General features: G+C 41.6%; 1 long non-coding RNA gene across 3 annotated transcripts; it reads right to left on the reverse strand.

The window, feature by feature from the left end:
* Positions 1-22,871: 22,871 nt before the first annotated feature.
* Positions 22,872-108,004, reverse strand: LOC125903510 (uncharacterized). 3 transcript variants are annotated; one of them, XR_007451309.1, is made up of 3 exons: positions 107,895-108,004; positions 97,098-97,218; positions 22,872-23,283 (listed from the first exon to the last, which is right to left on the reverse strand). It is a non-coding gene; the product is annotated as an uncharacterized LOC125903510 (long non-coding RNA). The 3 variants fall into 3 exon arrangements; XR_007451308.1 differs by having other exon boundaries at positions 97,048-97,218; XR_007451310.1 differs by lacking the exon at positions 22,872-23,283 and adding an exon at positions 76,733-76,793.
* Between the last annotated feature and the right edge of the window lie 7,367 nt (positions 108,005-115,371).

The following is a 115,371-nucleotide window of genomic DNA, read 5'->3' on the forward strand; positions in this document are numbered from 1 at the left end:
GGGAGCTAGGGGCGAGAGAGGTATACAGAGAGTTAGAGACCGAAAGAGAGAGAGAGGGAGAGATGGTCTCTTCATTCACCCATTGGCGGGCGGCCAAGAACATTCTGTACTCGTTTGTTTGTGGGGGGAAATAGAGAATACGTTTCTATTCCTCATGAACCTGACCTTCCTGTCTGCTGCCTCTCTGTTCATTTACTGTCTGTAGGATTCCCTGTGTGTCTGCTTTCACATGTCTCTGTGTGACTGGCTGAGCCCCTGTGTCAGATCATCTGCCTATGGGTCTGTATACAAGGTTAAAAGTCTTAAAAGCTCATGCTGTAGAAGAAGCCAGTCAAGTAATGACCTAATACAGTAAATATGTGTAAATATCTGTGCGTCTGCATGTGTAGCTGTGGAACCTGCTGGAAACAATACTCTGTTCAGTTTCTCCAAAAGTCAAAATTTAGCCCTGGTACCCAAATGGCAACAGAGACCTAAATTCCAGACTCATGCCAGATTTGTGAGGAATGATGCATCAGAGTCAGATCACTGGTCTTATTCTGGGTGTTGACACTGTGCGTAGACTGGCCCAAGGGCTTATAACTGTAAATTGATTCTCAGCCCAAAGTCCAAACTTAGCAAAATCTGGTAACTAAATATGGGCCACAGCTAGCTCACTTGTAGCCCTTCAGCGCTAAGAAACACCTGTAGCTTAAAAGCAGACCATATTGCAAAATCCAAAAAATTACCATCACCTTGAACTAATCCTTGAGACGCTATATATTTGCAAGGGCTGAGTTCACTGATCAAAGATCCAATATCATTGATGCAAAGTGAAAACATCGATCCATATCATCATCTTTAGGATATGCCTTTATTTTGAAATGCTTTGTCACTGTCAAAGATCCAAGAAACGTTATTTACTCAGGATAACTGAGCAATGTGAAAACATTTTGGATTTCAGAAAAAGCAGGGTCAACAGACAAAGCACACACCATATTTAAATAATGCTGTTATGAGATAAAATTCTCAGGAAACACAACAGACCTGGTCGGGAATTTCAGTCCGCTAACGTGTTGCTCTCGCTGAGGAAGTTTCAACAATTTTAGGCTGAAATTACGTGCAAGCAGGCTGAAATTCAACTGTGCTGATCTGTTGGGAGACACAGTAACTTGACCAGAAAAGTTTTAATAATAAACGTAATTTGCTAAGCCATGAGTAGAGGAACAGTCCGCTAGCTCCTAGGCTAATTTATGCAATGTAGAAGTGCTTAAGCTAATAATGGACGACTAGCAATATCAATTGTTTTGTCTATTGACAGTTATTATTGAGCTGAATTGTTGTTAAATGATCTTGTTGTTAAACCATATATGATGGCTGTTTGGAGAAGTTTGCCTTCAGGGCTTCAAGCTAGTTAACAGTTAGCCCTGCAGTTTCAGTAACAATTATGTATGTGTTGTTTTTATCTTTTATGGACGAAAGCAAAAATGAAAGAGGTTGCAGCTTCTTATGTAACAGATGGTGTTAAATGGGCATATAATATTGTCTCATCAATCCCAGGCCCCGGTATTTAATTGAATCAAAACTGTACTGTAGCAGACTTTGTGATATTGTCACATATCATATTGTTGTCCAGAGAACCAACATAATAAATATTGTACTGCAATGAAACAAGTTCTAGTAAAGTGAACTTCCAACAATTTCTGGTTACTCAGTGAAAATCAGTTAGGTGTTGTTCCTACTTACTGTGATTAGGGGGCTCCGACTTGAGGCAGTGTCGCAAGTAGCTTTAAACTCTACACTAAATTGTATGACATGTTAATGGATATATTTGAAATGTATTTACATGTCTGTCTGGCTGTCTGTCTGTCTGCCTGTCTGTCTGTCTGTCTGTGTGTCTCTTTGTCTGCCGTTCTGGCTGCACAGACCACATTACACCACATGACAGTCTAAACACAACCAGCTGTGCCCTGCACTGCTGGGAGCCCCCCATCACAAAACTCTGCTTTCCACACACACACACACGCACGCACACACACACACACACACACACACACACACACACACACACACACACACACACACACACACAGAGTCACACAAGCAAAAGTATATACAGTATGAACATACTGATGTATAAAAAACATGCTTAGAGGCAAACAGGGGTGCATACTGGAGGTATACACATGCACACACTGAAAAAACAATGCACGAATCCATCAGTAAAGAGAATCTATAATTAAACAGGGCAAAATATACACTTTATTCACCTACATATGTCATTATACAGACTTTGTCTTTCTAAATCGTATTGCTTTTCTGCTTCCTCTTTTTTACTTCTTAATCAAGAGCACGTGCTAGCATATGTACATTTTTATTCGACCACGTCCTTTGTGTGTGTGTGTATCTATGCAAGTACATGGGGCACAAATGTCCACTCAGTCCAACAATCAATAAAAGCCTCTTTGTTAGAAATATATTAGAAGCAGTAGACCTCTCTATGGGCCTTGCTGTGCCATAAACACCACTTATTAAACTGTACGACTTGGCATTATCCAGCACAGATCTGACAGTTAAAAAAAATGTATTTTCAGCACTGCCTTGGCTGGCGTATATCAATAACAGCTTCTATAAGTTATTAGTGAGGGTGTGTGGAAAAGCTATGATGACAGAGGAATATGTGGCATGCAGCACAGAGCTATAAACAGAGTATGAGCTCAATGTGAATTGAAGCACGGGCAATTAGAGAAGGCAGTGAAGTTCATTTGTTTGCTGCGACTGGAGACAAGTCTGCCAACGTTGACTGACAGCTCATAAGTGTCTGTACTGAAACTGTGATGGAGGTGATGATACTGAACATTGAGGCAAAGAGTTCATGAGGGCCCAAAGAAAACAAAGTATACAGTTGTGACACATTTTTAAGCAATGTAACATCTACCTCTGAGGCAGGCTTGTTCACATCGACTTCTGAATCATCATGGCTAGTAGTGTAAAGTGAAACTACAATACATATCGGTATAATGCAGCTAATGTAAATGACCATAAACGCCCGATTTTTACTTCAGGAAAACCCAAAACCAGGACTGAATTTTTAAGAACCTTGTAGGCTTTGAGTTTTGCAACTATGTCCAACATTACTGTTAGGTATGCCATAAATATTTGTGGGATCAACCCATTCTCATTCCCAGATCGTCAAATACTGACACTTTAAAATGGCCTTTCAGCATCTGATAATGAGTCATAGGGCACCCTTCAGAGTGTGTATGTGACACACAACTGAAACACATGGTAATGTGGTTAATGATGGGAAATGGGCGCAGTTAGGGTTAGGCAACAAACTACTCGCTTAGGTATCATGTTTTCTTTCTTACACATGGTGTGGAAATGACCTCAGTAATGTCTCCACAATGTGTCCACATAAGTGGACATCAAATCCCTATAGACCAAATTGTTTTTTGGTTAATGATGATTCTATATTTAACTTGTTTGAAAAGCAGAGGAAAATTTGGCTTTCTGGTTTAACCGCAGCAAAGAAAATTATAGCTCAACGCTGGCTCCTTCCGCACTCGCTCAGCATTTCTCAGTGGTTAGCCTGTTTTTGTGATACAATGATGTTCGAAACTATCCAAAGCAAGGATCTGCAAAGCAAGGTCCTCAATTCTCAGCCTTTGGAGAGATGAAGCATTACATATTTCTAACCTAATAATCTCAGTGCCTCAGGAATGAGTGCTCCGATAGTAAAGTGTGATTGTTTCATTTGAATAGAGACTGTAGAGATGGAGGGGTTAAGGGGTGTTCAGAAGGGCATTCTGTGGGTGGTGCTGGTGAGGAGTATGTGTTTAGGGGGCCGAGAAGGGACTGTTCAGACCATCTGATATCTTCTCTGTACCAGCAATATACCTGTATTGAATAAATTGTGCTGATAAAAATTTGATCACAAAAAGTACTTTTGTCGATGCGTGATGACCGTACATAAATAATGTAATGTTACATCAATAAATTGGTAACTTATGGTTTCCCTTGAGATGTAGGTACATAAGTTACATAATATTATGCTAAAACAACAGTGATTTTTGGTCTCACGTGGGACACAAACTACTGTCTCCTGGGTGAAAGTCGGATTTTGTCCCTGTATAGTAGTCCATCAGGTGCTTTCAGTGTTAAGTTTTGCCACGGATGGGTTTACATCAGAGTCAGTTGAGGGCCTAGTGCGTCTCACAAAAATGCTTAAGGGTGGTGTCGATATCACATGCCAAGGGGCATGACAAAGCATTGGTATTTGATGACCTGGAAATAAAAACAGACTGGTGGGACAGACAAAGAGAAGAAGTGATACTGATATTAATTCTTTCTTTTATATAAACACGTGATACATGTTTATATACTAATGAAGAACTCAGGGCAAAAAAGGTAAAATGTTGTGAGCCTTACAACCAAAGCTACAACAGGGAACTGAAAAAAAAAAAATAGGACTACAAGCGTCACCAAATAAAATGTTCAGCAGTAAAAAACACAGGTGCAACCTAGATTTTTCCTTCTAGCTGGCTCTTCGTCTTCAAACCTGAGTTGGTCAGCCTCAGGCTATCTGCTGTTTCACAGGTAGACAACTCATCAAAATGAGTGACAACTGCTAGGGTGGAAACTTGACCAACTGTGGGGGAGGAGAGCACTGCTGACAATACACTTACTGCCTCTAGGCAAGAAGTTGTATTTTGGGGCTTCAAGTTGTGTCTTGCAACATGTGAGGCCATGAGCAATTCAGGTAACTTCCAACAGGTTTTCCTCCTTGAATCCAGAATTCACAGCAGCTTATGAATATCGAACCCATTACATAAAATGAAACTCAAAAACTCCCGTCTGGTGGAGAAACCAACAATTAAAAGTTTATCACCAATCCGTGCTGAGGCATGTTTCTACCTACCTTTGTTTTTCATAGCAGAAATTCTCATATCTAGCACTAAGTCCAAGCCAAACAATGCTATATCACTATGCTTTGACTTTCACAGCACCACAGCCTTTAACACACACGCACACACAAGAGGTTGAGTGTGTAAAGGGTCCACGTTTCTGTCTTTGAAAGCAGCCCGAGTGTTCAGCAGCTGTAATACTCTCCTGTTGACTTCATGTTGACTTAGCCATTAAAAGCTGTAGCAGGTCTGAAATCAAAACCTGCACAACTGTTTGGCTTGGACCAAGCGTGCCTTATAAGTGTACACTTGAGCTGGGTTAAACACTTGTACTTCTGACACACTCCTCACACAGGTCGCAAGTGCATCTCTTACAGAAGAACGTCACTCCGATTCATCTTCTCATCCACCCGCACAAAAATAGTGAAAAAATCTGCAACTCAGAATGTCAGACGCCAGAGACTGAAACTTCGAGTTTAGTCAAGTTGATAGAAGACTGTTTCTTTCAAAAATGAAAAAGTGTGTGTGTGTGTGTGTGTGTGTGTGTGTGTGTGTGTGTGTGTATGTGTGTGTGTGTTTGTGCATGTGTGTGCAGATGGGTGATTAATTGCACTGGCTTGGATAAAACAATAAACAGTGGAAGAGCGGGATTGTTCCCGTTAACCTGACTGTCATGTAAGGCTCAAACATCTTGATTTCAACATTCCTCCAGTCTCCACATTTCATTCCTGACTCATGTGTTTGTTCTTCTTGAGTCTGCTTTTTTTGTAAAGACATTTCAAGAACAGGTCCAAAATCTTTGGAATCTTTTTTGCTTTGCTTCTCTTACCCCTTAAAGGAGCAGTGCGTAGGATTTTCTGGCAGCTAGCGGTGATGATTGTAGACTGCAACCAGCTGAAACTTCTCCAATGTGCCAAGCGTGAGCTCCCAGTTAGAATTCCTTCAGTGTTCACTATTTAGGAGTCTAATAATTTATTAAGTTCTCTTCCTCTTCAAAACAAATGCACTCGCTGATTTATAAGTAAAAACACTGAATAAAGCAATTACATGTTAAAAAATCAATTTTCTTCCTATGCTGTTCTGCTCATCGCAGCTGCTAACTATGGTGGCCAATGCGAAAATGCAAGATCGCAAAAACGTGAATGGCCCGATATAGAGCCAGTGTTTGGCTTGTCCATTCTGGGCTACTGTACAAACATGGCAGTGCAACAGTGATCTCCGTGAACGAGGACCCACTCCCTATGTAGATATAAATGGCTCATTCTAAGGTTAAAAAAAAAAAACACAACTTATTTTATTTTCAGGTGATTAAACACTGAAGAAAACATATTTCATTGTATTCCATCTCTGCCAATATATCACTTAAATCCTACATGCTGAACCTTTTAAGTTGCTTGTTTTTTGTTTCTTTTAAGTCAAAATAACATAACCTTGCCTTTTAAGATGTATTCACTTTATAATGTGGTGCATCTAAATGTGCATGCACACAATGTCTGTCAACACACCAAGAACATTCCAAAAAGCTCTCAGACTGATTGCTACACCCTATTAGATCTCATGCAGGTTGCATGAACCCGCTCGTTTTTCATTTAATGTTTTTTCTTTTTTTTCTTCTTCTTCGCTTTGACGTTCTAAAGATATTTTGGCAGATTGTTGGAACGACGTTTAAAGTTCTTCCAGATGGAGCCTAAAAAGAAGTCCTTGTTTTATGGAATCAAAGTGGAGTCAGGCCTAATTAGAGCTGGGAGTGACATTGTAGAAGGAAAGGAAAGTGGCTCAAGAGGAAAACTGATGTCTCAGGTGTTTCAAGTGTCCCACTTCAGAACCACAACCTGTCCTCACTCTTTGTTCCCAGTCCGTCTGCTTTTACTGAACAAACTTCCAATCATTACCTCCTTTTTTCCACTGGCAGAATCATATCCTGTGATGTTTTTGTACACCGTATAACAACCTCAAACTCCAATCAGATGTGCTTCCCCAAAAAACAGTTGCGCACTTACAGTATGATCAAGTAATGTACTAAATACAGATGTCTGACGCCGTTTGGACACTGGGAGTGGTGGGAGACAAGGAACGAGACAAAAAGTGTTTCCTGAGAACCGCATCGTCCGTCTGATTAGTCATCGTAACTCTCCTCCAACAAAAACACACAAAAATACAAAAACATAGCTTCCTTCCTCACTCCCATGTTCTGCACCGAGACAGGGATGATGTATTTCATGCTGTATGGTCACACATTATTAAAAAAGGCCAACATGCAATGTAAATATTGTTGCTTTCTTCTCCTACTGATAGAGCATTTGCTGGCCCCATTATTCACTGATCAGTTAAATAGTCCAGCCGGGGTTCTGGGACCTGGAAATACTGAGGAGATGACAAATACACAACACACACACACACATACACACAACCATGTGCAGACAAATATGTTTTATCTGTCAGTTCAGCCAGATACGAAGTTCCGTAGTGGGTTTCTCCCAAGACACACACACACACACACACACACACACACACATGCACACGCACACATACGCATAATAATACAAACACGTGCATTTATGTTTGCACCAAAAAAAAGCCATAGATGATGACACACATCCCTTCAGTTATGCTGGTTAGATCATTTTAGAGTGTATTAAAGCAGGATTGAAACATCAGCTGGCCTGGACAGGCAGACTGTAGCTCCATATATTAGATAAGCTATGCTAAGCAACAATTAGCCTTAAAGCAATAAAGGGTATATCCTGTTTTGTCTTATCTCTCAGCTATTAACTACCTTTAAAAAGTTTTTTAAAACTTTAATTTACCTAGATGTGCCTGGGCCCAATGGATCACTTCCATGCTTAATGATTCTTTGGGCACACCAGACTGGCATCAACCCTCTGGTCTACACAAGTGCATCTGTGGCTGTCCTAATGTCGAAAACACACCAAGCAGCGGCAAAGTGCATCGTGCAGCAAACTGCCATGCAACGGCTATGGAAAACTATGACTGCTGCTCCGAGCTGCAGCAGCTTGATTCTATGGCAAAATGCAGCCAAACTGAAAGTTGAGGATAGTAACTTCAAGTGGTGAATTGTAGCCTTAACCCGTAGGTGATTGTTGATTTTTAACAGGGAGAACATCTATGTTTTTTAGAACATGCCAAATGAAGTTACTTTTCTCTGACTTACTTGTCTCTTGTCTTGTCTCTCTCATGTTTGTATCTCACTTACTCAAGCCTCAGTGCTTACTGGAATGCACAGATTTGATTGGCTGAGTACCATTGGTGAAATGATTTAATGCATGCACTGGTCTGTGAGCTTTCTGGTCACTAAACCAGTAGTGCTACTGGTTCAAATAGAAATGCTTTGTCAAAAAGAAATAATTTTGGGTCTGGGTAGGACTCTGGACCTGGGGATGGAAAGGGATGGCACATTAACAAGGGGGATGCATTTTGGTGGAAGGCGTTCCCCCTCAAATCACCTACTGCCTCTTACCTAGCTATGATGTTCCATCACAGCAATATTGCGTGTGATAAAAATCCCCAACTCCATTAAAATACCCACATTGCACCTGTGTTGATTTAGATTTTGGCTATGTGAGGACCATCTGAGCAGAGCAACATTAGCAATCATGTGGAATAGTGTTTCTGGTTATCCAGTGGATTTAAGCCCAACCTTCACTTTCCATGTAACTGTTTTAGTTTCCACCGATTCCTGTGAAAAATATTTGGCTGTTTTGTTTCTAAATAATCCACCATATTTACCAGCTAAATGGCTGGCTAGATGATTTTATCTGTCTGTCTTCTGGTGCTGCAGGTTGTGCACAGTGGGTGTTTTCAAAGGTTTTCCACTACAAAAAGTAGCCCGCTGCTGCTGGAAATAAGGCTGATAAGAGTGGTGAGACTAAATCAAATGAGTCAAGTTTTGACCATGAAAGCAAAACAAATGAGCTGTAAGATGATAAGATGCTTTATGGAGCTGAGAGGAACTACAGAGCAAGCTATTCTTTGTGGGTTTATCACCACAAACAAACCTTATCACATTTCACATAGTCAGTTGGTCCATTGTTGATAAAGAAATATTGATTTGTGAAGCTTTAATAAGTTAAATTTCCATACCCATATTTATTTCTGAGTCTCAATCTGGAGTTGTACAGACATGAATGTACTATACATTATAGTGGCAGCCTATTTGTATATGACTGAAGTAATTTAGTTTTTAAATAACCTTAACCTGACACTGCCTGTATTTATTTCCATGCATTTTCGCGTTACTTTGTTATAGAAATTTCTGTGGCAGGCTAACCTTAATGTAACCCACGATAACTATAACACAGTCTGACAGTAATATCACAATAGTTTGTCTTTCTGCTGATCCATAGAATAATAAAAATACTATTTCAACCAGCCTCTATTATCATTCCACATGCAAGGCAGTTTGGTTCCAGGAGAAACAACCCGGCTGCCATACGTCCAGTTATCTAAGAAATAAAGAGTTTCTCTGTGAATTAGAAATGCGGAATATGTAGTACGGCTGAGGGCTTTAACATAACAAGGCAACAAATCATTGGCAGGCAGACATGTCGACACACAAACAGGCGGGCAAGAACTCACAGGCCGAGACACACAATACTGTACACACACATGTACTGTAAGCACAGCCACAATGCGTCAGCTGGGTAGTTATTGTGTAGAGCAGTGTAAACAGGAAACATGTCGCAGGACCACGCGATTCGTCATCAGACCTCCCAAAGCTTTGGTACACAGCAGAACAATACGAGCAAGATGCTAAAAATACACACAGACATACACACACACAAATACACACACATTTGTCAGCATATCTACACATAGTCGCCATGTGTGTGAGCATGTTGGTGTGCATGTTTGTGTGCAAGTTTATCTACTGTATGTGTGTGTGTGTGTGTGTGTGTGTGTGTGTATGTGTGTGTGTGTGTGTTTGTGCGCGAGTTTATCTACTGTATCTGTGTGTGTGTTTTTGTGTGTGTGGTTTGCTGTGCTGGTAAGGACGTAGAGATACAAACAAACTTGTGGTCTGCTCTGGAGAATGGGGCAATTTCCTGGTACACACAGCACACAGCAGGATAAAACCCTGGACAAGTCAAGACAGACAGAGAGAGAGAGGAAGAAGTGTGGACCATGATTTTCTTTTTCATCTTCTCACTGCTTTCACATGAAATGGTGTGGGCTTTGTAGATCAGTAGTTATTTAAAAAGTACCTGTATAGAATATAGAACATAGTGACAGAAGGCATTAAATGACAGCACACATAAACATTACTGTGAACGTGTTGGTTGGGTAACTCTAATGTAGTACTTTTTAGTTTTTAGAAAACAATACTGAAGGGCGAATTCACAAAGAATGGATTGCACTGCCGAAAGCAACATGAATTGCATCACGTGCAACCCCTATCTGCCCCATCTCAAGGTCTATTTCGCAAAGGATATTGTGCTTATGATATTGCATGCCCATAAAGTTTTGCAGCTGAGTGCAATTTGCCATTTTCTGTGTCTGACTGCAATTATCTATGTGGCAAAGTATAAATGTTGTCTTTGCGCCAAGAACACAGAACAATGGCAGAGAGAAAAAGAAAACAGAATCAGACCACAAGCTCCAGGACCTGACTGACAAGCCAGTGTAGTAAGTAGGCCACAATCACATAAGTCGTATCATTTACGTCATTTACTATCTCATAACCTTAATACTGTTACAGAAGCTCATCAATAAGAGTCCACAGTGGAGGGAGCTATTGTAGCTTGTAAGCTGTTGCAGACAGTTGTGAGACAGGAGTCAGTGGTACACATTGTTTCAAAAAGCTGTGTGAACCTATTGTTCCAGTAGTGACAGAGCTAAGCTGACAAGCTAACATGTTTGCTAAATGAAAATAAGCAAGCTTTAGCTTGGAGAGCTTTGTTTTTCCTCTTTTATTGAACAAAATCATGTAGCCTACAAAATGGCAGGGTGAAGTGAACAGAACAGTAGAGAAAACTAGAAATAACACTTAGAAAAGAGTGAGGAGCTTGGACATCAGGAGGGAGCTCAGAGTGGAGCCGCTGCTCCTTCGCATCAAAAGGGGTCAGTGGAGGTGGTTCGAGCATCTGATCAGGATGCCTCCTGCGCACCTTCTGTTGGTGAGGTGTTCTGAGGTGTTCTGGATAGTCCAACTGGCAGGAGGCCCTGAGATAGACCCAGAACACACTGGAGGGATTACATATCTCGTCTGGCCTGGGAACACCTTGGGGTCCCCCGGGAGGAGCTGGAAAGCGTTGCTGGGGAGAGGGACATCTGGGGTGCTTTGCTTGGCCTGCTGCCCCTGGCTGCAGATAAGCAGTTGAAAATGGATGGATGGATGGATGGATGGATCTGCCTCTGTGCACTGGTCAAGTTGTATTATAGTTTACATCCATGTCTGTAAAAACATGGATGCCTCACACACATCCTCTACTCTGCAGCACAGAAGATCTATACAATCAGCACAGTATCAAGGTGAGCACCCAAGACTAGCTTCACCAGATCAGTATCTGACCAAATGTCTCCCCTTCTGTTCCTGAGATATGGTGTTTAATAATGACTAGAAAAGTGTTTTTGTAAAACATTATGATGTCACGGTGAAGCTGACCTTTGACCCTTTCAAATATAAAATGACATCACTTCAAAATCTTATCCTACTGGACATTTGTGTGAAATTTTGTCATTATTACATATAAATTCTTGAGTTATGGCTGAAAACATTTTGTGAGGTCACAGTAACCTTGACCCTTGACCTTAAATCACCAAATTCTCATCAGTTCATTGTTGAGGCTAAGTGGAGGTTTGTGCCAAATTTGAGGAAACTCCCCCAAGGCCTTCTCGTGATATTGCATTCTCAAGAATGAGAAGGACTCAAGGTCACAGTGACCTTGACCTTTGGCCTTTATAATTTAATCAGTTTCACGATGAGTCCAAGTGGAGGTTTGTGCCCAATTTGTCCCTCAAGTTGTTCTTGAGATATCCTGTTCCCAGGAATGAGACAGATGAGGTGACAGTGACCTTTGACCACAGAGTGTTATCAGTTCATTGTTGACTCCAAGTGCCAGATTTGAAAAAAATCCCTCAGGGTGTTTGTGAGATATCGCTTTCATATCGCAGGAGGGGATGGATGGACATCCCAAAAACATAATTCCTCTGGCTACAGCTGTTGCCGGCGTGAAGGCATAAAAATTGGGAAGCTCAGTTAGTTAGCCAGCTACAGCAGTTCACCAACTAGCCCTGTGAGTAGCCTAGTCACTTCATCACCATGCATCCGGCCCAATACAATTGGCCTAAATGAACAGTCACTTTCTGACTTAGTGATTTTGTCACTCAGCTTAACCCTACAGAAATTGTCCCACTACCAGGAAGTCACAGGCTTGATCCCAGAAAGTCAACTGTTCTCCCTCAGTGTTAATTCTTCCAGATAGAATCAGGCAGCAGTGTTTTTAAAGTAAAATTAAATTAGGTAATTGCACAACAAGTGTGTTGAAGCGAAATTTGGCAGATTGCTCTGAATAACGTGACACAGTCAAAAGTCGGACCTGTCTGCAAATGCACACACAGCAATACTGATGTAATTGGATGGCAAAGAACAATGTTATCATTCTGCCGTCTGAAAGGACTCATTCCACATACACACACAAACTGGGAGGATGAAAGCGGCACATTTTATACATTGCTCCGGCTGTACTTAACCTGCTATAAATTAACGGTGCGTTTCCTATATTTAGTTTGGAGCTGAGCCAAATGTTCTCACAGCCTGTATGTCTGACTAACTTTCTTCATACCGTGTCACTGGTTAAGAGTCGGGCTGCGGATCAGCCATGCATGTTCACACACACGCACACATGCACAAGTCATTAATGTGCAACCCCCACAAAAACACTTAAACCCTTACAGATTACTCAGGGGTAAGCCCTCTGATGATTTTCATTTGAAGTGCGGAGAGCTTGTTTCAGTACAGCACATTTAAAATATTTTTAAAGCTTAATTGACCACGAACGTGACTTAAGATTTTTCTCTATCTGTGCTCAACTGTTTTTTTCCGTACTGAAACAAAGAAGGCGTTGTGTGTCTGTAAAGTCTGGGGATTATGATTAACGCTTTGATTACTGAGGCTATATTAGGAAGAGATGGAGGGGTGAGAATGAGGGAGGGAGGAGGAGAGACATGAGAAAGAGAGGAGGTGAGGGTGTGGTGGTGGGTGGGAGGGTAAAAACAAGAGGTGATGACAAACATCTTAACTGTCCGTGCTTGTGTGTATGTGTGTGTGTAGGGCATCATGCCAAGGTCTCACACCTTGGAAGCAACCTGACACTCATTTCTATTGTTATCTTTGTTTTCCATCAAGCTTCTAGAACACTGTGCGTGTGCGTGTGTGTGTAAGATCTTCTGCATGCTGGTGTAAGATAATGTCTGGGGCATGCTAGAGTATTTTTAAGTCTAAACTGATTTTAAAAATGTGGGGGAACATAGACACAACAACATGTTTCAACAAATTTTAATATTTTCATCTTAAGAATGCACACAACAGACAATTCAGTCAAGATACAGGATCACACACTTGGCGTGCATACTAAACAATGTCTGAGGTCTTGGGATCTCAATGAGACTTGTAAGTGTTCGACCAGCCTTGAATTGGGAACACCCCCGCAATTGTTGGTAGGGGAGAATCGGACCGAAAATCTGCCCAATTATCCTCCAGTGTGAGACCAGCGTTACCCTACCCTTACTTTGAAACCTGATTCGTACAGCACCTGCACAGTACATATAAACAGTGGTTGTAAACTAATATAGTACAGACAACATTCATATGGAAATACCCTACAGTCTTGCTCATTTTATCCTGTGAGCAGAATCTACTGTAACTTACCTGCTGATCTGTCAGAACACTGGAATTTATCAAAAAAAAAAAAGTTTTACTGTACTCATGTAGCATTGTCTGCCATCACTGTGTGTTTAGCTCAGCAGGTAAAGAGGAGGTTTTCCACTGAAGCAGCAGTGAAATGGCCATCTGGATCAGTGGCAAATCTTTGGACGAGTCAGTCATGAGCCCAGCAACACCAATATAAAAACAGTGCAATCGTCCAGTGTGAGTACTGATGAATGACAGGGTAGTAAATCCATCACATCTCATGAGTACATCTTCCTTCACTTACAATTTTCACATCATGCTGCCTTCAGGTGCTTGTCATAAATTTCAGAAATCCAAGCTGAACGCATACTGACAATGTGGATAATGGAAACAACTGATGTGAAAGAAAATAAGTGGGGTTGCAAATCTGGGTCGTATTTCCAGAGTGGTTTTATCCCAGTCCACTTCTGCATGCTAGAGATCTGGGTTTATTCAAAGCATATCAGTTTAGCACCAAATTGTTCACAGGTTTTCTCGCTTATTTTTGGTTCACTGATGTGGTGTTACTTTATTTCCCCTCTATCCTCTATACCCGTGTATCCTGTTCAGGGTCTGTTCAGTGACTGGAGCCTACTCCAGCTTGTTTTAGGTGAGAGGTATTTTATTTTGTCTTACTTTTAAATGTGAAGTGCTGATTGTGGTTTTCTTTCCATTTCACTTCAGAGAGGCCATTTGTCACTCCGCAGTACTCCCTTTGTACCAGACAAAACAGTAAATGCAAAAGAGAGAGAGAGTAGAATCTCTATCATAGCTGAGCTGTTTGTATATGGCTGCAACATGGATATTTCCTTGTGTAAAAATGTTATTGTTCATATAACCTGTATTTCTGCCTTCATCTACCATTCATCTCCTCTCCCCTCAATTACAAAACAAGCCTCACTATAGAAGCTATATGAACTGTGATGCTTGGAGCTAAATGCTGTCATCATGGTAATATGCTCTGAGTGACAATGCGGACATGCTCATGTTTCAGCTGTAATGCTTACCATGTTCACCATCTTAGTTTTGTATGTTAGCATGCTAACATTTGCTAATTAGCACTAAACACAAAGTATAGCTGAGGTTGATGTGAATGTCATTAGTATTGTGAGTGAGGTATGTATCCATAACTTCATGTACTGGACAAGTAAAAATTTGATCTTATGAAATTTTCAGTTCATCTTGAGGGGACCATGAATATCAAAATCTTATGCCAATCCATCCAATAGTTATTGAGACCAAAGTGGTATACCCCGCCCCCTGGAAGTGCATCTGTTTTTGTGGTGGCTAGACAGTAGAATTACAACTTTCAGGTATGTCACACAATGCCATGGGGTCAAAAATGACTTTATCCCATAGGCTTACATTGTGAAAAAAAAAACTGTAAATCAGTGAATAGGTGTTTCTGAGCTTCACAACCCTGAAATGACTGGTTTCACTTTTGGGATTTGATCCATTTGGTCCCATAACATCTCGAAAGTCCAGAAAACCTGCAAGATTAAATCATTTTATCTCCATTCAAGTTAGCAGAGAGCTAAACTTGGAGTAGCCGGCTCGGTCAGAGGAAGTTCCTGGTGTGTTTGCTTTATGGTGTGTATTGCTTTATATTTCTAATGATGCAGACTATCCTTGTAATTTTACAACTGAGAAGTCAAACATTTTTGGCTTTATGCACCACTGAGCAACTTTTATAGGACTGACCAGGCCCCACCATCAACACTATATCCAGTTCTCCTTATGTATCCACTGGTGTACCCACCAACATTGCCCTAACAAGAACCTTGCTGTTATTACCCAGCTTTTAAAACATCCAATTCTGAGGTTCTGCCTCCTTCAAGATACAGCAAAGATTTTTGTTTTGTTCAATAGCAGGAAGTTCCAACGAAAACTGTTTTATATCCAAAGCAACAGGGACATTGTTTCTGAAAAGGCACAGTTCTGTTGCAAGTTATTAAACATAATTTTTCAATTCATCCCATTTACCACCAGTTTATTGGGGTGGAGGCAGAAACTGATATCTTGACAATTCAACAAATTGAATCAGAACTATCTGTCTGGCAAGCTACCCATAAAGGAAAGTGGAAAAATATGTTTTTTCTTAATATGGCTGAACCTTTTAACCCTGAGTGCTTCATGTCAACCACCACACAAAGAAACAGGTCTGTTCAGCTTCTCAGGCTTTTACTGCAAAGTGAGCCGAGCTCTCCCAATCCCAATGCTGACTTATGCTTTATGAGCTCATATTATGGCTGCAGCACGTGTGTATTAGAGAACTCGGAGCAGGAGTGATGTATGCTGTGAAATGGATTCCACTCTCATAAATGTACAGATTTGATCTGATTCTTTTCTAGGCTCTGCCTTTGAACTGTGGCTCGTGTAATAAACTCTGAATTCCAGCACAATTTCCTGTCTCACTGGAAGATGCTTTGTGATTGGGAGATGAGATCAGAGTTAAAAGTATACATACTCACACAGACACCCGGTTTATCTCATACATATGCGTATGGATGAACACCCGCATCCACCCAGACACACTTGTTATACAAACTGATTACATGCACTACAGGGCTCAGAGGAATCCAGATAAGGTTTGAATGTGGAGGCATGTATAAAACCTGACCTGACACACAGGCTTACAAGACAAAAGCCTGCATAAAGACAGGATGTAAAATGCAGACAGTAAGTAAATACCTCCACAAAGGAATCCTCATAACAGCACTCGTGCCAGGTCCCTTTTCTCTGATATTAAAGCAGGCTGGAGTTTTAAGTCTGCCCTGCAGTCAGAGCTTAAAAGACAATTCCAGCAATTTACTGTAAGTTTTACAATATCACATTCAAGTCCACTTTAGTCAAAGAAAACCTAATTTTGCAGTATGATATTTAGCACTATGGCTCTTTTCTGGTATCTCCCTGCCCTTTCATGTGCTTACATGGAAAGCCTAAGGCAGAGAGAGCAGCAACAAAGACCCCAAGGCTGCAGAACAGAACAGTCAACAAAGGCAATAAAAATGACATGATTAGTGAGTCACATCATGAAAAGTGGAGCTGGGTGGAGGCAGGTAGCAAAGCAGCATGTAGAGGAAGCAGCAACGGCAGGCAGGCCAAAGCAGCTTATAAGGGTGCCCTCTTTGAGATTTGCAAATTGGATGCATAAAAGGCAATCAGGTGATCCAGCAGCTGACTCCCCTCTATCAACCAGCTGATCTATCAGCTGATGGGGCTGCATGAGATCAGCTGATGTAGCTGGGATATGAGCTGAGCTTAACTCCGTGGCCTGCCTGAACTAACACTGTACTCAATTTAATTAGTCTTGAGAGAAGTCTAACATTTTAGATCGTGGATACAAATGCACCATCAATTTCGCTTTGGTATCCTAGTTAAAGAAATACTTCACCCACCAAATGACTAATTGTATGTCAGTGACTCACTGCGTGTTATATTAAATCTATGAAGAAGACCATGTTTTTCTCTTACGCCTCAGGTGAACAAAGAATACAGGCTCAAGAGTTTCTTAAGCAGAAAAGAAAATTGTGGCAATACAAATGGGTTGGAGAAATATTCTCCAAACATTGAATGAGAGTGAGTAAATGAAATGCTATAAGATTTGATCATGCTGGCATAATAATGTTTACCTCATTAGGGATATAACACCAAGATATTTGGAAAACTGGAAAAATGCAATAGTGCAACAGCGATAACTTGGATCTATCACAACCTTCCATCATCAGAGTGATCACACAAACAATGACAACACCTTCACAGTCTCATACTGTGATGCAGTTCAGCTCAATTCCACTGGGTGTCCACACTTTGCAGGCTCACAGAAGGGTGTGTCTGTGACAACCAATCACATCTGTTAAAAGAATGTGGCATACCTACCAACAGGGTCGACCACACCTCCTCACTAAGGTAAAAGTTTCTGTCCTTTTCTTGCACAGAGTTGCTCTGAGAACTTTCCTAATTCATTCCTAAGCTAGGGCTCTGTACAAAAAATGTTTAGGCTAAATTAGGAGCTCTCTGAGAGTACTCTCAGAATATTTGTGAACACGGCCCCTGTTGTCTCCGCTGGTTGTCTAGCAAACTCACACAGATAGCATATTTTTTACCTTTGGACAGAGCCAGGCCGACTGCTTCCCTTTGTTTTAAGTCTTTAGCTTACTACTCTTACATATAGCGCACAGACATGTCATGGCCTGCAACTGCAGTGGAGCTACTGAGGATCACGTGCCTTGCTCAAAGGCAAAGGTTGTTGAGGGAGGGGTAAATTGAAGTCCAGTGAATTATCTTCATCCAGATGTCTGTTATCTGTACTAGAGACTGGGGTGGAGGGATACAGACGATATGACAATGACATCAGAGAATGATATCTTTGGATCAGCCAACCTCACTCTCCAATGAGAATCCTGCAGGCCACACATCCAGAATCATCCGAAGTCCCAAAAGCATTCCTTGACAGCAGACTGCAGTGATATTCCTCTCTTTGTCTTAGACACAAATCTTAAGTGCCATGCAGTTTCTAAGATTTAAATCAGAGTCGGACACTATCAGCTGTGCCTGTTCTTCTCTCTCACGTCACTCCTTTGGAGCCCTGACTCACCAAGTTGACCTTAAAGAAGTCTTTACTGCAGCTTTTAAAAGTTGAGCTAGAACACAAGAGCTGCTGGCCAAGGTGAACTAATGTTCCACATTTAATATCCAAAACATTGCAGAAAGAATTTTGACAACAGTTATCAAAATAATGTCACTTAATTTACATGGTCTTACATGCTTGGAACATGCAGTGGTGGAAAGTAACTACAGTACAGTACATTTAATCCTGAAGAGTTTTAAGGTATTTAGCCTATCCTTTACTTGAGTATGTTCCATGTTGTGCCACTGTATACTTATATTTTGCTATATATTGTACAACAGCATCTTTTATAAAAAAAAAAAATTAATCTGATTGTATTTAATGAATATTTCGTTTTTTAAACCAGTTGTCTAAAATCAGCATTTCAGCATCAGTCCTTTCCTGTCTTATTCTTTTTGTTTCAAGATACAGACACTCACTTGTAGAACTATTTTTAACAAGTTGATTTTTAGGGCTCAATCTTTGACAGAAATTTCTATATAATTTATCTGTCAACCAAAACAAAAATGCTGCTCAAACATTAATGCATCAGTAATAATAATCCTTTGACATACATAGCACTATGAAAGGGGCATTGAGCAATGAGCTAGCCAGTGGGCTACATACATGCACTAACAAACACACATGGCAGGACTGTCTTACCACAACAAAGAAGCTCCAATTACAACACATACACAGAGGAACCGTGACTTCACTCACTGCTCAGGATGCCATTACTCCACTATATCTTTACATAGCCAATAGTGGTTTGCTGCTTTAATAATGCTCTGACTGTCACATAGAGAAGTGTTTTTATTTTGTCGTACTTTTACAGTGAATACACTGATTCACTACTCCTCCCACTCCAATCTAACATGCTGAATCAACTTTAGTGCCAACAATGACGGACACAGCAGGTTCAGGTTTAAATTTATTATCCAAAAAGAATCTCTAGAAACATCATGCAATGGCTGACTGTCGGCTCATTGTGTCAGAGCCCTTAGACTCCCAACATTTCTCTTTATCCTTCAATTTTGTCTTCCCTCAATACTCTCAGCCCCTTTCCCTCCACCCCTCCCCTCTCTCATTCTTTGTCTCTCTCCCTCTGTAGCCCCAGGATTTTGATAAACACAGTTGATCCTGGGCCTATGCGCTGAGTATGGAGTGTTTGAAGGGCAGCCTTTCTACTCGGGACCTTGTTTATTCTGCCCACTCCCCGTCAACCGTGTTTAATGTCACCAAGGTTTTTCTCTCCCTTAAACACACACACACACACACACACACACACAGTCTTTACATAAGTTGTAACAAAAGGGAGAGAGAGAGAGTGAAATGAGGGAAAAAACAGATAGCAGCTCCATGTGTGTATGTGTTATGGGAAAAGGGGGAGGTAATGCATGAAAGTCAGAGTTGCTGATTACATCTCTTTAGAGTGTGTATGTGTGTGTATGCGTGTGCATGAGTGAGTATGGGGTGAGTTTGCTGAGTAAAACCAGGCATACCAGCGTCTTGGCACATGCATATGGTTTTGGCATTTCGGTTTTGTTCAAAAAACAGCAAAAAAAAAAAAAAAGCCTAGTGTGTGAGAGAGAGTACATTAAGCCTGTTTGAACAGTGAGTTTGTATGCTGTCAGTGTAGCAGTCAGGTTAAGGTGTATAATCTGTATGGTGTGCATGCTTGTGTGTGTGTGTGTGTGTGTAGTTCATGTTTAAAGTGAACCAGCAGTGTAATCTGAGTGCTGACAGCCTAAATCCCCAGTGGGAAAGTGGCTTTTGTGCAGTAAAAAAAGACATGTGACCCAGATAGCTTGCAGCAGTGTACATATCATTAGATTATACAACATATAATCAAATATCAGTCATTAAAGTGGGGAACTCTGGGTTTGGAAAAATATATATATAAGTCATGTAGGATCAAGGGATATCCTTGGAAAAACAAACAGCAACACTGAGTTCAGGATTTTTGTGTCATGTTTCCTTGTCAAAGACGTTTGCTGGTAATTCATTGGATTAAATTTGGGTTTTATTTTAAAGCTAGTTATTGCAAAGTATAGCTTTCCCACTTTTCAAGACTGCTGATGTATTTAAGCGTTTAGTCACATTTGATTGACAGCGACCAAACAACCAACCAGCTGTCACAAGATTGCGATTTAAATATTGCTCAACTCTGATTGGCTCACGATGCACATGGTATGCTTTCAACTGAGCCCTGTGTACTTCATACCAGTGAGAAGCAAGATAAAAATACAATACACAAAAGTTAATGTAAAATGACCCAAACTTTTTCAACTTTTGCAACTGTGTGTTTATGTTGAGCCCCAAGGATTGGGGAAATTGGATTTAAGTGCATTTATATTGGTCTTTCATGGAGTGTTCTTTCCTTTCTCAGACTGCAAAACTTTTTGTTTGTTTTTCTTTTTCGTCTTATTATTTTTTCCACAAAAACCTCCATGAGGCCCTGTTTACACCTGGGTGATTGGATCTCAATTGCACAGCTCTAAGTACAGGAGTAAATGCATCCAAGACGTCATCAATGCATCCTGCATTCTTTCAGTAGTGTGTACGCTACAATGAGAGGCCGCCTGCTCAGCTTGCATTCTCTGCATATATGAAAGTATGTGCTCATTTGTGCACCAACTTAGCACTGCAAACAGCAGCATTGACGCACCTCATAATGCTTTTGGTGCATGTTTGGCCATTTACCACAGTAGTTGTAATTCAAAATGTGAGCATCAGACGCTTTCAGGGTATTTCAGCCTGTAGAGTTGTCCATTTGGGATCAGATGACCCAAGACGGATGTTAAGATGTACACTAGCCAGCATTTTTCTTAAACCACAGAGGGCGCTAAAACACCGTAAAGCGACAACCATTCGGTCGAATTCCTGAACTCTAGGCTTTATCTGTAAAGCAATAATGTGCAACCTTTGCTGTACAGCAGCCACTGTGGCTACAGGTGGAAATTACTGGCACACTAAATTTTCCATTTTCATTAGGTGTTTGGAAATGAGCTGAAAATGACCACAAGCAGAAAATAAAAAGTCGTGCTTAAAACTTCTGGTTTTGCATTTGTGATAAAACCACTGAAATATTTTGCTAACGTGGTGATGAGCTAAAATAGAGTTAGCGTAAACAGAGTCATACAGTAAGCAGGCTGACACCAGTAATGTTAGTTTCACAGCAATATAAAGCTGATGCTAGCTAAAATGAGCCACCATAAATTACTGGTCATACCAAACCATGTAAGAGTGTAGTGAAAGAAACCCCGAGTGTTTTATATTGAGCAACAGCGTGTTTTACTGCTGATTCAATGTTATACAGTATTTGCGAGACAAAGAATATGTTATCTCGTCTTTAAAAAGTTACACAGACTGGCTTTAATTCACTACTAGCTCCACTAGCACCTGAATACATCCTGGCTTGTATCAGTAGGTAGCAGACTGGGGGTTTGTACTCCCTGCAGGTCGACTTGATAGATTTCTATAAATCAATTGGAGCAGCAGCTAAAGACATTTGTACACTGGGACTGATGTTTTACTGGAACCAAACACACACTCACATGCACACACATAGATGCACGTGTGCTAATAAAACCCTGAACGGTTCATCAACGAGATCATGGATGCGAGCACACTACACAAACACACGTGCACACTTTTACAAACACACGCACACGAGTACATCCAAACTTACACACGCAAACAGCCCCCTAAGGTCCAGCCTGCTCTACACCCCCCCTTTGAAAGCTCCCAAACCCCCCCCGTCTGCTGAGTTCACAAAGAAATTTATTAGTCGAGCCACATCTGCAAGCCATTTCAGCTGTTGTTGTTGAGTCGGGCCGGGTCGAGGAGGGGGACTGGACACTGCATCCAGCTCCCCCCCTTTACCTCCCCCCACACCCCTCTCCCCTCCCTGGGTCAGGACATCTTAAGGAGGTCCAGGGAGGAAGGAGAGTGTGTTAGGAGGAGACCAGCAGGAAACCCATCCTACCATTTCATGCTCAGGGGGACTTTATTGTCCAGGTCCGGTGCTAAACCCCTCAAGTTCATTAACACGTTCAAACTGCTTCAAGGTTTCTTCACCAATACACCCCCACCTCCACCCCTCCACCCACATTTACTGCAACAACAAAACAATAGTTCTTTTCTCCAGGATTAACATTCAAATGGTGCATACAGTAACAGGCCCTTTGACGTTCATATTAATGGCCTTATGCATGTGAATGAGACACAGTAGGGGGGACGGAGCTGGATGAGCTGCTGGATATTTGCATGTTTCATTAATCTGCTAACATTTGTCCTTGGGTGGGCTGTCTGTGTGTGTGAGTAGGAGCATTTAAATTTTCCACTATTTTAGGCATTCTGTTGAATAGAGATGGTCTGTGAAAACCACACACACGAAAAAAGAAAAATGTCAAAAAGTAAAAGGAGCACACAGAAAGTTTGGGTGGCCCCATCGTGTACAGTGTGTGTGTGTGTGTGTGTGTGTGTGTGTGTGTGTGTGTGTGTGTGTGTGTGTGTGTGTGTGAGTGAGTGAGCTAGGGATCTACAGTAAGCCCCGTGCACACAGACCGTCATCAGTGATGAATAGGCCTACCTGGTGAGAGGGCTCTTCATGGACACACACAAACACACACGGTCTTCTTGCAAATGGATTACACTGCACCGGCAATAGTCCTCCTCTGTTTCATCTCTTTTATCCCCCTTCACACACACACACATACAGGCACACACTGAGTGTAATCCACTGTGTGTGTTTATATTGTCCATGGCCCCCAGGATTACAGCAGCTAAGCGGGGAATGCTGGGAACAGCAGGTGAAGCACTGTGATGGGTCTTCTTTCCGTGACGTGGGGCTCTGGAGCTGAGGCGGCCACACAGGTCTGTAGAGAGAGAGACAGAGTGAGGAAGAGAGCAATGGAAAAGGAAGGTGACAGAAAACTGTGGAAGTAATAATGAATATGTGTGACACATTTTCTGTATTTAAAGCTGCAATGATCAATAATCTTATATTAACAATGGGTTAAATAACTATAAAGGTCACGAACACATGGGTAGCCTTTCTTTGAAACACAGCTTTTTGTATGCACTTTGACCATTGTCCACACTGAAAACAGACCTTTTGTAAAACTCTGTCCAGGATGGAGATTTTCAGAAATTCCATTTTCATAGTTGACATGTCAACAGATAAAACAGATTTTTGGGCTTGTAGTGTCAGAGTGGGTGCTGTTATCTCCTTTGTTAGGCGTCACAAATCAAGTGACATTTCATCCAATAGTGAATGTTGCCAAAATGGTGCAGATTCCAGCCCTGCTAACAGGACTTTTATATGTTTAAGTGTAGAGTTACTTTTTCACCATAGGAACAGAGGTGTCAGAATGCTCTACAGCAACACGTTCTCATTTTAACTTGTCTGTGGACATTGGCGTCTATGACGCGCTAGGTATTATCCTGCATCTGTTGTTGACATTCCCAGACACTGTGTCAATTTATGCTTGTTACATGCATTGTGTCTTCAAAGTACACCTCCTTTTTTAACAGGAAATGTATAGTTTCTGCTCCTTAGATGCATACAGTCTTTTTTAACATAAACTTTCAATGTCGGTAAAACACCTTGCTTTTCAGTGTATTTCCTTGTGCAACAAAAACACCGGGTTAGGTTTGAAAGAAAACATAGTTTGGCTTAACATTCACACAGGAAGAGAACATTAGGCCCCCAAAGGTGAAAGTCCGGGGTTTGTTGATTCCATCCACTGTCCCTCCTGCCTGCCTGCCCCATAGAGACGTTCTAGCTCCTTTTATTATGTTTTTTACCAGCAGTTTTACAAAATGCTGCCGAATGGTGCATTTTATAATGATGAGGAAGGCCTTTCTATCTTATGCGGACGTGCACTGACATAGCGCTGGTATTTGACTTGTTGGTTGGTGGTCACTCTGTCAACAACTGCTGCTGCCCGTTGTGAATTATACCACCGTGAAAGCTGCCTTTTTGCGTCACTATCTAACGCCCAGATCACTGACAAAGTGGCGGTATTTGACAAGTTAATAGCTTTTTTGGCTGGACAGCAGCAGCTCTATGAATTAGAAATTCTTTCGTACATCCTTATGGGGCTTATATATCTGTTCTGCCAATAACTGATGTTCCTACATTCCGAATCTATTGTACGCTGTGTGGCTGATGGCTGCACAGCCTGCAACAGTCACATGGGCATGCACATCATTGACTGGAGCTGAAGAGGGCAGGGTTATGTTAAATGACTGGTGGGTGCAACTTCAGAGAAAGCACATCCCTTCTGCTGTGTGTCTGTGTCCCAAAGCACGTGAGCGGAGCGGAGGATTTTGTGTTGAGCGAGGAGCGGCTATTTTTTAAAAGGTGGAGCGGAGCCTTATCTCTCGCTCCAATTTCGCTCCGGCTGCTCATGCCCCATCCAGAATGCATCTTTGCACCTGCGCACACCCACGCTGTTTTCTTTCAAAACTATGAAGTTCACAGTGTACTTCAGAAAAGAAACTGAGAAGAGAAGCAGCGGTACCTTGGAGAATGGTCCCTAACTGTGGGGAGAGGTGAGAGGGCTTCGGAGGTCGGCCGCTTAACCTGGTCCGTCTCCTCCACACTTTGATTATATCCACCGTGCCAGCAGTACCATGTAGAACGGTCCCTAACTGCGGGGAGAGGCGAGAGGGCTTCCCCGGAGAATCTACCAAAGCTCATGTTTTATTGGTGCCGTAGCATTGTTCCGACCTCTCATTGTTCCGACCTCTCATTAGCCCGACGTCCCGTTGTTCCGATATGTGATTATTACTGTAGCCTATTTATATACCATAGAGGATCAGCAACGCAACAAAAGTAGGCTACTGGTCGAGATACAAGTGTCATAGAGAGGAGAGAATGAAACACCATAACCTCCTGTTATTAACTCTGGGGTCCGGGTTGTGTGGGGAGCTCTCCGCGGTGCTGAACGGCTCCCGGCGGGCGTATTTCTGCCTTGATGGTGCGCCGCGACCGGCTCTGGGTCAGAGAGCACCAAAACAAAGAAGACACAATGGCGAAAGCATGCACAGATAACTTTGTCTGGATGGACGACGAGGTGGAGTTGCTACAGTAACAGATCTACACTTCACTTCAAATCAACAGGGTGAGCCACACAAACAGAGCTTGGCATTGTTGTTGTGACAGTCGGCTTGCCTAGAGACTGGAACCATAATATGCATGTATGAAAGGTCTCCGTTTTCAGAGGAACTGCATATTGCAAGTTTACATGACAACAGAAACGCTGCCGTTTCCATAAAGTTGCACTCTCGAACCCGTTTTCAAAACGTTATGTTTTCAGGCACCCAAAACGCCACTGTCGTGCCATTTTCAGTTGAAATCATTGTTGTATAAACGGGGCCTAAATTTTTCCTCAGGGTTTGGTGAAGACCAAAATGGAGCTAAAAGGAGACTGAATATTGGACTTACATTCATCAGGTGGACACAAACACAGCTCAAAATAAATCATAATGTTGCCCTGTGTCTGCTGGATGTGCCAATAACCCTCTGTTGGCTAACAAATTACACCCAAAATGTCTGTGATAATGACATCAGGAGCACACACAACTATGGCAAGTACTGCTGGTTTAAACTGATATCTACAAAAAACCTTTGGGTAATAATTAACCATTTAACTTTGTTTTCTGGCCGTTCTTATTTCACGCCTCACAGAAACCTATTTTTAGTGTTGCTATTGCATTTCCAAATCTCAGCAGTAAACCTCATGAGTACAAAGTTATTATAACCACTAGAAATGCTGGCCAAAACTACAAAAAGACCCATGCTTTAAATAAAACAGAACTATACTAGCTGGAGACAGAGATGCACCAAAAACAATCATGTAAAGAGACAAACGTCCTCGCCTCCCCCCGTCTGCTGATCACTGGGGGCAGCAGCACTTAACCTGCCTGTCACTGGTTCTACAACTGAGGAAACCGCTGTCCAAACAAGATATGCTGCCACTCCAAATACCCTCTCTGACTCATCTGACTCATCTTCCTTGCTTTTATCACCGACACCACTTTCCCACAGCTACATCCAAAGCCATTACTGAGCAGTTTCCAGGTCAGAGGTTATAGTGGCAGCCTGGGCGTCTAAAACTTTCTGAGGATAGAGTATGAGATTCCATGAGTAACAATATTCTATTACCAACTTACACATATGTTTTACTCCTCCACACAGTGTAAAGAGCTGCAGGTGTAATGTTGGTATCATGTCTTTTATTTAGGTGCAGTGTTATCTTAGAGTGTAAATGAAGCCTGCGCCACACTGGCGCCACACTAGATTCATTCTGTACACTTTCCTGGATTTATGTATTAGAAGATATTGATAGTGATCCTCTCCATAACGTCTGCCTGTCTGGATGTGGAGATGCTTGGCTTTGAAAAATAGTCAACACACTCAATAATACAGTTTTTTTGGGGGGGAGAACTGGTTACCAAGCTTGCCAAAGGAATTTTCTTATGGAAGGAAGTCTCTGGTTCCCAAGCCAGGGCTATTTGAAGCTTTAAGCTCTGTCAATGCTGCTGAATCCTGATGTTTCCACATGCAGACATCAGGTTTGTCTAAGGAAATAATTATAAAAGCAGCAATTATGGAGGTACTCCAGGTGGGGTAAGCAGGTAGTGTGGTGGTGTAAATGTGTCATAGAAAGAAATGGGGAGAATGGTGCGCCAGTGTATGTGGGTTTTGAGGACAGCGCAGATGAATGGACCCTGCATTAGTCTGAATGGTGCTTTATTCAGACGTCCCACATTTCTATGGATTTAGAAAGGCCAATGTTCTGTCTTTTGATGGCTGTTTTGAATTGCTTTCAACATGACATTTCCAACAGCCTCTCTCTATACAAAACCACCATTGGTTGATTGTCAAAAACATGCAGAGAGAGAGCAGTTATAATTATATTTGCTCCTTTTAAATGACAGCCGCTTGGCCTTCACTGAGACCCCCCCCCCTCCCCCCAAAAATCCTTTGAGCACCCAAGGTTAAAGCATCTGGAAATATTTAGTTCATATAAATGCTTTATGTCGGTCAGTTTTGTCCAATGCTTTATTTGTGATTTCATTTTGCATGTTGTGCATGTTTTTTATCTGCCCCTTCAGATGTGATTCTCCTCTTGCCAAACTATGAACATGCTCTTGAATGACCAGTTGATTCAAGTTTAATTACAAGAGACAGAATAACAGAAAAAATACAGACAGACAGATGAGGAGACGTGGATGTGGTGAGGCAGTGGAGAGCTGGAGGCATGATTTGGAAAAACAAAAGGAGGGGATGGATGGGAACAGAAAGCAGGAAGGCGGCACTCATCAGTCAGTTATATAAGCCGGCTAAATGAGTCAGTGCAGAAATCAGAGCTATCAGACCAGAGAAACACACAGACTTGGCTGAGGAACTGGAACACCGTGAGGAATAACACACAAATGATAAAGCTGTGTTGTTTGGCTTCACGGCCGCAGAGTCATGTTTGGTCTGTTATAATAAAACTGGGGTTTAAAGTCTGCAGCAGAACAGTTGCTACATTAAGTTGTGATTCCTATTAACTCTTCGATAGATCAGTTATGCCACATGTAAAGTCCCTGCAATGAAGCTGTCAATCATAAATTTGGAAATGCTCCGTGGTCATTGACTAAAATTTCTGGCATCCTCATTGTTTTGTCCATTTGCCAGCAATTCCATTACAGGTATATCTTACCTAACGCAGGTATGTACAGTTAAACAAACACTGTAAAAATGTGTGCAGGTGATTAGCCATAGATTATATAAATGAGGTTTAGAGATAAAGGTGTAGAATTTAATTTCCTTAAAACTCAACTTCAGGTGTGTGTTACTATATTCATGGTTGTGAGCATGTGAGTGAGTGAGTGAGTGTAGCCTGGCTGTAATGGTCCAGCTCAGTTTGTTTGCACAGCCACCCAAAGACCCAGCAGGTCCAGACATTCAATCAGAGAGGATGTGGTTTCACTTCTAATTTTACACAAACAGTTTCGGCTACGTTATGGGTGCCTGTAGAGCTGGGGATGAATGGATGTACAGATGGATGGGTAGCAAGAGACATGAGTGTGTGTGAGTGTGTGTGTGTGTGTGTGTGTGTGTGTGTGTGTGTGTGTGTGTGTGTACCTGTGCCTTTCTTTTTTCTTTGTCTGCCTCCATTCATGTCTGCATGTGAAGCATGCAGGAAAGGGATTCTGTTTGTGCAAAAGCATGTAGAAGGTGTGTTCTCGTACATGTATTTGTGTATATGTACACACAGAATTACAGTGTGTGTGTGTGTGTGTGTGTGTGCCAAATTCCTGACCCACTGCTCTTACAGCAAAGCAGTAATGAGCTTATTAGTCTGGGGATGTATTTAAAGCAGGTCACAGCAGTCTGGATTATTAACAGCAGACTGTATGCACACAGACATGTGATATATGTGGCAGTGGCAGTAATTGTAACAGCAGTAATAATAGTTCAGGCAGTGTTAGTGCAAGTCGTTAATGCTGTGGTTGTGTAGTTTTGTTAAAAAGGGGGATGGGTCTGTGTCACATCATTTTGATAATTGTAACCATTTGGCTGTGGATACACACATATTTCCCATATGCTCGATGTTCTCCACACTTCAGGTTTGCAAGGAGTCTCACAATGTGTCAGACCAACACCTACATGGAAAACTGGCATTGACTGATATGGACATAGCCAATTCACTGGCAATGCTGCATGTGATTATGGTCAGGGCAGTAAAGGCAGCTTGAAATGATAGAGACATACCAGCATGTAGGATACAACTTTACCCTAATCTTCATTTTCCCCTGAAGACTTGACATCAATGATGGTCGCTTGTGGCAACAGTGTGAACAGGTTTAGTAATTATGGTAGAGTAGAAGCAGTGGTCACTGCACAGTAAATGGAAGTGGTCGCTGTAACAGAAAAAACCAAGACTAAAACATCCAGTTAAATGAACATTTAAACTGACAATGCAACATATTGTAACACTTTACGACACAGGATGCAAAGTGGGGCTGACCCAGGGACACTTCAAGTGGCGCCATGACCAAGTCTTGATGAAGCTGGTCAAGGTCCTGGAGAACTGTTGGGTAGCATCAAACCACACACAGCACAGCCTGCCCTAACAGGCTTCGTTAAGCCTGGCAGCACGCTCCAAGCTCCTGCTCAAAAGATGAACACCATGCTCATGCCTGGCAAAGAGTGGCAGATGGTGGTGGACCCAAGAAAGCAGGTGGTCTTCCCGAGAGAGATCATAAAACTACTCTCCAGCCAGTTATTGTTATGTGGTCTGCAGAGGAAAAGAGGGTCCTCCTCATTGAGCTTACCATCCCCTGGGAAGAGGGCATGACAGTAGCCCACGAAAGGAAGCACCTCAAGTACGCCGAGCTGGCAGCAGAGTGCCAAGATGTTGGCTGGAAAGCCTCAGTTTATCCTGTGGAGGTCGGATGCTGGGGCTTTGTTGGCAAAACAGTAGTCCAACTACTCCACTGTGCTGGAATGGCGGGGTCAAGTCTGTGGAAGGCCGTGAAGGAGCTAAGAGAGGAGGCAGAGAAAGCGAGCTACTGGCTGTGGCTCCGGAGGAAGGACAATTGTTGGGGGAGAACACCCCAATAAAGGCAGCTGCAGGGGGTGGCGGAGAGACATCCCCTATCGGTCTATGTAAAAAGTGTGAACCAGGGTCTTTGTCAGGGTAGTATTACAGGATCACTGTGTAAGAAGGACTAGAGTCAGTCACCATTTTGTTTCTCTTTATTTATTCAATTTGACACTGTGTTCATATTAGCTAATTACTGTTGGGAGATGGGGTTTTTTTGTCTTGGCCTGTCAGTAGTAAGTGTGTAAAAGTAAAAGTGCAGTTATTTCTGAAATCCCCAAAAAGCGTTCCGGAGATATCACGTTTACAAAAATGGGACAGGTGGACAGGCAAATGGACGGACCCAAAAACATATTGGCTCTGGTTACGACTGTTGCCGGTGAGGAGGCTTAAACAGACAGCTCTTGCACTCTTTGCTGTGTCTGAATCTTTTATGCAGAGTTATTGGTTCGACGGTTTAAAACGTCCTCTCTGAGCTAGACTGCAGTGATGGCAGTAATTGAGTAAAAAGGTGGGTAAACACACAGGTCAAAAGTTAAAGGCAAATATTGACCCACTGACTCGAGACCAGGGGGCTCAAGAAAACAGCTCCACAAAATGAGCAAGGTAAGTGAGGAGGCTGTGAGACATTACTCTCGGAAAGTTTTCACTGCTGGTTCACAGAACAGCCTTCTTGGACCATTTTCATGGGCAAAGAAATTCACACCACAGGTCCAACTCTCTTCATTTCTATGTGGGCTTTAAGATTTCCAGCAATGAGACAACAATTTCAAGTTCAAGTTCCTTGTAATCCTCACAGAGTCAGGCAGGAGGAATTCATTTCAGCTCAGATGAAAATTGCTCTGACATTTACAGCACCTAGCAGTGCAATGCAGAACCTAAAAACAACAAATCCTGCAGACAGAATGAAGTACAGTGGTGCTGTACAGTTAAAGTTCACAGAGGAAGAACGTGGTTGCTTTGTGTTAAACATTATGCTGCTTGCTCGTATAGATGCTTCCTTACTTTTCGTTTTAATGAACCTTTTAGTTATCCAACAAACTCAAAAATTACTTTCTAGACTTTCCGCTGTATCCTTCACGCTGATGGCCAGGCATTCCACTTCCTTCTTAAATTACAATTGCCTATCACTGACATCTGCACAGAAAAATTAGACCCTTGAAACCCCAATCTCCAAGACTGGACAAAGAACCTTATTGCCTTTCATAGTAAATTACCTATATCAGTGTATGCATATCTTAGCTATATCTTCAACTGCTTGCTTTTGCTGCCATTGGGCATTCATTATGAAAACTCTTGAGTTTCAGCCAAGCAACTATCATGATAAAGACCCCTGGGTGGAAATCTAGAGCAGGGGCCATTTTGGTTCTTCAGTGACACGTAATGGAGGCCATTGAGTAGTCCCTGGACAGGAAACCAGGGACCGTTGGGGGTCGTTGACAGGCGTCACTGACCCCTTTCTCCGCTCATCTGGGGAGAAACCAGAGCCCTCCAGCTGACAACACAACATCTCCTCACATTCAGGCACGGCCAAAGATTTGGTGCTAATAGCTGAGGAATGATGATTGTCCCCACGGTCGGGTTTCACAGAGGAGACGTTTGCAGACAAAGGACAGGGAGGGGAGAGTCAGCTCAGTGTCAAACACTATGTGCATGTAAACTCCTGGAGATAGACTCCACAGATTCTGTGTGCTGAGAAATGTCTAAATGTCCATCTCTCTACATTTTGTTTGTGCCTGTTAAAAGTAAGTATATCATTAGCTACAATATTATAACACATATAATACACATATCAGTACCAATCTGAAATGGGTTGAACAACTCAGGAAATATTTTGTAACCACAGTCAAGCTTAGTTATACTTGAATCTTGTAAGTTATGAATTCAGATGACACAACCACCCATCACCACAAGACCCACATACACAAATACCCCTCTCAGATTATGACATGTGCAGTGAATCAAGTGATCGAGTGACACTTGGTCCCACAGATCCCACTCTTCAAACACTCTCTCAAACCCACCACAGAGGGAGAGTGAGAGGCCTCCAATGGAGCGACAAGTCAAACTCCACCTCAGAACCAAACAAACAAGACGATTTGCTAAAGACAAGCGAGACCAAACGGGATTAGTGTCGATTGCATGAAACACCAACATAAAGAACATAAAGTAGTGACTTGAATGTCACAGGCAAAACTCTGCTTTACTTTTCAGACCACAGTTTGAAGCCTGAAGGACTGGATGTAGGTCGACAGAGCCCATCTCTCTCCGTCTCCGTTTAAAAAGCATCCAGATCTCTCGTCCTTCCTCAAACCACAGATATCCTACAGTTTCTGCCAAGTCTTCTCTTGGCGCCCATCCAGCAGGCAAGCACAAACCTCCCCTCCTCATTCCACCCCACCATCCATCCCTCCTTCTTCTTCTCCTTTCTCCGTCTGTTGTGTAAACCTCATAACTACAACCACGGGGATTTTCATGTTTTTACTTGAAATGAAGTTTGACATGGCCCTTAAAGGTACAGCAAGCTGCATGACCCCAGGTCCCCTGTAAGCTATTCAAACCCCATGAGAGCAAATTAAAAATGCATCGTCATTAATCTGAAGTGACGTCTGTTTTTTTCTTCTGTTTTTTTTTAAGGGAAGGTTTTATTTTTCTCTTATTTATCCCATCCGTCCATCTCCCTTGAAAAGCACTATTACCACTAATCCGGCTGTCTGACTCAGGCCTGGGACCCTCTTCACATGGATGGCCAAGAGGGAGAAATTCCATCTGGGAGCAGGCAACCAAAACCACACAACTTTATGAAGGACGTGTGAAACCTTGCAAATATCTGGGTTCAGAGTAATGAGAGAGAATCTGATGTATAGCACGGAAACATGAATACTTATTGCTTTGTTTTTGTTCTCTTGCCCGCTCCGTCTCTCGGCTCCCTTCCCTCAGATACATGTGTCACTGAATCACAGTTTGTGTTGCTGGTACATTCAAGGAGCTGATAGTTGTATCAAACCAAATTTTCAAAATTTGGCACAGTTCAAAAGCAAATACCAGTGTTCTAGCAGTCGAGCACTATATACACACACACAGCTTTCTTTGTTTAAGATACGACGGCATGCCTGGGGTGTAAAATTGAACTTGTTTAATCAACAAAGCTTCTTTTTGTCTTTTAAGTCACATAAAATTGTCCACAGATCCTCATCCAACATTTGAATGTGCAAACATGAGAGATTAACGTGCCTATATTTCTGAATTAGAATCAAGCATGTTTAAGTTTCAGCAATGTTTTAATGCCAGAACACTTCACACAAATCGAAATAAAATCTGATCTCTTGTTTTAACCCCTGTCATCGACATGAAATATCAACTTTGCAAAATGTGGTTGACATATTCTTATTAGCGATCGGAATAAAAACCCCGGAGACATAAAAGTCTCTGTAGTTGTTTTCCTGTCTTTGGAAAGAGACTGGGAGTTATGGGAAGATTGATTTCAACAAATCTTTAGTCATGGTGCACGCATGCAAAATATAGTCACAACAGAAAAACTGAGCAAAAGTCATGCCAGAAGTCTTCTTTCATGTTTTTTTCCTGAAAGTAACCAGTGAACAATAATACCAATTTATCATTACCCTTTCACTGAAGCCGCTCAGACTCTTTGGCTCCATTCACATTACAGGGCTTAATGCTCAATTCCGATTATTTCCCCAGATCTGATTTTTCTGCCTGGACTATTCATTCATGTTTGAAGTGACCCATATCTGAAATTTGTGTGAATGGATGTGTGCCCTCAAATGGCTCACATGCAACCAATAACATCCCACACATGCGCATTCATCTAACAACAGAAACGTCACACTTGAAAACAGGCATTTGGGGATAAAAATGAATGACAGTGTTGATGCATGATGATGTCAGTCTGCAAAATGACTAGCCATGTGTTTTGGTTTGAATGTGTAAGCTATTTTTGGAGAAATATCCCTTTGGAGCAATGGCCGTTTGTTTTAAAGATAAGGGGCTGTCACACAAATGAGCTTTCGGTCCAATAATTGTACTAGCAGCTATTGCTGGTAGTCCTGTGGGGAAAGAGGTGTGGATGTGGCCGGGAGAAGAGTCAGAAGGAGTGGGACAGCAATAGGGAGGGTTCTTCCAAGCCTTAGGATGTCCAGGGCTACATTCCAATATCTCCATCAACGCCTCACAACCATGCTATCACCACATGTTGGCAAGCTGTCCCTGTCAGAAAGTGTAGTGCTATGGTAACCTTCCATATTTTTAACAGACCACTTTGACACCGTATGTTCAGTGATGTGCTTCAACCATGGGCAAAAGGGAAAAACACACGTAAATTCCAATCTGACCATTCTCACAGCGATCATATGGCCAGTGATTGGATATGTATCGGATTAAGGGCCACATATGAAGTGGCACAGGTCTGAATGGAAAATAAACTGATTTCTGTGTCCAGACTTATGTGAAAAAATCTGATCTGTGTCACACGAGAGCAAAAAAATCAGATTGCGGCACATTTGCTTGTAATGTGAACATAGCCTAAGATTCTCAGTAGTGATACCATTTACTAAAGAGCCAAGTCAAATCCATTAAGTTGTAGGAAAAGAGATAAAAGGTCAAAGGTCACCAGGCTTTTGTCCCCCAGCATGAGTCTGTGATGATTTACCATGGGGAAGCTAGAGAGTCTTATCCTGCTCCGCTAAAATAAAGACAAGTACAGAGTAGTCTTAGCATGAGACCACCCATTTGACAGAAACACACACATACAAATAAGGCCAGATTTAAACCCCAGTGGTGGGAGATAAATAGGGAGCCTGAACATGACACTCACTGTATCAACAGGCCTGGAAGGGTCACTGAGGGAGAGGGCTTGTCCTTAATGCCTTTGTCGCAACGGAAAACATCCAGCCAGACAATGATGTGAATCTGAAAGGCACTCTGGGAGAACACAGCTGACTAATGACGGGCTAAACGCCCAACAGACACTGCGAGCCAGAAGACAACTCACATTCCGCTGCTTCTCTAACTCTACTTTGGTACCCCACCCTTGCAGCATAGTATATCCAATGCATTATTTGCAATAAGTTGGTGGCCTATTTTCAGTTTGACATATGATTCGCCAAAGATGCAGCTCACTGTTCCTTTGCTAACACCATTGCAAACACTGCTGCAAAGGCTGCTAATGTTATTATTATTGTATTACTGTCTATAATTACTGCACTGAGATTGGTATATTATTCCCAGGAAGTCAAGGTCAGAGTCTGGATGGCATTTTCACCTTGTCATTTGATACACTCTCGATATAAAAATAATGATTATGGCCACTTTAAATTGGACTCATAATGCCAATTTTCAGGTTCATTGTACTGCACTTGTATTTTTGGTTTCTCCTACATGTCTACATGCTTTTAATGGTCAAATAACACTTTACTTTCCTCATACTCTCTGTGCCAGGACACCTGTATTCCTCCTCTGTTTGAAACGCTCTGTTTAAATGTCATTAAACTGCAGAATGACCCGAACAAAAAATAGCGGCATTTTCACATGTAGCTACATGTACGTTAGCTGCAGCCAGGGATCACCTGTAATAGAGTATAGCTCCACTTTTACCCCTTGAAAATCACCAGTTAAAGCTTCAAAACACAATGTTCCGAATATATAAATATGTTCTGAAACCCAGGAGACATTAATATAAGCAACGGAGATTACATGTTTCCCGACATTAGCATGTAGCTTAACGTAGCAGTGTATGCTACATATTGTAAACACTTGCAGTAGCGTGCCTGGAGCAGATTACTAGGCTATATAAAGAGATCCTTCACGAGCTGATGTCAGCTTGTCTCTAAAGTAGAAAAAAATGTTGGAAACAGTATTCAGAGCGATCTGAAGCTTGAGGGTTTTGCTCACTTATGTTTACTTTAATATTTACCAAACTTTGGCCACATTTTATATAAACATCCGACACTGTCATATTATATGACAGAAAGAAAGGAGAAGCATAGGTCCCCTTTAAGGTTTACTCTTGACTTGCAAAACAATAACTTTCTCCCATCTCTGTGCGATAGCATAGAATTAAACCAGTGAATTCAGTTTAAGGGCTTTGCATAGAACGCAAGTGTATATGGGTTAATTTGACATTAAATTAAATATTGTTTGAGACTAAGTGGACCATATCTGATTTTTATAAAAATTGGCCTCATACATGCACTGCACTTCAGCAAGCTCATACATCAGTCAAATCCTAATATGCAATAAAATGTTCAAAGCTTTTTCCTGTAATACTGAAATGGAGAATGGTACTCAGGACTTTATTTTCCTCTTCACACTCTATCCAGCATACCATTTATTGTGGCATTTCTGAAGTACCAATATTAGGTGTTATTACGAGGTGAATTACAGTCTATCTCCCGACACACATGCTAACTTCAATGACACTGTAAATGTACATAGACTCCCACACACACACACACACACACACACACACACACAGCAGCAGCAGCAGCTGGTGCGTAGGTCTCCCATCTGTACAACTCAGACACTGATAGACCCCCATTACTTTAATATGAAAATCACAACCACATGAAATTTCTCCCATGGTTCAAACATACAGCGGCTGGCAACCGCACTGTATGGCAGCCTGTCGCTCCAGTTCTGTGTTTTTTTTCCCCTCCCCTCCCTCATCTGTAGATCAGGCACTTCAAGGTTTGCCAACCATAACACAGTTGGCACAGAATTTGCCCTTCCATCACTGTGGTGCACGCAAACGTTGTTTCACGTCTTTCTTCTCTTTTTCCTCATCATCTGTTTATTTTGATTTTTTTTTTCTTTTCTTTTCCGAGTGGAAATTTTGAGGTCGATTGGTGTTGCCTGTTCCGGGCGAACAGTTCCAAGCACAAAGGGTAGGATGAGGGATGGGCGGAGGGTTGAAGAAAGACAGGGAGAAGTCGTGGGGGAAATTTAGATTTTTAACCGGCAATGAGGGAGCTTCAAAACAGCTCCCATGTGTTTTTTATTTCAGCTGGGGTTTGATGGCAAATGGAGCAAGGCGAGATCTGGCTAGACCCTCTACCCGACACACAAGTACACGCATACACACACACAGCAAGAAATACGTACATACTCTGCCCACTATTCCCATCCGCCAACCACATCCACTGACTACAAACCGATACAGAGCAGAGGACTGTACTTTCCCAGACCCGGCTGCCAGTTTGGACTTATTACATTACCTAGATTTGGTTTATGACAATACAACAAGACACTGAGGTTAAAAAGAATGTAGGACTGTCTTACAAAGCCATGAAAATACACGTATTGTAGCTTATAGTCATCCAGGGGAGGCAATTGAGAACACTTTCTCTTTTCCAGCAGCAATCTGCTTCACATTCAATCAGTTTCAGGTCTTGGAGCTGCCAGTAGACTGTTGGCCACAGAGCAGAGCTTCCTGCCTTGCTCAAGGGCAAGCAATGCAACTAATGAGGGGGAGGAGAACTTACACATTCACATCATCCTGGCTGATCATAAGATTGAAAGGAACACCCATCTAGCCACAACCCCGCTGTGTCATACAAGATGAATTTCTTGGCCACAGTTATTAAAGGGAAATGGTTAATTATAGCTCGGGTCTTATTTATCATTTGTAGCTGTGATGATGCGATTCTTGTTTACAATGGATGTAATTTTTCCATTTGCCTTCATTTTCTCTTCCAGTTAAGTTGCTCATCTGTACATGCTCCTTGCCATGTGTGACTTCTTTTTAGGGAGGTTGCCACGCTCTGAGAGCTCAGCGATTCATTTGGTCAATACAGTGTTATTATAATTAATCCAGATGATGGCCAAAATTATTATTATTATTATTATTTATTTATTAATTTTGCAACTTGGGGGCAGCACAACAGGCTGTAAACACAACACTGACTTATTATAAGAGCAAACGCTATTTTTACATCCAGCAGACACAGGGGCTCATCAGCAGTTATCTGGAGGTGTGTTTTATGGCCACTCGACACATTTAAGTCCAATATTTTCTCTCTTTTAAGCTTTGTTGATCTCCACTGACTCCTAGCAAACCGCTAAGTGTGTCTATCTGTTGTCTGGTACTGAGCAGGAAATGTGCATTGTGTTTATCACAGATTTTTCAAGTGGAACAGCTGTCTGTTCTGTCCAGAAATGGACTGTCCATTGTACTGACTGTTCATCATTCTGAAACCCCATTAGTCTAAAAAATGTCCCATTGGACTGAAACGCTATTTGTCCAACAGCCCAGTATCTCAAAAACAAACATGCGAGATTAGTTAGGGTTAGGGTAAGAATCTCAGGATAGACCAATCAAAGGCAGAGTAGGGTGGGTCAGCATAATAATTAGCTTCCTGCTATGGCTCTGATTGTCTTACCTTGATATTCTTAACCTAACCCTAACCAGTCTCACATCTCATGCTTTAACCTAACCAACCCAAGCAACAAAGGCAACAAAGGCAACGAGTACTAGCCTATCAGAGGCAGAGTAGCCATGGTAGTTAAGTCCAGTGACATCATTATGCATATAATCAGCCATGTGCTTCTGTTTAGAGGAGTGTTTAATGTATTTTCAGAGAAACCCTTCAGAGCAATGCACGTTTGTTTTCATTGTAAGACAAATGGGCTTTCACACCAATGGGACAATTTTTTGGACTACTGGGGAGTAGGAATTATGAGCCATTGGAACAATGGCATGGCACCTTGGTGACAGCAGTGGGACTGAACTAAAACAGTACAGTTGTGGGGAGTAAAATCAAAACAATGGCTGAAAGACAATGGAATTTCTCTGGTGGAGCTGAGGGGAACTGTTGGGTGATGGTTCCTCACTACTAGAAACACCTTTCACATTACAGTAGTAATGTTTTCCCAGTGTTCAAATATTGATCGGTGCAGCTTTGAAATAAGAGGGGAGTTATAATAGATCAAAATGATCTTTTCAGAGGATTAATTTATTGGACATAACTATCAGTATTTGACTTACTAAGTATTTTATCTCATTTGTGACATAACCTTTGTTCACAAGCAATAAGCTCGAGTCTGAATGATAATTATGAATTACAACAAACAACATCTCAATTGTTCTTTAATGCTCACTACTTGTCAGACTCTAATCCGTCAAAGCAAATGTTCTGTTTCTTACTGCTAGGAGGGAAGGCGGTCATGGAAACAAGCATATTACAGATAAACACAGGAGGTGAAGCCCTCCTCTGTTTGTTCTGCTGTAAACATGAAAGCACTTTCATGCTGGTGGAATGTAGCGGCCTTGTGTTTCTGAGTGCGTGTGTGAGCTTTCATGTATGAATGTGTATAGAGCTCTATATCTGTTTATCCTCACTCTTGAATGTGTCAGCACTACTGCTCAACCTTGACGTGTCAGTGATATCGCTGCGTTATGTTTCAGTGAACAAATAGAGCTCGCTTGCTGCCATTTGTAGCACAAATGTTGTTGCTTTAACAGGCGGGACGTATAGTTGTTCTAATCTTGGCTGCTGAATCTTGGGAGATGTAGCTCCAAAGTTCAGCTGCAGCCAAACTCTCAAACCCACCAGATGAAGAAACGAGGTGACCGTGGTTAACATCAGCCAGCCAAAGTTTTGCTTGTCGTTTGAAATAAATGGATTTCTTGAGGTTTCTTTAGTTTATTGCGGTGAACACATACCTTGCATTCAAGGCATATGGTTGTAAAGAGAGTATACATAGAAACAAGGGTCATAAATCCATGTGTGCAAGTCTGAGAAAGTGGTTAAAGGTGCATTTTTTAACACCAGTATACGTCTATCAAAGATACTGATGAGAGTGTGTTCTTTTGGCAGCCTTTATCTAATACTGATAAATCAATATTACTAAAGGATTAGGCTGGTATTACAGTAGTAGTATATTTTAGGCAATAACATGACTTTACATTCTGTCTGGAGGACAGGAAGTTGGATGGCTCAACCAGAGAATGCCTCTAATATTCAAGAGCCTTAGTTTGCCCACGCGGAAACTTCCATCCTTGGTATCCACTTCTCTTAAAGGAGAACATTTTATGTAGATATCAAATCAGTGTTGTTAGAAATGTGGTCAGTGAAGCAATAAATTACCCAGGGTGTGCTGTATTGACAGAGGAGCTGAGTTTTTCTGAGTTTTATGGATTGCCCCCGAGCTGCTGATGTTTAGCTTCCAAATACTTCCCAGACCTGCCCAGCACATGGAGGTGGACGTTTCAAGTGCAGTTTTATTTACAACAAGTAAAGCCATCTGAAATTAGTTTCTGTTTGGCTAGAACAACGGTAAAAGCAACAATATCAATTGAATGACACTAGTTTTTAATCAATAAACATGTCTTACTGTTTAGTGCCTGGTTGCTGTTAATCACCACCGTAGCCTAGAGCTACTTGGCTGACCAAAATATAGCATTAGGTGACAAAAATATTCACTCAAAGGTTATCTGCCCTCTCAGCCCTGCTTGGCTTGGGTGTCTTTTCCAGTATATCTGCGGGACCCTGATAAAGGTCTCTAGTCAGGCTGTTCTAATGCACTGTTTGACATCTCTGAAAAGTAATGCACCAAAATTTGTATATATTTGAAGTAATCATCAGCCAGTTATTTGTGTATTACCCACATGTTTAAGAAGGCTGCAATCATTTAACCTATATGTGGAATAAAGAAGGAAATAATCCACATAAGGAGGCTGGTTGGGGTGGTTGGTTGGTCACAAATCACAGGACTTTTCCCAGGACACCAGTGCTTGGGACTGTTCAAATTCTGAGTCATTTTGAGGTACATCATCACAATGTAACATGTACTGAATCTACCTATGTTACTTTACATTAAGTACATAACTTAAAGAGGATACCTTGCTCTAATGATTTTCCAATTGGCCATGCACCTCTTTAAAATTCGACAGAAACAAAATAAAATTCACCAAAATGGTCATGGTTAGTTAGTCCACTCTTCAAACAGTTAAGGGTTTGGTCAAAATAAAAACTTTAATTCGCCAAGTAAGATGCGATACACTGGCTCTACACGCTGTTCTCCCCACTGCCTCTCAGCTGATGGCGGAGGTCTTATTCTTCAGAGGCTGACACAATATAAAATGACTAAAACTTCTGCTGAAACCCAAGCTGAAATAGCCTGTAGTTTTTCCAAGAACCAATGATGTCACTGGTTTTGACAGATTTTGAAACAGCCCCCAGAGACAGAAAGAACATTTAAAAAAATGTTGTTGTTTGTCCCACTATAACCCTAATTTGGATAGATGGAGGTAAGGATGAAAATCCGCAAAGTTATCCTTTAATACCTTAATTCCTTGGTTTGAACTCAGAACTCTCCAGAGATCACATTTGCAGTTGTGGATTTGAGACAGACCAAACTGCATTGGCCATGTTCGTTGTAATGAATGAATCTAGCTCTTTTATTTGTAATATGAGTAGTTGAAGTGCTCTTAAAAAATAATGGGTCGCCTTAACCATTGAACTCTGTTGGACATCTGTAACAATGAGCAACCTGTGGCCTACCAGTCTAGACACACTGTAACAGGTCCCCCCGTGACTGCGATTATGCTCTTAATCTCACGGAAAATGTCAATGATCTGTGCTAAATAACTTGACCTATAGCCTTGAACATTTGAACACAAACATAAGCACATGCACTGTGCAGATTGGCCATTTGGTTTTCTTTCAGACACAGAAGAAGGTGTGGTATAACAGATAGACATCGATCAGAACATTACATCGCTCCCCAGGTTCTCACACGCTGTTAAAACACACAACCATTTAGAGCCAGATCCTCGCTTGGGGAGAACTAACGGCTCACCAGATGTGACTGTAACGCTCTTTTAATGTTGGACTATATAGAAACTTTTATAAGAACAACGTGCCTCAGCTAGAGCACCTTCAATGTATCATCAGCACTAGAGCTACCGAAGCATAACAAATTCATTGTCTGAAGATGAATTTGCGCTTCACTATCACGTGTAGGTGGTCAAAGACTAAGTGCAGTGCAGCAGTTTGATAGCATCACTGCCAAACATTTGGATGTTTTGTCTTTTTAAAAGTTGGCAGTTCTGCTGTCTGGTGATGATGTTTATGAACATTGCCATGGAAATGTTGGACATAACAATTATTATCATAACGGGAGTCATGATGAGGGAATTTCCACTGGAGGAGAAGTGTTTATGTGTGTATGTGCAAATGTGTGTATGTTTGTGTGCGTGGAGGAGATGCAAGCAGAGATGGGAGAGATATCTGTGATAGCGGTGGTTTGGACTGAATCATTGTGCAGGTTGGTACGGCCAAGTCTCTTCATCCATGGTGGCTCTTACTTCTCCATCTCTCCCTCTTTTCCCTTCTCTCCTCTTGGCTTTATCTTATGGGAAATATTTCTGTTCTACGTTTCACTTACTTTGTGTTTGGAAGAGCTAATCTGAAAGCTTTTATGGAAATAAATGAAATGCTTTCAAGTAAATTAAGATTGACTAACTTATCAGACCTGGAGTAAACTGTCGTCCTTTACTTAGTTGCTCGTACATGAACAAAGTGACAAAGAAGTTTTGTGCTGTCTTATTAGATAATAAAAAAAATCGGAGGTATGTTTTTGTGCATGCACATATGTGTGTCAGCTGAAGAATCTTGGTGTAGCCAACCCTAACACCCCCTGTAATGAGCTGGATGTATTTGTTTTTGTAATCGTTGCTGTTTTAGATCAGTCAGCCATGAACAGCAGCAAAACTGACTGTAAGGGCATCCTCTCAGAAGACTGTGCATCTGCTGCAGCAATAGTTCTAATGAGGAAAAAAGAACGGGCACACCTGCATAAGAGGGAGCAGCCAGCCAGTAAGGTGCATGCAGCACCTTTACAGTGGAGACCTGTAAACTTTTATAATTTCCAGATTAGCTGTTTGTCATGTAGCTGGGTTATGTGACTATGCAAAATGTTCTCACACCGAACTCATCAAATACAGCAGCTTGGTCACTGGTCCTACGCTTCTAACTCTGACGCTCTAGCTACACCTTTGGAGACAGTTTTGGACATGTGAATTTATGTGTCAGGCACCATGGTGGTTGTGAGGCACGGTGGATCAGTGGTTAGCATTGCTGCCTCACAGCAAAAGGATTTTGAGTCCGCCAGCTAGCTGCTGCCCTTTTGGGTGGAGCTTACATGTTCTCCCAGTGTCAGCATGGGTTTTCTCTACGTCCTCCGGCTACCTCCCAGAGTCCAAAGACATGCAGATCAGGTTAATTGAGGATTCTAAAAAACAGCCCATAGGTGTGAATGTGGTGTGAATGTGAACGTGAATTGTGGTTTGTCTCTATGTGTCAGCCTTCTGGCAACCTGTCCAGGATGAACCCCGCCTCTCGCCCAGTGTCAGCTGGGATAGGCTCCTGAGCAGTCCAGTAAGGAGGCAGGTTAAGGCGATGGATGGGTCACAAAACATAGGACTTTCCCCTGGAACTATCCCAAGAAGACCTGTGTTAAGAACCATGTGAACATTGTGTGAGCTTTGAGTCATTTTAAGGTAAGTCCTCGCCATATTTCCTTTTCCTAAACCTAACCACAGTAACTTATAGCCTAGTTAATTGTTGCCAAACAAGACAAAACTTGATGTTACGAACTTAAGGTCATTTGTGGGGCAATATCATATGAACCATTCCGTGTGGATTTTCATAGGACATCATACGAACTGTTTTATGAGGACATGTCGTTGTCTCATATAGACAGTGCTTTGTGCATCAGAATAGAAGCCAAGGGACACTAACCAGGCTGCTGTATTTGATACCCAGAGAATGAGAACAGGTTGGACAATGCGTATGGACCAATTGCCTAGACACACAAATTTTAGGGTGGTATTGATGTATCCCAAAGTGCGTTTCCATCCACCTGTTTTTATGAGCACTTTCAGTTTGTACATGGAAAACCAGACTGAAACTCCAGAAATTCTAAAAAAGTTGAAATATTGCAAAAAATGATTACTCTTGTCTGAGATAGAAAAGTTGACGTATCAATAAAAACAAAATGCAACAAAGTGTAATGAAAACAGACTTAGGGAATAAATCATGACCTACATGAAGCATGTTACAAAAAACATTACTCGATCTTCCACTAAAGAGACCTTAAGTCAGTTTGGTTTTCCTTCTATCTAGATTTGCCTGTAGCTCTTTTAATTACTTTAATTACTTAATCAAATTGTTGAGCCCTCTTCTTCTGAAATCACTTAATGGCACCAAACTGGCTAGTTAGCACCACCAACTGTTAACCCAGTGCTCACCGCTCCTAACTACTAATTTTCAGATAACAGTACTGAATGGAGACGCAAATTAATCCCATTCTCTTTTACTCATTTTCTGGAAATTTGGTTAAAGTTTGCATTAAATTTCAATGGAAACTTGACTGCTAAAAAAGAGGAAAGACGTCTAATGCAGCCAGCCTATAGTGCAAGACTTTATTTGACATTAAGGCCTCAAAGAATGCTTCAAAATGTGCTCAGCATATTTTAAAAGTATGGGTAGCTACTGTGCGAAAAGACCACTCAGGTCATTTGGTCTTCTTGTTGTAACGAGGGTAATTTCAAAGTCTGAGGAAGCTGTGCTCTCGTTGTTGAAACAGCCTTTCCGCCACCTGAGTTGTGCTCAGACTCTAATTTCTTTTAAAAGCAGCCTCACAGCTTGCCTCCACTGGCTTTCAATATCAATGCATATTAGAAATTGGCTTTTCTGTTTGTGCTTGCGGTGACCACATTTTTGTGAATGGGTCCTTAACATCTGTAACTTCGGTTTTCTTTCTTTCCTTTTCTTTTTAATGCTCATTGTACAGGGCATTGAGTTTTTCCTTGTGAACAAAATTTTGCCATTGAATCTCATTATATCATCTGCCATCACAAATACGTCAGGGAAAATACATGTGTGTATTTGTTGCACAGTTCCAGTGGGAAATCATGCTGAGACCATGACAGTGTTGATTAACCATTACCCATAATTAGGTTTCAGAACATCAGAAATACAGACTATGCCAAAACTCATTACAACTTGAAGACATTAACCATTGGCAGCAACTCAGGGAGCAAAGCATAACTGTTTTAACTGGAATAACTGCATTTAGGTCTTTATTCTTTATCCAGCTATAATTATTGGCAAATATTAATGGCTGAATAAATTGTGAATAGTCCTTACCAATTTTTGACTGTACGTAAGATCCCGATTCTCATGTACTGTGCCAGGACTCTGTGTATCCTACTGTGAAGAGCTATTTGCCAATAAGTAATCATCGATGTAACAACATGAAAATCCTCAGTATTTATTGTACTGTGTGATTTAAAGTGGCTCTTTTTCTGTTCCTGATCTAATGAGTCGGAGCTGCAGACAGTTTCTGCCAAACATTTCTGAGCCCAAGTTCCAAAACAAATCCTTGCAGACTTTGGGGTGAGTCTATCAGCCATGGGAAATCAAACCCATTAACCTCTTATTCCACCTCCTCCTCCTTTACAGTAAATGTTGAAGAGTAAATACATAACAATGAGAGAGAAAAGGCAAACAGAGAGCCTGGACTCTGCTCCGTCCACTCCCTCCTTTCATTCACAATCTCTTCTCCTTCTTTCTTCAACACCTATCTGAAGTTTACAAAGTCAAACACACTTTTTCTTCCTCCAGAGTGAGTAAAGCTATAACCATGTTTGGAAATTGTAACTACCAAAAAGTTCTGTAGTGATAGTGCATTAGTGTTTTCCGGGGAGATGTTTTCGGTTCTAATTAATGATGCCAGTGCTGATAATTTCATTGGCCAATATCTTTGCAAGAACAATAGATCAAACAATATAATTTCAATTCCAAGAGTTGAAGATGCATTTAACCATGTTATTGGGTGACATTGTTCGCTGATGCTCAGTCCCATCCTGTGCACTGCGACTGTCTACATTTGTTACTGTGTGTCATGAGTAATGTATGCAGTAAATTTTCATTTCATTTTCATTTTCATTCATTTACGTGTGTTAATAGTCATGTACTAACCGTACAGACATTAGCTGTGAGCTAGCAGGAAACAGAGCCATCCATTATGTGTATCTGGGAGGCCTCCAGTTGATCTTAGAAATCATTAACTTTCTTCAGTTATTCCCCTTCAGTCTCTCTACATTTTCCTCCCCTTTTACATTTATGAAGCAGATTAATAAAGCACCAGGTGCAGCAAGAACTGTTCACTCCACTTTCTCAGTGAAAGCTAGTTAGCTTAGCTTGCTAGCTTCCACTTTACAAATGGAATACAAACTTAATAGCACAACAGGTCCTCCCAAATGGTTAAAGTTAACTATAACGATACATAAAAGAACAATACATCAACTTGTTTATGGACTATACAGGGTATGAGGTGGTCTAGTCCGTAGTGCACCATGGAAGCATTTCTTTCTAGAATTTTCTTTTTAAACAAAGGACGGTAATGCACAATAGCTGCAGTGTCAGGAGGCTTCCACATCATGGTCCGGATTCAGGTGAACTTGACCCCAAAGTCCAGTTCATTTGATTAGTGTAAACACATGTGCCATACCCGGGCACGGGTGGACCCTGCACTCAATCTGTCGCAGGGTCCACTGGAAAAGGAGGTCCGCAATATAATTCATAGGTATAGCTTACATCGGGTGTGAAAACAAACTGCACTAAAACACTGGAGTGGACTGTTGTTTAAGAAGAAGTGGGAGAGAGATGTAAAGGTGTGCTGCATGCATCAGTCCCTGAACTGCACAGGCAGGGGTCATAAAGTAAGAAGGAGAGCAAGAGGGTTGTCCTTTTTAATAGTGGGCATAATGTTGAAACTCGACTCCATTGGGATCTTGCAATTGGCGTGCTTTTCTACACAGTAGCGACACAAGTTTACTCGTGAGTGGTTGGGGAGTGAAGGGGGGGTAATCGTGCTCGGGCTAAATACAAAGCAATTGTACTTAATGTGAAAATGTTCTCTGGCCTAGTCAACATGTGCATGGGTATATTTTAAAACAGCTTTTTTTAATGTGGTTTTTTTTTGCCATTCATCCACATGCAAACTGCATTTTAAGTCATTAAAATTTAACTTCTGTGGAATTCTCTCCAGGGTGAAGATTTTCTTTTTTTTAGTGTTGAAGTGTAGATGTCACAGTGTGCACCATTATCTCCTGTGTGATGTGTCACAAATGTGAAATGTCTTCTTCTTCACAAAGCTTTAAGGTTAGGGTTATATCACTGCTGGTTGCTTTGGCATGCTCTTGACAGCACTTCAATTGTGCTTTTGCTCTCTCATTTGAATCAAGCTTTTTTTTTTTTTAAATGGTGCTTATAAGGAGATATATATAAGGATATACAGTACACTCAGTTTCCAGTTTATGAGGTACACCCAGTTGATTTCAACTGTTTGATCATTTTGGCTGCAGTTTGTGGTGCTGGGATATTGAATTGTATTACGTTATGCTAAACCTGTAAACAAACAAATTAAAAACGAATGCGCTCACACAAAAACGTAACCCTCACAAACACACACACGGGAACAGCAGCCAAACACCTTTTTCCCTTATTTTTCTACCTGATTAAACACTAAATTAGAAGGCCTTCATGTTCCTGCCTGGGAACTGAGCTTTGGCACACGCCACCTGGCTCCAGCTCTGCCACACATCCTGGGAAAAATCATCATGTATGGGACTTACACAATTTCCATGTAGAAATCCAATGGAACAATATTGATATTTTGAAAAGTATGTGTTTCCAGACCCCTCATACACACACACACACACACACACACACACACACACTCTCAGACAAGGAGTTCATTGAGGGAAGAAAATACGCTAAGCCGTCTTGATTGCTGGAGCGGCCTTTTCCTCCAACTCCCTTGGGTCACCTGCTGCTTCACCCCACCACTGCCACCATCACCTCCCCCCTCTCCTCCCGACTCTGCCATTTCTCTTTTTCTTTCTTTACATTGTTTGCCCACAGCGGGCCAGGAATGTGTTAATCCACTGAGCATGCCAGCAGATTAATTGAGGGCATTTTCCTTTGATCAGGACGACAGTATCTAACGCTTGAAATATTTAAACCCAATCAGCAGTGATCAATTAGCAGAACAATAGCTCTGGGGTCAGAGTTGAGGAGCAGCAAGTGCCCCCTTGTCTTCTTCTCCTCCTTCTTCTTCTTGTGTTATTTTTTCTGTCTGCTGATGATGACCCCCCGGCCAGCAATCAGGGCAGCGCAGGAAGGATTAGACGGACATTAACTATGATTAATGGGAAAAATAACAAGGCAGCCAAACAAAGGCTCCACTTCCATGGCATCTTGGAGCCGCTTTGAAGAGGGCTTCTCTTTCTTGATCTCCTCACACGCGCTGCACGCAAACACACACACACACACACACACACACACACACACACACACAGACACTAGCAAATGCATGTGTGCAAATATGCACAGATGTACACACAGATACGCACACATGCAAACACACTCTCCCCCACAAAACACACACTTTTCCATCTGTAGACCGCCTTTCACCCTGACTGAGGACCTATAAATCAGAGCCTGAAGAAAGAGAGGGAGTCCTGGACTTGTGTTTGTGATATAAAGGAACGGAGCATGTGTGCATGCATGTGTGTGTGTGTTTGTGAGAGATTTAAGGGGAACTGTAGGGCCATAAACCCCCTGGGCTGAAAGAGAACAAAGGGCAGACATTCATTAATCTCTTTGTGCAGGGCCTCTATTCTCTCCACTCCACTGGAGTACAGTCAGCCACACACACTCTGCTGCACCGCTTCTTATAGTATGTGACAACCTGCCTCTCTGGTGTGTGTGTGTGTGTGTGTGTGTGTGTGTGTGTGTGTGTGTGTGTGTGTGTGTGATCTCAAATCAGCCCCATATGGAAACCCTGCTTCTTGAAAAATGCATCTTTACTGTTTATGTATTTCTTCCATTGATGTGGACACAAATAAATAAATGATTTGTGTGTGTGTTTCCTGGTTGGTGTGTGCAGAGCTTCAGAGGGAGCTGGTGCTGCAGTCAGGCCAGGGAGGCAGGATGTTCCCATGCTATGGAGTGTCAGGCAGCTGGCTGGCCCACAGCCAAGCCAAACCTGTGGCGGCTGGAAGGAGAGCAGCCCAGCACCGAGATCCAGTTACCATTTCCTCAATCACCGAGCAAGAGAGAAAGAGACCTGATGAGCAGTCTTTCCTGTCTACACAGAGATGATAAAATGACAGATTTGGGAGAGCAGCCTTGGCTGTGGGCAAACGCCCCGCGCCAGCTAAAGATGAAAGCCGCATGTCAAATTTCACTCGGAAAGATAAACTGCCAATTCTCTTGTTTCTTCTTCTTCTTGTGCTCCCATCATGCCCATCAACCTCCGCCTCCGTGGAAAAGGAGGGAGAGGTAAAAGTGGGGGGGGAGGAGTGTGTGTACCCCATATGGAAGCCATTCTGCCGTCCCTCCTCTATGCTGCTGGGAATGTTTTGGTGTGCTCTGGAGATGAGCGCTGTGATGTCACACACTGGCACAGTACTGCTGTGTCAGTATAGAGGAGGAGAAAGAGAGGACCAGGATGAGGAGGGGTGGCGATGGCGGTCGGCAGGAGGAGGAGGGATAGGAGAGTGAATTGCTGAGCCGCCAGTTTTTTCTCACCACACTGTAAATTAGCGTGCCGGTTCCTTGATGGAAAACATTCGGGGGGCAACACCGAGGGGCCTCCTGAGATCCTAGAAATACGAGAGAGCCGTGTTCTGACGAGGATAGGGGTGGCTCGGGTTTTGGTGTCTTTTCAATTAAAACGGCCGCGAACAAAACATCCCTCCCTCAGGGATGAGTCCCAGCAGAGGAGCGAGAGCATGAGAGAGAGCAGATGAGTCCTGATCTGAAACAGCAGAGGCTGCTTCTAATAAAGTCTTTACGTACTCCCCCCTTTACGGAAAAATGAGAGGCGGTACAAACAGACAGGCCTCGCACTCCGCTGGAGATAATTAGGTAAAAATAGAAGTGTAATTTCCACTGGTTATTATTGCAGTGCTGTGGTGTTGTCACACTGGCTGTCTCTTGAAGCGGGACATGCTGCAATCTCCAGTCACACTCTCAGGCCTTTGTTCTGCTATAAACCAGACCCACTTCAAGACCTTACCCATTGATTGTTTTTATTCAGAAAAGTTGGACCTTCAAAATAATGTTGATTATGTTATGACACCAACTCCAAAAAAGTCCATCATGAAAAGTTTTGGACCACTTTTCATTGGATGTTATCATCTGTTGCTACAAGCTAGGGGTGTCAGAGAACAGTCAACTAACAAAACCACTAGTCAACACTGTGCATCACTGTAGTCGAATCTTTCATCTGTGATTTTAGCACAGTGCAGTAATAAAGCAGTGGCAGTGCATCTACAGCAGATATGCAGCTGGGGGCACTGTGGGTAGTTGTTGTTGACCAGTCATAGTTGTCATGTGTGACTTTACCCCTTTGCAGTCACTAAAGCAGCAGACGTGCAGCAAGAGCAAGAGGCTGAAAGAAACATTGCTGTACACTGCTCGACTACGATCAGCCAGAGCAGATAAAACCATCAGCTATAAACTTTTCTCTGAAGTGCCACAACAGCTCCAGTGCCATGCATACCCATTTTAAGCTACACCCACTAATAGCTAGAGCTAGTCACTGGATATGTTTACATGAGCACTAATATTCCAGTATAATTCCAAATATGACAATATTGTGAACTTGATACAGATCATGTATCACTCCAAGACTGACTTAAGACAGCTCCGACTGAGTTTTATGACCATCTTACACCTAATGATCACCAGAGTGTGCACCAACTGAGGCTACGGAAATTTGCCTGTGACAGTTACCTTGCTGGAAAAGTTGTTTGGTGCACTGCTCACATCAGTTGCTATTATGTGACCTTGGTATGTATCACGTGATAACAGGTCGTAGTACATTGGAGGGTCCTTTTAAAGATGGTCCTTCGTACATCCGTAGGTCACATGACAACTACTGAGATGAGAAAACCATTTGCTAATGAAGACTATGAGATGAAAGCACTGGGAAAAGGTAGCAAGTGGACCTTGAGTAAAGATTTTATCATCAAACTACTGTTTCAAAGGTTAAGAATGAACTTTTGTGCTCAACTTCCCATCTGGTCTGTAGATAGTTGTTAGTTTAAAGATCATTTCACTTATACTAAGTGACATGATTTAAACACATCTGGTACTTAATATAAGGTTGGTATTGGGCTGATAGATATTTGTATAACAACACACACATTAACACACAGTCCCCCCCCACCCCCCTCTTCCCTACAGTTGAAGACAGACCAGATCTTCCGTTCTCTAGTTATAAATTTGGACAGAAATGGGAGGTGAGAGGAGTGAAGAAAAAAGAAAAAGAAGGCCAGTCTTTACGAGACTCAACTGTATTGACTGTGGCACACATGGTGACTGTGGGGGTCGAGGGGTATTCTGTCACATACACCTAAATTTAAGCCATTCCCAGAGGCCAGGCCAAACAAAGCCTCAGGAAAAGGCCCCTGCCTCGGTGCGGTGGGCCGACGCAGTGCTGCTAGCCTGAAAAACAACAGGAAACACATGTGGAGGGCTCGATACAGGGAGGGACGGCGAGGCCCGCAGAGCAGCCAGGAACCAGGATCCCAGGACTGAGACCCCACCTGACCCTACCGGTTCCCACTGACACTTCCTTATCCGCTACATTAGGGCAAAGGTCAGGGCAGAGGGACGGGCAGCAGATGTCAGTGCTGAGCTCAGCTACAGGAAGCAGCCTGGGCACACAGTGAGGGATGGAGGGAGTGAGAGGAAGAAATGATGGATGTTTTTGTCCTATCTATGGCGTTGTCATGCTTACACAACACATAAACACAGCCTTAACTCTTAATGCTCCTGCAAAGCTATTTCTGCATTGTAGATCAAAACAGTACATCAATATATCTTGATATTTATATACAAAGATAACAGTTATACACGCCAGCTGTGATTAAAGAGCAGCACCTGTGTCTCATATTCGACGCAGAGGTGGATAAGGCTCATTCAGCCATGTTTGTTTTGGGAACCAGGCCTCGTTTGAAGAGAGTGGGATTACTGAATGACTTGAACAGAGGCTGAAATGGGGTGTCAGCTGAGATGTGTATGAAGCCTTGTCTTCCTCAGGCTCATACACAAGAGATGGATCTCTTAAACGCCCCTCTTCCACATCATCATCATCATCATCATCATCATCCTCACTGTCATCTTCATCTTTATGTGCTTCTTTTCTGTTCTCTGTCATTCATCAGCGATTCAGACAGAAAGCGGGGCACAGTTTAGTCTGACTTTGGGAAATGGTAATCTCCTTTTCCAGTATATTCCAACCACTCATCGCACAGCCAATGTCAATGTTTAGCCCGACACACAGTGAACAGAGCAAGCCAAGTGCTTAGCATTGGGAAATGATATCAGTTTCTAAAACTGACAAACACGCATAAAGAGAACAGTGACTACAGTGTATTTTCCTCAGTTTTCTTCACACTCCAAACTTCACTTATTTTTTAACATTGCACATATGTCATTAGTTTCGGAATCTTATCTTCTTCTATCTATATATAATATTTGTCTTTTGTGTAACTCATGTCATCCATATTTTCATTAATTTCTTTGTTTGAGTTTGAGTCTTTGTTTGAGTTTGAGTAATCTTTTAACAGTGTCCAGCTGCCAAAATCCAAATCAGGAAGGCAGATAAAAAAAATGTTGATACACGTAGTGTTGGGGAAGCTACTTGGTAAGCATAGCTGTGCAAGCTACCAATACTTCATTCAAGAGGACGATGACCTACAGCAAAGCTATCCAAGGGAGAAATCTAGTTTGGTTTATTAAGACTATAAAAACAAAGGTAGATCAAACTACTTTGTTAAAAAAAAAAAAAAAAAATTGACAATGTACACATGGTATGAAATTGTACGAAATCTCACACGCCAGCAAAACATACCACTTAAATGAGTTTATTGAAACTCGTTTAAGTTTCAATAAACTCAGCAGTTCATAACACATGTTTAGCATTGCAAGAAAGTGAACTGAAATATATTCAGATTTTGTTGCTTTGTATTTGTGTATGTAAACCTACAGATTCACCCCAAAATTAGAAATACATATTTATCATCTTACTTTTATTGCTATTTATCAGATTATATCATTTTGGTGTGAGTTGCCGAGTGTTGGAGATATCAGCCTCAAAGATGTCTGTCTTCTCTTCAATATAATAGAACTAGATGGCACTCGCACTTGTGGTGCTCAAAGCGCCAAAAAAATTCGTTTGGAAAAACTCAACTGTGTCACCGTGCAGAAGGAAGCGTGCATCTACTGCTAGCTGACATAGCACCACTGAGCTAGCTAGCATTACAGGTCAGCCAATTATTAAACACCATTAATGTTTACATCTCGCACTGTCACATGCACAAGCCTCTCATCCATGAGTACATGCTTGCCTCCTTCTGTGCAGTGATACATTTGGTGGGTGTAGTTTGGTAGAGAAAAAATAGTTCCTACATAAAACAAGGTCTGTGGATTATCTTGAGTAACCAGGTTGTGATTTCTGTAAAAAGACATTGCTGTTGAGTTTTCAAATGTATTTTTTGGGCGCTTTGAGCACCACAAGCTGAGTGCTATCTAGTTCTATTATATAGGACAGAAGGCAAACATCTCTATGGCCGATATCCGGTTACTTACACCAAAATGATCTAGATTGATAGAACGCACTACAGGTAAGAGGAAAAAATATCTTTTGGATTTTGGTGTGAACTGTCCCTTTGAGAATATATGATCCAAGTTACAGGAGCTTGTTGGAGCCATACACAGCCTTACTGGAAGCCCTACAGACACTACTCAGGGCTTAAAAACGCTCTTTATGTTTTTGGAGAAAAGACATGCAATTTATGTTATTAATTTTTTTGTTTGATTTGTTTGTTTATGGTCGGAGATGTAAATATAGCACTTGCCTCATCTGTATCAGTTCTCCATCCAAGGAATAAAATAATTTTTAGGGTCAGAGCATAAAAAATAATAAAGAAATAATAAGAAATTTAGGCCACACTTCTAATTGCATTGTCTAATTCATCAAAGCGATGAAGAAGGGCGTCATTATATATGTTTTACTTGGTAATAAATGTATGTGTTCAGATTTAAAGGGTTTTTATCTCTGTATGGGTGAAGTACCCTAGATTGTCCCCCTCTACTCCCCTCTACCAAACCTACAGGACTGTGTATGACTGACATGTTGACCCCTATCATGCAATGACTCATAGTGTCATGTTAAATACCTTATGTTTACTATATTCCTTTCTTCCCTCAATGAATCACTCTGCAGTACGTAACCGCTGCGACCACCCAGTTTCCCTGCAGGATCATTAAAGTTTCATCTCATCTTAAAAACAAATACAATTTTTCTGTGCTGTTCTGTCTGCACATTTAAGTCTTCCTGCATAATATTATGTGTGTCATATGTGCTGACAGAATCATGCGTCATAGCCTCATGTAAAAACCCATATCCCTGATCCAAATCATACAGCATTCATAACTGATAACAAAACGTTTGATTTCTTAGGGATTATTTGCATTGTCTCCTGTCAGAAAACACTGATTCTGCAGGAGGCACTTTAAGACAGCAGTTCGCAGGTGTGATCCCGACGTGCCAGGGCGGACCGGCACCAAGATGAGGAATATGATCCAGTAACACACAGATGAACCAACTCATGCATAAACCTGCACTTGTAACTACGAGCTTCCCATAGCCCTCCGCTAATCGACCTGGGAAACTTTTGATTCACTGAGTGCGGTTTATTGAAAAAAAATCAATCACTTAGTTGCATGTTTAAACCGTGGGATTGGGGAGTGACTCTTTAAGATTAAATGAGTAAGGATGAATTTCTTTCACATTTGCTCTCCGTCTTGGTTCGGCACAGCGCTCACAGGCGAAGCTATTCCAATGGTAATGAAAATAAATACAGGCCTTGGGAATCCATGTCCATTCCAAGAGCCATTCATCTATGAAGCAACCTCATTCTTATATAAGAGTCCCTATTTGGATTCGGTTCACATCACAGTTTATTTAACTTGATTTCCCTAAATAGGGTCCTGATTGGGTTGCATAAGGGCTTTGGGTCCTCAGTGGAAAGGGGGAGGTGGGTTATGGGACGGGTAGAAGAGGGAAGGGGTGATCAGGAGGAGAGAGAGAGAGACTGAAAGAATAATGAGTGGGGTGTTTTAAGTTCAAGTTTCAACTTTATGTGTCCAAGTGGGGAGATGGTTTGGCAGCGAGGAGTTACACGTACATAAATACGCAAGCCAGTCACTGATGCAAGGTGCTGAAAACAAGCAATGTAAGACAAATCATCACTGTCATCAACATCATCGACATCTTCGTCATCATCATTATTCTCATACAGTCATAGTGGAGCCTGAACCGCAGTCATCTTCTTCTTTGTACCAACTGTACAAGAGTCCTTACACCTGTTTGGCTGTGGAGTGACTGTAGTGATGGCAAGAAAATGTTACTGAATGTTAAACACACTGTAAAGGATCAAATGCTTTATCTCTGTTAAAATTTGCACTTTGCAGCTGGTGGACAGGAAAAGGCTGCCGTTCAACTTTTAGTTATAAAACTCTTGTCTTGTACGATGGTCTATATATAAACATCTGATAAGTTAGAGAGACTTTTTGGCTTCTTTGTATCTTAACTGGCAGACACAAGTATGCTGGCCATGCAGCATATGTTGATATGTTTTAACACTGAGACATATGTTTTATTCACAGGACTTATGCTGTTAAGTAAGGAAAATTAACTCAAACGCATCTTGCTATAATTTGTTTGCTGCCACGCACAGTTCTCATTTTCCATGACTAATGTTACCGGCCAAGCCTTCTCCTTTAAGACAGGTTCTGTGTGTATGTGACGTAGTCTGGTGGCTGTTGTTACGGAAAGTAAACTCTCCTGTGCACAGTGTGTGTAGAGAAGTACTGTAACCGTGCATTTTCCCAAGCTGCAGTAGCCAGCAGGAAGTGTGTAGATAAGCTTAGGTTCCAGTAAAGTGACTAGGGCTGTTTTGTGCTTCTGTTAATGCAATGTTATCGCAGATTGAAAAAGCTAGTCACCAGCTACGTGCTAGGCTAAAGCTATCAAGTTAGCCTAAAGAAACCAAAGGTCTCCCAACTCGGAGCCGTGCAGCTGTACAGGTAATATTAACATTAACATTAATCTACAAGAGAGGTCTGTCTGATAAACAACCAAAGCACGCCTTCCTAGTAGTTGACCACAACCTGAAAATGATCGAGGGGCGCATATAGATACTGTATAAAATATATATACTGTATATAATAATAGCTACCATGACATCACCCTTTGGTTTGTGGACTGACGTTTCAAAGCCTCAAGTTTGGGATTTCAGCCATTACCATCTTGGTTTTTTGGAACCAAAAGTGACTATATTTGGACAAGAGGGTGGCGCTATGGAGAAGCAAGGGGTGGATTTGAGTCACAGAGTGCTGTGACGCCTTGCAGAAAGCCTGTCACTTCAGCGGCCCCACCCTTAAATATGTGTAACTTTGGGCCCTAATAAAATGTAAACGGGTTAGTTCTAAAAAAAAATGTAAAAAAAACTGTCATAAAGGGGGCAGTTAGTTAGACCCAAAACAGTTCTTATGCCAGGCAGTAAACATGTTTATTTCTTATCATGGGGGTATGTGGGGATTGACCCTGTTTTGGAGCCAGCCTCAAGAGGTCATTTGATGAACTGCAGTTTTTGGCATTTCAGCATTGGCTTCATTTTTCAGCCTCAGAAGTTACTGCTTGGTAACAACATGCATTATCATTATGACATGTTAGATCATTGACTTTTGCCTGGATTGTTAGATGAATATTTTATGAATACAATGGACTCATGATGAGTCAACCAGTGTATTAAACCTATTCTAAATCTATTCACTCATAATTTCATACAAGCTCTTAAAAATAACTTCATCTTGGTCTTCTGTTTTGCATTCCATATTAGTGTTATAACAACATCTCAGCCAATTCTATTGCATACAGTGTTTCAGGTTAAAAAAGTCTGTGAACCAGTAATGTTGAACTCCATCAGCACTTGAATCTATCAAAAATAAAACAGTTGAACGCAAGAGTTGAATTGGACTCTTGAATCTTAGAAAAGCATATCCAGGAATTTAGAAATATGTAACTCCAGTACTTCTAATGTTTTTCAGAGCAGGATAATAACCCTTCATCGCCTTTCACAAGACCATTTATATTTTATGGATGTTATCCGTTTAGTTATTTCACAGTGCATCCGCACCTGAGTAAAATATAATATCTTAAACAAGCTTTTCATGGCAAACACTGACAGGAAATGACAAGAAACTGGAGACTTAGCGAAGGCCTTCCCATGACTGCTTGTATCACAGAATATTTTTGCGGATATTTGGCCCTCAAACCTTTGCGGTCGGTACATCCAAAGTAAATTTGGAGCTGCAGCTGAGTGAAATGAAAAACCCAAGAACTCGTCTGATGATTTATTCAGAGAGATTTTTAAGAAGCAGGAAAGATTTTACACAGTGCAGACACAACAACAACTGTTCAGTCGATAAAAAAAAAAAAAAAGAAAAAAAGGTGTGCACATATTTCCACACAGGGTGGCCTCACAACCCCAAAAGCACCATCACCACGAAAACTCCCAGACTGACATGACGGCACTCTTAACACACAGGAACAGGTGTGTATGGGGGGTAGTGTGAGAATCCCTGCTCGCGTGATGACAATGGTGAGAGACCGCTAACACCACAGGCTTAATGTATAGTTTCCAAGGTTGAGCTTTTTCTCCCACACGTCTCGTCTGGTGAATAACCCTCTGTGCGGTGCGGCGGCCCATCCGCAGGCCCATCCGGATGCCGACGCAATTACCGCGGGGATATTGCGGCTGGATTCCTGAGTGGCCGCTGTGACATTTCGGGATTAGTCATGATGGCTGATAGCATGAGCGCCTGTTAATTTTATTATCAATGGATGGTACTGTCTGCTCTGTTCGCCCACTCATATTTGAGGAATTCTCTCTTCCTCTCTCCCCAACTGTCTGTTCTTACGGTTCCTCTCTATTCATCCCCGTTGGGGCTGAGAGTCGGCCTACTTTGAATTTACATCCAAAACTGTAAATCAGACATTCAAGCAAACATCTTGGGGTCCAATTTATGACCTTTGGAACACAAACCTGCTTCTAAATTAACTCTCACTGTGTTAGTCGTTCCTATTTGACCCAGTGTATTTCTCTATCTATAGGTGTAGCACCAAGTTCAGCTACAATATGGAGCCCTAATCCTCAAGAGACCACTGTATAGAGATGGGAGGTGATGGACAGTGAGAACTATGTGGACTATGAGATCCCTCTCTAAACCCCAGTGATTGTGGGATAAGACGAAGGTCTGTTGAGGTGTCTTAGTGGAGTGAGAGGAAGCATGTTAAAGCAAAAAAAAAAAAAAAAGCACCTCATCTTCTCCCCAACATCTGCAGCCACTCACAGTTTCCATGTTCTGGCTTGATGAGCCAACAACACATGTTGGGTCTGAGTGAACACTCAGCACACACGCATACACAACGAATCAGGGGCGACAGTGTGCGTGTGTGTGTGTATCTGTGTTTGTGTACATTAGAGGCAGGGGAGAGATGTTCTTGGCCCAGGCACAATCAGGAATCAGACGTCTTTCTTTGCCAAGGACAAGTTTAACTCTATTCTGCTTATTTTTGGCAGCAGTGGCCCGAGTAAATCACAGTGCTGCTTTATTGGCAGCACTGTGAGGCTACCATGGTCTGCAGCCCAGCTTCTATCCGCTCACTACGTCAACAAGACTCCGTGCCGTTTTGGGGTCAGGGGTCACACGGCTATACAACTCCGGGCCAGTGGAGGGGCACAGAGAGAGCAGCAGTTTCAGACTGGAAAACTATTCTTCAAATGTCTGAAGAAAGAAGGAAACAAGTGAGACAGCTGCTCCTTTTTCTCAGTCACACACTGAAGAGGATTGTATAGTCATACTATATGACAGAGAAATTCACAGTTTCTCAGGGCTTTCATAGAGGCTTTCACTGATTTTAGCAACTAATGGACAACAGTTTGTTCAAATTTCTTTCTTTTGGTAGGCTTCAGATCAAAAGTCACTATTAAAGGCACTGTCTGAAATTGGCCCAACATTTATACATGAGTTATTCTGGAACAGGTTTACTATCTACTATAATAAAAGCAAATCTTTGCGTTTATTACCATGTTATGTGATTCAAGTCATATGACTTGTCTTAGAGTCAGACCTGAGTTGCAAATTTGAGGAATTCGAAGTTTTTTTACTTTCTTTAATAACCCAGATAACAGACTCAATTTTACTTTGACTTGGCATTCATGACTTGAGACAGGTAACTCTAAATCTAACTAATCTGAACTCAATTAAATTTTGCATGTTTCTAGATATCAAGAAGTTACGTTGTGTTTTTTATAACATGATGGGGTGATTTCAAGTGAAAACCAACCTACTGGACCAACAGAGGCCAACACGTGACGCAGCTATCATGGAGGGTGCTAGTCCAAAAAATAATAACATTTTGATCCTGTGATTATGTTGTTGATGGCGGTAGTAAGAAGAGAACAGCAATATGCAAGGTCTGCAGCTTAAAAATCAGACACAACCACCATAACATCCAACTTCATCCCTCACTACAAAACCTACAAAGAAAGGTACGTGAATGTCTTTTTGGTTAACTTAAGATCTTATTGGTTGGTTAAACATTAGCTAGGAAGCTAACATGTGACCAGATCATCAGAATCTCCTGTGACTGATTCCCATATGATTTGATTTGTGACTTGCTTGATCTGAGTAATGACGTTGTCTGAGCAGTCTTTTTGTTGTTGTTGTTTGTTTGTCAGTCACTGTGCAGTGAACTTCTGGGGATGTTTTGGTTTTAGCTGCAGAGTGGGCGCCCCTCGCTTTCACACTGCTCTTTGGTACAGGGAGCTGCAGACACAGAGGCAGCTGCCCAGACAAGGAGAGGCTTTGCCCGACCAGGCTTCGAGATAACATTATCTTCTGCCTTTTGCTCAGAGGTGGAGAAATTATAGCCCACAGCAACTTAATACGTTACAATCTCTGGCTTTTGTTTGATATCTAGTGGCAGCAAAAAAAAAAAATGTTGCACATTTCTGATTCCTCATTAGCATAGTTAGCTTGTTTGCTGTATTACACTAATGTCAATGTCACACAGGAACAAAAGTAGAATATTTGTGTTGAACAGCAGAATCTGATTTAACTGACATTTCTGAGTCAGGTGCAGCCCTAGACTCAACTTGATTTGCTTGATTCTTACCACAGTAACTTGGGACTCCCTTAAGATTTAAAGGTTAAGACTTGAAAGTTGCATGTGACTTGCACATGTGTGAATTACTCCCACTTCTGTATGTAAGGCATCGAGCAAGTTCAGGCTGCCTTGTTCACAGTTCGGGGTCCTAGCCTGAGGGGGTTAAGAGGTTGTGTAGAAGGGGGGTGAGAGGGATAAAACCATGTTGGTGTCTCTCCAGTGATTAGAGTATCATTACAGGAGGATTAGCCGGAGGATCATCCAGGAGGTTACACTAAGACAGCTGTGGTGTGTAGGGTGGTCGAGTGGTCCTGGGAACTGAGGGCCCAACTCACAGAGACATCGAGCTAACAGACAATAACGTCATTTAAACTGTGAGAAAAATCTAAACCTGCTTCCAGCTCAGAAACAGTGTTGTGTCTGCAACTAAGACATGTGGTGGGCAGGCGGAGGAGGCCATTTTGGCTCTGAACTACCCTCAGTGGAAGAGTCAAGTGTCTGCAATGTCACCGCTACGATTCATGCAAAGCTGTAACCAAACCTGCTCCCTGGGGAGCACTGGGCAACCGCCGCCGCAGTGTGTGTCACTGTGTGTTTGTATGTGTGGTATGTATGTGTGTGTGTGTGTGATGTAGACCGTGAGAAAGTGTAGTCCAACCCCAGAGGTTCAGGCTTACAGACCAGAGGGGTAAAACACACAGGAGACCAGACTTCGCTACACTGTATAACACTCAAAGAGAGAAGTTACACTGACCAGACCAGCGAGTGTGGGGTAAGTCGTACTTAGGTTGTTCTGTGCTGTAAATGCCAAAGCAATTTTTCATATGTAAGAAACACTCCACCTATGAAAACAACTTAAACATGATTTTTTTTTTCAGATTCTGTTTCCCTCTCTCTCTCTCTCTCTTATAGAGTAAAGGGGCCCCTGAAACACTTGATTTTACCAGTAGAATCTGTCTTGGCCTTGTAGGCAGGTTGATGCTCACTTAGGTGGTAAACATGGAGCCAGACAGGCTATGCTTGCATTGTTTAATGCATTATTTATATCTTTGCTCTTGTGTCTTGGGTTTTGGAAAGGCCAATAAAAAACACCATGTACCAAGTACCAAGTACCAAATAGCTCCATACACCTTGCTTCAACATGTGGAGTAATCCAGGCCCATTCTCATTACCAGGGTGTCACATACCACCCCTTTGTCATGCCCCTTGTCACGTGATATCGTCACTAAAAGCAGCCTTTAGCATTTTTATGAAACACAGCGGGCTTTCAGCTAACACAAATGTAAATCTATCCATGGCAGTACATAGCACTAAGAGCTATTTACCAGACTTTCATCTAGGAGACCACAGTTCATGTCCAGTATGAAACAAAAAGTCACCGTTGTTTAAATGTAACATTTTGTGATTTGCGTGCAGCCATTGTGCTCTGCTGTCACTTACGTGACATCACAAATGTATTTATTTTAAGCCATGATCTTTTTTCTAAACCTTAGCAGTTTTGTTGCTTAAACCTAACTGCAACCATTTGACAACATTAACACATGTTAAAATGTGTTTCAGCTGGATGTCACATAAAGATGCTTAGGAGTGCCCCATGCATCACTCTGAGATGCCAAGGGCCGTGACAGAGCATCAGTATTTAACAACCTGGGAATGAGAATGTTCTGTAATCTAAAGCTTGACAGGCGTGCCATGCCTGCCTGGTTGCTGTGCTCTGATTGGACAATCATTTTTCAGGTGAGGGATTTTGTCATAATATATTCAGTTTTACAAAAAGCATTTTTTTTTATAGAGCTAGTTATATTAAACAGTTTTATTTCATGCATCTCTTGTACTGTGCAGCAGCTCGTCACCAAACTATGAGCCCTGGCATGAAGATACTATTTTAGGCCGTTTGAATCAGATCCTTGTCCTTGAATGCAACTTCAACATTAGAGAACTTCAGGTCTTGTAATCATAACAATCATACACACACATACACACACACATTAGATGGTAAGTCTGATACACTGCTGATTGAGAGGAAGGATGAATAACAGCCTTGTGTTTGACGTCACTGTGTCGGCCTTGAAAAGGGCCAAATAGGCCTCCATTCATAATCGCTAATCATAGACCCGTCGCTTGGCAACAGCAACAAAAACACAACTGTTACGGAACAAATTAGTCGATGTGATTCAATGAAAATTCATAAAAGAGGACATGAAGCCCTGGATGGCGAAGGTCTGAGTCATGAGTGTCGTCATGCTGCACTGAAGAGCTTTAATACAATGTGTGGAGAGAGATGTCATCTCATTAGAATAAATTAATTATCCAGACACTTTAACATTGAATATGTATTCACCACACTGATGCACTTCTACTTTTCACACAAATTCTGTATCCCTCTCCCACACACACATCTCAGAGTGCCTTTACAACTCCCTGGAGATGAAATCCCTTTATTAGTGGCCAGTGGCCCGTTGGCTGGCTTTAAACCTGGCAGCGTCTGCCCGGGCCCCAGAGAGAGTGGCGAGCCATCTATAAATGTGATGATTGTTGCCCTGCGTTTTCCCCTGCGCTGTGTAAAAACCAGCCAATGACCTCCCTACCTCCCACCCTGGCACCAGTCTCAGCATCCCACTGGCCCCAGATCGGCTCCCGCAACAGAGCCACGAGCTCCAGTCGCCTACACTTAACTGTAATCTCAGCGACGTTATTGGGAATTCAATAAAAATAACAGCCGCTGAATCTTTCACCCAAATTATAGGGTTGAGTGTGGGGCAGATTGAGGGGCGGGGGGTTGGAGGGGTAATGTGTGGGGGTCTTGAGGAGTAAAAATAAGGGGTGGGAGCACGAGGGATGTACAGGCTTAACCCTGAGTTATGGCCACAAACTGACCGCTAATGGACCAAACTCACACTCCTCTATGATTTGTGAGGGGTAAAGGGTCGCTCCACAATTCTCTGTCCCTGCTCTGAATCCAAGAACCTCACAACACCACCATTTATTTTCTCCATCCTTCAGTTACTTCCTCTATGCACTAACACCGCAGTTTTCAATCAGGGGCTCATGATTCCCAAAGGAGTCACAAGATGATTCATTGGGTGTGAAAACATGGACTTCAAATTCACAGAGCTGTGAGATTAATGTCTTTTTCCATATGAAATTAGTGTTTGCAGTCTTCAACCACCTAAAAATAATCAAATTAAGTAGCCTCAAAAAGGGAATATTAGATTTGGTGGTGCAAAGTCACACATGTATGTTCACACCCACAGCAAGGGGCTGTGAGTGGGGTCCTGCTGATGTATGGGTTTGATTTGGACCATGTTGGCCTTACTGGTGACTGGCCAGTATCTGATTTGTGTCATATTTTAATAGCTTTGGCCATGAGTTCTGTCTGTCATGATGACATTGTATTCACAAAGTAATTGCTGAGATCTGGGAACAAGTTTGTCTAACCTTGGAGTTTGCTTTACATGTATGATAGTCTGACTGCTTGTATTTCTTACCCCATCTGACTTCTTTGGAGCAATGTCACCAAGTTCTCATACCTCAGCAATTAACTTGATTTCTGCCATGTTGTTATAATCAATAAGAAAGATTTAAGAAAAACTATGAAAATAAGATCCACATTGTAATAAACCAGAATGATCCGTTAAAGTTTCTCAAGGTTTTAATTCAGCCCAGTCGCCACAAGACAATGTTGGCATTGTGCGTTTCTGCAAAACCAGGAATAGTTGCATGTTTCCAGTAGCTTTTCAGATCCCAAACATGAGTATTTTTAGGGACCCATCACGCACGTTCAAATGGGGATAGTGCCATGAAAAGTAATTGGTTTTTTTACCAAGACATCGCTGTGTTTCCAGCAGGGGTGCTCATTTTCAGTAGTTACGGTAGTGGTGTCTTGGGAAACTAGAAAACCTAAGGCATCTGTTGGTACTTGCCATGTTGGCATAGCTTGACAGGAAAGGGGCTGAATAATGCTCCAAATTGGGCTAAATTTTGGCGAAGAAACAACTACCATGATCATTTTCAAAGGTGTCCACTGAACTCTCACTTCAAGATATCTGAATGAAAATGTGCTCTATGGGTACCCAAGAGTCTTCCCTAACCTTGAAAGACTTGTTCCCAGTACATGTTATGTTCCTTACAGTCAATGTATTCCTTCTAATTAAAGCTGTATATTTGACTTTTTAAGGTAAAGGATAACCAGCTATTTGTAGAACAATGAATTGCCCAACATGATACACATACATAACAACACATACATTAAAACAGGATTGTTGTGGGACTCAAAATGTTAATTGTGTTAGTATTAGTCTATGCATATCAGATAATTAGTAACATGAATTGTAAAATAAGAAATCAAAGTATTTCAGTTTGTGTTTATAGTATATCAATTTCCAAGCCTATTGTTTCGACAATATTATCGAATTCCTGAAGTTTGGTAATGGCTTTTTGTTTTGGATTTTCAGTGACCCCATGTGGCCACACCAATAGAACATTTCTTGAGCAACACTGGTCTCCAGCTCTGATTGTGCCCCCAAACCAGATACTTTAAGCCAAAACACGTTTTCTCCTAACCATAACCCAAGTGTTTTTGTGCCTAAACCTAACCACATGTTAGTCATAGTATTACTGAAACTAAAGAAACATAAAGTTTCAACATATCTGCTACATAGTGACATGCAAATGTAATGTATCTGTAGTTTGCAGTAACATGCGAAGCCAACATTTTTTTCTGGTGATTGGGTTGTTGAATTGTAAGTTTAGTGCCTTTTCATGATGTAAATGTTGTTTTGAAAGAGGTGTCCACCTTGAAGAGAATATGCATCTAAATAAAGTATAATAGTCTTACACATTGTGTGAGTATAAACTGCTTTGCTTTTCAGGGATGAGCACCAACAAGGCTGTGACCGACTCATATAACCTCTTGCTCACTTGTGGGTCTCATCCAGAGGTCCGGCAATGTGGGACTCTCAGCAGGTCAGTCCAGGGAGGGTGTTTAATGGCTGGGCGGAGGCTTGAACACAAAGCTTCCCAGAATAAAGACTACAACAGCTCATTTGGGAGATATAACATCAGATGAGCTTAAACTGTAATGATGCCTGCGAGGACTCTGGGGCGTTGGGGCAGCCAGTGGTCATTAGATACAAATAATTAGGAAAGGAGATGATGGTATGATGTGTTTGAAGAACAACAAGAACTTAAGACAAAGTATATGAATATGCAATAAATACATATATATATATATATATATAGACTACTCCACTGCAATCCATTCAGTCCATGCAACAGTTTGTTCAGTGACGCCATCCCTCCTCCTCTCTCCGTGTTTGACAAGAAGCCAAAGACTCAGAGCAGCCAGCTGTTTCTTATTTTTCTTCTGCACCCCCCAAATCCTCCACCCATCCCCTCTTTCAGTCTCTCCTCCATCAGCACTCCCTCCATCCAAACATCTAGCCCAACTCCCCTCTACGAGAGCTGCAGAGCCTACCTGATACCCAGATCATATACACACACATGCACACATAGGAAGGGTGGAGGAACGTAGACAACATATGATTGGTCTTTACTAGTGTTGGAGGTTAGAGATGATTTGATTGGCTTGTGCCCTGCGCATACAATATCACTCCTCCAAAAAGGTGTCCCAAAGAGTGTATTCTGTGTTTGCAGATTAAAAGATGAATTAAAGAATTTGTGTGTGCTTTCATGTGTGCACAATCTCATGTAGAAGTTTTCTTTTCAAACTAATAGTGCACAGATGGAGGTGAGTAACTCACTCTCCAAGCTGTCAGCCGTTTCCCTCTACAGTGATAGAGTTATGACGGTCTAGACACACACACAAACACACATAAACTGTCCAATTAGGTCCTGACATGAAAAACACTACTTAGTGCTGTTTTCCTGTAGTTTACTGAGTAAACAGTGAAGGTGAATGAGCATCAGACAGCAATAGTAAAAGGCACACACATAACTGACAGTGTCTCTCTCTCACTTTCCCCACGTTTCTTTTTATCACTCACGAACTCGGTCTCTGGGCCTTAAATAGCATCTCTTGATATCTAAATATTTTTCCTTTTTTCACAGAGGGGATGATGGAACGATTCCTGAAATGTAAGCCTGTCAAAATAAGTCTGTGTGTGTGTGTGTGTGTGTGTGTGTGTGTGTGTGTGTGTGTGTGTGTGTGTGTGTGTGTGTGTGTGTGCGCACACAGTGAACCATTTCTAGAACTGATATTTTGACCTCTCTCAAAATATCTCCAACTGACTCAACTTAATATTTATTCAAAACAGGCCCCTCTATCCACCAAATATCTCACGCTTTCGTGTGCTTTTAAAAAAAAACTTCATTGCACTCTCTCTCCGTCACACACACAAACATAACCACAGAAAGCATCTTTGTTCTTGCCCTATCTGGAGAGGGCGAAAGATAAACAAGCATTCTTTTAGGGGAGATGAAAGAGCTAGAGCGATTGTGAGGGAGTAGGAGAAGCTAGGGGGGAGGTGATGATAAGATCTGACCCTAATTATGTGGGTGAGATAGAGCCCCATATTGGAGGGGGGTGAGGGAGGGCCTCTACGATGGACACAAAAAAAACCTGCTTTCAGATAGAAAGACGTTACACTTGTTAATCAACACATGGGCATCATAAATTCCTCCATAATCTAAAGCATGCTGCGAGGAACCCTGTGGTTTCTTTATCAAGTAGTTAGCTGGGTTTATATCAAGCCAAATATTTTGTTAAAGGAATAGTTTCATATTTTGGGAAACATGCTTTCTTGCTGAGATTTAGATAAGAAGATAAGAAGATTAATATGACTTGCATATCTTTACACTAAATATAAAGCTGGAGCCAGTTAGCTTAGCATAAAGACTGGAGATATGAGAAAACAGTTAGCCTGGCTCTGTCTGTAAAGCTCATTAATAAACATGATAAGCCTCATTTCCACTGTCAACATGGCTTAGAAGAATTCCTTTTTGGTTTTCCATGAGCAGAAGTTAGAGATAGTACCTGGTATTTTATTTGGTATCACTTCAGTCAAGGCTCCAAGCAAGCTGAGCTGATACTAGAAGGTGGAGTTCAACACTGCAGACCTCTGATTGGTCACTGGTGTGACAAAGGACACCATAGCCCGTTTTCATTCCAAGGTTGTCAAATACCAAAGCTTTGTCACAGTCCCCTGGCGTCTCATATGCACAAGGTATCCCTTAGCACCTGTATAAGATGCACAAATGTCTCCTGGGTGAAACGTGGTTAATGTTATAAGGCAGGCATGGTTAGGTTTAGGCAACAAAACTATGAAAACCTAATGTTTTGGGAACAAGTATCATGATGTAAACTACGTCATGTGAGTAATGTAAGCATGTCACATACTATAAGTTATGTAACACTACATCAAAACAACACTGACCTTTGCTTTCTCACTGGACACAAACCTTTTGATATTGTCACTGCAATTTCACATGCTGCAGCTATGACCATCAGCTAAGAGTCCCGCTAACACTGACTTTGCAGTGGAAAACAAAACTGAGAAAAGCACCTGGTACCAAGAGTGAGCTAAGTAGAGTTGAGTTGAGCTGCGCCATGCAGTAGATATCTTGTTTGTTCAATCTGTACAAAAACTGAAGCTTAAAAGGTATTGTTGTGTTGGCAGCTAGCATGTTAACACAGCATTTAAAGGCTATTTTTTATCCTTCTGTTATTAGCTATTATCTTTAGGCTATGCTAAACTAACCATCTCCTGGCTCAAGTTACACAAATAAATGCCAGCGTGTCAAACTATTCCTTTATTAACCTTCATGGCACCCCAATCAGACTGAATGTGTGTAACATTTTATTTTAACACCATCATTTCTTAGGTCTCAGATGGGAGATTATGACACTGGCTAGTTTTAATTGATTGAATATTGTCACATTTATCACTTAGATTTGGTGCAAATCTTCCAACAACAAAAAAATCCATATTTGCACATTCAATCATGTAAGATTGAGTATTTTCAGCTTTTTAAAAGTTTAAAAGTTTGATCTTTCGTCTGGTCACTGAATGTTCCTTCAGGATCGTCCAAAACACAGCTGGTCAGCAGGTGATGCAACTCTCTTGGTGGAAACTTGGCAAGATGCAAGAATCAAAGTGCTGATAGATGAAATGGTCAAAGTACATTGTATAAACATTAGATTTAATGGCTGAACAAAGCTAGAACATTGGATTGTTTATCTATGCACGTCAGAAAGTTTTTATTCTGAGTTATAAATGTTTGCGAATGAAAACTCAGGAGTCTCATTTTAGAATAAGCCATCAAGTCTGCAGTTACAAATGTTGGTAAGTCATTTGTGAAGGGTTTTTTAAATGTTCATAAGTTGTTGAGTAGGTTTTGGGCCATTTGCTCTGCACCCCATTATTAGAAGGTCTTCCTGAACTCAACATCTAGCTCAAAAGACAAATCAAGCGTTATGCTGGAGAAAGTTTAACAGCAGCAAAATGGATTGTTTTCCAACATTCCAACCAAGGGGTTATCTCATGGTCTGAAAAGTAAAGCCAAGGCGGGAGTGCCTTAAATCTGTATTCTTTCTAATGGCCAGCAGGGGGCAATTCCACTGATTGCAAAAAGAACTCAATTTGTATAAACATCTATGACGAAATGACCCTACTTCTCACTTTATTTATTACCTCAGTAAACATTTTCCTAAGTTTATGATCTTAATTGTTAATTTCGAGTCTTCTTCAATACAACACAATGTTCATTTTGTAAATTATGGTTCCATTATTTACCACGGTGGTGTCCTCAGGTTCTCAGTCAGATCCAAACCTAGCTCCTCCCCAGCTCCACTCTTTAGTCCAAATATGGTCTCCTATGGCTCCAAAAAACCAAGATGGCAATGGCCAATTTGTCATACTCAAGGCTTCATTGCAGTAGTTCACAAACCAATGGGTGACTTCACGGGGACTATGTCCACTTCGTTTTATGAAGCCTATGCCTCCAACCAAAAGTTGCTAATGGCTTTTACCTTATGGTAAATGGGAAATGGACTGCACTTGTATAGCGCTTTTCTAGTCATGCAACCACTCAAAGTGCTCTTACACCACATGTCACATTCACCCATTCACACACATTGGTGGCCGAGGCAACCATGCATGCTGTCACCTGCTACTCAGTAAGCATTCACACACACTCACACACCAATGGAACAGCCATCGGGAGCAATATTTGGTTCCATATCCTGCTCAAGGATACTTCAACATGCAGACTGGAGGGGTCGGGGATCGAATCGTTGATCTTCCAATTAGATGGTGATCCGCGCTGCTGCTGAACCACAGCCACCCCTTATCTATGAAACATTGTTAAATCTTATATTAACCATTATTTAAGTCATCAGTTACAATTTACTTACAAAGAAGGCCTTATTAGAAAGTGGTTTTAAATTTTCATACATGGAACTAACTCTCACCTTATAAAGTTAATTTGCCAAACTGTTGTTTATGTACACATCCAACAGACACTGAGCAGCATGAGCATTACTTTAGAGTCCTGTTTATGGCCACTTGGCAAATGTTAGTTTAATAATCACTCTTTTTTTGATCTCCACTACCTCAGTGGGAAATGTCTGGCTCTTAAGCTGCCAAATTGTTTATACCTAGCTTACTTTGTCATGTCGTTTGGTGCTGGACAGGTAGTATACAGATATTTTTGATTTCTCTGTGTTTAAAGCAGCTGGCTGCTGCTGCTGCTGGAAATGAAGCACTAAACCAAAAGCTGTGGGCCATAAAACCAAAACAATTTTGGTGCAGTCAGTGGCTTAAGTCTGCGACTCATAAACATCAGCAGACATTTGGAATCTTCCCTTTTTGTATGCCTGGCTTTCAGCAAATCAAACACGTTAAATTAAAATGAGATCAGGTGACTGGCTTGGTCATTCAAAAAGTTTCCACTGTCTGGTCATAAATGTCTTGGTGCACTGACTTAAAATCTCTTAAAGGGGTGACAAGTTATTGTTTCATTTCAAGTCAAATATGTTGGGAATCTCAAACAAGAGATAATGTGTCATTGTCCTATAAATTACAGACTGCACAGTTCAAAGGGAATTGTAGATCTTTTTAGACCCAATCCCAATTCTCCCCTTTGGCTCTACACTTAATTTTGGAGTGCCCTCAACTGAGTAGTGGCCCTTCAAAACCAAACCACAAGGGGTAGGGTTTGAAATCATGACCTAGGAAATGGGATGCCACTTGTTTGGCATCAGTGGCAATAGTTAGCTGACAGTGAAGTATCATGGTTCAAACAGCTAAAAGTAACTGAGAAATGGTTGAAATCGCATTATAACATCTGACAGGGTTTTTTCAGAAATGCTTGATATAAAACTCAAATTACATATTCCTTTGCCTCTACGTTAAACTAAGATATCCCAACAGATTTTAACCTTTTTGCATGATTACTTGCAAAGATATTGGCTACTTACATTTTTGCAGTGCCACCTAGAGGGCTGAATGACCACTACCCCTCAATCCCCGTAAAGAAAAGGGACACCCTATACCCTCGGAAGCAGCACTCAAAACGGAGTGGTAGGGCCAAGGGGGAGAATTAGGATTGGCCCTTAATGTAGATAACTGCATTACAGATGTCATTTTACTTCACTGACCTTATACTAATGCTTTATATTGTTAAAAGTGATGGATGAGTGCAGTGCTCATCAGTATCAGTCACATCTTAATGTGTAACACTTGGTTCTGGAAAAGGGAAAAACAGTGGTACAGTTGCTATTACCATGCCACAACCCAAGGCCTCATAAATCAAACAAGGGCTGATCCCTTACTGTCAAGCACTCCAAGACACACTGTGAAATGGAGTTATCAACAAGGGACGGAGGGAGGGGTGAGGTTTGGATGGTGTGTGTGTGTGTGTGTGTGTGTGTGTTGGGTGAATGGAAGAAAGTGGATGGTGATAAGATTGAATTAACTCAGTAGTGTGTTTACTTTAAGAGTCAGTGGTGCTGGTTGTAGTCCAGACCAGCTGAGAGTTGTCTGCAAAATGAGGGATCAGGGAGGAAGAGTGTTTGTGTGTGTGTGTGTGTGTGTGTGTGTGTGTGTGTGTGTGTGTGTGTGTGTGTGTGTGTGTGTGTGAGTCCATGTTCATTCCCTACTGTAACTATTGTACAAAAGGTCAATGGGCTAAAGAAGTAAGTACCTTGCATCATATACAATAAAAGCAGGAATGCTCTCAATCTGGCTGGATCTTCCTGTTCGTCGGTCTCTCCATCTTGGTTTTTTGTTTTCTCTCTCTCTCTTTCTCTCTGTAGGGATTTAACGTGGATCAGTGTGCCTTGTTGCAGCCAATCACAGCCGTCCTGAGGTCTTTTGTGCCAAGCGTGAGTGTGTTTTTTGAGTTATGTGTACTCAGTGGACTGCAAAATCTAAACACATGCATGCACGCAAGCACACACACACACATGCATAAACACAGCAGGTAAACCTACCATATTCTCCTGATGTGCATCATATTTCAGTACTGCATTGCTTGTGAGATAGATAAAGTACCTCCACTTGTACAAATATTTATTGTACGTATATTCCATATAAAGTTGATTATTTGATTGTTTATTTCATATATTATGTTAGTAATTTTATCTCTGATAAGTTATGTTTATTTAATCAGTTTAGCATGTCTGATAGCTACAATGCATATTAGCCTCAGCTGCAATCACTATGGAGAAGAAGCCAATTACATGTCTACACACAGTCCCACTTTACAGTTCTACAGGAAATGTCTTAACCTGCTTTCATACCAAATTATGATCAGATTCAACAAGTTTACTTGTTGAGAAAAACACAAAATACGTTCTATTTGAATGAACTACCGTCAGGGAAAAAGGAAATCAAGAACACATTTTGCACATTACATTACATATTATCATATTTAGTGACAACTATATGCCCCCCTTGTGTTCCGTGAGAAAAGCCAGAAACGTCTGAGGAAGCAGAGGGGTAAATTTGTTTTCCCAGAACTGTTTGGGGAAAAAATCTAATTTGAATTTAAAATGTCACGGCACTGCTGCCTGTGGCTTACAATGAATGAACTAAAACATGCTCATTGACACATCTTGGTGTTCCTTTACACGTGAAACAAACAAAACTAAAACCCTGATTCATTTTGGGTTCCAACCAATAGTTTAGAAAAGCAGGATCTAATGCTGTGGTATTTTCCTGTTCCTATAGTTCTGCCTCTCTTTACACGCTCTGCTGCTTTTCATTCTCTCACATGGTGATTGCTGTCTGTTTTTCAAGAGCCTAGCGATAGTTCCCTGGTGGATGGGGGGCCATGATACTTTACAGATGTGTATGCCTGTGTGTGCATGTGTGTGTGTGTGTGCCTGTGTGTGTGGGGGGGTGGGGGTGTGTGTGTGTGTGTGTGTGTGTGTGTGTGGGAGTGTAAGCATGCCAGTGCAGTTTCCAGTGATCTGTTCTTAGGTTTACCAGCAGGCCTATCAGATGAAGAGAGCTTCTGAAATGTTGCTGCAGGTCTCACCTCACCACAACAACTGCAAGTCTGAGGTACATGCATGCATTTGTTTGTGCATACATGCATGGATGTGTTGCTCTTCCTGCCAACCAGCATTCCCTTTCCATCCATCAAAAGCAGGACCCAACAAGCCTGCATTTATTAACCAAAGCCATCCTTTGGAAATCCACAGAATCCTCCATAAGTCCCCTATAGCCCCCTTATAAACACTCAAAAAAGCTTACCTCATGCTTTGCCTCATCAAGGATCTGCATTGCCAACCACCATGGACAAAAGGTGGAGACACCCACCACTCAATAATCAGAGACAGGCTGACTGCATGAGCAGACTCAGAGGCAGCCAGAGCTCATCATTTGGGTCACTGTGTTACAAAAGACGAGGAGTGCAATTGTCATGTGAGGATATTTTCTTTCTGTTTGTGTGTCTGTGTGTTAGTGTGCTTTCAACCTCAAGGCGAACAAAGATTATAATAAGAAATTTTATTGCTTTAGCACTTATAAAAACTTACAGTGCTTCATGAAAAGCTTAAAACCAACAAAACATCCACAATAGTTTCATAGAAAAAAAGAGTTGACCCTAACACCATGGCTACCAGACATAACATTGGTTCATCTGCAAAGAAAATTATGTTGATTTTGTTGATTTCTTATAATATGACTTGTTTAGAGCAGAGAGCTTAGGTAGATTGAGAAGATAATTGGGCCAAGGATGGATCCTTGTGATACTCCGCAGGCAAACTTTGTTAATGTTTCCTAATAAAGAACATTAAAAAGTGGTTAACCACGAAAAAAAAGGCTGCACTTAAACAAAGTGAAACAACATTTTACAAAATCACCCATAAAAGTTAATGCTCAGAGCTCACTCAGTGCTGTGCAGGGCTATGAAACAAAAAAATGTTTTAAGAGAGATTGTGACTGCTCATAAAGTTAGCTGCTGTTTGTTACTGTGCTCTCTGGATCTTTTCACAGGAACAGTAATTTGGATCTTGGTCTATAAGAGGGGTCAAGAGAGGGTTTCCAGAGGAGGTGTTCAGCCACAGCAGTCTTAAAACAAACTGCTACAGTGCCAGCAGTTATTAGTTCCTCATATTCAAAGGCTTTGGTTTGAGTGTCAAATGCACATACAGAGGTGTTGTGACAAGAGAGGGATACATCTACAGCTCAGCCATCGTTGGTGAGTCCAGCACACATAGCAGTCCGACCTTGATTTAGGCTGTTTTTTTGTAAGTGCTGTACCTTTATATTTCACAGTAGAACAAGCATGTGTATGTGTGTGTGGTGACAGGAAAGAGAGAAAGTATACCTTAGTCCTTGGATATGCTCCAGCCAGGCCTTTGTCTGTACTTGAGGATTAAGTGTCTCTCATCAACTACACCCCACTGCTGACTCATAGACACACACTACTGATTGTGCAAGTCCAGGCCTGTTACAAGTGTTGCAATCAGTATTAACACACTTACTGTACACAGGTCATGAAGTGTATCAACACACAAACACTCAAACACAAGTATGATTGTGTACCTGTGCAGATTTGCAAAACTACTTGGATAGAGTCCTTTTGTGTCAACATACGCAACCATAGATGCACACATACACAGATGCTGAGCTGACAAATCATTAGTCCCAGTGACAGCAATAAAGGGTTGATGTGTTCTGCATGCATTCAAACACAGAAACATGTGGCTTCATAGCGGTAGGTACTGACAAATGCATATATTAAAAAGCAAATGCAACACACAACTCCCACTAACACAACACCCTGACACTTGTTATGTGTGCAGTAAAGCTTCCTAGACTTAACACCAACAATCAGACAAGACTGTTTTAAGTCAAATTGCCAGAGCACATATTTGGCAGGTCTTGTAGTGACCCTCCTGGGAGAAGGTCAGCCCCCGCTGTTACAGAATAGTGCAACAGAGTCTGGAGCGAGTCCCATCTGTATCAAACACGTTGGATATCTGTAACAGTTTATCTCACCATAACTCAACCTGAATGTTTGCAGAAGTTGTATCTGCTGCTTTTTCTCGTCACACAAACAGAAAGACCAAATCAATTTTCAGTTTCTGTTAAGTTCACTTTCTTATACTTAGCATAAAGGCCGGACACAGAGGAAGACAGCTAACCTAGATCTGTCCAAAAGTGAAATAATTTGCCTACCAGCACCTCTAAAATACAATATATATCATTTGCTTAAAAAATATTGTAAAAATCACAATTTGTGGCTTTATTGTGAGTAATGTAGAGGGCTCTTTCTTGGCAAGCAACAGCTGTGCAGTGACCTCCTGGTGTCTCCTCTTGTTGGGGGCTTCATGGTTGCAGCATGATTCTAGGATGTCACTGTGCACAGAAATGAGTTAGTATTTCTGCACTTCCTGTTCCCTCGTCTTAAAGTCCATGGTTTTTTTTAATGGGGTTTTAGGTTTGATGCCAGAAATAATTTCAGTAGTTAACACATGCTTAAGAGACTTTTACATTTGGTGCTACAGTATGAAATACCCCACTTGTCAATTTTGATGCTTTTGCACAAGCTAAATGAGACTACAGAGCGTAATCACACCAAACATGGCTTTACAGCCTCATGGTGGCAACAGTGAAGTTGTGACTCTGATGTCGTTTGTTTATCGCCCAGCATTGGCTTTTTACCTCTGGCAATTGCATTCAAGAATCATAAAAGTGGTGTTCATTTTCGAAGATTACCTTGCTGAACAAAACATGTAAGTATCATAAACTTTTGTTTGCCAAGGAGCTTATTTTCTGCAGTTATCCAAAGTCCAGTGAAAAAATCCCATCAGCTTTATGTTGAGGGAACCAGGGTGACAGTAATCTCTGGGTTGTCCTACAAATAAATGTCATCCCTGTAGCATTCTAAAGCCCAGCACAGGTTTCGTACAGATTAAATAAACAATACAGACAGCATCGATTGATAACCTTTAGAGGTGGTTGTTTTCCCATATATTGTTGCATAATAACCTGTTTCCCCCTGTTTCTTTATGCTAAGGTAAGCTAACAAGCTTTTGGCTCCAATTCCATATTAATGGGATAGATGTGAGAGTGGTATCGATCTCCTCATCAAACTCTTAGCAAGAAAGAGGAAAACTGTATTCCCAAAATGTTGAGCAATTCCTTTAATGCCTTGTAACATTTGAGGACTGGGACAGGGTTTCAGCTGTAACATCTCCTGGTCTACGTGCGGCTTTAATAAAGACCTGTGGGCTCCCTGTGCAGTGTTGCATTTCAAACACTCAGCAGTCATAAACCGTGTTGTTTCCAGGACCCCACTCTGAAAGTCTCAAAGAGGGGTCGTAACACAGGACAGGAGTCCCACCATTGCACCTGATTTGTGTCAGAGGAAGATGGTTACTGGAATAGCACTTGGTTTAAGTCATGTGCATTACTGTCTTTATTTGAAGAGGCCACAGGGAGATTCTGACGCATTCTGGCGCTCCAACAGAGAGCGGCAATGAGAAACAGACCTTAGTTGAGTGGAGGGTGGAGTGGAGGTAGAGAAGGAGGGAGGGGATTATGGAGAAAGTGTGTGAGAGAATTTGATTTCTGACACATTTTTATGGTTGCAATACAATACCACTTACATCTGATAAAAATACCTTACGCTTAACCAAGCACTAGTAAAGCCAGATAAAGATTAAACTGTCTCACATTTGAAAATCAAGTTCCGGCATGGCAAGAAAATAAGAAAAGGGAAAACAGTGAGCAGAGTAGCAGAGCAAAAGGCAGTTAAATCAAGGTCAACTGCACCGTAACTCATTTTGTTGGCTTGGTGGCCAGTTGGCAGTGCTAACCTGGAAGATCCCAGAGAACCCAGAGTTCCAATTAAGTTCCAATGGGTGGATCTGCATCCAAGGGGGACGCATTTATGTCCCAGTGTCCCATACAGGCTTGACTTCCTGCTGTCCAAGCAGAATGAATGGAGTGTGAAAAGACCATCTGGAAAAATGATAGGTGATCCAGGAGAAAAAAAGAAGGGACAGAGAGAGAAAGAAGTAAGAGGGAGAATGGTGGGATATTTATCTTTTCTGTCAGAGGCAGAGCACAGAGAATCCTTAAGAGTCACAAATGACGTCTTGTTGCAGGCCAGTTGTGCTGAAAGCTGCATCTAAGTTCTGATTTAAGCGCTGATTTTGATACTACCGATCATAATATTTCATTAGACTGCACAGGAGGTAGTTTGTAATATCTGGTGGAGCTCTTGAATAGTTTTCCTCCTACTTATCTATCTTATTTTTTCAATCTATTGCTGGGAAAGTGTCTGACTGTGCCTCTCTGACCTGTGGAATTCCTCAAGTGTCAGTCTTAGGGCCTGTCATATTCTCCCTTTACTGTACATGCTTTCTGTAGGGCACATCAGTCAGTTTGGCTGTGTCTCTTATCATCACTAAGCTAATGATGTCCAGCTTTATAAATCTGTGAAACCTGGTAAACTTTCAAATTTAGCCATTTTACAAAATTGCCTTAAAAGAAAGGGATTTTAGAAATATTATTTTGGAGAATATGCTTATTTGTTTTTGTGGGTTTTTTTCTTGTTTTGTTTTTGTTTTCTCCACTCTCATATTTCTCAAATGAATATGTAGTTGGAGCCAGCAGACAGTTAGCTTAAGTTAGGGAGAAGGGAGAACACATTTTTTTAATTTAAAAAAAAAAAAAAAATAGATTAAACAAACGTGAAATAACGGTGGTGAATGTGTGGTTTCCAGAAACCAACTCTGGTAATTTTTGATTCCCAGTTGCCCTTCTTACAGAATGTTGGTTGTTCAAACCTCTTTTTTTTCTCACAATTAAGAAATACTTCCAAAGCATGCCCCTTCGACTCATTTGCTCTTGACTGTTGTGATGCAATTCATTCTTGTTTAAGACAAGAAGCTGCAGCTTCATTATAATAAGATCAAAATTCTGTTGCATGGTTACTAAGTAAGACTTAACAGTGTTCCCATTGCACCCCTGTATTGGCTTTGTTACACTTGCTTTGTATCAAATTTAGGGTTGAATGCAAAATCCCTCTAATACTTTTAAGGCGTTACACAATTTGGCTCCACCAAATATCAGTGAGTTGTTGATCCCATTCAGGCCCATGAGGTCTCTCAGGTCATCAGAACCTGGTTGTGCCCCTCTCTGAGTTCAAGACTTGCAGTGACCAAGCTTTTTCTGTTCTGACTCCTTTGGTATGGAACAACCAGCGGTTGAGTGTTTTAAATCTCTACGACCTTTTTATTCTGAAAGGCATTTTGTTGAGACTGCCCCAAATTGAGCCTATTCTCTAACTATTCTTACTTTTCTAAATTGAATATTTATTCAAATGTCTTTTTTGTTACCATGAGACACTTTCTAACCCTGGTTTCAAAAGTACTTTATAAGTTAAGCTTTACTATTTACTTCCACACAAAAAATCTGTGGGTCAAAATCAACTTGGTTTAGGCCAGCATACAGTAATACAAATCTGTGTTGGAAGAAGTATTCAGAAGTAAAAGTACTAATATCATGCTGTGACTCCATTACAAGTAGAAGTCCTGCATTCAAAACCTTACTTAGAAAAAGTGTGACTATTATTATAAGATGTGCTTAAAGTACGAAAATATTAGTATAATTGTGCAGTAAAATATCCCCTTCGTGTCTTACCATCATATCTGATGTATTAATGTATTACTGCTACATTAATGTGTAAATTGCATTTTACTGCTGTAGGTGTCTCAGATTGTGCTAATTTAAACTCCTTTATATACTGTTAGGTCATTTAATCCATGCAGGACAGGAAGGGAATAGCAAACTGTAATCTGAAAAGTAACCAAAGCTGTCAGACAAATGTAGGGCAGTAAAACGTACAATGTTTATCTCTGAGATGTAATGGAGTGAAAGTGTAATATAGCATAAAATGGAAATACTCAAGTATAGTACAAATACCTTAAATTTGTACTTAAGTGCAGCACTTGAGTAAATGTACATACACTCTTACAAATAAAGGCACTAACTCGATCCAAACATACCCATTACAAACCCAACATAAAGGGTTATACCTTAATCGATCTGTGAAAGATTCCACCCAGAACCCCTGAGATGTTGTACTGAGAACCTTTCTGTGGTGTAACGTTTCCAACCAGAAACCTCTCTGGCGGTTCTATCCAGAACCATTCCACCCTCTATGAGTGCTAACAAGAACCCAACCATGGGGCTCCACAAAGAACCTTTTATATTCCAAGAGTTTTATCCTAGAGCCCACCCAGAGGGTGTACTGTTTGAAACATGGGTAAACATTTGAATATTTGACTGTGAGGATCTTTTAACACCATGCTTTTAACAATGCTTGAAGAAAACCTTGTTCCAAAAAATGGTTCTTTGGATACAAAGGGTTATTAATGAAACCCTTACGGTTCAGTTCAGACCAGATATTTGTGAGACGAGTTGAAACAGGCAGCTACTTGCAATGGGCCATTCTGCAACATTCTAAAAACTTTCCGGTTCACACCAATGCAACTAGACTAGTGAAACTGCAGAAAACAAACAAGATGGACTATATTCATAATAAATAGGCAACAATAATAACCAGTGCCAACTAATCAGTCACTGAGAATGTGTGTGTATGGGTGGGGGGGGGCATAAGCACACACACAATGAGCAGCAGCAGCAACCAACCGTCCGACACCCCTACACTGTGAAGATGGAAACAGAGGGCTCAGCAGGGATGGAGGCGATGGCTCCATGGGTAGACAACCCAAGACAATAGGTAGTTTTGATCAATCAGGTTAAAACAACACATTGGTTAATGGGTTAATTTAATCCAGTTTTGCATCAGTGGTGGAGTGACGCAAAGTGATTTTTTAGTGTGTAACTGTGGGGTTGTGAGTCTGCCATGGACACAGGAAGGACTGCTTGGATAACCAAGCAGTCCTTCCTTCACAAAAAGTGTCAGATTTGATTAGTTGGCTGTAAGATGTGGCTGAAAATTTGAGGAAGAGAAAAATGGTCAATAGGAGAAGAAAGCAATGATGACATAAATGGGAACAGACAGAAAGGGTAACAGACCCGGGTCAAATAATCTTGAACATTTACTTTAACCTGCTTGGAGTACCAGCAGGTTAGGTGGGGTTTACACCATTAAAACAGCTCAAATAGTGTCAAGTCAAGTTGCCAGCCACAGAAAAGTTCAACAAACTGACTTTCAAATACTTTCAAATGATTGTCTAATAGTTCTGGCACTTGTTGTATTGTTCTATGTGGCAAATCCCACCCATCTGGCACCGAGGCAGAGCCAACACAAATCATAAAAATTATCGTCAAACGTTATTTGGCTTAGTTTTTAGGCCCCTGGTGGGAAGGGGGGGAAGGAGAGATGGAAAATAGAAGAGTTATCCTCTCTGCCGTGAGTCTCTAGCTCCCCCAGTGGGGCGGCTGAGGCGTCTCTCAGGCATTCTGCATCCGTTTGTCATGTTCTTATCTGTCATCCATTAAAGCATAATGGAGAGCAGATGCCCTGGAGATGGATAGCTAACCATAACACCCACCCACACACACGTACACACACTGAGACACACACAGACATCTGCAGCATCCATAGAACTAGGTCTAATTACATAACACTTGCCTCGCTCCCTGTGGAACACTGGCAACCATGCCAGGTTTTCCAAAATCAAGAGATGCTGGGGTGGTATGTGACACCCACACTCATAAACACACAAAATTACAACTGAAATGTACACTCATGCACACTTAAACAGAAGGAAGTGCGTACAAACACACTTTTCGCACAAATATACAAAACTGATTGAACGATCACAAGCAGGAAAAGACAAACGCACGCACACAGACTCAATTGGTCACACATTCAGATGCAATGATGTAGCGATGGGGAAATGGAACAACAATTAGCGTAACGCCTTGGGAGAGCAACGCCTATAAACTGCTGAGGACGCACAGCCAAGAATAGACCGTCAGAGAAAGGAAAGGAAGAGAGGGAAAGAGGGGAAAAAGTGCACTGTCACTGGGACCGAATCACCACCAAGCCTCATCACTTGCCAAGAAAAACAGCCATCACCAAGAACACAGAAGGAGAAAGAGGAAGAGAAAGAGAGAAACAGACAGGGAGGGATGGAAAGAGAGGAGGGGGAAAGGCAGATGGAGAGAGAAACAGAAGCAGAGGGACAAAGAAAGAGGTACAAAGAGACAGAATAGGGAAGCCAGTGTGAATTGGATAGTTTGCAGTCAGAGTGGAGGTCAGGGCTAGAGGGACGACGTAATTGGACGGCCCTATGAAGGCGATGATGATGATGCACGGATGCTGATTGGAGGTGAAGGGCCGACGCCGTGGAGACGGGGCCAAAGTGGCTGTCCGTTTACGTGGAAACGAACATTGTTATGAGTACAGTTTGTCCTCTGATGTCATCCTCCTGCTTCTCATGGCCGGGCCTTCAGCCATACCGTCCAGCCGAATGCTGGTAACACACACAGAAACACACACACACACACGCTAACACACACACACACACACACACACACACACACACATACAGAGGTATGAAAGAGTAAAAAAAAACCCACAAAATGCAAATAATCACATATTAACACTCACAATTCACAAAAATACATCTACAAAGCTCATACAAATACACACGTTAACATACAAAGGGGTGAAACAGCAGCTAAGGCCTTATGAATACAACACCTCAGTGTCACTCAACACTTGGATGACTTATTATTTTACCATGAATCAACAAAGTGATGATGATACAAGAGGCTCTATTTATGGAGATGCAGTGGGTAGGCTGCTGAAAAGTGTTGAGAACTGTCCCCCCTCTCTCTAAATGGAGGCTTTAGAGTCTGGGCAGAGTGTAAGTAAGCCGGCTGTCTCATTCTAGGCTCAGCTCACATTGACCGATTAGATCTCCTTCTGGGTTTGGCGAACGATGACGGATACTGTCACCATTGGCAAAGTGGGTCTCCACATGCACAGTCACGAGTCTCCACCCTGCAGCCTCCTATCACACTTACCCACAGGGAGCAGAACACACACACACACACACAGCCTACTGGCCTTTGGGTAGCCTGAAACTGACTATCTCATGGATCATAATGGTTTAGTATATAACAGGAACATGACAAAATATAGAGTCAACCTTCCTGTTAATTATGAGAAAACAGGCTACAGTACAAATCATTAAGACTAACATTCATCATGTTAATAGTTTAGCCTATGTAAGTGATCCCATGCAATTGTTATTACACAGAGACAGCTTTTTGGAATAATTTCATGTAAAACAACTATGTAATGTTTGTAGCTATGTGCACGCAGATAGCCAGGCAAGCTGAGTATCTGCACACCAAAGGGCCAGGCATGGCTAAAAACAAGCAGGAGTTCTTTCTGAAATGTTCTGCATGTACAACAATAACTGTACCAAAGGGTGTGATCACAGAAAGCTATATGCTCAGTAGATTGATAAAGGCATAGCCAATGATTTTACAAGATCTTAATCCACTTGATCCACACTGAGCAGGATCAAATGATAAGCAGAGGACTTAATCTGTGAGTTATAGCGTACAGCTTTAATAATCTGTGTTTTCCATTAATTATTTATCAGTTTTAAGTGTTTTTGTATGACTAATCTTTACACAATTGCAGCTTTGAACCATGGTTGGGGAACCACTGGTTCTAAAATAGCTTGGCCTTGCTCATGCCAATAGATGGTAACATTATCAAACATGTTGATAATGCAATGTCAGACATAAACAAGAAATTTGTTTTTCTTCTGTGGCTGTAAATACAACACATGGGTACACCATACATTGTATGAAATAATTGACATAGCCACTGTAATGTCACCTACTGGTTTAATAACAAGATATCAGATGCCAAGACAAGGTGCCTACTCATTCCAATGGAGTTGCTCAGCTAGCACATATGCCAGTGAAAGTTTCTAGCTTCCAGATTTACTTTTGCAGTATGCGGCCCACTGAATATGCACAGAAGTGGTTCTCCAGCTGGACCCACCCATGAGTTCACGCTCAGCTCATAGACTTTACACTGTGATGACATCACAGATTTTAAAATCGCTCAAATCACTTGAGATAAGTTTTACTAATATAAACCTAAAACACTATAAAACATGCTTAAGGTGTTTAAAAGTTTAAACAGACGTCTCTTTTATAATGGTGGTCTATGGGCAAAATGCTTTTTGGGCCACAGGGGATATTTAACTGCAATACTCTGAGTGGCCACTGAGAAAAATGGCTGCAGGGCTGAGCAATGTTCCTGAGGGCCTGCTTTGGCATTTTCACCATCATCATCCCGGGTTTTTGGAGCTATGAGTAACCATATTTGGATAAGAGGGTGAAGGTAACATTAACACTAGCTGTTAGCTTCTTAGCACAGTGCATTTACAGCTGTGGTTAACTGTGATACTAAGGCTAATGCTAATTTGCTAGCCAAAAACAGGCTTAAAACCATTAAAACAAAATGTACATACCAAAAAACTGATATCCAACTCCTCTGATGGTCTTTTAGTCCAACCAAACACTGAACAAGACTTTTTAGGTGACCAAAAAAAACACACTGTAAAAGTGTACTCTGTGAATCTGGGGTTACACCATTGTCATGTTACCTGACCAATGTTGTCAGTGTGACACCAAAACTATTTTTGTACCAGGCTGTGAATATGTTTATTTCTGCTGTAAAGTTGAGCATTTTAACATGGGGGTCTATATGTGGATATATCCACAAGAGGATTGACTCATCCTTGAAGGCAGCCTCAAGTGGCTATTTGAGGAACTGCAGTTTTTGGGACTTCCACATTGGCTTCCTCATTAGCCCAACAGTAACTGGCTGTGGCTGGTTAGCTCTGACAACTGACACCGCATCACACACTTCCCTATCCGTGTGTTGAGTGGCTTGCTCAGCCTTGTGACTCCACACCCAGTGTGTCATCAGTGTCACAGATGCTTGCCCTGCACCTATGCCCCACTGGATCCAGACTTTGATTTGCTGAGAATCAGCTCAACCCAGCAGCACTTGGGCTAGGCTTAAGGCAGTGCTGGCACCCAAAATTGGACCAGTGTTAGACAGACTCTGACATGCCATTTATCACAAGTTTGGCATCAGTCCCAGAACCAGCCATACTGGTTTTAGGCTTCTGTTGGACCCATTTTGGCCTCCTGGGAATCTAACATCAGCTGTGTTATAAACAACATTGGTAGCTTAATTAAGTAGTTCAAATCAGTTTATTTTTGATGTCATATTTCATGTGGGGGAGAGCGGGGCAAAACCTAACGCGGGGTAAATTATAACAGTCTTTTTAAGTGGTTACACAGGGTTGAACCTTTCATGCTTTGGGCCAGTTGACCACAATATCACCAAACTGTGACCCACAAAATTCTACAAACATTGGAGTTCAGTGACAAAGAGTGTTTTCAGCTGATTTAAGTAAATGCCTAAAACATAGCACCATTTTGAATTATCTAACCAACTTCATGCAGGTGTTAGCTAAACTTGATAAAAATTTCCAGCCAGCGGGGTTAGTTGTAACGCAGTGTTACAACTAAGCCACCTGTAGCGCATTTTCTCTATTTTTGCACTTAAAATGTATGCTCAGTTTGAACTAATGTCCTCAATTAAATGAGATATACTTTGTATTTTAATTTGTCAGGTCCAGAGTTGGGTATAATGCGTTACTTTGTGACGTGTTAGAGTACTTTGATTACTTTTTGCAGTAACAAGTAACCTAACGCGTTAGTTTGCTGTTTGAGTAATCAAATACTTAAGTACATTTTCAAACAAGACATCAGTTACTTCCTTTACTTTTAGAACGCTGGTCCTTCAGCTCCGAAACAGCAACGACTGTCTTTTGGTTCTAATAACGGAGATAACGTTAAACCTATCAGTCCAAAAGAAGTCATGAAGCTTGTGGCTCGCTACGTGGTAGAAGAAATGCTGTCGTTGTCTACGGTGGAGTCAAAAAAAAGGTGGAGGACTCACTGACAGACGGGTCAGACTCAGGAGGACTTGCATTATGCCTGGTCCACACTACATGACTTTTCTGCCTGTTCTGAAAGTCACTATGTCACATTACACGATTGTAGAATCAGAAAATCGTGCTGTGACTTGGCCAACAGACGTGACACACTACACGATGGTCCTCACCAATTATCCCCGGTCGTCTTTCACGATGTGTGTGATGTCATCGGGTTATTCTTGTCCTATTTTTATTACTTTTACTATTATTTGAGTCACTGTGTCTGTTCATGTGCCAGCCGAAATATTGTTGTAGTCACCTAAAAGCGTCAGCAGATGGCAGGAGCTACATTTGAAGTGCCATATGTAAACATTCAAGCTACTGTATCCTCCACAGGAAGTTCCTACAAATGTTTCACAATAAAAGCCTATTTAGAAAATGGAGGGATTCTCTCAGCCGAAGTTATAAGGGGCTTTTAATTTGAAACAAGTGTCGAGTTTGAAATGACGGCGCGATGTGTTAAATTTACAAAGACAACAGGAGCAGATGAAAAGTAAATATATAAAAACAGAGAGTCTATAATGTAGTCTGTTTGAAATAAAGCTGGGAGCCTCTGCAGTTGCGGTGAGTAAAAGCCCCGTCACTATTTTTTAATGTTATTACTTTATGTCCGTCTCTATTATGAGGACGTAACATTGTTTGCTAGCTTGATGCTAATGGCAGTAATGTTAACTCAGCAGGTTGACAAAGTGCCTCTGCTGTTTCACGCCATATTATTTCCCCTTTTACTCTGTGTGGTAACATCCCTAGAGAACGCTGGGGTGTTGTTGTCATACAGTTGTCTACGGCAGCAGATCGTTCTGTGTTTCTACTGGTCAAAGTGACGGCTGTGATGGGAGAATTGGATCTCAGTGAAGGGCAAGTGGTCCATAACTTTAATTTTGGAGACAAAAAAATGTAGGCTTAGCGCCCTGTGTTCAGTTGCCCAGTAGGAAATGTAGAATACTCAAAAGTACTTTAAAAGTGCTTGAGTTACTTTCCTCAGGGAGTAACGTTGGAAGTACTTTTAAAGTAATTGAGTTACTTTACTCAGGGAGTAACAGAGTAAAGTAACTGGTTACTTTAAAAAAAAAAGTAATGCAGTAACGTACTTTGATTACTTTTAAAGTAACCATTATCCAACTCTGGTCAGGTACCTCATTAGCACAAAATTTCAGTTTTGTCAATATTCATACATTTAATACTCTGATTTTGACATGTGGTTCTAGGTTACCTAATCTATGTACATCTATCGGTCCAACCATTGAATACTGATGATAGACTAACAGTTGGATGGATAGCTGTCCTTCCTCTGATGCTGATGGAGAAATAGGTATCTACATCTATCCATCAGTCTATCACAGATGAAAAGAGAATTGAGAAAGAGAATATAATATCCACACATACTATGGATCCATCTGTGTGTTGATCTTTCCATTCATAAAGCATTGGTGGTTAGATGAGGGATGTACAGATGTATCTATCATAGATAGAGCCATAAACAGTATCAACCTGTAGTATATAGATAGAATTGTATTGAATTAATTGTGTTAAACAGACTTTTCCAGCAAGTGTTACAACTAACCCTCTGCCTGTTAGAATTAACCCCAGCCATGGGGCACTTCCGTCACTACTCGGTGCAATTGTAAAAGAAAGGTTCATTGTTATGTCTTTCAGTTCAAGAAAATAAACAACTGTTCATTTGTAGCTAAGATGTTCATGTTCTTAGAATAAAACAAACAACAAAAAACAACACCTATCATCCCTTATCTTACTATATAATGACATTTTTCTCCTCACTGACTTGGTCAGTCCATGTGAAATTTAGCTTAGCGGTAGAGGGTCATGGGAGGATGCGAATGAAGCAATATTACATCAATTGGCCAAAGGGGGGCGCTATAGCAACTGATTGAAATTGCAAACTTTGAATGGGCATAATTCATGCCCCATATGTCGTAGAGATATGAAACTTTGCACAGAGATGCCTCTCCTTATGAGGAACAAATTTGCCTCAAGAGCCCATAATTCCGGTTACATAGATTTTCTGCCATTTTGAATTTTTTGAAAAACACTTAAAATCTATCTCTTCCTAGGAAGTTTGACCGATCTGCATGAAACTCGGTGAACATAATCTAGGGACCAATATCTAAAGTTCCCTCTTGGCAAAAGTTGGAAAACTTACTAAAACTGAGCTTCTATAAGGCAATGAATATTGCGGAGGGCATGGCTCATCACATAAAGGTGTGTAACATCTCAAGGGTTTCACCGATCACCATGCAACTTTGTAGGCATATGACCACACATAATCTGAGGGGACCCCTCCTTTATTGACCCAATCAAACAAAATAGGGGCGCTAAAGAGCTAATTTCTTATCTAGGCCTAACCACCATATATATTATATATAGATATTTAGAACAGGACGCCTCAAGGTGACTGGAGAAATTTAACTCTAATTGGCAACTGGGTGGCGCTATAACAACAGAAAAATGCTTAAAAATGGCTAAAATGCGACCGATCGCTGTGGCTCGCCCTGTGGCCCAATGGGTTTTGTTTTTTTTTCTGATTTTTGGTATGACTAAGTCATGGTATGGTATGGTGTACATAATCACAGAAACTGTCAGTGTGTCATTCTGTCACTCAGTCATTCTGTCTGTCCCATGTTTTTCAAAAACTCTGTCTGAATACATTTCTCTTCTTAATGGGTTCAGTTGACTATCAAATCTGCAATTTCCTATGACCTGTATCCCAAACACACACCATGTGAAACTGTACATGGGCAACTGTGCACTCAATGGGTATGGACTAGTGACAAATAATTTACTTATATTGTGATTATCATGTCCTTTTTTTCCTATAAAGCTTAACATTTTCCAACAGGCCAATACACCCAAAACTGTGTGCTCCATTAGCACAGAAAGGAAATCCCAGTTGCTAAAGTTCACCAGCCAGAGTATACAGCTACTGAACTCTGCTGTAGGTGAAGCCAAACAAGACTCAACCTGTTCCACACATGGATTATTAACACATGACTGGATTTGTTCTTGTTTAATTAGGCTGGTTGATCTGCAAACAACTGCAGCAGGTTTATTTTGGCTAATGTGTCACCACTGGCTGTGAGTCATGCCATGACAGATGAGGTGAGCTGGGATCTAGAGATAATTATATGTATAGATTGAGTGATTTGAAGTTTCCTTTGTTTTGTTAAGTTGTTAATGTTGTCATAGACATCTTGAACATGGACCAAGAAACTATCATATTTCAGAGAGTGGAGAGTGTACTGTACATTAGATGAATTGCTGAGGGCAGTTCAGTAAGAGTCCACTCTTATTCACAGCAGGAGGCTGAGGACAGCAGTTGAGTGGGAAGGATCAAACACTAACACCTGATGGCTGCACTGCAGAGCCACAATTACATATGTGGGGATTTGAAGAAGCAGCCGGTATATTTGCAGGTTGGCCTGGTGTTAAGGAATGTCGACCTGTGAATGGAGATCATAGGTGCAATCCCCTCACCACCCCAAAGGGAAGTATATCACTATTAGGTTGTCCTTGGGCAGGGCACATGGGCCATATCCAAACCCAACATATATGGATTGAAACAAACATAAAGACAAGAACGAAGAGTAAATGTCACAAATAGTTTAATGAAGGATAATAAGGCAGAAGAAATAATTAAACTAGGTTTATAATTATATGTTTAATTGGAAGTGGTTTAATGGATGACTGTGATTAAGCAGCCTTATCTGTGTAACCTCAGCCAAACTCTTTATAGTTTGTTTATACCAGTAATACAGCAACCAAAGTGCTCTGACAGATATGTGAATGTTCTCTGGGGCCTGATTGTGTAGGTATGTCCTATGGGACACCCAGATAATATGAGTCCCCTCATAAATTCACAGCTTTCCAGGGAACTTAGTGTTCTTTGGGCAGCAATGATTGACTGCCGTTCCAAGGGTCATTATTTTCTGGGTGAGTGGCTACATCTTAGAGGAGACAGCAAGTAACTCATGCCTCCAGGACCAGAGCTATAAATCTGAGTGTGTGTGTGTGTGTGTGTGTGTGTGTGTGTGTGTGTGTGTGTGTGTGTGTGGATACAATATATTTGTGTGACTCCATGTCAGTGTGTTGCCTCAAGGCTCACTTGATGCTGCTGTGGAGCTTGCTCTTGCTTGCCCATCAATCAATTCTCACTTTAGAATTGTAGAGTTGCATAGACACAGAGTCAAATTAGTTACCTCTGAACTTAAAATATCAGTGACTGGTGGATTCTGAAGTTAGAAAAGAAGAGGAAGGTCCTCACACTTGTTGCTTCCAGTTGAAGTGCAATATAAATTTATTTAGCACATCCCAAAAAACAGTGACGTGTTACGAGCAGCGTATGCTCTTCTTCAGACTGGACGACTGGATTCTGAAGTTAAATATCTGAATTCTGCATCCACTTATGCTCTGCCTAGATGATACAGGTAGAAGGTTGGGTTGAAAATGGTAGCAGGTGTTGGATGTATATTTGTAAATCTAAACTGACTAGACTGACTCCAAACCCTGCTGTCAAACAGTATAGGACCTTACTTAAAGGTATGAGAAACAACAAAAAGAATACAATGTGATCTCATCCCAACCAGTTCTCACTCCCACGTCATCAAATACTGACACAGTGACAACGTTTACATGCACACCATATTCTTGTATTATTCGGAATATCCTCAATATTCTGGCTGCGCATGAGTCATGTAAACACACGCATAACCCCATTAAGGTCACATTCCAAATAAGACCACTGGCATATGCCAGAATATTGTGACATGTATACACCTTAATCGGAAAATTCCCCGTACCGGAATATTCAGTAACATCTGCACATGCTCGATTCACAAGTCGGTGTTGTTATGGTTATGGCAAGTGGGGAGAACAGCAGAACTGGCTTCGTACCTTCATTCACAGACTCCGGGGGGCTCTGACTGGCGTGAACGGCATAAGCTGGATACACTAATTCGCTTTTTCTTCTTGCTCTCGTCTTCCATTGTTGAGGACAAAATGGATCAGCAGGAGTGTTGTAGTTAAATTGTGGTGCAAAAGCACCAAGTAGGTCAACACAGGGGTATGTCGGAAACAAACATTACAGCTTCTGTTCATTGTAAACACAACTTCTTCTTCTTCTTCTTCTTCTTCTTCTTCTGTATTTCCGGCAGACCAGACCATAGGCGTATTGCTGCCCCCCACAGGTTGAGTGATGCATTAGCCTAAATAAGAGTGTTTCTGGTAGCGTTTCCAGTTGCTGCAGCGCATATAAACACCTTATGCGGAATATTACCTCAACCAGAATATTGACCTTAATCGGAATATGGTGTGCATGTAAACGTAGTCATTTTGTCACACCCCTGGGAGTCTGATAGAGACAAATGGCACCATTTAACATCTCTCTGTGAGACAGAGCTGAAACACATTATAACACATGGTTAACATTGTGAAACGATCGCAGTTAAGTTAGACAACAAAACTACTACTACGATTTGGGTTAAAATAAGTATGTCTGTTAGTGCACGACAACTGTACATAACTTACGTAATTTTATATTAAACTACACTGTGTTTAGTTTCAAATGGGACACGAACTGTGTTCTCCTGGGTGAAAGGCTGGATGTGTTTGACCCATTTCAGGGACTTTCTCGCATTTTATACTATGTCAGTTGCTCTCAGCATCAATTGTTGCCCCAGATGAGTTGACAGTGAGTTAGTTAAAAGCCCTGTGTATCTTTTAAAGATGATAAAGGTTGTCTTTAGCATCAGTATCAATGAGGGATGTGACAAAGCATAGGTATTTCACGACTTGGGAATGAGAACAGGCTGCTCATCCCTACTCATTACGAAAATGTCACCCAGGACAGCCTTTTTGCATTGTATCTTGATGCAAAACGGGTTCAGCAGTAAGAAGGGACCAGCGGTTAGGTTAAGGAAACAAAACTACTTGGTTATGATTAGGAAAAGTTTGCGCCAAAAATCCAGCTTTGGTGGCACAAACACTGTTGGAAAGGCAGTGGTGTGCTGCCAAAAACAGGCCACAACTGATGTTGCTTGTTGGTTTAATACACTTGTCTCCTGTTTTAAAGTCTGTCTTTGTCTGTATTAATGTATAAAGGAGTAATCATGCATCCATGTGAGAGGTAAATTGTTTAAGTATGGAAAAATAGTGACATTGTTGCCTCTTCATTAGCAATGCATTCGACTGGTTATTGCGCAATTGAAGTGGTGTTGAGACGTATTTCAACGGCTTTTACATTCATCCACATTTTATTATTAGCCTGGATGTGCTGTTTCCTACCCTGCTAGCAAGCTTGCTATCACTTGCTGTTAGCATTCTAGTTAACACAGCACGTTTTAACACCTAGTTCATCATTCTTCAACACATATAAGGGTTCACTTTCACAAGAGTCAAACTCCAAGCCTCCAGGTCAAATTCAAAGCTTGAGCAATATGCTCTGGTTTACACACACACACACACACGCACGCACACACACGCACAAACACACACACACACACACACACACACACACATATTATGTGTGCGTAAACTGTCACATCACGTGCGTTCCTCATAACTGACTTTACTGGTTACCAACTGATGTTCTGAGACATGAACAGGCCTGCAGTTGGCGCAACGAGGATGACTCACTTACCCATAATAACACCCTCTGCTGTGATTTGCCTAAATCAATCAAACCTCAACAACAACAGTCGTCTTCTTTGACCTTATAAAACTGAGATTTGACATGAACTGTGTCATGTTTGTTGAAATCTGCTTGAATGAAGGAGACGTGTCAATAACAGGGGCATACAGTGCGTGATGTCTCTTTATATTTACAATCTGTTCACCTAAAATCACAGCACAATGTAGCAGATCTATTTTAGATCATCACTGAATATCTTTTTTTCTTAGCAGAAAGTTCATTGTTCTGTTCCTCACTACTGTATCCTGCAGCATATACAACCATATATTGAAAATCTTTGATCAATCATTCAAATATGTTTCCTTTTTTTAAGTTAATGTTCAGCAGAGTGTCTACAAAAACCAGGAAGATCCTAGTCTGACAGAAAACTGGGTGGCCATTTTGTTGGTTGGCCATATTGTATTGTTTATTTATAGTTCTGTGACAACGTCATCCGAGGAAATGTCAGCTCAGTCTGCGGTCTTGTATTCCAGCCCCCCGTCTGCTTCCCAGAGATACTATCACATCACTTTTTTCTCCAAATAGCATGATGACTCTAAATCATTGTGACGTAGGGAGAAGGCAAGGAGCTGGCTCGATGAAAACCGGCAACAACAACACCTCGCAGTGAATGTGAGAAGGCGGCGGCAGCCTCGGGATCGAGGGAAAGCATTGTGACAAGAGCTGCGTACTTGTTGTTATTGTTATGATACAGCAAGACAAAAGTGAAACATTTTTCTCTTTGCAATGGAAAACCGCTCGGCTCAGTGCACTCCAGCTGCTCTGGTTTCCTCCCTCACCCACCTCCCCCGGCAAGACGTCTTTCATGCCATTGTGGATATGGCATGCTGGAAACACAATGAAACAAGCATGAACCCAAACTACACTTCCCCTGGCACCAGCGCTGCATTGTGGGAACCGATGGGAGGAGATGCTGGGTCAGGGGAAACTCAACCGGGGCCTTTGCACCCACAGCTAACAATTTATGGTTGAGAAAGCAAAGACAAAGGGCAGCCATACTGGCCTTCTGGCTACTTCCTCGTGATTACCGACCTCTTTTCATGCTTTACCTTTACAAAGTTACTTCTTTCCATCTGTTGGAAGCCAAGTATGTGGAGGTTACCAAATTTTTTTCCCCCACCTGTTGGTGAAACAAATCCAAGTTTGAAATTGTTTCAACACTTGAGGGAAAATAAATGTTACATTTGACAATGATTAATTGAATAAGATACATAAGGAATATATTAATGGACACCATATAGAATGAGGCATTCGTATTGTAAACTGTCAGAAAGTGTAGTGTGATTATATAGTACTGGCTTGTGTCACAAGGTGGTGTCTGTCTGTTTGATGGAGTTACAGGTGTGTGTAGCATCTGTTTGTAAGGTCACTTGTCTACATAAAAGAAAAAATTATAATAATTACAATAGCAGCACGTGTTGGTTGCAGCAGTCCTCCGAGCCATAGCTAGTCAATATGCATCAGTGACTCAAATACTAAGTTGTCCATAGCAGTTGTGCGGTTTAACTAGCCATCTAAACACTCGTTCTAATGCCAAACGGTGCGATGCCATTGTTCCGACAGCCCAAAATTCCAAAGCCCCATTAGTCTGAAAAATGTCCCATTGGACCGAAAGCCCATTTCTCCAACAGCTCATTATTTCAAAAACAAATGTCTGTTGCTCTGAAGTCCTGTTTCTCTGAAAAAACACACTTCCTGCTGTTACTTTCAGTTTCCAAACGTTTGAGCCACCAGTTCCTGGTGTTTTTTACCAGCCCTTCACAGCGTTTCCCAGCAGCATTTGAGCCCTTGAACCCAGGTATTTTTTTTACCGACCACTATATTTTTTTTCCATTGTCTTTTGTGGTACCAAATGTGGATGTTTAATGCCAAAACCTGATCTTTTCCTCACCATAACCAAGGGGCTTTTGTGCCTTAACCTAACCACACATTCACCACAGCGTTGCTGACAAATGTAACATATCAGGGGTTTACAGAAACGTACAATGCAAATTTTGGAGCAATGGACAATTGTTTTTGGGATAACAGGCTGTTGGAGAAATGGGCTTTCGGTCCAATGGGAATTTTTTCAGAGTAATAGGGCTTCAGAAATTTGGGCTGTTAGAACAACGGGCTGTCCTGTGCCACACTACCAGCTTCACAAAATCAGCTAACAGCTGTTGAAGCATCACTAGTGTTAGATGCTTACATGTGTAGTCAAGAGATTGGTTTATCCTGTTGTAACAGGTAACAGCTGTTTAGGTTACAGTGCTTTTTGTTGATATCAGAAAATGTGTTGCCTGGAAGTTTTGGAGCATTATTTGCTATATTAATATTTTTAACTTGTGTGAAAAGTGACAAAATTGAGTTGGAGCACCATAACTTTAAATGAAACCATTCTTTTTTTAATAATTGTTAAATTATCATCTTTTTCTTTTTTCTTTTTTTTTTGTTAATTAACCAACTACTAATAATGAACACATCCACTAAATGATAAAGGAAATTGTGATGTGTTGAAGAGTAGGTTTTGAAACACATATAGAAACAAAGAAGATGAGCAGGATACTTCAGAGCAGACAGTATTGAAGTCTTCAGTTAGCTGCTCATTTTATACCTTGGAGCCAATTAAGGTTTAGTTGGCAGTGTATTGTTTTGATTAAAGAAATACCCTCAAGCTCACCAGCAACACCCGTTTACAGCACAGATCATGAGCTCACCTCAGGGGGCTCTATAGGTAGCAATTACAGCCACCACCCACCTGAACCACACACACAAACCATCTCTATCCCTCTTTCTCCTGACCATGACCCTGTTATCCATCTCCTGTATCTCCTTGTCCTCCCTTCTCAGTGAGATCAGATTACAGGCCCATCTGATAATGGTAAACACTGTGGTTAAATGTTGGGCTGGGCCTGCGAGTACGTCAGTGTATGTTGGGGGATGAGACAGACGTAGTTGTCGGTGTACAAGGAGAGCCATTCCTGGTTCACCTTTTTTCTAGGAGCCGTCCTACCTTAAGCACTATGACACGCACACACACATACACACACTCATACTTTTGTTTGCATTTCGAAATAGATTATAGGCTGTTTTGTTTTCCTCCACTCCTAAATTCAATTTGCAACCATACATGCGGTCTGCGCTATGTGTTTAACTCCATCATCCGTTAGGTCATGGTCTGTTCAGCCGTGACATCCAGACCGTTCTGCCCTTGCAATCGAGCCAGCCAATTACAGTAATCCTATTGATCCAAAACACACCTAACCCCTCCATTACATGTTATCTGCAGGATCGACCACAAACAGCGAGGCAGCCTCTTACTGTATACATCCATGCGGTGAGTCGTACCTCTGAGCAGTGCTTGATATTTATGAAAGATGACATCTCCCATCCAAATCAAGCCCTTACTAGAAGCCTCCTCCCTTCAGAGTTTGAGTCAGACTTCTTGCTGGAGTAAGAGAAAAAAAAAAGCCAACTGGCTGCAGAAACGTTGCTGTGGTTATGTACAGCTGTCTAGTGCACAGACACGCTGGATTTATGTTTACATGCTAGCCTGGTTTAATCTGAGCCGCCTGAGTGGTGCTTAAAAGAGCTGGAATTTGGTGGATGTTAATCAAAAACACAGAGCTGAGAGGAGAGTGTCAATCATCGCCTGTGTGAAGAGTTTCTTTCTAATATTTTTGTTCTGTCTACATCTTGCTGACTTCATGGTCTTGTTAAATTGCCATGATTTTACTCTATATAAAATAGGGTTTAATGTGACCAAGTGACCTGAAAGACTGTAGCCAACTGTACTGTACTGTACTACACTAAAGGTTCTGAAAATTAAGCGACCTGAATATTCAGTATTTTTTAGAAGATATCTATTTTCTTGCCTGTAAAGTTTTAAGGCTTACCTCATTAGTTTATACTAGTAAAAGGGTAAAGATTAAAAGCAGACATATGTCACCTGAGAGCTGCATAGATGACACAAAGTAGGATGAGTAAACGTCAGTTAGCAGCACTTAAACCAGGCTTAGCATAAAGACTGGAAGCAGGGGGAACGGCTCAGTCACCAGAAGAAAATGTTGGCATTGTGTGTTTCGTCAAACCACAAATACATTTGCACATTTCAGATGGATCATAGCAACATTTCAAAAGTGATGTAATGTATGAGCTGACTCTGTTATCTCTGTTAGGAAAGATAAGTGGTTGTTTTTTATCGAGACATCACTGCTTTTCCTGCACAAACCAGGTATTTTAGGCCAAAAAATTACCTTTTTCTAATCATAACTGGGTGTTTTTGTACCTAAACCTAACTACACATTGGGGTTGAAATGTAATGTTTCAATGCATCTGCTACATAATAACATACAAATGAAACATATCCATGGTTTGCAGAAATTTACAATGCCAGCAATTTTCCTGGCAACTGGGCTGGGGGGAAACCACTTGTCTAGCTCTCTTGGAAATTATGAAATCCACCCTCCACCTCTAAAGCTGCTATTAACACGTTGTATCTTTTTGGTTAAGTTGCCTACAAACAGAAATGTAAAAAAAAAAAAAAAAAAACTAAAGCCACATCAGCTAAATACTAACACCAGCATGATAACAAGCTGATATTTAGCAGGTAGCTTATAAATGTTTACCATGTTCACCGTCTTAGTTTGGTTCGTTAGCATGCTCAGACTTGCAAATTAGCACTAAAAAAAAAGAGAGAAACTGACTTTTTGACCTAACCACAGCATTTAAAAGTTAGGCGATCACCACACAAATTGCAATCTTGTGGGGAACATGAATGTGTGTGCCAAAATTCATGGCAATCCATCCAGTAGTTGTTGAGACATTTCACTCTGAACAAAAAAATGCCAGCCTGTTGGAAAACTGAGGGAATCGCCAACGTCATTAGGTTTCATTGTCTATAAAACATGAATGTTTGTGCAAAATTTTGTGCCAGTTCAGCTAACGCATGAAAGTGTGGGACCGACCACTGACAATGACAATAAGTGACAGAGCCATGTGTGGCTCATAAAAAGTTGGATGAACAAAGTATTTTGAGATAGGTTAGAGGTCCCTTAAGGCAAGGAGAGGCTGGTTTCCACTATGGACTGATCATAAAAATCCTTCCATACCAATATGAAGCCATTATTCTGAAAATAAAACATATTCATATGTGCCCTTTAATTGGAACTGTGTTTAGAGCTATGCTTAGACCAATAGATTGGCTGGGACAAAGTGTTTTCAGGGAGGAGGTCTCAACTTTTTGGAAACAGAAAACTAAAACCCTTATTACGTGTGATTGGATAGAAAATAATCACGTTTTGGGGGGATTTTAGGTCCTACTCGTCTAGGAATGTTACATTACTGTGCTTATAATATTAAGATAATTACTAAATATTAAGTAAGATATTAAATTGTGTTGCTAAATGTTAAAAGATGGTTCAGAAGGAGCAGTAACAAGCTCCATAAACAGATAAACACTGTTAGTAGCAGTGCTCATGAGCTGAGTGTTAACAGACGGGCCACATACCAGTGTGACAGGCCTGTTTCCATTAAACAGAAAAGGAGTCCTGTGATCACCTGTTGCAGAAGGGTGGGGCTCTCATCCGCTGCTACAAGAGCGCTGAGAGATGGACAGATTGGAAGATGGGGGGCCGGATTCCTCCAACACAATCACACACACCTGAGATCAGATCATCACCTGCAAAAGACAGACACGCACACACAGATTAGACCCCCTCCCTCATCCCTCATGTACTCACACACACACTCACACACTGCAGAGGCAGAGACAGTCCACGTGTACAAAGCTCTGAAATGAGTGCAAATTGCGGTAACATAAATGCAGAAACCTCAAGGATTAGACTGGATGGGCTGCAACACCACGTATCATGATTCGAAGCAGACCTGTAGTGTTTGCAGCTCATTCTTGGGGTTTGGTTCATTGTGAGATTATACAGGTCATGTCAGGTAAGCGGTGACCTCACACAGAAGTGTACAACTTTTGTATACATCTATCCTTGGACTGTCCAAACTTAGTCATTCAAAGCAAATACTTTGAAGACAGGTTTCCTTCAGATGTTGCCATCCAGGAGGCCACTGCATCTGCTACTAGCTGGGGGACACACTCAAAAAAAAAGAGTTGCACAATGTACTCTTCATGCTGGACAAACACACACATAAACACACACACGAGAGCACATGGAGTCAGTAGGCAGGCATCCCCTTGTAGGCATTTCTGTGGGCAGCTGGGGCTCTTTAGTGGTCAAGGCAGACGCAGACACAGTCAGAATCAGAACAGCATGGAAATCTAAGGCCCTCATTAACACAGATGATTCAGCCCCTTTTCACAGGGCCATGCTGTGTGTGTGTGTGTGTGTGTGTGTGTGTGTAGGGGTGGGGGGGTGGGGGGGCTGGGAGTGGGCGTGGGAGCATCATCCACCACAGTATTGCTTATAATGGAAAGGTTGTGACCCCCCGGTATTTGCAAACAGTTCTTATAGTTAATTTCTTTCCTGCATAGGTGCCAGGAACTAATAGTATTATTACACTCACTGTTACTGTCATCATGTTTTCCTCATCTGGATTGTCCTCATATAATCACTTCACCATAAACAACTTGAAACACACGTCAACGCTAATTTGCAGCTACTGATGTTCTTGAGGCCAGAGGTGAGTGAGGAGGGCTGCAGGTGACCACAGATGTGTATGTGTGTGATCACAGAGGTGTCTTTTTACTGGTAGTAGGGGGTCAAAGGTCAACACAGCAACCACCACACAACACCAAAAGTAAACCACTGGCAATGACAGACTGATGGTGATGTAAATTAACTGCTTTCTGTCACGATGAAACTTAATCCCTTAACTTTTCACCAGAAAGTACCACAACTTTATGTTTCATCATGTGTTTTTATTATATATTAGGGGGATAAAAGTAGAATTTTATGATATTAAGGTATTTAATGGGCACATCTTAGAGTCATCTAAGAGTATAAACCAGGCTCTCAGGAAGTGTGGCAGGCTTTAAAGCCAATTTTCGTAGTGGCCAAACAGTGGAATTACAACTTCCAAGCCTGTCATGTGATGCAGTTGGGTCCAAAAAGACTTTTTCCCATAGACTAACATAATAGAAGAGACATCTATAAATCACTGGGTACTTTTTTTGAGCGTCAACTCCAACAAAATGATTCATTTCACTATCAGAATTAGTCTGTTAACATTTGAAAAGTCTAGAAGAGCTGAAAGATTGAATCTTTTTATCCTTATTCATGTTAGCAGAGAGCTAAACTGGAAGTAGCCAGTTTGGTCTGCTGAAGCCTCTAGTACACTCAGTGATGTGGAAGCAGTGCCGATTATCCAAGTAATTTTGTTTGAACCCATTAAAATGTACAAAATAAAAGTCAAGCCTTAATTCTGAACTTAAAGAGGCAATAACACTTAAGTTCACACCTTAACATTATTTTATGGGTAAATTCAGGCTTCATTAAAGGGTTTCTATGTGAAGTCAAAGAGTAGGAGGTGTCTGCACACAAGGTGGCTGAGAGGACAGCTAGCTGCTAACACTGCTAACTCCATACTTCAGACTGGTTACGTGTCATCACTGAGGCACCATGGGAGTTTTGGGGGAACACAACCGGCATCTTTAAATCCTAATAGTTAGGATTGGATTGAGTTCAGCGATGTTGTTATGTAGTTAGTTTGAAGGCTTTTATGGTTCCAAGCCATAAAAGAGAGGAAAATGGGAAGCTGTGGGACCCTCCATCTCTACATGTCTATGTCTGTGGAGAACATTTAATATCAGGTAAGATAATTAGCTAGCTAGCTAAGGCAATGTCTGATTTAACAATTGCTATGACCAGATTAATACTGTAAGAAAAAGCCAAAGCTACAATTTTAACTACTAACTATCCCCATGTTTATTAGCTAACAAATTCCTAAGTAGGCTAACAGTGTGTTCACACTGGGCGCGAGTAAAATATTCACCTCACTCTACTCGCGTGAGTTTGACCGCTGGAATATTTGTTTTAACTCGCTACATTCACACGAGTCATTCGCGCAAGTAACAGTGTGTTCACACCACTAGTAAATCAGACAAGTATGCCAGCCGGAAAGAAAGCTACATCGGTTGTGCTAACTGGGGCTAATGCTAGTGCTAACTTTGTTGATAGAAACGTACAGCCGATAGTTGGAATCAATTTTCAAAACTTACCAGACAGACCGACCTCCTCACTCACTTTCCTCCATGCCAGGTCTTTCTTGGTCCGAAACTTATAATTTGGGAACGTAACGTCATAACGCTCAGGGTGGCCACAAACAGCTATTATTAGCTTGTCCTCCATTTTCGGAACAACACAGGGCAGTTGTTGACCATTGAGGTCCATCCAGATGTGGCAGAGAAGTGTATAGTGTTATAGATGTATAGAGAACCTTGACAATAAAGAGGAGAGTCATGTAGCCTTTTAAGTCTACTTGATTTGATAATAAGGGACTTTGAATTTAAGGTGTTTAAAAGGGGTTTAATGTCAGTTCTGCCTTTTCAAATTAATGGTGACCTAAAGGAATCTCTGGCTACACAAGTCTAATACTTTAAATAAGCTGTTTGAGACAAAATCATCTCTGTTCTGGAGGTTTTGATTACATGGCATGACCTTCTTCAGCACATAAAATTTGTCAATGAAATTGTAAATTTCCATCTTTTCTTTCTCTTTCTGACTACTTTCAGTCTTCTCCTCCTCTTTGGTTTGAAAGTTGAGATTGAAAAATAATTCTTGACCTTGGAAACAGATAGGAAATGGAGGTTGTAGTGACTGTTTTGTCTCTACTGTTTTCAACCTTTCAAATTCAAACTTCTGTATGTTTTCAAGGGCAAATTAAGGATTAATTAAGCGATCCAGGGATCCTGGTTTCATAGTAAGTGAAAAAAATGAAAGAACTAGAATGGAAATGAGGCTATATTTGGAACAAGGAAATGCTCAAGGTACTGAATCACTATTGTGATCCAAGGATAACTGGGCATGTAGAATTGGTGGATGAGTGGATTTTTTCTTTCTTAACACTGGCAATGGAACTTCAGAGAAAGATCCATCTTGTACATGTGTCTGAACGTGTGGACTTAAGCTTAACTTATTGGACCCACCCCTTTAATTAATGGAGCCCGAGGACTGATGAAAAATAGGCCCCACTGCCTCGGGTAACCTGAAGCCAACTCCACACACACACACCCCCTGCTTGCCTGACCACCTGAAGCATTGTGGGATGTTGGAACAGCCGCCCCCCATCCTCCCCGCTTCTTGTCCCCCCTCCACCCACCCCCATTAAAACTCAAGCTACTGGAGGAAACACCCACTTCCTCCACATTCCTGAAGGATTTTCCATACAGAGAATAGTAAACAAACCTGTGAACAAAGAGCGAGCGTGGGGGGAGGGAGGGAGGGGCGCACGGACAAGTTAATGTTATTTCCTTCGTGTAGTAAATCAAACTAAAGGGTGAGGGGGGTTTCTTTTGCAAGTTGGTAGAGGTGTTTACCATCAGCAGCGACGGCGGCAGGAGCAGGAGAGGGAACAAAGGCCTGGGCAAAGGCCTGCATCACCCTCCTCATCCTCCCACTTACCTTTCCCAGATGCCCATGTACACACACCCACAAAGCCCCACATACTGCCTAGCACCACATGGGAGGAGAGAGGAGTTGGCAGTGGGAGGAAGGCCTCCTTATCAGCTTTCAGCATGGGAACCTCTGTGTTGTTCACTGACTCGTGTCAAAACCTTGGCCTGAACTTGACGCAGAGTGCTTGTGTGTGTGTGTGTGTGTGTGTGTGTGTGTGTAAAAGAAGGAGAGAGAGAGTGCAGAATCTGGAGAGACAGGAAGAGAAACAGTCTTTCGATAAGTGACATGTACAAACAGCCAATCAGACAGTTAGCTCAGAAGACAGACAGCTAACTGGAAAGATAGACGTTTGGCTTATTCCCAGTGGGACCGATAGACAGGTAAATGTTTGATCTGTTAACTGGCGTGTTTATGTAAGTGTATGTGCAGAACAAAGGGGAAGGACCTCGAAAGACATTTAGCATTTTACCCGAATGAGCAGGTGAGTCTTTGAATTTTCCAGTACTGAGGTGTCACGCTGGCATACAGCTGTTGACTTTTAAAAGCGCTGATTTGTACAGTTGTCAGACGTTTCCTGCTGGCACACTGGCACACACACATACAAAACCTTGGCCCGCACAAACCTCTGGACCTCCAAAAAAGTCGGCTTCCTCCTTTAAAGGTCACTCCACTCAGTGCTGACAGTTTCAGAGGGCATGTGAATTCAACATCCACCTAGCGTCCAGAAACAATAAACCCCCGTTCCAACCTAAGACCTACCAACCCGAGCTGGAGAAAATATCTGCTGTGCTCATGTAACACAGGAGGCCCGTTAAGCCGTGTTCCAGTGTCATGGAGGCCGGCACAGGATGTATGAATAACTCATCTTTTATCCTGGTATCTAGCAAGGGCCTACTAACTGTGAGTCCTGACCTGCTGCTTGTTCTGACGATGTCCTTTTTGCTCAATCCCTCTGGCAGAGGCCGGCCTTTAGCTGTGGATCCTGTCCCAGCTTGCACACAGGAATGTACTATTGAGAAAGCGCTGCACCGCAAACCCTCCCAGCCATTCCAACCCGTAATCAGATCCAGTCTGTCATCCCCCATCCTGTCTCCAATCTCCTTCTCTCTCTCTCTTTTTCTCTCTTCAATCCTTCTCTCTCTAAATGACATGCACACACGCAGAACACAAACACCCACATATTGAACAAGCACTCACACACCCACACAGAATCGCAGACACCAATTTGTAGACATGTAAGCTTGTGCAAACACAGTTCTTAAGTCACAGAGACTTTCCATACTGACAAGTAAATGCAGCTCTGCTGGCAAAACAGTGATTGTACACTGAATGTATAAAAGATGACTACAAGAAAAAACTGACATCAGAATTCTAGTTGGATTTCTGGAAGTTAGAAAGCTGCATTAGCTTGTAAGGTTTTCAATTTTTTTCTGTAATGTTTCGTCTACTTCCTCTGACCCACCCTGCCTGGCATTTTGTTCTCAGGACTGTTCATCATTTCATTAACTACAGAGTTACAGAGTGCTGCAGGGATGACAGGTTATTTTGTAAGCCAAACCAGAAGTTAGCGTCACCCTGGTTCCTTCAACAAAAAGCCCACGGGATTTTTCCATTAGATTTTGGATTATTGCAGAAAAAAAAGCTCTGTGGCAAACAAAACTTTCTGATTCTTACATGTTTTGTTTGGCAAGATAATCTTCACAGATGAACACCACTTTTATGATTTTTGAAGCCTAAATGGTATCGGCAGAAGTAAAAATCTAATGTTAGGCTATAAACGAACCACACTATGGTCGCATGACTTTAAAGATGAGGCTGTAAAGCTGTGTTCTGCATGATGACATTCTGTAGTCTCATTTAACCAACTGTCAGCAACTGCCGTTTGTTGAGACACGTAAGGGCCCTGACATCGAGCGGCCGTCAGTGAGCATCTGTTGCCCTGATGATTCAGCATGTTGAATTGGCGTCTGAGCCAGAGGAGTCCGTCAGGAAGTGAAATCACTCTGATTGGCAGTTCAGTAAATATCCTTTTTCCTTTTAACATCAGGTTGTGTTGTTATAATGTGCTAACTTGCTAACTGCATTTGAATCTGTCTTGTCTATCTTTAGGTTTCCCTTTCTGAATGATGAATACAGACTACTGCCGCCTGCTGGTATGGAGAGGAATTTCCTGACAGACAGGTGCAGAATGTACGTGCTAGTTAGCTGTTGGCTGTAGTCTTTGCAGTGTGTTCAAGCGCAACTTCCTGGCCGAGACACAGGCAACAGTCAGCGATTGTGCCACTAGTTATTTGATGTTGGTTTGTTGTGTCTGGGCCTTGACAACACTGACGCACTGATGTATTTTGATGCCGTAGAACCAAACATGAAAATCTCTTAAGCTTGTATTAACCACAGACCATATTTCAGGCATCTAATCAAAAACCCACTGACTTTGAGACAAGGGCATAGGAAGTGCAAAAATGCTAACTTATTTCCGTGTTTTATGTCTCATTCCAGCAGCGCTCAGTTGAAATAGGAGAAGATGCTCTCCAAGCTAGCAAGCTTGCTAAGTGTCCGTTAGCTAGTCTGTCAATGAGTGAGCTTGTTAGCTCGGGCGCTAAAGGGACAAACTTCACACAGTTTATTCAAAAGACTATTTGTACCATCAAACTGTCTTGTCTTGACAGAGGAGGTTAAATACAACTGAGGCAACATGGCTAATAACCTACAATAGCTTCCATTTTCAAAGGTCAGCTCCGTCAAGTTGGCTTGCTATTGGTCAGGGGCACAAATTCAAGTGTCAAAGTTCATCAAAGTAGATCTCCACACATAAATGTCCATTCTATGGATCACAGGGAGACTACACTATTCTAAATGCTGGTGTGACAAGTCGGTCACACAAAGAACAGCGGGCATCTTTTATTAGATGAGCACACTTTTCCTAAGTTTTAAATTTCAAATGTGATTCACATCTCAATCTGTTTCTGACATTTCATGATTTTTTTTCTCCCCTGCTTTTTATATTCCATTGGTTGTCCCCTGTACGGAGAGTTTGGGTAGCAAGTGTACATGTGTTTAATCACAGCTGTAGCCTAGATTTATCCTTCTGATGCTTGAAGAAATTATTAAAAATGTAGGAATTATTGCTCATTTTGTTTTATCAGAGGCAACTATTTCAGATTACATGCCCAGTTTTTGTGCGAGTTGGAGTCTCGGTTAGTTAATCATCCTAACAATGAGCAATTTCTTCTCTTTATCTCTAACCACCAAATCTCATCTCTTTCCACCTGACTGGCTGTGATTGCTGCTGATCTTTCCCTCTTCATCTCTCCATCTCCAGATCCCCCCTCTCCTCTCTCTCGCTGTCTTTTCACTGAGGCGGGATGGAGAATATTTCTTTAAGCTCCCTTTTCTCTCTTCTTCTCTCAGGAAACTCTGACTGCGGGGCTGTTTTGCTGGCTTTCAATAAACTCTTGGATCCTGCCCCTCTCTGAAAAACCACAGCTTCGATTACACAAAATGAAGCACCACACAACCCTGGGCAACCGAAAGGTGTTTTCAATAATTACTTATTATATGTGTTTGGCGAATCAGAAACATCTGCGGCGAATTTGACTGAAAGAGCCCCAAAACAATTCTAAAATAGGACTGACGCACGCAGGCTCTGGGACACACACTCGCACACACGCACACACACTGGTAGGCTACACTGCGCCATTGTCAGTGTGGGTCTATTTGCGGGCTGTTTTTTTAGCTGGCCACAGCTGCGGAAATGAATATCAAATGTGGTTCTGCTCCCATAAATCAAAACCGTTTGCCGTGTTCTGACTTTCTTTCCCCCGTTTAAAGTCAATTCGCAGGGCCAGTGTGCATTACACTTACACCCCAGGCCCACGGCTTAACTCTTTCCTCTGACACAGTCACTGAGGAGTGTTCAGGAGCTGGAGGTTAAGAAGAGGTTGGGGGCGGGGGTAAAAAAGAAGTTTGTTTTGAATGTACAGACGTTTGAAGGCGTATCATGTATTATGTATGGCAACAGGAAGCCTGAAAGGCATTCAGTATTAAATGTGTGGGAGCTGAAAGGTATGCTGATTATAGAAGGAATGACATATAGTAGAAATGACTCTATGTTTGCCCAGCATGAATAATGTGAATCTATTGGTTTTTCCTTGAATGCTTTCTTTTTGGTGTCAGAAAGCATTCTTCGTTCCTCTGAGAGTGATTCACCACATCTTTTCAAATGTTGGTGTAACACTGTTTTATACTGAGTAAAAATTCTTAGAATTGGGCCTGGCTTTATGCTAAAAAAAGAACTAGGTTAGAGTCATATTAAGTTCAGGGGTAGGGTAAGGCTGGGGTCCAGATCAGTGGTGTAGTGGTAGTAGAGATGGGTAGGTTACTGAGGAGGAAGTGGGTTTACTCTCCCATATATTCCAATGGCTTTTCGCTGATAGATGAGTATACTGTAAACAGCCAGATAAAAAGTGGGTACATCCTGTATACCTGCATATACCCTCCATGACACCAGTGGTTCAGGTGTGTGTGTGTGTGTGTGTGTGTGTGTGTGTGTGTGTGTGTGTGTGTGTGAGTTTTTATTATCCAGTTTGAAGAATTCCTATTAAGGCCTGGTCACATGAGCATTTCAAACCTTTAAATATTTTTTGGCAAAATCAGTTCACTCCCATTGAATCCCAGCAATCAGTGGATTCGCCAGCAGGCCAATCCAAATCCATGCTCATTTTTCACATCAAGTTCAATTTTGGTGAACTCTGACATGAGAACATACCAAGCCAGGTTTGACAGTTGAGCTCTGAGTGAACAGAGAGCCAAACGTTGAGTTTCCATCTAATTGTAGCACAAATATTTTTAAATAATTCAGAAAATTGGCAAAAGAAAACGCAAATAGATGTTCCATCCACTATTGTTATGCAAATATTCTGAACTGATTCATCAAGAAAAGCAGTAGGTGGCACTAACCTTCCAGTCAGGTGCCACTGCAGATGAGGTCACAACGAGATAATGTAATTAAAAGAGCACCAGACAAACCTCAAACAAAGGAAAACAAGGAATGCATTAATGGAGAGCCCACTGGACAATGGAAATAGAGTTTTAAACAGCTAATATTACAGCTATGTACCCTTAGTATGTTAAATGCTTTCAGAGATGACAAAGAGAGCCTGGAGTGACCAGTGCAATGACCTTTCATCATGACTGTATATCATTTATTCACTGAACCTGGTTCACCTCGTTAGCATTTGCACCAGCCACTTTTATACATGCCAGTAGTTTTATGTGTGAGTAGAAACTGCTCAACAATGGCAGAATGAGTCAATAGTACAATTACATGTGTCAAGTGTGTGCAGCTATTGTCCTGTTAGGAGCTGTGTAAGATTACTGACTGACAAGCTTGCTTATTGACACACCTCACAGCTTTGGACAGCTTTTTGTCCCCCTCTGCTTCTTTATAGGATGAAATAATGTACAATATCCTAAGAAAAAAAATGCTAGAGAAGAGTACATGGCACAATCTCAAAAGGCTGACTTTTCTGACTGAACAGTACCAGTATATCAATAGCTACTGTAGCTTGCAAGCTACAGTAGCATGAGCATGGATGAAGTACTCTACAGGCCTACCAGGCAAAGGCCCAGGGGCCCAAAGTGTCAGGGGGCCCCCCTGGACTTCACTAGCAAAATGTCACTCAAAGTAACACCAGAACGGGAGACTCAAAAACATTACATTGGGATGCAAAAGAACAACAAAGAAACACAAAACAACCACAGAGAGATACAAAACGATGTCATAGAGACCCAAAACAACCACAAAGAGACATAAAATGACGACAAGGAGACATAAAACCACGACAAAGTCTGTGTCTTGCTCCTGTGTAGAAGAGGTGGTGGGGCCTTTTGCATATCTGCGCCCAGGGGCCCATTGTCTCATAATCCGCCCATGCCTGCAAGTATTTACTACATCACAAAGCTTTTAGAGCCAAATATTTAGCAAGAATGCACAGATGAATTTCGTTGTGCCACTTTCTAGTGTGACAGCACCTTTTAGGTGCTGGAAGACATCATTGCTAATCTTAAGGGGTCCATTATGTTAATCATAACAATGTGTGTGTGTGCGCACATTTGTGTTTGCAGGTGAAGGAGGGTGTACCACTGAAAGCGCCGGAGGTCCTGGACTCAGCTTTACATCTGCTTTTCTGGGATTAGAGGGGATTCAGTGCTGTCCAAACCTTATGCTAACCTACCGTCAGGGCCAAACCAACACACACACTCCAGATCAAGCTTTGGGACAATAGACCTGGCCGTCTGTTGATTCAACAGGTCTGGATGCTTGCTAAAGGGGGATTGGGGAGGCCTGTTCTGATGTCCAAAGGCCCAGGAGGGTGGGGAAGGGAAGAGAGACTGAAGCAGTGCCAAAAGGGAATGTGTGTGTGATTGTGTGTACATGTGTATGTTCAAGTAGGGCAGGACGGAGAGGGGTCACGTAGGGCCGTGTATGTGAGTGTGTATGTTTGGGACAGTGGAATGTGAGGGAGAAGAGGGGGGGGCATGCAGCAAGGGACATCCCATTAATACCAGACCTAATCCCTACCCAGGGCACTGAGTATATACACACACACATACACACACACACAGACTGACAGACAGACAGACAGCCAGACAGAAGGAAGGGGGGTAAAGTCCATGTTTTCATTCCAAACAAAAATGGAAAGGAAGAGGAAATGTTTTCATTCCATTTGATATGACCACAGCCAGAAATGAAAGAAGATTTTTAACTCACAACGTCAGCATAAATTTCTTCTTTATGTAAAGGCCTCTTCCTGAAAAAGCCTGCTCTAATTGGTCAGCATTTCCGGGTCTTCAGTATCTCAGTGTTTCTGCACCATTGTTGCGGCCAGGCAACGACTGAAATAGAGAATAATGGCACTTTTTACTGTGAAAACTTCTAAACACAACCAGACATGTTGCAGTGGAATATAATTTGAAACTGGGGAGAAATTAACATCATCAGCAACAAAGATTAGGTTTCCCTGACGTTAGCATGTAGGCACATAAAAGTTAGCAGTATACTTGCAGCTGAGGAATGACTGTAACAGCGAATAGCAGCACATACTATTGTGAAAAATCACCAAAAAAGCTTCTAAATCAAAACCTTCACAACTGGACATGTTCCAGCAGGAATATGCAACTTCTCATCCCAGCTCATCAAATATCACCACATTGCCAATGTGCTTTTCACTTCATATGACACATATGTCCTTCATTCATTGTTGATATTCCAGGATACTGTGTCATTACATGCATTGTGTCTTTTCAAAATACACTTGTGTTTTCACAGGAAATGTACAGTTTCTGCTTGTTAGATAAACTTAAAATGTCACTTTAGCACCTCGTATTTACATCCTTTCCTTTTTCCTAGAAAAAAATATTATGGTTTGGCTCAACATTTATACAGGAAGCAAACACCAGGTTCCTGGGTGAAAGTCCAAGGTTTGTTGGTCCACTTCCCAAGTTTGTGGACATCAACCTCACATCCCACCCACCCTAGAGGGATTTTCCAGCTCCTTGTATTACGTTGTTACCCATGACATTTTGCCATCCAGCGCTGTTATAAACTGACACTGCTTGGCAGCATATCACCGCTGCAAAATGTACTTTTTTGCACCAGTGTCTGACACTGAGATCACTGCCCAAACAGCGGCGTTTGTCAAGTTGGAATGAAAAATACGATCTGAAATCAGAGAGAAATTTCCAACATCAGCAACCAAGATTACATGTCTCCTTGACATTAGCAAGCAACTTCATTTAGCAGTGTAGGCTATATAATATAAACACTTTCAGTAGCGTGTCTGAAGCAGATGAAATTCAGCACACTATGATCTCATACTGTAGCCAGAGTAGAGAACTGCTGGAAAAAGAGTAGTATTGAGGCTTTTGCTCAAAGGGATTACTTTGACATACATGTATCTCATTTAAAACTTTGGCCACATTTAATATGAACATCCTGTTACACTATTTAGGCTAAAATATACAAAATTCAGAAAAGGACAATAGGTCCCCTTTAAGTCTGCTACAGATTGCTTGAATTTATTGTATTCAGTAGGTAAATCTATAATTAGCATATGGCTTACTCATTGAATCATTGTCACATTACTCTGGTTACTGTGGGTTTTTTAGGCTCAAGCTTCTTTACCACTTTTAAATGTACTCCTTTTCATGCAAGGCCAAAATATTAGTGATAAATTGCATCAAAGGCTTGTTCATATGTCTGACATTCGTATTGAGTTACGACGGTTTAACAAAGTTTTAAAGAAGGCTTATTTCCCATCAGCTATTTCCCAAAGTCAAACTTGTGTGGACGGTCAAATAAATTCCAGATTGCACCTTTAAACTCCTTTCAGTGAAAATGACTGCTTCACCCGCACTGTGCTGTCAGGCTTCATAAATTTCCCCTGAAAGCATGTTCTTTGCATGCAACATAATGTGTTTAAGCCCCCAGTCTGGGCAACATGTGCAAGCAAGTGCCTACTTGTACTGTACCCATGCACAGTCAGACACACACACAGACACACACACACACACACACACACACACACACACACACTGAGCCCAGCTTTACCTTATTAATATGGGCAGATTTACAACTGATGTTGAGCCATAATTGAAGGTTTCACCAGAAGTGATAATGCAGCAGCGTCAGCCCTTTGCTCTGTAATTAAACGGAAATTATCTGCTGGTGTGTGTGTGTGATTTTGTAAACTGCGTCTTTTTTCATGTTTACGTATGTGTGGGAACGTGTAGGCCATTCAGCGTGACTGTATCTTAGCATGTGTGCGCCTGTGTCTCCGTCATTGTCTTTGTGTGTGTGTGTGTGTGTGTGTGTGTGTGTGTGTGTCTACAGTAGGAAATGACAGAGTTCCCTGTGATGTGAAGTTCCATTGAAATTTGCTGTAGCTCCAGCTCCTCTAAGGCGAGAACAGCAACAATAACAACCCCCTCAGCACTGGAAGGAGTGATGTCAGCCTCTCCCCTCCCATCACACGCGCACAAACAACTGACACCCCCTCGATCGCTCAAATCAGACACTGGCGCAGCGTACCTACCTTAGCCAGTCCTCACAAAATACACACACACACACACACACACACACACACACAAACACACACACACAGCTTCCTTTGCTTTACTCTTCAACCCTTCCTCGCACCCTCCACTGAATGGCTACATTCATAGCCGTCTGCAGCGAAACATAAAACGCTATTAATAAAACAGCAAGGGCCTGCTGAGTGACACCTGCCTGGCCCTGCCAATGTACACGTAAGCCTGCTCCAGCAACAAGTGTTATCATAGTCAGCCTGAAGGTAGGTGTCATAAAAATACGTTAGATTTTAAAAAAAAAAGTAGAAAAAATAAAGATCCTGCAGGGCAATTTGTGTGTGGCTTTGGGGGAGGATGGTTGCAACTCTGGGGCATGGCAGAATGGCAGAGCAACAAGTAAAACAGTATCTACAGCCAGGTGTGAGTGCATGGACTGCAGGTTATAAACACCAAGCGTGGAGTGTCGGGGGTGATAGACAGCCTCTTTATAGGGCAGAGAAGAATGGTACTACATAGAAAGCCAGTGGAGTAGTACCAACGGGAGTACAGAAGGATGAGGATGAGGAGTAACCAGTGAGAGGTACAATGGGAAGGACTCCCGGGTGTTAGAGAAATATCAGGGTAGTGATGAGCATGTGTTTCCAGTGTGGGTGCCACATCAAAAATATTTATGTATATAGATACTTTATATAACCCAAGCTTTAATATTACATTTTCAGACATGTCAACATGAAAAAAGGGTAAACATACAGTTTTTTGGCGATGTCATTTAAAGGGGCCCAATGCGACATTCAAAGCGTTTGAGTTGTCTGGACACAATTGACCTATGACTAAGCCACGTCCCCCTCCACTCACTCGGACGAACTATCAACATTCAGTGACCCAGCGCTATGTCAGGTGTCGCAGTACACGGCATTTCGCAGGAGGCAATTGATGATTTTTGGAGACATAACCAGTGTTGGGTAAGGGTTACTTTAAAAGTAATCAAAGTACGTTACTACGTTACTTTTTTTTTAAAAAAAGTAACCAGTTACTTTACTGCATTACTCCCTGAGTAAAGTAACTCAATTACTTTAAAAGTACTTCCAACGTTACTCCCTGAGAAAAGTAACTCAAGCACTTTTAAAGTACTTTTGAGTATTCTACATTTCCTATTGGGCAATGGACCACAGGGTGCTAAGCCTACATTTTTTTGTCTCCAAAATTAAAGTTATGGACCACTTGCCCTTCACTGAGATCCAATTCTCCCATCACAGCCGTCACTTTGACCAGTAGAAACACAGAACGATCTGCTGCCGTAGACAACTGTATGACAACAACACCCCAGCATCTTTAATATTTCCTCTAGGGATGTTACCACACAGAGTAAAAGGGGGAAATGATAGTGTGAAACAGAGGCACTTTGTCAACCCGCTGAGTTAACGTTACTGTCATTAGCATCAAGCTAGCAAACAATGGTACATCCTCACGGTCGGACATAAAGTAATAACATTAACAACAATAACATTTACTCACCACAACTGCAGAGGCTCCCAGCTCCATTTGAAACAAACTACATTATAGACGGTCCGTTATTTATTAATCCCTCTGTGTGTTTATATATTTACTTTTTATCTGCTCTGTTGTCTTTGTAAAGTTAACATATCGCACCGTCATTTCAAACTCAACACTTGTTTCAAATTAAAAGCTCCTTATAATCTCAGCTGAGAGAATCCCTCCATTTTCTCAATAGGCTTTTATTCTGAAACATTTGTCAGAACTTCCTGTGGAAGATACATTAGCTTGATAGTTTACACATGGCGCTTCAAATGTAGCTCCTGCCATCTGCTGACGCTTTTAGGTGACTACAACAACATGTTGGCTGGCACGTGAACAGACACAGTTCTGGCAGTGACTCAAATAATAGTGAAAGTGATAAAATAGGACAAGAATAACCCGATGACATCACACACGCCGTGAAAGACGACCGGGGATAATTGGTGAGTACCAGCGTGTAGCGTGTACCAGGCATAATGCAAGTCCTGAGTCTGAAATATGTCTGTCAGCGAGTCCTACTCCACCTATTTAGACTCCACCATAGACAATGGCAGCATTTCTCCGACCACGTAGCGAGCCACAAGCTCCGTGGCTTCTTTCAGACTGATAGGTTTAACGTTATCTCTGTTATTAGAACCAAACGACAGCCGTTGCTGTTTCGGAGCTGAAGGACCAGCTTTTTAAAAGTAAAGGAAGTAACTGATGTCTTGTTTGAAAATGTACTTAAGTATTTGATTACTCAAACAGCAAACTAACACATTAGGTTACTCATTACTGCAAAAATTAATCAAAGTACTCTAACGCGTTACTTTGTAACACGTTATATCCAACTCTGGACATAACAATCCCAAAAGGGCATAAATTACGCATTGGAGGGATAAATTCATCATTTTATTGTTGAAAAAGCTTAAATTACAAGCCAAAATTTACAGGTCACAGTGTACGCTTGTGAACCGCATCTCGTTGCCGTGGCCATCAAAGACAACAAGCTAAAGTGCCACTGAAGTTAAAGGAGCTATATGTAAGAACTCTAAAGCAAATAGTCGTAAAATCCTCCTAATATGTCACAGAGACTAAGGAATAATGTTCATATAACATACTGATCTCACCAACAACAATAGTACGGCCAGAATATTCGCATTTAAAAAAATATTTTACGGTCCGCAAATCATGTTTATGTTTTGAATTTGTGTTTTGGCCTGTTGCGCCACCCACCGCCGTCTACCAGTCACACAGTCAGTGGGGGCAGACACGACTTGCGGCAGTATTTTGAATTTGAGTGCAGTAACCGTTTTGGCCACATTCTTACATACAGCGCCTTTAAGGTTTTTGGCTCAGAATATGAGAAAAGGATAACAGCCTTTTTACCATCCTTACCAAGAATGTCTCTCCGTTAGTTTGGTGCTACAGTATTTACACTGAATCATTCAGCATAATGTTTGCCAACCTTTGTTATCTCTGCGATTACAGATAAGTTAATGAAGCTAAGCTCCAGAAGTTAACGTTAGCTTAACTAGAGCCCTTTGGACAACAGCTAACAATGATGTACGATCACCAAAGTACAAAACTACAACAAAATAGACTAATGAACTCCCAGCAAACAAGGTGACATGATGAACAACGCAGCTAGCAGCTAACGTGAGGCTAACGTGAGGCTAACTTTAGCTAACGTTAGCTAGAGATGTTAAAGATAACTTTATATTTCTTTCCAGCAAAGTGACAATATGTTGCCTTAAACACAATGTTGACTTACCTTAGAACAGATGTAGACATCATTGTTAATCTTATCCACGTTGAGTTGATGTTGTGGTCTAACGTTACCACACAACTTTATCCAAAGGAGACACTTTTCTCGGTTGAGATGTGGTTTAGGAAAGGGTAAAAAATACACCTTGTCGCCCAGCCTCTCAGGATACTTTGTGTCGGAGTTGCATGATGTACCCCATGCACACCGTTTGACCATTATTAAGCTTCAAATCTCCAAAAAAGCTCATAAAACTGAACAAAACTGACTTTCTGTAATACATTTCAATGAACGTCCAGGCAGAGAATGTCAGAGTGTATGGGAATGGCTATACGCACTGTGATTGGCTCATCGCGTTTGAGGGTGGGACTTAGCCATAGGTCAATTCTCAACATGGAGGCGGCAGAGCCAGCAGCTAACAGTGCTAACTCCATAAACAGTACTAAACAAGGGCAACAGTGTTTACAGAGCTGTAAGCATTATCCAGGGGAAAGTTACATTGTAACATTGTTAACACTGTGCAACATTACAGAGAAATACAAAACTGCACTATTCATTCATTTTCTATAACCGCTTATCCTCTAAGGTTGCCAGACTATGGCAAGGCTGACACATAGAGATAGACAACCATTCACACTTGCAGTCACACCTACAGACAATTTAGATTCACCAATTAACTTAACCTGCATGTCTTTGAACTGTGGGAGGGAGCTGGCCAAGCACCTGTAGAAAGCTCACGCTGACATAATAGGCAGATGTTTGCTTGCAAAGTTTACATATCACATATAAATTCCCACATGGTCCAGTCATAAAGACTTAGATTTACCTTGACAATGCGCAGCTTCACATTTGTTTGTTTGTTTTTTTCTGTGAATAAGCAACTAGAAAGGACAACTTGTATTAACAGCACACACACTCAGTGGCTGGTATACAGTGCTGAGTTTCCTGCTCAACTGTTTCCAACATGGCGGCCGGGTCACAAACTTTCTCATTTTATAGTTAAATAGTCCACTAAAATATGTTTATGAAAACATTAAAGAGGCGAAACAGACAATGCAGTAACAGAATCTTAATTCATATTTGATTACCGCTGCTGTGTTTGACAGTTTGATGGCAGCTTACGACAGTTCAGTGACTGACATGATTGTCAGCTGCATTAGAGACTGCTCGGCTCTAATTGGTTGTTTACTTGTGATAATGGCGTTAGAGGTGCTGTGAGGGAATAGAGTAGGCCGATAACTTTTTTTTAACAGATTATCTAACTTGTGGGTATAGTGACAGTTTCATTAAATAAAACAAGATGTTGTTGTTGTTTTTTTTATAAAAGTTATCAACTACAGCTTTAAGCAGCATTAATGGACATAAATATTTGTCAAAGGCAAAGGCAATCTGTTGAGGCTGTTGTAAAACTATTTTACTGGTTGATAAAGTAAATGACAGTAATTTTTAAGTTGCAATTACATTAAGTGCAAAATTAAAATCTGTAAACTAGCCCCAAAAATATTGCCATGGATGGAGGTCAGAGGTCAGGTGGCAAGGTGGCATCAGTACTGACTCTGATAGATGGAAAGATCACTTATTCTACTTTCTAGACAGACCCGCTTGTGATATTTCCACATGCTACACTACACTGTGCTATCCATCAGCCCTCAGCTCTCATTGAAATACATGGGATATTGTTGAGCTTTTTTCGACAGATCACAGACTCTGGCGTATCACGCAGCCTGGGCAGCACTATATAGCACCTGTAAGTCCACTTGCCTCCCTGCCTGTAACCACAAGCAAACACGGGGGGGCTGCAGAGTTTTCCCAGGCTTAGCCAAGGTGAGTATAAAGGCAGCTCTGTTCACTCTCTGCCTGCATCTCCTGCTCCATCTCT

The sequence above is a fragment of the Epinephelus fuscoguttatus genome, linkage group LG16 (genome assembly GCF_011397635.1).
Source record: "Epinephelus fuscoguttatus linkage group LG16, E.fuscoguttatus.final_Chr_v1".
NCBI classification, from domain to species: Eukaryota; Metazoa; Chordata; class Actinopteri; order Perciformes; family Serranidae; genus Epinephelus; species Epinephelus fuscoguttatus.